At 38.3% G+C, this 107332-nt stretch overlaps 6 protein-coding genes across 8 annotated transcripts; 3 read left to right on the forward strand and 3 right to left on the reverse strand.

Annotated features, from left to right (window-relative positions):
* Positions 1-15837: 15837 nt before the first annotated feature.
* Positions 15838-21602, reverse strand: LOC147217605 (vimentin-like). The gene is made up of 9 exons (XM_086175942.1): positions 21001-21602; positions 20611-20671; positions 18950-19045; positions 18600-18764; positions 17628-17753; positions 17185-17405; positions 16580-16623; positions 16383-16468; positions 15838-16266 (listed from the first exon to the last, which is right to left on the reverse strand). Exons 1-9 carry the CDS (start codon positions 21525-21527, stop codon positions 16225-16227), a joined length of 1368 nt encoding a protein of 455 aa, XP_086032068.1. The 5' UTR covers positions 21528-21602; the 3' UTR covers positions 15838-16224.
* Positions 21603-26865: 5263 nt separating this feature from the next.
* Positions 26866-39660, reverse strand: LOC147217606 (uncharacterized). Its single transcript, XM_086175903.1, has 4 exons — positions 39107-39660; positions 37125-37806; positions 33728-33887; positions 26866-33052 (listed from the first exon to the last, which is right to left on the reverse strand). Exons 2-4 carry the CDS (start codon positions 37791-37793, stop codon positions 27525-27527), a joined length of 6357 nt encoding a protein of 2118 aa, XP_086032029.1. The 5' UTR covers positions 37794-37806; positions 39107-39660; the 3' UTR covers positions 26866-27524.
* A 2256-nt stretch (positions 39661-41916) lies between these two features.
* Positions 41917-48382, forward strand: tcea1 (transcription elongation factor A (SII), 1). The gene is made up of 10 exons (XM_086175905.1): positions 41917-42096; positions 42906-42968; positions 43051-43156; positions 44590-44689; positions 44849-44997; positions 45895-45951; positions 46497-46651; positions 46872-47018; positions 47155-47226; positions 48004-48382. Exons 1-10 carry the CDS (start codon positions 42022-42024, stop codon positions 48010-48012), a joined length of 933 nt encoding a protein of 310 aa, XP_086032031.1. The 5' UTR covers positions 41917-42021; the 3' UTR covers positions 48013-48382.
* A 1560-nt stretch (positions 48383-49942) lies between these two features.
* rgs20 (regulator of G protein signaling 20) lies at positions 49943-62730 on the reverse strand. Of its 2 annotated transcripts, XM_086175906.1 has the most exons (6): positions 62373-62730; positions 54689-54855; positions 54109-54183; positions 53781-54015; positions 52706-52895; positions 49943-52621 (listed from the first exon to the last, which is right to left on the reverse strand). In XM_086175906.1, exons 1-5 carry the CDS (start codon positions 62559-62561, stop codon positions 52707-52709), a joined length of 855 nt encoding a protein of 284 aa, XP_086032032.1. In that variant the 5' UTR covers positions 62562-62730; the 3' UTR covers positions 49943-52621; position 52706. The 2 variants fall into 2 exon arrangements, with proteins under 2 accessions (XP_086032032.1, XP_086032033.1); XM_086175907.1 differs by lacking the exon at positions 62373-62730 and adding an exon at positions 56319-56588 and having other exon boundaries at positions 49943-52895.
* A 1476-nt stretch (positions 62731-64206) lies between these two features.
* atp6v1h (ATPase H+ transporting V1 subunit H) lies at positions 64207-85059 on the forward strand. Of its 2 annotated transcripts, XM_086175799.1 has the most exons (14): positions 64207-64278; positions 64862-65008; positions 66059-66158; positions 66722-66811; positions 67011-67124; positions 69308-69412; positions 69961-70020; positions 70936-71033; positions 74862-75054; positions 77433-77611; positions 77967-78092; positions 78674-78775; positions 80137-80250; positions 84664-85059. In XM_086175799.1, exons 2-14 carry the CDS (start codon positions 64905-64907, stop codon positions 84731-84733), a joined length of 1455 nt encoding a protein of 484 aa, XP_086031925.1. In that variant the 5' UTR covers positions 64207-64278; positions 64862-64904; the 3' UTR covers positions 84734-85059. The 2 variants fall into 2 exon arrangements, with proteins under 2 accessions (XP_086031925.1, XP_086031926.1); XM_086175800.1 differs by lacking the exon at positions 69961-70020.
* Positions 85060-92084: 7025 nt separating this feature from the next.
* Positions 92085-102706, forward strand: oprk1 (opioid receptor, kappa 1). Its single transcript, XM_086175801.1, has 3 exons — positions 92085-92329; positions 95384-95736; positions 102168-102706. The coding sequence occupies exons 1-3, from the start codon at positions 92085-92087 to the stop codon at positions 102704-102706; spliced, it is 1137 nt and encodes a 378-aa protein (XP_086031927.1).
* The last annotated feature ends 4626 nt before the right edge of the window (positions 102707-107332 follow it).

A 107332-nucleotide genomic window follows, 5' to 3' on the forward strand; every position in this document is an offset into this window, starting at 1 on the left:
GTGAGCCATTCCTGTTCTCCAGCCTAATGTAACAATTGCCAAAAGCTTCACACAGATGCAAGAACAATTTAACAATTCTCATGTCTTGACTGGATTAAGAGCAGTGGCTCTCACAGGATGGAACTCTATCCAGAAAAGAGTCACAGCAATGTTTTGTATAAAATGTTTGAGTGCTGAAAATAAGTTGCTTGAAGACAAGCCTTTTCTCTTATGGTGTACAGAAATGCATCTGCTATGCATTTAACAGGCTGAGCACACATCATAACAGAATGACGCATAAAAAAAACTTATGAAGTCAAATAACTTATAGGCAATGTTTATGGCAGTTATAATCGTAGTAGCAATCAAAAGTGCAGAAAAGAGGGAAACATTTCATCTATGACAAAAAACAGAGACAAGAGCCTTAGTGTGATGTGTCTAAAAGTAATTAGACAGAATTAAGCCTTTCATCCAAATTCAGTCTTTCTGTACATCATAGGGTTTCTACTTGCACGTTGTCAAGTGGTTGTTCATGGCAGTAAAGTAACTGCTTGTATACAACTTGAACACGCTGTGTATAACGGCAGGGAAATTGTAAAATACATTTATGTTACTTCTATGTAAAAAACAAAAAAGTACTTTTGCGTGTGAAAATTTCTAGATTATATAGAGTCTGCAGCAGTCATTGCAGTGATCATTCCCAATACAACACTGCCCACCATTGCCAAATGACAGTGTCGCACCACTTTGCAATAACTGAGTGGTAATAAATGTACACTTATTCGTTGCAATACAAAAAATGGTTTCCTACAGTGACCATGCTGGAATAACTTGACAAAGAAACCACCACCAAAATTGGCACGGTTAGAGAACAAATACATTTTCTTGATTGAAATAAAATTTTCTTAATTGCTATTTTATCTTCACACACACACACACATATACGTATCATATACATATATAGTGCATTGCTTTCAAATAGATTGATTTGGCTATATTTTTTCTGTCTCCATCCTTTATTACACTATATTTTCTCTCAAATCCTGTGTTAAAAAACACCTTCCTCTGGACAGAAATAGAAAGTTTTGCTGCTGAACAGAGAGCAAATAACACATATAAGACCAGACTCCTTGCAAGACCAGCATTATGATTGATCTCGACTTTGTACTGTCATAGTCGATAGACTATGACCTGGATTTCGCACTTTTCTCTGGATAACTTCTTCACACCTGAACCCTGAAAATAAGGACCAGTATAAAGGCCTCAGACTCATGACGCTGCTAGTAATTTGTCTTAGCATCATCTCTTTCAGTTCGCTATGATGTAAGGCTTTGGAGTGGTTGTTTTGCCACATCTTCTGATTCTGATTCGGTCCATCCATGTCACACCTGCTTTGTCTGCTCCCCCCTTCAATTCGATCGCTAGGTCTTTTGGTTCCTCATCCATTTAGAATACACCAGTTGTTGATCTAAAACTATTGGCTGAAAAATAGTAAATCCTTAAATTTATCTCTATGGATGTGTATTATAGCCTAGCATTGGATACACAGCATAACATGGCATTGCATGATGTAGTGAAGCATAGTTAGGGTAGTATTGCGTAGCGTAATGTAACACAGCACAGCCTAGCATAGCATTGCATAACGTAACGTTACATAACAAAGTGCAGCACAGAATAGCACAGCTTAACAAAACATAAAAATATGAAAATGTGTGCAATAGGTGCTGAGATGAAAGGGACCAATTTCACTCTGAACTAATTGCATGATTTAAAGCAATTCAGAAAAAAACACCAGTTCTGTTAATGAAGTGAAGGTGAGCAGAGTAAAAGCAGAGCTCCACAAACACAGAGTACCAGAAAGACTTTTCTGCCAATAAAAAACACTCTAAACAGTGTAATGTAATTCACTTTAGAGCTTTTTCAGTATTTGTTTTGTTTTTCTTTTCACAACACTGCCAAAGGAGGTTGACTGGTTTGTAGTAGAGAAAGCTCATGCCTCAGACACCATTTACCTACTCTAGGTGATATGTATGTCCCTGAAGATGCCAGTGATGCAACTGTATCATGTCAGTTCATTTCTAAATATGCAAAAAAAAAAACTTTTGGAGAGGAAGCTTTTGAAAAGATGACTTTAAGATGTGGTTTTGTTATTGAGAGAACTGCATTGTGACACAAGAGGTGAACATATTCTTTCGCTACTGCAAATGTTAAATATTGCCAGTCAACTTTTTTCAAAAGTTGCAAAAGTTACTCATAAAGTGAAAGGTTCAAGTGGTGATAAGAATTATTGCAGCATTTTAATTCCTCCTCAATGTAGCAATTATTTTTCATGTAGAAAGTAGCTTGCTTGGAATTAATAGCATAAGAATAACATAAATATATAGATATATCCACACACGCACATGCACACACAATGAATTTATTTATGACATTTTTATTGACACATACACTAATAAAAAAAACACCAAACCAATTCAGTAATATAATGTTGGCAAAGGTTATAGGAGGAGCATGAAAACCATTTAAAACTTTTTAGGAATTTCCATGCTTTTTCTCTGACCTCAGTTGAGAGTGGTCAGGAATATTATTAGAATCAGTGTAATAAATGAACTAGGAATGGTCAGAGGTTTACCACCTGTTTTTCACCTGCAAATAATCACATTTTAGGTTAGTTCAGTTTTGGTAAGACTGAGGAGAAATGTGTCATTATTATACCTTGCAAATATGCAATATCAAAACTGCAACATGAGAGACAACGCTGGTGAGCCACTGCTAATGAACAACTGCCAGGCTTGAGTAGTCTGATCCTCAGTTTCAGACAAAATGCTTAGACATTGCTGTGTTTCTAACCATGCTCCAGCACACACACCCATTTGTATTTCTAGTTTTCAAAAGTGATGCAACTAATACAAATAGTATTTAAAAACGACAACACTGCTTATCAAGACAATAGAGCAAATTCCTGGTGACGTCAACAGCACACAGCTCAAGTCTGAGGTCCCCTTGTTTCCATGGTGTAGTTGCATTACAGAGGAGAGAATGAGGCAACTTCAGCAGAATGGACTGAATGTGTCGAGTTGTGCAGCACAGCTGAAATGCGATGTGCTGAACGATGTTGCTGTAGTGGTGCCAAACGGTTTTAGTGCACTGCCTTTTACTCTCACACACCATTGTAATTTGCTTTTGTCACATGGACTAATTTTTGCATTTAGCTCCCATGCAAGCACCCTTTAACCTTTTCTCATGCTCTGTCTAACCCACAAAATCTTACCTATAGTGATATTGAAGCCATCAATGCTGAAGGTGGCACTCCGACCCTTTCTAAAGCGATGCTTCTTGGAGTTGGCTTCCATCGCTTAGGCACCCGGCAGTCAGCCTCGCACTCTCAATGAGGTTTTAATGCCTCTGGTCAGATGTAGTATCCTGTCTCAGTTTCACAACTCCTCCGATGGAAAGAAAATATGCAGTCCTCGCACTCCAGTGCTTCCAGAGAACTCACCTTCACTCACCACTTCTCGTTACAGACACAGAGCGGGAGAATTTGTCTCAAGTCCTTATCCAGCCCCTTGTCTTTGTGGAACATGTCTTTTCTATCTCTCTTGCTGCTTCTCACACCTGAACAAGCTCAATTCAAGGAGCATATGGCTCTTGATTTGTGTTTCTGCTCTACATCTCCCTCCACCCCTCCCTCCCTGCACTTCGGCTTTGTCTCTCTACCCAAGAGGTACAGTAGGTATGTGTAGTGGGAGGTAGTGGTGGAGAAGAGAGGGCATCTCTAGAGGTCCTGAAATGAGCATGACTCCTCCCACTATCAAGAATTTATAGCAAAAGCATTGGAAGCTCAGAGTTTGTATGACACGGTCCTTCAGTGGTCTATTCCAGTTTTGCTCACAAAGACATTGAAGCATACAAAATTGAGTAATGTGTTAAATATCCTTTGGTGCATCACCATCAAAAGATGTACAGTGATAAGAGAGTGATAATGAGTATGGTGTGAAATCAAGTCATATCCACCTGATACCAAAGCAAAAAATAATGCAATTTTTCATGTAACATATCATCAGAATTATTCAGTTTTCATATTGTACTCAAGGGAGAGTAATTCATTATTTGAGTCCTTTTTCTAATATACGTTTAAGAAATTTACTTCAGTATCATATGTTGCAATTAAGACAAGGGGGTTGAAAAAAAACTAACACTATCCTGCAATTATAAAAAAAATGACACAGGCTTAAAAGTATGAAGCTTTTTTAGCTCTCTAGCCACCAGTATTGGGAATAACGCCTACTTCAAAAATCTGCGCCACATACCCTGAGCAATCACATTGCAGTGAGAGTATAATGCAGTGAGTGCAAATCTGAAGGATCCCTATGGGGATCTTTTATATCGACGGGTCCCTTGGCATTAAGTAATACCTGTTGTGTTGCACACCAATATGGACATTAATCAATGAACATGTTTTATAATGATGTAGCAGTCATGGAATCTCAGAAAAAGGGAATCCTTTATAAATCAAAATCAAAAGACTGAATAACAATTTATAGCCTGCTGTTGTTAGAAACTTACACTACCACATTTGGTTTTTGGGCTAAAGTAAGAGCTCTTTATGCTTTCCCTCTTCAGTCACTCTTTTCATGCCAGCACTCAGTTCTCATGTACCAATTTGTGAGGATCCTAATTTTGCAACTGTCTCTGTGCCACATGAAGTGCCTATTCCAGGTTAGCATTCATCATGTATGATGAATCATGTATGATAACGAGGGATGTTGCAACGTTACTCTTCCTTCATAATCATACAAGGGAGTTATCCTTTTTCTGAAAACCTCAAAAAGGTTCAAAGAAGCCAGCAAAGCACTTGAAACGTGAATACCCAGCTGAGGCCACAGTCACGACAATAAGATTAATGACCTGACCAAATTAAGGCAGCATCTATTCACCAATGTTAAATTAATTTTTAATTACCTGTGGCATTCCTGAACATGGATGAGGTGATCCTTCTTTAAGAGTATCTGGTCTAGAGCCTAAATAATGGTCAAAATGTGTATGCAGAAGATTCAAAGCTTGCCAGGTTACAAGTTTAGAATTTGAGAGAGATTACATAATACACTTAACTGAAGCAGTATGCTCTTGCTTTTATTTGCATGGTGGTTTATAGATGTCCAGAATGTAATGCACTATTTTATTAAATATGGCAGAGCAGGCTCTAGCAAGAAATTGGTTTATATTGTTCATTAATACGGACGTTTTTCTTGAAGAGGTTGGCAAATTTTGAAGACAGAGTTATTGGAAACTATAGCCAAAGTGTGAGCGTCAAATAACAAGTGTGAATCAAACTGTAATAACATATTTAATTTGTGTGTAGTCACCTTGATATAGTTTGTGACTTTAAAAAAAAAAATGGAGGGGAAACAGACAAAAAAAAAACAGCAAAATGCTCTTCATAGCAGTAATAAAGTGTGTTGCTATTAGATTTTCTGGGCCAAGCCTACCATTCACTATCATGAACAGAAATTATAGCAAATCTGAAGCACTCATTCTGGCTCTCCCTCTTTCCTTTTGACTATTCCCTTCAGGGGTCGCCACATTATCTTAATGAAATGATTATGTTCCCTGATATGTGCTTCCATTTACGTGTAAGAAACACAGCTCTTGTCAAATTATGTGCATATGCCCTGTCCCACTAATGTGTGTGCTATTAGTTTTGTCTCCATTAGTCGCATTCTGCTTCATCATATGACACACACCGATACACCAGTAGTAGCATTGTTGCAAAGCAGCCCATCAGGGCCCACCGGTGTACTCCGGTTACTTTGTCAACAGTCAAAAATTAGATGGTACAGTATGAATTGACAGCCCTCTGAGAATAAATGAGGAAAAATTCAACCTACCCATCCACCAAAAAAAAAAACAATAATTTACCAGATTAAAAGATATTGACACGAAAACAAGATGTGGGGAGAGAATATGAAAAATAATGATGACAAGTGATTCACTTTGGCAACCCCTGAAGGGAACAGTCAAAAGCAAAAGAACATTATCTCCTTTTTATCTCTACATATCAAATCTTTAGACTATTTATTTGAATGGTACTTTTTGAACTACTAATCTGTTTGATATACACATGCTGCATGCTAGATTGAAGAAAAACTGAATATTTGAAAAATTACACCTTCCCATCGCAACTTTATGAATGAAGTCACAGCTCAAATCTTTCTTTCAGGTGAGGAGCAGGGTTGGAATAAAGATTGAGAGAATGTAACATAAACACATAAAGCTAAAATTAGGACCCCAGAAACTTCCAAAAGAATATGCAAAACAAATGATAAAAAAACAGCAAGCTGTTGTTTGCTTTAGAAGAATAAGATGTTATTAGAAAAGTCTTTGGTAGACATCGATGATGACCAGCATTACTTCACATATTGTTGTTTCAATGGTGATGTCAGTAAGACATTTTTGTTAAATGCGAAGTGCACAAGTAAACATCCAGTTGTATTAAAAAGACATAATATCCATTTGATACTTACATATTCATTCATGAATTATCTCCTGCTGTTTTTAATATACACAGGATCATTGGGAAGAAGAGGAGGGTTAGAACCCAGACTAGTCTCCAAATAACGCAACATAATATAGGTACATGATATATAACCATTCAATCATTTTCATTCGCTGCTACAAAAAAACTCTTACATTAGCCTTCCGCATTTTTTGGACTATGAGAGGAAAGCAGAGAAAACCTTCACACTCACAGGGAAGAACATGAGGACCCCCTATCACTAACCATTGTGCCACTATGCCACCCACTGTGTAAATAGTAGGCAAAAACAAATGTAATTAATTAATTCATGTGGAAACAGAAAGGGTTTATTTTCACCGTAAAGTGAAAAACAAAAAAAATTGAGGCCCCATTCATGCTCACACAGCACTTGCTTGCAACCACATACACAGGGTTCAGATGAATAGGCATAATCAAAAATCAAATTTATACTCATTCAACAAAGAACAACACAACATACAACAACACAAATGGGCAACACACTGTTGTGTGAGATGATGAGGATAACAGTCAATTTCAAGTCAAGATGCAAAAACTGCAACTGCAAAGCAGTTTTCCTTGGCAGAGGCAAATATCTAAAAATCAATAATCAAGCACAACAAGCTCCTCTCCCAAAATGGTTATAGGTCTGATGTATCTTGCACAATGGACTTGATAGCATCTTTGTTCACACATACGATGGTTTGGACAAACAGCATAAGCAACTCCACAAAGTTAATGGAGGTTGACAGATCGTAAAAGTGGTAATTTCCTAATAAGTTTCGCTATTAATTCCAAAGGGGGATAAACATGAATGAAAAAAACAAATAATATACGAAAAACTTTGAGATAAAATGCTGAATGGGCCCTGCGATCAACTAGTGCCCATTCAAGGTTGTAACTCAACTCTTGCCCAATGACAGCTGGAATAGGATTCAGCATCCCCGCGACCCAGACAGCAGGATACTCAGAAACTTTACTGATCCCAGAGGAAATTGATAATGGATGGAAGTAATGAATGGAGACATTAGCAAGAGGTGTTGCCTTTGGTACAGTAAAGTCATTTTGGTTAGTCATTGTGCAATACAGGATGCTAACTCATGAGCATACAACCAAAGCGACAATGAGTTTAAAGTGAATGTGGGTCATTTTCAAAGCAGCTTTTACTAAACTATCCTTCTGCACTTTATAGTACCTTGCTTAGCAAAGAAACCAAGTGTCTTCACACAATGATGACTGAATTAGCTAAACCGGCAGTGATGGTGCCACATGACTGCTCTGCATTCTCAAATAAATAAAACATCTACTTAAAAAAGTGTTTGTTTTTTTTATATTTTACTAATTGCATTCACAACACGTTCATTCCCCACAAACTCAATTACAAGATGTCCACCCTCAGCTTGCAGCCCGCCCTCTCTAACTGGCTCCTGGACTCCCTAACTGGTAGACCCCAGTCTGTCAGGATAGGTAACAGGACTTCAGCCAGCATCATCACAAACACAGGCACTCCTCAGGGATGTGTCCTCAGCCCCATCCCCTACACCCTGTTCAACCATGACTGTGTCGCATCCTACGAAGACATCATCATCTTGAGGTTCGCAGATGACACCACAGTGATTGGACGCATCACTGGCAGGGACGAAACTGCACACAAGATGGAGGTGGCCAGTATGGTGCTATAGTGTGAAGACAACAACCTCACCCTCAACACGGACAACATGAAAGAATTGATAGTGGACACGAGGTAGAAGAGGAGGCCATATCGGCCACTCTTCTTTCAAGGTATTGAGGTTGAGAGGGTGAGAAGTTTCAAATATTTAGGTGCCCACATCAGTGACGATCTCACCTGGTCCCCCGCAGATGGTTAAGAGGGCTCAATAGCCGCGGTACTTTCTGAGGAGGCTAAGGAGGTTTGGCATGTCGCTTAAGATCCTCAGCAACTTCTTAAGTTGTTAAGAGAATTTTAACAAGCTACATCGCGATATGGTACAAGAGAAGCTCACCAGAACCCCACTGCCTTCTCTGCAGAGCATCTACCATCACAGAATCCACAGGAGAGCTGCCTCCATCGGAAAGGACCACACCCACCCCAAACACTGACTGTTCACACTTCTACCCTCCAGCCGAAGGTACAGGAATGTAAAATGTAGAATGACACGACTAAAGAACTTGTTCTTTCAACTGCCGTCAGACTCCTGAACAACTGACAGCAGTCAACAACCATGTACTACCTCGCAAAAATTCTGTACTAACTTGGGACAATTCTGCACTTTACATCCAGCACAGTCCGAGCTGCACTCAACTTCATGTCACTTAACTGTCTATTTATACTATCTGCATGCAGCCTGCTCCTGCACTTTGTGAGTTGCACACTCAAAGCTGCTTTCAACTTTAAACTGCATATCTTATTAAAACTGTTTACATTTCTGTGTATATATTTCCTTGAACAGGGGAAACACATTTCAAGACTGAAGGCATGACAATAAACGCTTTGAATGTTGAATCGGAATCTTAAATCTAAGGTCTGTCTGACCATTTTATAAAGCTGTGGTCATTCAGGGCCTTTTTGCCATCTCTGGTACACTCAAGGTGATTTTCACTTACTGAACAAAACTAGAAATAATCTGTTGTTGTTTAGACCACTTTAGTAGGTCTACTATGGGTGTGTAATGAACTAAGTGAAATCAAAACATTATTTTGGGTGAAAATTTTATTTGTCCTTTAAATTCCTTTTGTATTTATTTAGCTATAGTTTGATTAAGTGTTGGTATAGCTTTTTCAAAATTGTTCCAATTGATGATTGAAAAAGTCTTTTACACAGTGGTCACCCAAAAAAAACTCATAACTTAGTACCATTCATCCTGATCTGTTCAGTTACATCTGTAACTAGATAAATACTAAATATATGATGCTAAATGTCAGCTGTTTTGAATGCTGGGGTGAAATTCAAAAGAGGCATGTTGGTGGACCCTGTACTCATTTATCTGTGAATCCTTGTCAAGATCTATTTTCTTCAAGGGTCATTTCTAGGGCGACATTACAGTCGCTAGGCAACACAGACCTTTCTGTCATATATTGAATATATTACACATAGGATGACAAGGGGTTAATTTGACACACAGAACCCATTGGTTTTAAATTTTATACAGTATACTGAAGACATTTTCATTATTTGCTCACCTTTATAATATCTGTTCATCAAGTGCTAAGTGAAATAATTAAAAAAGATATAGTGATGCAGCATTATAACCAAATTATTTCAAGATATAAAGGATGCTTTATTGAACTTTAATAAAAACGCATTTTAGCAAACGGCATTTTATAGTAGACTGGTTGCTCAGAACACACCTGCTTTATTTGGCTGAATGTCCATTGAGACTGAACTACTCAACCTTTGATCTGGCCATCAAACACCTGTACCGGCCTCCAGCAATCCACATGAATTAGTTGCAAAAGATAAAGGGGAAATGGTGACTAATTTTGGGATTACAAAAATCCTGGTGCGAAAAGATAGTAGTCGTAGTAATAATAATAATATAATAAAATCACAGTAGAAAAGAAAACACAACGATTGCTTTGAATACTGATCATTCATTTCTTGAAGCCATCAGTGACATTTTCTTACAATGCATGTTATAGTGCATATTAGGACTCTTTAATTGTCTAATCCATCCCAATAGTATTGTGCGTCAGCATTCATCACAACAACTATGTAATCAAACAGAAAAACAACCTCATTAGAAGTCTTCCCTAGACTGTGGAACGACACGCACCTTTTCATTCCCAACACCACTGTCACCACAGTGACAGTCATGTAATTAGAGCACACATGATTCCTGGGGGCTTACCTATTCCCTTTCTAAATACTCATTAAAGAGACCTTTATGGGTAATGTTGGCATGTACTGAAAAAACAGAAGGAAAGGGATTGACAAAATAGAGAGCTAGATTGAACTATCTATATCCTCCTGCAGTAACATCCTAAAGGAAACAGAGTGAAAATAGTCTCAAACATAGCTAATGATTTATTGCACCAGTATGAAACCAGATCAAAAAGGCAAAACTCAAAATTCCTTGGGCGAGTGTAGGAACAGCAATGCACACAAATTTAGCAATTTGATTGTCGGACAGAAATGTTAGGTAACCCAAAATTAGGCAAATTAAGCTGTGCCTTTTCACATATCCCTTGCAGAATTACATTACCTTACAGTGTCCTGCTTCGTCCCACTTATAAATCAAATTTTAAGTCTCTATTAGATCAAAAAGTAGTTTTCACCTTTTTATCAATGCTTCACAATGTTCTATGGTTAGTTGCTACCTTTCTTGTTTGCTATGAAGTGTTGAATTATGTGCAATCAGTACATAGAGGTCTTCTGTGAAAATACATACTTGCTGCAACCAAAAGCGTCACATTAGACAGAACCAAAACAATTAACTTACGTGCTTGAAAGCTAAAAATTTTCAAATGATAATCATGAGCAGGTCTTTCAATATTTTAACTTTGATTACATTTTTCACCATATGCATATATATATATATATATATATATATACACATGAATTTTGGCCAGAGATTGAGGAGACTTAGCCATGGGCATGTAGCATACAGGTTCTTAATAGTTACTTGTAGCTTAATAGTCCTTAAAATCAGTCTTTTCATCATATTACCAGCCCATTTTCCCCTGTTACAAAGTATGTTCATCCCAACACACTCTTAGTTAAATGACAAATAAGCATTGCCTGAATGCTGAGCTTAACTGCATTTTATGTTATTCTTATGTTATCTGGTCATCTAGATATTTTACACTTCCCCAAAATGACAAATGAACACATTAAAAATAAAAAAGGGCATTGCAAAAAAAAAAAAAAAAAAGTGTCCCTATAATCTACAATTCTTGAGATCCAGTAAAAATCAAACTTCAACAATGATTAACTCTACACCCATGAGCTGGCCTTTACTTAAATATTTTTATGCAAAATGGATATCTATTCAAATAAAGTGCAAATGTATTGAAATTGTGAATGTATATTAAATACTGAATGAGGTTTGCAGATGACATTGTGATCTGTAGTGAGAGCAGAGAACAGTTGAGAAAACTCCAGAGTGGTGGCAGCAAGACTGTGACTAACCAGCAAGAGCATGTGTGTGTGAATTAGAGGAACCCGGTTGGAACGGAGGATTTCAGGTACTTGGGGTCAACAGTCCAGAGCAACAGAGAGTGTGGGAAAGAGGTGAAGAGATGGGTTAGAGCAGGTTGGAACAGGTGGAGAAAAGTGCCGGAATACTATGTGATAGAAGAATGAAAGGAAAGGTGTACAAGATAGTGATGAGACCAGTGATGCTCTATGGCCTCAGGACAGTTACAATGATGAAAAGACAGGAGGCAGAGGTAGAGGTCGCAGAGATGAAGATGCTATGGTTCTCTTTGGGAGTACCCAGAATGAATTTCCCCTCACTGGTTGCCACAGCTAATCAACCTTCTTCATCTAACCTTATTGTCTGTATCCTCCTCTCTCACACCGACTACCTTCATATCCTCTCTCACTACGTCCATAAACCCTCTCTTTGGTCTTCCTCTAGACCTCCTGCCTGGAAGCTCCAATTCCTGCATCCGTCTACCAATATATTCACTCTCCCTCCTCTGTACATGGCCAAACCATCTCAGTCTGGCCTCTCTGACCTTCTCTCCAAAACATCTAACATGTGCTGTTCCTCTGATAGACTCATTCCTGCTCCTATCCATCCTGGTCACTCCCAAAGAGAACCTTAGCATCTTCATCTCTGCGACCTCAAGCTCTGCCTCTTGTCTTTTTGTCATTGTAACTGTTTCTAGACCATACAGCATCGCTGGTCTCATCACTGTCTTGTACACTTTTCCTTTCATTCTGGCTGATATGGTGTCAAATTATGTATTTATTTTTATACATATGTTGTACTATATGGCAATCACTGCAGACAGGAAGAAAGAATTTCATTTTAGGGGGAGTCACTTTTTCCAACTATGCATATGACAATAAACACTTGAATCTTTGAATCCTCATCCTTTCGACATAGCAGCTTTTCAAACCACTATTATTATGCATTTTTTATAGTAGGCTCTATATAAACTGGGCTTGACTTCAAAGAGGGGGAAATAACAATTTTTACTATGCTAGTGAGGTTTTATGGATAGAAAAAACCTTAATACTAGATAGATAAGCTTGAAATCCTCATCCATGTAAACTGTGTTACTGTGTATGAGCGTACACGCATTAGATAAGGTTAACAGTATCTTGTATGAGTCCTGAAACCAGGAGAGACTGGGTGCCACTGAGGGGACCCATTCAGGTGAGCCACAGGTAAGGTAGATGTTTGTGTTTTGTCCCTTAGCAGGAAACATAGAGTATCAGCTGAGAGCCAGGAAGGAAAATCCTTGCACTGCAACATCCACAAGTGTCACAGGAGAAGACGGAAGGAAGATAGCCAGAGCCTCCACTGTCATAGAGTCATGGAAACACCAGAGTGCAGCTGGTATTTTAAGAATTGGCCAGGGAGATGTATATTCTTCCGGGACCAACGTGCAAGATGTTGGCTCTTGATGTGGGATCATTAAAGAGTTTAGGATAAACAGAATGAACTGCAAGGAAATGGTAAGACCACAAGAACGGGTTTCTGAGGCAGAGGAAGTGGACTTCTGTATTGACTGCAGCCTGGATTTCAGTCTCATACATAAAGAGAAACAGAGAGACTGGAAAAGTTGGGGCACTGTTACTTCTTAAGGAAAACAGACCCCAGAAATGAAGTGAATATAGAATTAGTATGACTGTTATTTGTGATCAAGTTCATCTCACAGATGCCTTGTTAGTAGAGATATGCTGCGCTCAAGCTGGCTTTCAAATTGCACAGCTTTCATTCAATGAATACAGCAGCTCCAAGTGAAATCCTCTGAAGTGATCAGTTGCTCTCATCTACATCTCATCTAAATACATGATCTTGGCCAATAGAGATACACAGTACGGATCGCTAAATTGGAGGTTTATAAAGAAACAGTATAACAATGATAGTATGAAAAAAGCATGAAGTGCTAAATTTCCTCACGTGAGTCTCTTGTTTCCCTGACAATATTATTCTATTTTTCTCTGAGGTTAACATTTAATGTAGCCTTGCAGTGATAAAAAAAACAATCTGTTTCTCTCAGCAGAGTTTGGTTGTTGTTTTTTTTCCCAATTTGGAGCTAACTGTGAGCAGAATATTGGGTTTTTCTACTTTTAGTAGAAACTACTCTGTTGATAATTCATTTTAAAGTTTAAAACCCAGATGCTGAGATGCTGCCATACAATACTCTTGATAATATACAACACAGCTTGATCTGCTTCTTTGTGTTTTTACCCTTTACGAAGAACACTAAGAGTCTATCTGTGATAAGAGATCAACAAATACCTGCAGAGCAGTATAATAAACGTGGTGAAAGCTAGAGAAGACCTACAATTCAATTTGAAGCCTGGGATAGTTGCGATCACAACAACCGGGTTGACATTCATAAAAAGTGGTGAAGGAAATGATCATGGCAGTGAAGGAAGATAACCTAGCATATCAAACGTCTCTGATAATAATAAGTAAATATTATGTGGACTTTTTTTGTTTCAATTCATGGACTTAATTCACCATCACTGAATGAATGAATGCATAAATAAAGTGCATATTACATTAAGTTCTTTCGCTTCCTGTACATGTAAACAGTTCTCCCAAGACGTTTACAACCTGCTACAATTATTGCGGTGGTCGAATTAATGGTGTTTTGGCAACAAGTGCTCGTTATTGCAACGGATGGAAAGTGCGTGTGTCACTCTCAGAACAGTTGGGGAAGTTTTGCCCGTCGGCTGTTAAAACTCACCACCACTCGTTGATCCCGCGGTGTTTTTTTTCTTAGCGTTTTGCTTGATTCCGTCCGACTCTTGTCGGCTCAAGACATCAGACACCGGCTGGCGGGAGATCTGGCGCCCGGCCGGGCTGGAGACGTTGAAGGGAGCGCTCCTCTTCCTGGCCCGGTCGGATTCGGGCGCGGACTGGCTCCTCTCCGGGTCGTGACTCCCCGGCTCCGAACCCACTTTAACCAAAGCGTTTCTCGTCCTCGTAAGTGCGGATGTCACCGAACCCATCGCCGAAGAGGTCGGCAATTCCACTACGAAGTGATTACTTTGATTTTATCTTTCATTTTTGTTCGTTAACTTAAACTTGGTGCGTGTTTGTTGTTGCTAAATTAGCCAAACGCGGCTTCCATCCGCAAGCGTTACATTACAACTTGGAAGTTGACGATGATTCCCGACAGCGACCACGTGGAAAAAAAAAAAGGTTAAAGACGCAGGAAAGGTGAGTTTAGACCGGTCATCTGGTCTCCCACGGCTGGTTCTACCATCGCTATCGACACGTTGATCGTACGGGGAATGCAGGCGAAAACAAGTCCTAATTATTCCTAGCAATATTAAAATGCACACACACACCCACCGCAGCGATGACGTAAATCAATGGCATGTGTCGATAATTGACAATCGTGATTCGACTTGCAAACACAAATTAAATGCTGCTCAAATACATAAGTCGACATGTGGTGTGATTTAGTTTTGATTTGATTCGGGAACAACATCGCCTATTCTAAATTCCAGCAATTAGGCTTTTATTTGAAAGTAATCGCAAATATGAGGTCGTGACTTCAAACATCATTGGCAAGTTTGTCATCATAAAAATTAAGTAAAAGTAGTTACGTACATTGTTCATTTACTGCACTACATTTGAAATTTGCCGGATTAGTGACTGTGAGGAAAAAACTCACTTTTAGCGATCGGACAGATCGTTAGAAGTGAATTGAAATCGTTCTTAAAAGCAGATTTACCTTCATACTTGCAGTTTGAACTTCACTCCATCCTCACTGCTTATGCTTGTTTATGGATGTCTTGTCATTTCACATCACACTTGTAACTATTCCTCCACATACTTGGACATTATACTTGGAATGCACACAAGGCTTAACGTTAGACAGTTTTGAACAGTCAGAAACTTTATTTAACTGCAAATTCCAATGAAACTGAATTTAGCCTTGCAGCAAAGGTTGAGACCAAGGCAATATTGATTCCAATCTTATAACTCTGGATTGGAATCAGGGGTTTCTACCTCTTGAGACTGAAACCCAGGGCCGAACCAATCAATCCGCTTGAGTCATCTTTTGGAGGAATCATTCAAATTCTGTCCAAATGTGTGACTATTTCTGGTTTCTCTGGGCTCTATAGCAGTAAATGTGTGTTCGGATGGCTTGCTAAACAAGCAAAAACAAGACATTTAAGCAATGAGTAGTAATTAGTCTTAGTAGTTTATTGCTGCATACAGGCAACTGTGACATCTCTTAGCGCACAGAGTTGCTTAGAGTGTGCATGCTGTATTGTTCAAAATACAACTTCGATTAGTAGTACTACTACTAGTGTTTTGCACTGTGGACATCTCTACGCTGTGCAGATTTCATTATCATGGCTGAACATGCGACGGAAAATTATACTTGAAACAATGAGGGAAGCACAGTTTGTGTCAACTAACAAGCTAACCTGATCATCACATAAAAAGGCACTTTTAAAAGCTGTTTGCTTTTTCTGTGTCACTTGTTTGTTTGCTTGCTTGAAGAGCCAGTGAAATTTCATTCTTTGTATTGCTTTTGTTGGTCATTTGGCAGAAACAAGAAAGCTGCTACTCCAGGTCATCATGGTTCTGGGTTGACTCGTTGATCACCTGAATAAGGATGCAGAGGACAGAGAAAAGGTGATGAGCAGACTTGTGTGCCTAGGCTCAAATTATCATCAGAAAGTCCCTCAGTTAATTTCAAAATCACTTCAAGTGGATTCTACCTGACCGTCTCTTGTCTCAATGGTCTTGATGAGAACCTTCTTGGTTGTAGTGGTTTCAAGATGCGGTTTGGAATCCATCATCGTTTCTAGCATATTTAACATACTACATTATTAACTTGTATACAACATAAAAAATATGTAATATTAAGTTGTAATATTATTTGTGCTTCAAAATCAGATGTAAAATGTGATCCTACCTCTCAGATTTAGGGAAGAGAAGTTTGGCAGTGGGGATGAGATTCTGCAAATAAAAGGAATATGCAACTTAATAAAAAGTTGACTTCTGCTCTGATTTTAATCACAATCACTCACTAATTAGCAAATTTAGAAACTGCCTATATAAATAATTTCTGTAATTTCTATCTTACCCTTTTGTGATGGTAGTGTTTTTGTCAGGCTGAATATGTTACTTTTGTTATTGATAGTATTGTACCACTACCACATTTTCATCAATTCGCTCTTGAGAAAATGCAATTAATTTGTTTTTGAAAACTTTTGGAAAAAAAATGAATTTGTATGATTTCCCCGTATGACAATTTAATAGGTTTGACAAGAAAATATGTTGATGATAACTGCATGTATTAAAGCAGTTACACTGAAAAATTCTACCCAGTAAAATGATTATTTTGATTCCTGTCATGTATCTTAAAGTAAAGAAAAATATTAGTTTGTAGCATTATTGAACAAAAATCACTTTATCTCCCTTGTTAATAAAAAGGAATTCAGTAGTCCTCAAGAGGACAAATACTCTACATTTCAGTAAAACTCTCATAATATCTGATGCTACATTTCCATTTGTCACCTGCTCTCCTCTCCTTCCAGCAGCTTCCTGTAGGTGGCAATCTCAATATCCAGGGCCATCTTGACATTTAAGAGGTCCTGGTACTCCCGAAGGTGACGGGCCATCTCATCTTTCATATTGTGAATGTCTTCCTCCAGATGGCTTATGGTGTCCTGGTAACCATTGTTCTCCAGGGAGAAGTTCTCCTCCATCTCTCTCATCTGGCGCTCCAAGGACTCATTCTTGGAGGGCAGCCAAATCAGAAAATATGACATGTAGGTCGCAAAAATAGCACATTAAAAGAAAATTGAATTGCATGACCTGCAACACCTAATTTTTTTCCTGCTTTACTAACTTTTTTCTTTTCATTTTCAAATCGATTCCAACAAAATCTGAATATAAAATCTCGGCTATCTACATTAGAATTTTTGTGTACATGTATGTATGGAAAGTTAAACACTCACCGTTCCTTTAAGGGAATCCACCTCACAGGTGAGTGCCTGAACTTGGCGTCTGTAGTCATTGGCCTCCTGCTTAGCCATTCTCAAAGCATCATTATTCCTTGCTGCAGCCTCAGTTAGGTCAGCAAACTAGTCACAACAGGGGGAGCAAATGAAAGGTGATTGTTAAACTGTTCAATAAATGTAACATCAGAAAATAAGAGCTTGTAAATTATGAAAGATGGAGGTGTGGTGTGAGCTTGCATACATATCAGGCTGGTGGGTGTATGCAGTTTTGAGGATATACTTTGTTCACTGAACACAAGATTAAGACATTTCTCCTTTATTGCACTAATTTCAGATACTCGAGAGATCATTGAAGGTCAGTTAGGTTAATAATGTTTTTCTACATGGGCTAAATAAACAAGCAATAAACACATTCTTTTCAACTTGAATTTCATCCTGAATAAAACAAATGTGCAGCAGAGCTAAGGGAACAGCGTTCTGTGTCAGCAGCCAACACTTTTGCAGTTTTGTTCCTTTTTGCGTAGTTATAATCTGTATTGGGTTTGTCAGTCTGAAAAAACAAGGAGATATCCATTGATCAGACGAAACATTTGACACATTTTTCAGGAAGAGCACAAAAAGAGCATTCTCATTGGATCGTTATTTTTGCAGACCTTCTTCAGCCTGGCTGATGAGCTTTAAACATCAGTCCGACTTGACTAAATCAAAGTCAGTGTGCAAACAAAGGATATCTGAAAACAGACCATACAATGTGATCTATATAGATAGAATTTATTTTGATCACATTGCAAAAATATGGCTGCAATTACTGTTATCTACAAGTCTGCATGGTGTTTGAAGCCAGATACTACAGCTTACAGTGAAGAGTTGCCACAGCCAATGCTGATGAGAACATAGAGTGAATTAAAATGACAAAGTTGAAAATCTTAACAACGAATGGAGAAGATATCTTAATACTAAATTTCTTACCTTAGATTTGTACCATTCCTCAGACTCCTGGATATTTTTGGAAGCCAGGTTCTCATACTGAAGGCGGACATCTCTCAGAGCTGCTGTTAGGTCAGGTTTTGCAACCTCCATGTCCACCTGCACATGCTGCTGCTGGTGGATCTGATTCTGCAGTTCTAGCATTTCCTGAAAAAAATAGAATGTGTATATAACCACAACAATACAAAATGTACAAAACTGGGAGCAGATCAACAAAACAGTTTCAACTATGTGGCCTGATTCTTTGCAGGAGGCTTAGCACATTAGCCAGCACATTGTCAACCATTATTTCCACACTAGACTGAGCTTTGGTCTTGAAAAGGGAAAATTACCTCATCGTGAAGCTTCTTAAGGAAGTTGATTTCTTCCTGGAGGGATTCTACCTTCCGCTCTAGGTCCAGTCTGGTGAGGGCAGCATTGTCCACATCCTGTGTCATGACCATGACTCATATTAAGGTGACTTTTTAAGACTGAATTAACTGTACAGTACACATCTGCTCTAAATTGAGCAGACACACAAGGTATACCACGGTGGGTTCCAAAAGGTCACAGTCACATGCATCTCGTAGAAAACAACTATAGACACGTGGTGAGTGTCATTGCTGATGGAAGGTGTTTTCTCGTGATTTTAATGTGCTGGACAGTATAAGGCACATTTTCAATTGCACATCAAGAACATCAAAGATGGGTTTGTTTAAGCTTAACTAAACCTAGAATAAAAGTATTCAGGTGTCACATTGTAATTGTCGTTACCTAATATTACCTAACTGCAATCTTAAAATGCATCCATTCAATTTAGTGTACTATTTGGCCCACTGCAGGCGTAGTTACTTTTGCCATTTTTTTCCACGAGTGCATGGTAGGTGTTCATCTCTGAACCAACCCTTGTACTACAAAATATTCCAATGATTTCACAACACATCACAGTTTTTATTATTTTTTCCATGCGCCCATGCAAGCACACAGAGAAACTATAGCCTTGTGCTTTGTCTATGTGCTGGCAGGGAGGGTAAATGAGTTATCAGCAAATGAAGCAGCTTTGCCCTACTCTAATGCCACAAACAAAGTGAGCTATTCAACATGGTCTCTCATACAGGCCTGAGGCTGGAAGAGTGACTGTGTGCCTGACTGAGCAAGTGTTGGCGCAGACAGTGTATTGTTGCCTGCCATAGTGGCATGCCACAGGGACTTCCTTCCTGCCATTCAAATCTACAAGTTCATGCTAGTGCAACTTATTGATATGAACAGCATTATCTGATAAGCCCCAAATGACTTCACATGTTATAATCTAATAACTGAAACTTTATAATGAGATATTGGTTTCTTTTTTTTGAGGGGGGGGGGGGGGTCACCATTTGAAACTGTTCACTACTCATTACAGTGTCCTCATTCATTATGAGATTGGTGGTAGAGAATAATCTCAGATAGTTTTTTTTGGAAGCTGTAACTCTCCCAGAGTGAGACAGATGAACCACAAGGTGGTTTTCATCTCGCTCTGATAACCACATTGGGCCCACACTGTTGTGGCTGAGTCCAGCTCATTCAGTGTGACTGGTCAGACTTAAACAGACTTCCTCTCATTGCAAGCCTGATTTAACTCAATAGCCACAACTTGGCCTTTTGTACCAGCACCGGGTCACTTCTCTTCTACAGCTGTTTTAGATCACGGATATAATGTGTTGTGCCATCAAAAGAGTGCATTCCTGTTGAGCCAGCTCATGAACAGTAATTAGATACAGATAATATCAGTGAGAAGGGGACAGTGGCACCTGACATGACCTATCATGGTATTCTGGCAAATTTCATTCAATGTTTCTGACTTCATCAGTGATCAATTTGAGGGTTTGAGTTCGTATGTGCCCAAGCAGATATGGCAATATATAAATTTATTTTTCCTGAAGGGGTCTTCTGTATTTGTGTATTATTATTTTTCTCATATTGCTAAAAAATTAAATTGTTGATCACTTTAGTCATGAAGCGGATCATACGCTACCTGTCTGAAGCTCTGCATGTTTGCCTCAGCCTCCTCCCGCTGGGATATCTCGTCCTGCAGCCTGCAGTCACGTACGGAGAAAATAAGGCTTGTTTAGCAAAAGTTTTCCACAATGACAAATACCACGGAAGCTTTTCTACAATTGCACGCCCACAATTAATATTAAACCTGAACTTCACACAAACTCTGATCCCATTGCCGGGCCAGGTTTTACGCAGCGCCTGTAAACCTCTACACAAGACAGGATGGGGCATTGCCTCTGCAAAAGCAGGCGAATATAAAAAGTGATCAGACGTTTAGGGCAGACGTACGTACGAAAACGTAAAAAGTAAACCTAAAGAGCAATTCTATAACATCACATAGCGGAGGGAGGAGGGCAACGCCTCCTACTTCTCTCTCAGCCTGTCGATGTCGTCGGCCAGGTTATCCCGGTGAACTTCAACGCGGGCCTTCTCGTTCGTCAGCTGGTCCACTTGTCTCCTCAGCTCCCGCATCTCACCCTCATAAAGATCTCCGACACGGGAGGTCCCCTTGCCCCGCAGTTGCTCCAGCTCCGCCAGCAGAATCTTGTTCTGCTGCTCCAAGAAGCGGACCTTTTCGATGTAGTTGGCGAAACGGTCGTTGAGTGACTGCATCTGCGCCTTTTCGTTGGTGCGGTTGGTGATGAAGTCGCTATTTATGGCGTCGGACAAGGAGAAGTCCAGGTTCTCGGAGGCCAGCCGGGGCATGGCTGCGCTGCTCCGGAGCCGCTGGGTCTTCGCCGCGTAGACGGTCGGGGCGGAGGAGAGCCCGTAAGATACTCGGGAGGAGCGCAGCGGGCTGGAGTACTGGCGGCTTGAATAACTGGTCCTCACGGCGACCCTATCGCCACCAAACATCTTTTTATAAGAGGAGTGTGGAGCTAGCTTGTAAGACATCTTGCCGTTGTCTTTCCTCACGACAGCTCGTAGCGGAATCTGTCCCGACTCTGTCCGAGGAGTCAGTGCGGAAAGGCGTTCCTGAAGCCACCACTTATTTATAGTCTCCTCCCATGCAAATAACCTAAATTGGATTTGACTGACTTCTAGAATGTCCAATCAAAATTCCAGCATGCGGCGCGCGCTCAAAACCACACATCCTCATTCGGGATCGATAAATTATCAGAAGTGTTGGACCAAATGGCTAAAAGTGCTGTGTAACCGACGCTGAAGTCGTTTTTGGTTTGTAACGCTCGTCGTCTCAAAGTGTCTCAGCATGTCAGGAGATTCAGACTGGGCTTGTGAACTGGAATGGCACCCTCAGTTTATGTTTGAGCCTATTTACTCGGGATTTTATCAAAAACCGAACAGTTCAGTGTGCCAGGCAGGTCTCTTAACTCTCTGTTGTCTTACCACTTTATCTTGCATATAAAGGCTATGGGGCTGGGTCCTATCTAAATTCACATAATTTATATGAGGGAGATTTATGAGACATAGTTGTAATGTAATATTTACAGTTTTAAAATTTAACCATAGATTTGAAATGCCAGTCTTTTTCAACGACATCTACTATGGTAGTTTATTATCATTCTATAGGCATGTAGGGTCAACATGTAAGTAAGGAAAGAGATGACTCATTCAAAGGTTTTTCTTAAGCCTTTCACACAGTATTTTCAAGACCCTTTGTTTCAAAAGTCCACTAACTAAACCTCCTTTTAGCAACCACGTCTTCAAGAGTGATGATCTTTTCCAAAGGTGACACCCTTTCCTCAAAATATCTCCCTTGTTGTTTGGTTGGATGTAAATCGGTGCAGAATATGGCTTTTTTATTAGATTAATAAACTCTCTTTTACCCTGTATGCAAAATAATTTAATGTACATCTGCCTGTTCACATTGCGTTAGCGGATGTGTTTCTAAGGATTTAATCGGCAATTAGTTTTACAAATTTAATGCACTGCATCATGGGACCACGTGACGTCTTTGTCAGTGGGTTGTCAGCCATTTTTGTGTAATGAAGCATGGTATATCTGTGGCCTACGTAGTATGTCAGAAAAAGGGCAAAAGGGTGTGCAGAAAACTCCATCACGACTGCTAATCCACACTTCTGTTGCAAACACAAATTCTAATCAGCGTTAACACACACCCACAAATAGCCACTCTGGGATTTTTCCTGCAGCCTCAGAGGTCGTTTACTGCTTTACAGCCTTTCTTCAGCAATAACACTTCAGATAATGAACATATATTGACTGTGTGAAAGGAGACTAGTCTTCATGTCTGAACTGACCTTCTTGTTTTTTCCCTACCTCTCTTTTGCTGCACACAACTGCCAGTGGCGCAGTGCAGCTGAGATGCTGAGAATCAGTGATTCTGAAGGCAGACGCAGAGCAGGAGAGCTGAGTCAGTATCACACTACACTTTTCACTCACACTGCACTGTGGTTTTTTGGGGGGGTGCATTGCTCTTTAAGAACGGAAAAGGTCTTTCGCAGAGAGGTGATGTTGTTTAATGCTACACTCTTAAGACAACAAATGATTTTTTTCAAATAAGGTTTGCTAATTAAAGGGGGAAGGCAGCTAATCCTGGAATGCTGAGATATGGCTGTATCCCAGTTCAAAGTGATTGTTTACTTTTCCTTTTTTAAAATATGCTGGAAGCATGTATGTCATCTCACAGAAGTTCTGCCACTTACAAACAAATGTGAACATACAAATTTGGAATGAGATCCCCAATTAACAAAGTACATGTCCAGATTCAGTTGTATCAAATCTATTCATATCATTTTGCTAAACCTAGAATTACAATACTGTAATTCTATAACATTGACCACCATGATGACCAGATAATAAATAAGATGATGACGTATGCAGAATGGCTCCTTGTGGGGCTTTTTTCTCCGCTGAAGCTGTGAATTAAAAGGCCTTAAATTCTAATTTGAAGGTCTAGCATGGGTTAAGGTATTAAAAAATATAGATCAGAACAATAGTCGTGATTAGATCACTTTTGATTAAATGCTATTCATTGAGAATTTTAGATTAATAAAACTTAAACACAGTCTAAATGATAGTATTCCAAAATATTTTTAGATCAATCAAATTGGTAAATATTTACAAATAGCCTGACTATAATCTAGAATTATAGTAATAACCAAAGCAAAACAAAATGACTTCATGTTTATATGCTGGAATTATAGTAACGTTTTACGTCTCTACATCAGAACTGTATATTTCATTTAAACTCACTTACAACAAGTAATCCAATCCTCATAGTGTCAGACGTGTGGTGACTTGGTGTGAGCTTTGAAGCTATTTTTCCACGATAAAACAGCCCACTTTGTGAAATAGTAGTCTAATATAGTTAGTATAGCTCTTGTTGAATTCTAGCAATAAAATAAAACCTTTATGTTACATCTGCATTGTTGTCAGCGGTGGGCTGTATTTGGTTAGATAGACCAAAAATAGCAAAATTGGCCAATACATGTTTAATAGAATTACAGCCGGCCTTGTTACAGTTCTTTGTCAAATTCATTAACAGGCTACAAGATAGACATGAGTTTAACCAAGATGTACCGATACCGATCATGGCTCAGGGCCCATACAGGGCCCCCCATACGAGTAAACAGTCAAAGCCCATTAGTAAAACTAGCAATGCAAATCCTCATGACCAAAACTCACTTAGAGGCAGGAGGGGGTACAAAATTCCTGCTCTCAGGCCCATTATGAGCCAGCTCTGCCGGTGTTGGCCAGAGACACAGACAGAGGAGGCCGGGATTTTTACAGACAGAGCAGGGATTGTGTATTGCTGATCTGTCACCAGCAACAGAATGCAGACAGTAGGCGGTAATTATTGTTTGTGGCCCAGTGTTTGCCAGTGTCACAGGTTGGGCCAAATAGCTTTCATTCCTTACAATAATTTATGCTCCTTTTATTTTTGTTGCTGAGGTTCCTATTTTCCCAGAGCAGGATCACTACTGGGGAGTAAATTTAAAAGAATAGATCAACAGATCAGGAAGAAGGCTCAAATAAGACTGAACATTAGTCAGTCAGTCAGTCTATAGTCAGATAGGCCAACAGATTAGTTAAAGTGTATTGCTGGGGGTCATCTCTTCGAAACCACAAGTACTTAGGCACCAAAAAGGCATTCATTGTTTCATTTCTCATGATGGTGAATCACTGTGCCGCGTGCCCAGAAGCCATAGCATCGTCGTCAACATGAGCTTACGGGGCTGAAACTCAGAAAGAGACATATTCACCAACTGTCTTGTTTGTAGAGATGAAGTGTCTTAAGATATTAGTCATACATTGTATTTACTTGGTTTCGGACACGGTACATTGATAGCCAAGAGAAATTCCATCTAGATTAATAAAAAGAAATCCAATGGAAAAAAAAAATAATTTCCACTCCCCTGACCCCCAAGGAGAACACCAAACCAAGACAGTTTATCACAAGCAACAGGGCAAAAATGTTTCTTATCTGAGGTTGAACTTCCCCTTTAAGTGCATTTTGTTTTGCTACTCGAGTAATCTGAAAAAATACTAAATAAATGAAATGCTTACTTCTCTGTGTTATAGAATTTGCTAATTTAAAAGAGAAAGCACTGAAATGTAACATGTTTGTTCTGCCCTTGAGGGTACAGGGAGATTAGAATAAAGTATTACTGTGAGATAGTAAGGCTATCAATCCATGACCAGAGGTCCCAGCATGTTTTGGTGAAGTCAGTGTGCGATGCCTGACTTATTCTAACATAAAAGTTCTTTTTTCATTTGTGCTATTCATTTACACCTGGAATTAAAACATTTTCTTACTGGAACTCAAGCATACAATCAGCAAACAATGCAGAGCCAGTACGGTTGTTCACTTTGGAGAACATCCACTGGATATTTTTTGACCAGAGTAACAACAGAGGAATTAAAATGCTGGGGCTATATCCCAAATCTCCATAGTTACAGACTAAACCTTTGGAAAGAATCCAGAGTGGACCTCTTTCACACACACTTTCTTTGTCTCCCCTTGCTTTGTCTTTTAGCGTGTGTGTGCGTGTGTGTGTGTGCGTGTGTGTGTGTGTGTGTGTGTGTGTGTGTGTCTGTGTGTGTGTGTGTGTGTGTGTGTGTGTGTGTGTGTGTGTGTGGGCATTTGGGTCAGGGACCAGGAAGGGGGAGTTCTACAATACTACACACTGCACAGCCTGAACTTCAACAGAATTCTCTTTCATGTAAAATCAGCATTTAGAATTTGAAAATAAGCCTCATCTTTGACAGGACAATTGAATATATACTATATTGATATAGCTGTAGTGTTCCCAAGATATACCAATATACTCTGGTCACACACACGCCCATCTGTCATTTACCGTCACATCAGCTGTCACTTGCATATGCCTGACTACACCAGGAAGTATCATCAAGAGTGACTGACAGCTGTAGATGACATTCAGTCTCTCCTCTGCACAGTGCCCTGTCTGAGGATGAGGGGCTAAGATTTGAATAAACCCTCATCTATTTGTGTAATGTGTTAAGACCTTTTTTCCCATTTTAGTAACAAGTAAAATTTGTCACATCTTTAGCTAGTTTAAGATGATTAATTGAAGAGCTGTGGAGAAAAAAAAACTTGCAAATTGAAGCTGAGTTAGATTTAAGAACCAATCAACTGACAGAATTAACTGGAACAGTGTAATGTAAGGTCTATTCAGAATTCACATGATTCTCTTCATAAATAACCCTATGAAAGTCAGATGTCCCAGAAGTCCAAAGATGCTGCAGGGCACCAATTCTATTTTTATGAAATGAACAAGTTTTCTTATATTTTTTTAAAAGACTTGGAAAGATTAAACTTTCCAGGCTTTTAAAGTGATATGTTATTGATGTCATGTCTGTATTTCAGTGTTGGTAGTTCAAATGCGTAAAGCATTTGCTAAAGGCATCATTTAATTATAAAGTTGTCAAAATGACTTTCTGAAACCTGATACAATTCATCAATTCATGGTTTACGAACCTAAGGAATAAAACAAATAAATCTGATCATATTTAAAAAAAAAAAAATAAACACGTAACCTTCTGTTACTCATGTAATGTGCCCCAGACAGCTTTTGATTTGTTAAAGCAGCTACATGGCAAGCCAATGTAAGAGCTACAAATCATGGCATGTTAGTAGAATAGCTGTCTAGTTTTAAAGTAGGAACATATTAACTTCCAAAACTAATTAAAAAAAAAAATCAAGTTGGATAAATTACTATTAGATGCTAAGTAATACAGTCAGTGCGTTGGCATATGATTTTTATATGTACTTGTAGAAATGGTTTCTCTATCTTTCTATGCACTCATTTAATACTTGACATACTCCCAAAGTTTTAAAAACAATACCTACAATATCTTGTATCAGTACACACAATGCGTTGATGAATAAACATGAACATTTCAGGTAAACACCATTGTTCAGGTATAGCATGATCTGAGCATGTATCCCCTAATCTTATAATGTGAAACAAAATACAAAAGTGATATTAATGTCTGTACATCTTTATTATGTTCAAACAAAAATAAGAGGCACAGCTCTCTTTGGTCCCCATGGCTATATTGAAAACTGATTAAGACTTGCAGTCCATGATTGACAGATAAATTACAAAATATCTGCATCTGATCTCCTGACACTAGATGTCAAATGTTATATTAATCGTGTAGGTAATAATGCAAAGTTAGTCTCAAATGTTGGGCTATATATCAACAAAAAAAGGAGTCTGTCTTTTTCAAAATGTGTGGACATGGCATTTGCAAAATGTAAGAACATTTTGAGTTCCTGCAATACACAAGTTAAACCACATAATGTCTGTGTGACACATTTGCCTTGAGTTTTTTTTTATGAAAATCTCACAATGTTGGGTGTATCAAAATAAATGTTACAGCCAGGAACAATAGAACAACAAGCATGAGGGAGTGTTTATGTGACATCCGAGCAACCTCCTCTCACAGGATTGGGCAGAATTGGCCACATCTAACTCGTAGTGTGTCCAACGAGTCTTGCATTTGCAATTCTCTCCCTCTGGCACTAGAGGTCCGTCTTGCTTGTGTCACAACTGCAGACTGTTCCTCAGGATGTACTTTGCTGTCTGGCATTTTAAACTCAACCGAAGCAAATGAAGAAAGACTGCCATTTTTATTTGCCCAATTTTTAGACGTATCAATTGCAGGTGATACCCTGAATGTCCGCCCTTTCATACTGCTTTTATCCTTCTTCCCACTTGTGATACTGGCATCATCGAGGAAGGGGTCAGAATCGCTTCCATGTGGCATGTTGTAGTAGGTGCACTTAAGAGTTTGAGGCTTAGCCATTTCCTCTAGCTCGGAGGAGGATAGAGCTGTAAGGGGGTTGTGCCGGGTTAAGGGTTGAGATGGAGACTCCTCACTAGTGTTGTCCTGACCTGTGTCAGCAGATGTGCTATCTAAATTACTGTACATAGATTGCGAGACCGGAGGAGGAGAATTTCTGATGAGGTGGTTTTCCTTAAGAAGCCATCTACCCTGGTCAATCAAGATTCCATCATTTGAGTCATTTTTCATGGCAATAGAGATGTAATGTGCACTGTCTCTGTTTGCCATTGATGACCTTGCAGTCCTGAAATAGGACAAATCCTCCCTTGAGGCTTTGCTGCCTGAGTCACGGGAGGAAAAACTCCCTCTGCTTTTTAATCGCCGACTTTGCAAGTCTTCTGGATGACATTTCACAGGCAGTTTGGAGTCAACCCGCTCCACATTGGTTTTGGCAGTCCTGTGAACTGAATTTCTTGAAGACTCTCTTTTTGAATCCTCTTCTCCACTTTGTGACGCAAGGTCTACAGACTCCTGAGTTTCACGTTCACCACTCTCAGAAGACTCTGGTCTGTAGTCTGATAAATCTGAAGTGTTCGGGCTTGGGAGCTGTTTTAATCCATACAAGCTATTTTTCCTGCTTTTTGGGATTAAGGTTTGTTTTGTTTTTGTGATACGAGCCTTATCTGGTTCTATCCGAATGTTACCTCGCTCATCAAATGTGCAGATTAAAGAAGAAGACTGCAGGGCAGAGTTTACAAAGTCTAGTAAATCCTGCGATATTTCAACTGGGTGTGGCACGCTGCTTCTTTTGTCACCATGAATTCCACCCTCATCGGTTTCAGTTTCATTAAACGTGTCAGTTCCATTACCTTTATCATCCTCACAGCGACCCTCAGAAGAATATCTCAAAGGTGATTCTGTGGTGCGTTGTGCCCCATTCATATCTGTCTTTGCCTCTTCCAAACTACTGCTTTGCAGCCTCGGATATGAGACCTCTTCTCGTCGAGCTGTATGAGCCACACTCTTCGGAGAGCTCCATGTTTCATCAAAAATGTGATCTTCTAGAACCTCCCTGTTGGATTGTTCATCATAGTCAGTGCTCAAATCACCATCTGTGTAGTCATTTTTCCTTTCCATTTCATCAGACTGCACTGATTCTATGTTTTCGTCAGCCTCCGTCCCCTCTGAAAGTTCTTTCTCTGCTGACTGTTCCTCTGGACTGATATCTAATCTCTCCAGTGCTTCACTGTGCACTTCACTCTCATCTGTCTTGGCTTCTTCTACTATCATTTCATAATTTTCACCATCTTCTTCTTCCTCATTTGTGACTGTGCTATCTTCATCACTTTTGGGCTGAGTAACGGCTTTATCATCATCTTCCTGCACTCTCTTTAACTCCCCTTCTTCCTCCCCCTCACTGTTTTCTGCACTAAACACCACAGTTTTGTCCCTCCTAAATATTTCTTTCTTCTCCACTGAAGTATCAGTCTCCTTTCCCACACTCTCTTCCTCGCCCTCTCCTTCTCCCTTTCCTTCTCCCTCTTCCTCTTCCTCTTCCTCTTCCTCTTCCTCTTCCTCTTCCTCTTCCTCTTCCTCTTCCTCTTCCTCTTCTTCTCCCTCTTCTTCTCCCCACTCTTCGCTCTTATTTTCTACATCTGAATGCATTTCCCCAATAATACCCTCAGAGTCTGCCTTCAGAGATTCCACCTCCACGTCCCTCTCTGTCTCCTCATTAACATGTTCTGCTTCCTTGTCTGTCTCCTCAAAAACCTCTTCTTCATTTTCACATTCAGTAATGCACTCTTTAGCCTTTCCTGCCTCACCTCCCTCCTCCTCTTCTTCCACGGTATCTGTTTCCTCACCATCTTCTCGTGCAACTGTCTCTGCAACCGGATCATCCTCCAACGCTGCTTCTTCAACCGATTCATATTCTACCTTCTCCATTTCTTCATCTCCATACCATGGATCTTCTTCCTCTGTGCCATCTTCTTCTTCTTCTTCTTCTTCTTCTTTCTCAGCAGACTCCATTTCATCTTGCCTCCCTCCTTCCCATTCTTCCTCTCCCTCAAAATGTTTCTTTTCCTCTGCATCCTTCTCCTCATCTGTTTCTCCGCATTCAGTCTCTCTAGCACCATCGATCATCTCTCTCCACTGTCCATCTTCCTCAGTCTCATCAGTATGATCCCGCTCCTCCTTTTCTTCAACCACATTTTCCCTTTCTTCAAACAATTTATCAGTTTGAGATATATCAGCGTCTATATCCTCAATGGGCTCTTTCTCCAATGTAGTCCTTGTTCTTACTTGTTTATAATTCATGCCAGAAAAAAAGCTGTCATCTTCTTTCTCTCCAGCTTGTGGAGAGTATCTATTATCAAACTGCATAGTCTCATTTACTAAATTTTGATCTGACCCGACAGATTGAGTGCTCATATCACACTCTTTAACAAACTGTTCTAGGTCTTCCTCTGAGTGGTTACTTACAGTCTCTATGAAAGTGCTCTCTTCTACAGGGTAAAAACTTTTGGCTTGGTGGATTGTTGAAGAAATGTCTGCTCTTAGATCTTGAGGTATACCCAGCTCCTCCATAAGCTCATCAATACCCACATCCTGATCTTCAAATGCATCGCCCCCTACAGATTCAACATCCAGTGCAAACTCTGTTTCTGATACTTTAGGAGATAAAGGTTCACTTTCCAGTCTTTCTCTTAGAATCTGGAAGTCCTTCCAACGTTCTCTGAACAGAGAAGATGCTCTGCCTCGCAAATCTGTCAGACTGGCCCGCTGCTCCTCCTGATCTTCAATGGCAGAAATTTTTTGCAAGGATTCCATAATTACCATGGCCTCAGAAGAAGTTCCGGGTCCTCCATCTGGCAGAGAATCATCGATACTATCTCTTAGAGTCATCACTGACAAAAATGACACAAAGGCTTTGCATGGCAAGCCGAACACTGAAGCCACTTGTGATGAAAAATCAGGAAGGCTCTTGGACTTTTCAATTCTGATACCCTGAATTGATGAACAAAGTTGCTGTAAAACAGGCTTTATCTTCGTTGTGGGACTTAAGAGGGCGGATGCAGCTGAAGGTAACTGATTGTTATCTTGACAGATTGCCTCTGCAGACTTATGTGACCTTATTCTGTTCACTTGTTGCACAGGTTCAACTTTGAAACTTGGCATTGATTTACATAAGCCTTTTACCTTCTGTTCACTACACAACAGAGGCGTACCTTGCCCTTCACTGCAAAGAGGAATAGTAAGACAAGAAGTAGATGCTGTCAAACCATCACTGGGCGGACAGTTTTCCTCTGCAATTGATTTGTTGTCATTCTTTCCTTCAGACTCAGAATCAGTACCTATCTGAAATATAACCTTTGCCTGAGGTTCCGATCCAGCTGTGACTTCTTCGGCAATGTATAGTGTTGGCTCTTGCTTGACATCCTCTAACCAGCTCTCAACATATTGATGAATATCAGAGGGTGATGGATTTAGACAAGGCATTGAAACACTATCCACCACCTCTAAAGATTTTTTCGACAAATACAATTTCTTTTCAGACGATGAACCGGGTTTGCTATGTGTCTTCTTCTCTGGAAATGTGGGTTTGGGGTGTTGTAAGACATCAGCCATTTTCTTCTTCATTTGAGACCTTAAATTTGATGTATTAACATTATAATTGTTGTCTTTCATGGTTGCTTTATCCATGTTTTTTTCCTTTCTCCTAACTAATAAGACAGACTCATTTTTATGTCTAATTGATGTCTTCATTTGAGGCATTTGAACTACTTTACTTCTTTGACCACTTTTAACACTTTCTGATGAACTCAGACTCTTTTTCCCCACACTAGCATCGCTACTGTGTTTTTTATCTGGTAAGTGATGGGTGATGGGTTTTGAGATTCTTGCTGCGCTTTCATTCCGTGAACTTCTTTGCACTCTGGTAGATTTAATTTCCTTTTTTGTCTTCTCAATCAAATTAGCATAGTCCTTTATATTTTTTGTCTCCCTCAGATGAGCTTGAGATTTTCTGATACTGTGGGCCCCATTCTCAGACACAGATGACAGATTGTTAGGAATCTGGTGTGCTGAAGAAACTGGCTCTGATGACAATGATAACATTTCTTCCTTCTGTCTCTTTCGTGAGTCATGTATCGAAGGCTGTCCGCATAAATCTAGATCACAATCAGTGCTGGATGAGGAATGCAATGATGGTTTGCTTTCTGAGGAGGAGGGAGGTCCGGGTCCAGCGCCGTCTGCACTGTATTCTTCATTTGCAAAGTAGTTATCGTAGCATCCTTGACTTTCATAAATATGCATCACGGTCTCTGTAATCTCCATGCCATCATTTTGGATCTGAAGGACCTCAGCTACTCCCAGTGAGGCAGTAGATGAGCTGGATCCCTTTTTGCCCATCCCTGCCGATGCTGATTTACGAGGCTTTGGGACTGGGCGGCCTTTGCTGCTACTGTGTCGGACCATACAATACTCCTCAGCCGTCTCTCTATCAGTCCTCTCCATATAGGAATAGTGACCCAAGGTGCTCTCCTGAACTCCTGATTCTGTCACCCTCGTCACACTCTCAATGGATGCTTTCTTTTTAACATGTCGAGGACCCGGAGTGGGTTTGCGTTTCAAATGTGTTTTCGCTTTTCCATAGACGGTGGAAGTGTACTCCTGATATATCCTGCCATCATCAAAGCTGACACCCTTTCCATTAATGAAGGGGTAGTTTTCATCTCTGGATCCATCTGCGCTGATGCTTGAGGACTCTTTGGCAACCTGGTTGTCTGACTCGGGTGAATTGTTGCCCAACTCGGATAATGAGGCACAATTTGTCCTCTTGCTGAGGCTGGAGCGACTGAGGGTTGTAGTCCAGTGGAGCATCTCTTCTTCTTTGATGGTGAGACGCACTTTCATCTCTACAGTCATGCTGCCATCTTGATTCACACGGAAAGATTTTTCAATGTCCTCATCTTGAGGTACAATGCAAGCAGGATGCTGATTTTCAACCCTGTTAGATGCACAAGTCTCCATGGATCTGTCGTCCTGGTTGAGCTCTGTCCCAAACGACCCATCGTGCAACTGCTCGAAGCTACTTCTTGATTTGTTTATTTGGTTGACGATATATCGCTCTGAGGACAATGAAAAGTTCCTTGAGCCTCTTCCACTTGAGAAGGACTTGTTTTCTGTTGAAGGTGCAAGATGGGAAACAAAAGTTATTTCAAGATGTCATAAGAAATATAATACCTTTATTTTGTGTGTTTATATACACAGCTTAGTTTAAGTTTTAAGATTTTTGCTTGCTGAGATATACATCATTCCACCATATCTAAATGAAAGTTATGTATAAAATTTGAAGCTGACGTTGACTTGTTCACAAGACTGTAAGCAAAGGAAAGTAGAATAGTTGTCTCCTATTGGAAAACAAATAGGCTTGGTGTGGCAAGTTCAACCGTGGATCAGTGATTCTACCTCTAGATATGTGTGTGTGGGTGGCAATTATCATTTAACGTATTCATTCACAAGTTTAAATGTGAGATTTTACTAGTTACCAATAAATGGAATAGTTGAACAAATTGCTTGCCAGTTGCCACGACAAGAACAAATCTCACATTAGTTTTTACCTACCTTTTATTCACGTACCTTTTTACTGAATTTATTTGTTTTTACTTGTGCTCTCCTAACCCTCAAAAGTAATAAAATTATTTCTTGAGACTAAACTATGAACTATGTTTGTTGACAATTACATTTGTTAAATATACATTTACTTAATATGATTTTCAGACTGTCAGTTTTATAAAGTTTTCCTTCAGTTTTAACTTATGACACCCTAGCACTGCAATGCAGGACCGAACACTTACGAGTTTGAGGCTGCAACATAGGCTGCTCCACGGTATCCATGTACATTGCCTGAACCGTCTGACCCATTCTGTGAAAATTGTAGTTTGCTAGTCTAAATGGCTCAGTGCCTGCTGCCACGATTATTCCAGAACATAGGATGAGTGAAGCAAGACCATCGACCTGAAAAAAAGGAAGGGACTTTAATTATAATAGTAACATTAGATCAATTGTGTAAGACCCACAGGTGTAAAAACTCCCACATGATACTATTTGTGTCTGCTGAATATTATTATATAACGGATGATCTGGCCATGCCTTACAAATATGCTTTGCTGGAAAATTCACAAAACTCAACATAATCTCTCAGAGAAAGCTTGTTCTTTTTGAAGGGCACGTGGATGAAAGGATTACAGGATGTACTAGAGGTAACGATAAGTGATTGCACTTCTGGGGCCAATTTGGAATCATCATGAGTCAGGGTTGGTTTGCGCCTTAACCACTTCTTCTTCTCTTTTCGTCTTTTCCCTTCAGGGGTCGTGAATCCACCTTCTCCATCAAACCCTACTGTCTGTATCCTCCTCTCTCACACGAAGTACCTTCATATCCTCTCTCACTACGTCCATAAATCTTCCCTTTGGTCTGACGCTAGACCTCCTGCCTGGCAGCTCCAATTGTAGCGTCCATCTACCAATATAATCACTATCCCTCCTCTGTACATGACCAAACCATCTCAGTCTGGCTTCTCTGACCGTCTCTCAAAAACACCAAACGTGTGCCGTTCTACTGATAGACTCATTCATAATCCTATCCATCCTAGTCACTCCCAAAGAGAACCTTAGCATCTTTATCTCTGCGGCCTCTAACTCTGCCTCCTGTCTTTTCGTCATTGTGACTATTTCTAGGCCATACAGTATCGCTGGTGTCACCACTGTCTTGTACACCTTTACTTTCAACAAAAGCTCAAATACTCTATAACCTTAAACAGAAAAAGTATCAATACTACACATGACTATTGTCCTAGTAGACCAATGAAGCCAAGACAGAAGTAAGCAAGCAAGTACAACTGCAGGTGCAAATTGCTTAATTGAGGTAACTCATGATAATTTCATCCATCCATCTTCTATCGCTTATGCACACAGGGTCGCAGGGGATGCAGGAGCCTATCCCAGCTGTCATCAAGCGAGAGGCAGGGCACTGGGCTGGTGGCCGGTAAATCGCGCACATTCATAGACAAACAACATTCACTCACTCATTCGGGGCAATTTTCCCACGCAGAGAAGCCACACAGACTCCACACAGCACTTTGTGCTGTGAGGCCGAAGCGCTAACCACTGCACCACCGTGCCGACCATGATAATTTCAGTTCAAGCTTAATTACAGTTTTGATTTGAAATACATTTCTTAATGATGTTCATTTAAAATGATTAAGCAGAGTGAGAATCATTATTTTGCATTACTGCTGTTGCATAATATTGGCATCTCTATTATTTCAGTTCCATTGTCAATTTGTGTTAATGAGTGATACACATTAAAATTCAATAGGAGCCTGTAGCATTTAGGCGTGTTTGGCTAAACTGCAGCCATGCAATTACAGGGGTCTGAGTTGAACGGGACAGGACATAAAAAAGTAACACTTTTATGACAACAGCAAGACTCAAACACGCTCCTTACAGGACTGGAGCATGATCAGACAGTGAGCAGAAAATGAAATGTCTGTGTCCAAAACATGTCAGACATGAGATGTAGTTGGGGACAATAAGATGGATCTGTATACATATTGGCAAAAGTAAGCTTAGATATTTTTTTGATTTTTTGATTTTTAGAAAACTTGAATATGTGAAATGTTGTGTTTTTGCCATCACACATCAGCCATATGTTCTCAGATGTTTTACTGGTTTTACTGTAAAAGGTTTTACTGGAAAGCTGACAGAAATTTATGAATTTTATATTATATTTAAATGCATCATGTTAACATTCTTGATATAACAATATTAATTTCACAATAATATAATGTTTAACATTATACAATAGATAGATGGATAGATAGATAGATAGATAGATGGATAGATAGATAGATAGATAGATAGATAGATAGATAGATAGATAGATAGATAGATAGATAGATAGATAGATAGATAGATAGATAGATAGATAGATAGATAGATAGATAGATAGATAGATAGATAGATAGATAGATAGATAGATGCATCCCAATCTAAAAGAAGGAAAAATTATGTCACCTTTCCTGAATAGTGGTAGCTGCAGCTTTTACCGCATGGATGCATTAAAACCTTGATACATGATATGCTACTGTGCAATGCAGTAGTGAGGATTTCAGAAGAATGATTTAATTTAATTTAATGAACATCAGACAGCGAATACCATGACACAGCATGGACAGAGAGCAACCAATGCAAATCATTCCTCTTCACCTTTCAGTTGTTCCCTTCATGGATTCACAGCTAATCAAACCAAGTTTATCAAACTCTCTCCTCTGCATTCTCTTCTCTCACACTAGCTGCCTCATGCCTCTTTCACTACATCTGTAAACACAATGCACATTGTTACCTGGTAATAATGTCCAAACCTGCATGACAAGACAATAGTGGCATAGCAGCAAGACACAATGACTTAAAAAAATAAAACATCTACATGAAGAAATTAGGACTTTTAACCTTGGGTTACCATGCAATGCCTCCTGCTGGGCAGTGATAATGTGATGTTGTAATATTTGAGGAACTTAATAAATGTCTTCATTGTCTTTTGCTTTAGCACTGCTTTCAGTAAGATACAAGTGTAATCTAATAGTTACATTTTGAAGGTGTGGCAAATGCTGTTTGAGTTTTGGCACCAAAAATCAGGGGTGAGGCACTTTAAAATTAGAATATACATGGATAATCTATCCATCGTGTGTGATGTATTTGCTCAGCATACAGTGATAATGTAGAATAGGAAAGACCTACGGTTGCTCTATTGACAGTAACAAAATCTTCAAGCACTTCTAAATGTTTCCTACAAATGTATCACAATTCATTGAAACAAACTAATAATTAACAAGAAGCACATTGGCTGCTGAAATTAAGTCAACAGATTTGAGCGTTTTTATCTCTGTTAAATTGAAAACATGAACAAGTATGCTTTATTTTACTTCATAAATATACTCCAGTTTTACAAAGAAGGTCTTTGGTGTTTTCAGAGGCTCTTCAACTCTTGAGCCCAAACCCAAAGTAGTTGTCTGAGGGGCCTAATCAAAAATAAATAAATACATTCCCACAATAAAATGGGTATATTTGTGTAACTGCCTAGATAATTACTACATCTATGTGTTTTTATAAGAAATGCTTTTCTGTAGCACTCTGGTAGGGCTTCTTGGCATGAAGAAATGCTTTTTCATATTCACTTTACAAAGATACTTACTCTTCTACCATCTGTAGAATACAGTTTTAGTACAGGAAACTGCAAAATCTGGGAAAGGTAATCCAGCAAAGCGTCAAATGTTGGTGCAGTTCTTCTATGCAACACAATGGTGCGCTTTATCGTGGGGTCCTTATTCTTTATTACTACAAGTCTCTTCGGAGTCCTTACTGCCACCCTTTCTGTGACCTTAGTTTGCCTGTTCATGACCTCACTCCGTCTCCCAAACTGCCCAGACATGTATCTTTGGCGTTGCTGTCGCACTGCACTGAAAGCTCTGGTGGTATTCCAAGGTACTTGACGTCGGTTCACTTCATCCAGATCTAAGGGTTTGACCCGTCTTTGATCAGAGCACACATACGATCCCCCATCTTGTAACTCATCTAAACCCTTCACAAGGTGGGTGCCTCGTGGCGTAGTGATGGTCCTTACGCCAAATGGCAGAGGCACTTTCTGGGATAGAGCATCCAACAGAGCATCAAATGACTTGAAGGTGCGAGCATTGATGACAAGGCGATGTCCACTGAATTTATAATCCCCACTTTTGTAAAAACAGACTCTTTTAGAAGCAGATGGATCTGAGATGGACTGTGAAAGTCGTGTGGGTAACATTTGCCCACTGCTTGGGGAAGTGCCCTGTGCAGGCAGCTCCAGAATGGGTGAGCTGCTCATTGTCTGTGGGTGGCTGAAGAGAAGAAAAAAGATGGATGTAAGTTTATTTTGTTTGCATTTGTTATTTTTTTATCATTCTGATATAGATACATTTTGGATCACTAACTGCTGATTGCCTGATTCTTATTACAATATGTCAGTTAAAAGCTCTTTGAGAAGTCTTTGTACCAACTTTGCTTTCTTGTGCAGCGACCCTGGAGATTTCTCCTTTTTTAAGGTTCAGGTTCATAATGAGTAACTTGTAATGGGTGCTCCTCTGATGTTATTCTTTCAGTAATTACAGTGGGTACATCAATAACAACCATAAAACTTTAACACGTCAGCATTAAAAACCTGTTCTCAAGTTTACCTGAAGATACACGGAGACAGTGTTCCCATATAACTTATTTTCATCTCTGTGTTCCTATGTCAAATTAGGGATTCATTTATTTTAAGTCAACTCATTTTTTCCTGAAACAAATGTAAAAATATAAAGTTACAACCTTTTCAAAAATGCTGATAATGATGGGATGGATATATACCTGATGTTATTGTAAACACAAGTATACACATAGCTCAAAATAAAAATGGCTAAACACTAAAACAAATTATTGTAATGCAAAATAATCTTAAAAGCACTTGGTTGTTTCTTGGTATTTCATGATGAAGAAACAATTTTGTACAATTCAAGAGAAATTGTCTTTGTTGTTTTGTGGCACTTACAGGTTTTATGTCACAGAAATTAAATGTCCGAAAAGATTCTCGGTCATCTAGGTTGCTGATTAATATATCTTATTTTGCCAAGTTCAGAACAGAAGAAGTCTGACGGATGTAAGCTGAAATGCTTCAACAAAAATATCCACTCCAGCGGCTATAATAATATTCATCAAGCTACAGTAATTAGAGTTGACCGGTGCCGTGCTGTTCTTTGACATCATAATCTCAAGATCAAAACCAAACAAACAACACATGTAAATACCACTTTGAGGGAGGAGTGAAGAATATCACAGTCTTTGCTTTGTAATGTTAAAGCTCATCATGATCATAGAGTTATCATGAATGGTGTTTCATCATTTCAAAAAAACCGTTTACATATCATGGAATATATACATCCATACTCAACCTAAATACACAAATATTAAAAGCCAATGTTATCTTGACAAACGCAAATCAAGCAATAATCTGAAGACCGACATCAACAAATGTCTCTCGCACAGGCCGGCATTGTATCCTACAAATACTTAAATAACAAATATATATACAAATAACAAAAGTAACAAACTACAAAACAAGCATAACGAGCATAATTTGAAATGTTATAAAAATTGGCTTACCTTATTCCTCACATTTAACAAAAAGGAAAACAGCTAAAAAAGCAGAAAGTGTCTATCCAGTATTCATCGATGCACTGGCGAAAGCCTCTCAGCGGTGTTCTAGGGCTATTTTGGGACATGCAGCATCATAGGCAATTTGCTTAATCTTTGCTTGCACTTAATCAGCACATCAAGAAAGGAAATAAAAAGGGTATCAAACATAACAGGAAAGGTGTGGAAAATTTCACAATGCCAGATGTAAAAAAATGTCAGCACTATTTTCTGTAAATGGTGGAACACTTCAATTTTTTGTTGTAAAATTTGCAGAAGTAATTCATATTGTATTCTCTAGAGAAGATACAGAAGGCAATTGTTTCAAAAATTATCGACCTCATTTTATACATAAATTTGATTTGACTGAGCGCGGAATAGAAAAAGAAAGAGAAACAAAAACTGACTGAGACGGTACAACATAGGGCATATTAACTGTAAAAATAAATAAGGAAGCATGGATGGGGTAAAAGTTCAAGGTGAGAGCGTATAAACCACCAAGTCAAACAGTAGTAGTAAATATATCTCAATCACGACACATACCACAGGTGGCTGGGACGATTCCTAATTTGCAAGCAGCCTCTATAATCAGATTTGAGAAGTCTTGCGCTAATAGGGATTAGGTTAAAGATTTTGCGCAGTTGCTGACAGCATGAAGAAGAGTAGCTTCTTCCGGTTTCCCAGTGGATCATAGCAACAAACACTGGTTGTTTTTACTATTATTTGTACACAGTACCATTATAAATTATACATTTATGGAGAATTAAATGTATAATTCTGTCTCTTGTTAATTGCAAGCCCGGGTTTTAATCTTATGTCTTGAAGAGCCATGCAAATCCTGCAGACAAACTTTGTGCCAATAACCAACTGCCCTTGACTGAGTACAATCACCTAATACCTTCCCACTTGCACGAACAGTACAAAAAGGCATGGTTGTTTTTTTAAGAGGACTGTTATTTTTTGTCATTTGTTTGTAGTTATAATGTTGGTGCTGGTGAAGATGATATTGATTTTTGGTCCAGTGGCATTTTTGGTCCATTGTTTTCATTTTTATATTAATGGTAAATATTTCATAGAATTTAATAAGTTGTGTCTGCGTGGGTTTCCTCCCACAGTCCAAAAACATGCAACAGGTTATTTGGGAAAAAAATGGGATCCTGAGTACAGGATATCCCAGTGCAGGATAAGCGCAGAAGATGGATGGATGGATGGATGGATAAAACAAATATTTGCTGCAAACATTTAGTTGATGTATGGTTATGTGTCATGCTGATTTGGAAAAAAAAAAAGCAAATCTATAAAAGCCAGACAAATGGAGGGGGTCTCAGGCCTCAACTGCACATTCCCTATGCCTTCATTAAGTTTTCCTAAAGACACCCCCTTAGCAACAATGAATCTCTTAACACTGAATAAATCATTGAAAACAATAAAAAGCCCTTTGGATCTAAAGAACAGTCATTTTCATCCGGGAATCTACTAAGAATAGAATTTCATGACAACAGAGGGTGGATGTCAAGACAACAGAAGGAATACCATTGTGACGTGTCTTTTTTTATTTACATTTTTAACTAATGAATGGAACCAGTTGTATCAACTTGTGGTATCCAGGTGCCCAGTTGTACATGGATACACATATGTCTTTTTGTTAAATACTTATTCATGGAAAGGTATTTATTTCCTGTCCATTTGAATTGTCTGTAGGTTTTTGTCTCCGTGACCAACGTACACAAATGAGTGACCCTTTGGTGCCATCTAATGACACCTACAAGACATCATGACCATTTTACATTTTACCAATGTTTCTTTAATGTTTTGTGGGGTGATTTTTGAGCTAAAATTGGTTTATGTGACCATTTACATGTATGCTATCCTGGTCTGCAATATTGCTTAAGAGAATTAAGAAGCTGACGCATACTTTCGTTGTCTATGAACCATCTATTCTTCTCAACTAGACTAGACTCCGCTTCAAGCATCGACTCCACTGGTCTGCTTTATAGAACCCAGAAAATTAATAGATAAATAAAGAAATAAAGCAAATATTCTCAATTTAAAACTCTGATTGGCTGTATATCGATTCACAGCTCTTGTGTCGTCATTATACATTTTAATGGTTAAGTAACTTCTTTACTATGTATGAATTATGATATGGTCTACCCTTTGTTTATCATTGCCAATGGCAAAGAAAGATATCCAAAGAAAACATAATTATAGTAGTATCATATAGTTTGTTTTATGTACCTGAGGCAGCAAGAATAAATGAGATTTTGTTTGATGACAAACAAAACAAAAATTCGCCTACATTGTGAGTCATCATCCAGCTTGTAGGGTATACAAATCAACAAATGTGTACTGTTTTGTTCCCTGTTAATGTATTTCAACGGTAATATGAATATCATTCTCAACCAGGATTATTAAATCTCCCTTTTGTTTCAGTTCAGTACCTCAGACCAGTATGTAACAAAGTAAAGTATTGGCAGTAAAGTCTACTGCCCATTTAAACTGCACTCATCCTTGCACCTGCACTTTGTAAGTTACACACCAAGTTGCACTCAAACGTCTTATTGCACTGCCACTGTTCTCTTGCAATTTTAATATTCACATCTATAATCATGTCTATATAATATTTGCACCCTTCCTATGAGCAAGTATCCAAATGACTTTGTTTTGCTCTGTTTTATTTTGTTTCGGAAAGGGTGGTTAGTTGTAAGACTGAGTGCGCACCAGTTGGTGGCAGTCATGCACCGATACGTTGTATACCAACCGCGAATTAGCTGTAGAAGGAGACGGGGGACACCGCCGCCGCTTCCACTTCAGTGGCGTGGTCTTTGTCGCGACTTTTCCTTCTTTTTTACCCACGATTCTGAGATTTCTAAGGATCGGTGACCATGGGCAAGAAGGAGGAAGAGGAGATCATTAGAATTGCAAAGAAAATGGATAAAATGGCGCAGAAGAAAAATGGGGTGATATGTCTGATCAGAATGAATGCTTGCCTAGTTGCTTCTTCGCAGATGAGGCTAACTGGTTGTGATGGGGCTAACTGCCGATTGCACTGCTTAAAAGAGCGATTATCCCGTTAGGTCATAGTCCTTTTAACCACCGTATTACTATATTATCTTGTCAGAAAAGTGTTATTAGCAGTTTTGTCCAGCTGCCATTGGTAACGAGCTCAGTGGCTAGCGTACCTGTTGTTGTTACGTTACAATTCGTCAACTACTAGCGGTTAGCCTGCTAGTATGTTTATAACTGTAACGATGACCGTTTCGTGTTCCTAAAAGTTAGCCACACACACTCACATAGTGCAACCTTGACCCAAAATAAAAGTACAGCATAATGAACTACATATATCTATGGATGCAATTGTATAAAAGCCATCTAGCTACTAATAACACAGACTGTCATTTGTAGCCGCTGGTTGCTCGTATTGTAAACAACTGCAATTTGTATTGGCAAGAGGCAATACTCGACCACATCATATATTTGTTAAGATTATTCTGTCCATCGATTGTTTTTCATCAGTGTTGCTGTAAGGTCACCCCCCATTTCGTTCACCCCAAAATAAACTCAAAACAGTTACTATTACATAACTCAAAATTTTCATTATAAGTCTGTTTATAATGTAAACCTTCACATTCAATAATCTCATGCACAACCATGCTGGAGTGGCTAATGATATATATCTGCAGCTTCTTGAACAAAATACTTTTAAGCTAAAGAGACTTTCAACCCAAGCAAGGTGTTTAAATACTTTTTCCTTTTTTCTTCCCCTCAGTCTGGGGCTTTGGACCTACTGAAGGAACTGCGCAGTGTGCCCATGACTCTGGAGCTTCTTCAGGTACCTTTTATTCATTGGTGCTCAAGGCAGTGTTACAAAGTTGCGACACAACCTTAAACATTGAAGTATGGTCTTTCCACAGTCTACCAGAATTGGGATGTCTGTTAATGCCATCCGCAAGCAGAGCACAGATGAAGAGGTGACATCCTTAGCCAAGTCATTGATCAAATCATGGAAGAAGCTTTTGGGTAATCAGTTTTTTTTTCTTCAAGTTTATCCATAAATGTCTGTCATTTTTTTTATGTGAAGACCATTGGATATCTCACACTTGCACACATGATTATGTCAAGTAATTAAGATCAGCTTCTGAAGTCTCAGCCAATTTTAGTTTCTCAAGTATTGTCGTGCAAGGTACATTTTGGTCTTTAGTGTCCTGTTATACTTTCTTAACATTAAAACCTTGTGAGAACCTGTTACATTGAAAATCGGCTTGTCAGAATTGCACAAAAGGAGCCACAGTCAGTAGATCAAGTTGCTGTGTGGTTTATCTGATTGTTAGACTCACTCATAGATAATAGTATGGATTTAAAATCAAAGAGGATTTCAAATATTTTGTAATATATGTTGTTGGTGGTTGTCAGTACTCATTGTATAACCATTCCTTAGCAACTGGACTTGTTTAGTGTCTCAATTATTGTTTAACTCCTATCTGTGGGGCGTCTGTAGTTCTAAAGAATATGTTTTGTAATACAAGATTATAGCATACATAGTACATCACTTAGGCAGAATATCTTGTTTCAATCTGACTGAATAATTTTATGTCATCACACCTATTTATCAAATATATTTACCACTGTGTCACTGTAAGATCAGTGACCATATAGACATATGTGAAGACAATATTTAATAAAGATAGGTAATGAAAAATTATGGCCTGATGTAAAAATAATGTTGCCCATATTTCAACTAAAATTCAAGAGCTACATATGAGATATATTTTGTTGTAGCATCAGTTTGGAAGAGCCTGAACTTTTCCTATTACTCCCCATATGCAGACACACAGTCATATCACTTCGTCACCAGGTTGACCCTTCAAGTTATTGTACAGATTTCACACGTCCTCCCACCACTCACAATGTTTACATCTGACGATAACCTCTGCTATCAAAGTTTTACACATAAAGGGATTCCCGGAAATGTTCTCAATTCAAGTAAATGATTCAGCAACATAAATATATATTCAGCCTATTCTTGTTAAATGTATTTAGGATGTGGGGCAGACAGTCTCACAGCGATGAATGCTGTGCAAAAGCTTTACATGACACTAGATGTATACATGTGAGTCAAACTTAGAAGAAATTGCCAACTTGAGCAAAATAAAACCAATGATTCATAAAGTTGGGCATTTCTTAGTTTATTGACATATATACATATATATATATATATATATATATATATATATATATATATATATAGTGTATGTATGTATGTATATATATATACACATACATACATACATATATATATATATATATATACATATACATACACACAAACACACATATAGATATACACACTCACTCACGTTTATAATTTTTAAAAAATGAAATAAAGTTTAATATTGACCTGAGCTAACATTCATTCAAGAATTTTCATGTGATCCTTCTTTTTTTATCTGCAGATGAGCCTGGAGGTGGAGACAAAGCTTCAGATGAGAAGAGAAAAGAGCAAATGCCTGTTGTTTCTCCCTCACAGGGAAGCCCAGAAGCAAAAGAGGAAAGGTAAAAAGTGGTCAGCAGAAATATTTTGATTTCAGCACATAAACGCACCGTAATTTCAATTATTTGTCTGCATAAATATCCATGCTTTTATTTATTTTCTATCAATCGTGTGATGGCTTACTTTGATTACTGATTTTAGTCCTCTTATTTTCTCAACAGCAGTTCCAGCAGCAACTCAAGCAGCAAGAGTGAGCCTGCAGATGTTTCAACCAACACATTAATCAATACCTTTCCTCGTGCCCCCAGCACCTCTGATTCCATAAGGCTCAAGTGCAGGGAAATGCTGGCCAGCGCCCTCCAGACTGGAGGTATTTTAGCATTTTTAGTTTGATAGAAACAAAATAGACACAGCACACAATAGATCCCTCTCCTTTTGGTGTGCATTGCTTGAATGCCTCATCTTTTTTCCTTCTCATGAGAAACATAACCAAAAAATGCTTTAAATCTCTGTCATTTGGTCCGTGAGTTTAATTAAACTATCATACTTAAAAGGTTTTATTAGAGCCTCCATTGAAGATCAGGAACCGTTAGAAAGTCACTTTACCTATAAATAACACTTAGCCACCTATCTTTATTTCTGTAAGATGTGATTATATATCGTGTAAACTTAATCATGTAAAATTGTGATAGTGTCAAAAGAGTTTCTGGGCCCAGAATTTTTTTTTAGAAGTGATAGATAAAGCAAATTGAGGATTGTCTTTTGAAGGAAATTGAATCTGAAAATCTTGGTGATCTCTTTCTGTTAAATCCAATGATTGTAAATAATTATTGGTTAATATTCTATTTTTTATTGCATCCTGGCATCGTGCATTGGTATTTAATCAATCATAATATGGAAAAGAACCATTTGGATGTTTTCCTTTAATAAATTAACAAATGTTGTTCAGAATCACCATGAACATACACAGCTTTTATAAACCCTTAAAATTGAGTGTTTCTGTAAAATTGCAGTAACATAAAGTTTAATTGTCTTTTAGGAAAAGCTTCATAACACAAAGCCCACCTCAACTGAACCTTGAATTGGTCGTGACAGGCATGCCAGCTCTGTGCATTGCAAAGGTGTCATTTCTATGTGTGATATTTTGTCAGTAAATACAAGGCAAGCGGTAGTGGTTTCATGTTTTATATATGTATATAGTTGTTTTGAGTTATTTTTCTGTAGTTTGTTATGCATGCACTTTTCCTCTTCTCACATATCTTTTCAGATGATTATATCGCCATCGGAGCAGATTGTGAAGAGCTTGGTGCACAGATTGAGGAATATATCCTTGTAAATGTAATTATAAGCATCATTGTTAATTAGGTGTCATTAGGTGTTATTACAATGATGTTTTGGTATGATGTGTAAGGTAAAATAATCTAAGAAAAGATGTCATAATTATTTTCAAAATGCTTAACAGCAGATACAACAGATCAAAAATGTAAAGAGGGACTTTTCTGCCATATTTGTAGGTAAACTTTCTAGAAACTTGATACCTAGCTGGTGTGTCAAACAATGGACATTCTTCCTTTCTAACTAATTTAGAGAATTTAGCTCATTGATTTTATAATTGAGAACAATGTCTTAGAGTTAAAAATAAAATGTATAAATGTAGCGAAAGAGTACCGGTATTTTGAAATTCATAAAAGTTTCCAAAATCAAAACCAAGAAAAATAGTTAAACCGCACTCACTGCCAACACTGGTTTCTTTATATAATGATCCCACCTTTCTGTATAGGTTTAACGTGACTTGATTTGCTGATGAGTATAGTTTTGAATTTTGTAAATGCTACATTACAACAGTGGAATTCCTTAACATGCTCTCACGCATTTTTCAAGAGTTTAAGAACACAGACATGAAGTACAAGAATCGTGTCCGGAGCCGAATTTCAAATCTCAAAGACATGAAGAATCCTAATCTAAGGAGGACTGTGCTGTGTGGGAGTGTAACCCCTGAACGCATGGCAAAGATGACTGCAGAGGTGTGTTGGTTGTTGATCTGAATAAAGAAATTGTAACACGGTCAGTAACAGAAATATTAAAGCGGTTGTATTTTTTGTCTAATAAGTTTTTGTCAAAAATCCTCTCTTTTCTTCCATTTTGGTAGAATCTGATGTAATGTGCATACATTAAAAACATGATTTGTTTAATAACATTGCTGCATGTTTTGTTGAAAGACACATCATGCTTTTGATTCTGTAGGAAATGGCCAGCGATGAGCTGAAAGAAATGAGGAAGAATTTGACCAAAGAGGCTGTCAGGGACCATCAGATGGCCACCACTGGGGGCACTCAGACAGATCTATTCACCTGTGGCAAGTGCAAGGGGAAGTGCTGCACCTACACACAGGTAGAGATGATTTTGTGCTCGCCCAATTTTAGCAGGGACTTTCATGTGTTTCACGTGAGGGTTAACAAAAGGTTTAAAACAACAAATTATAATGCTTGAGGAAATCAGTGACTATACCTTTTTTCCACATGTCCAGGTTCAAACTCGCAGTGCTGATGAGCCGATGACCACATTTGTTTTCTGCAATCAGTGTGGGAATAGATGGAAGGTATGTACTCTATGTAGAATTTGTTAATTTATGCTCTGAGTTCATCTCTCATGCTGAAATTGTCCTCAGCTATATATGGAACTTGTGTTTATTTTTTGTCTTGGATGTTAAAGCACCTGAAAGATATGTGCACTCATTCCTCATTCCTTCTCTGCGCAGAATTTTTAATCTACTCACTAATATTATAAAGCACTAGATATGACATGATGCAAGAAAATGAATGCAAAATGGAAATATTTACCTGCACTTTAAATATCTTGCATCAAAAGTATTCACACAAGTGGCAATGTGAAAATACAGTATGCTATATTGCGACACTTGTTTAAGATTAGATTCTCCTCTGGAAAAATGAAAGATATTACATCATCCAATGATCTTTTCCTTTTCTCAGTCATCAAAAGAAAGATAGTTCTATTGTCTGTTACAGGTCCTGAATCTTTATCAAAGCACGTTCCTTTGAAATAGGGCCTGAGATTTTCCTCAACACAATGTCCATGAAATTATATTTTTTTAAGCTTTTGAGTCCTTTGAAAAGTGAAATTCTTGTTGAAAGACCATAAACAATATACAGCCTGTCTTAAATTGCAGTGTTAAAATCTTGTTACAAAGATTGGAAATATTGATTGGAAATATGTCAAAGTATAGAAATATTATCATCATTTGATTTCGATCCGAGGGCCTAAAAGATTTAAATATTTTAACCACAGACCTTGTTCATTCGTTATGATTGCAGATATTTCCTTTTCTGTTTATTGATTTGTGGTTTCTGTGTCCCAGTTCTGCTGAATCTGCAGGCGTCATCCTTGGCAGTCCGACAAGTAGCAAAATTCCTGGACCAGATTCTGTCTATTAGCAACAGATTGGAGCTTTTATTCTGTGGTACTTGGTACAAAAAATGCCACATAAGGATGCCACTGCGGTTACTGTTTGAGTCCTGTCCATAGATTGATCTCATTGTAACTTCCACTGTTGTTATTAGTTGTTTTCCCACTATTATATGCGATCATTTTTGTCTCATTCTTTTATCTGCAATTTTTTATATGTAGTTTTAACATTTGGAGCAGTGTTGTTATGCTTTCCTCTCACAACAACACATTGTTTTATTTAATTTCCCAATAAACTGTAATCCATTTGATTAAAAAGAAGTGCTTTTCATTAATCCTTTTGTTTTGTTCCTTCAGTCTCTACTGTTTATGTGAATCTTTAACATGATACAAATGCAATTAGGGATTTGAGGTGTGTTTGTGTGTGCATGCATGAGAGAGTATACATTTGTTGTCATTGGCAATATTCATCAAATCAAATTGAATGCTGATTTATGCATATTCATCTCTTTAGGGACAGGATAATGCTATTGGGTGAAAGTGGGAAGACAATTGTTTCCTTTTCCTCAAGGTTTTTTCATTTGCCAGGTGCAACCACTTTATGATGATAAGCTGTTATGCTGGCCTTCTCTCCCCACAAACCAAATCTGTACCAGTCACAGAGGACCTGGGCCATTAATTGCAGAGCCCAATTCTGATGAAGACTGGTTTTCCAACCAGGTAGTTTTGAAGCCCAAGTTTCCATGGTTGTGTTTATGTAAAATATTTTCTCATGTATCTTTTTGCGACCAAAATATATCAGGAGTTCCCCCAAGAGATTTTATCGAAATAAAAAAAAAATAACACAAATGTCTAATGGAACACATTTGAGTGAAATATTTCATAATATTCCCCCCAAAATCTTTATCAAATCTTCATAAATACATAAATGTGTTGATTCTGGATTGGAGAGTAATTCTAGGACTCCTATTAATTCCGTGTATGATCTACAAATGTTACCCATTTAGTTGAACTGAATCTCCATTAAGTTATTGCTAACATGAAATGAATAACATATCTTAGATTCATCTGGTTATTTCATTTATTGAGAATTGCTCGTTTTGCTACTACCAATTGGGGAGAGTGGTTGATATGAGTCTTCATTCAGTCATTAAGTATTGTGTCTCAACTTGTGTGCCACACAGATGTCAGTGAACCAAACAGCAAATTACTTATGCAATGAAAACAGGGTACCTAAACACCTTGAACATGTTTGCATGTAAATGCTAGTATTTTTATCTATAGGAACTTCATATCAAGAGGAAGTGTGTGCTGTTTGTTATCACTGATGCTGTCCAGTTTGATGCACTACATGCTAGTTACTGCCTTTTTGCACGCAAAGGAAGGTTCTGGAAGAACATACAGCTTTCAAGCACTTTATGATTTCCTTTTTACATAGATTTTTCGGTTTTTTAATTCTGAATCAGCAGCAGCCGGGGGTAATCTACTAATGTGAATGATTGTTGTTTTTGAGATTGATAAATATTGTCAAGTTAATTCTAAGAAATATTATAAAGCATTAGCAGGCATTAAATCAAGTTTTTTCTAGATAGATTTTTGTAAATTGCATTCATACAAGCAGTGCTTTAGATAAACACAATGTAAAATTACCACTTAGTACCATAGCCTGATGCCTTATCAGGATTGCTCTGGCAATTTCATGAAATTTGATTTTTCTCCACCAACTATTTTGCTTGAGAATACAAAACTATGTTAGTGTACAGTGGTCTCATGACACATTTCTGAAATCATAACATCTACACCAGTCACTAATACCACATATCACACGTCTTTTGAGCTATGTCATACTTGGTTGAGTTGTGTGGTTTGTGTTGAAAGCATTTCAGAGTCAATAAAATTATTGTGCTTTATTTGATCTTAATCAAATGCCCACAAGTCATTATTTTCTTGGAGAGTAGCAGAAAAAAAAACAAAACAACAAAAAACTAAACGATATATATACTGTAAACATTCATATTTGTTTTTTAAAAATGTATTCTTCAATAAAGTCAGCGCAAAATAACATTTCATATAGTAAACAGAAGAAGAAACAATATTTATAGGCATCACTCCAAACCATTGGCTTAGACTGTGTTTGAGGTTGATCTGCGTAGTGTATCCATCAGCTCAAATTGCACATCATAAGTTAAAGTGAACTCTACTACAAGTGCCACCGTGAAGCACACAGGTTGGCAAGAAGTTTAGATCAACCAGCCCTATCCATTGATCTTTGTCCTAAGCAAATAATCATGTGTTGCGTCACCTTCCACCATACTGTTTGGTAGTGCTAACAAAATGGGATTGATGCTGTCACAACAACAAAAAATCAAGACAAAAACGCATGCAATAATTTGGCCAATGAGAGGGACAATTTCCAGTAAACTGGCTTTGTGCTCCGGTAACCACCCTTATGGCAAACTGTGAAAAAGACTGTTGCCTATGAGAAAGATGTTATAAAATTTAATGTCAAGGCACTTCCCCATATGAGGATCTTGTCTTTGAGTGACATATTTTGTGAGGCAACAAAGTAATTCAGCTAAGACTATTAGAGTACATTAAAGTATTATGCACTTGGCAACTCCAATTTTAGTCAATGGAAACACTTGAATGTATGAAAACAGTTCACAAGGGTAGCTTTAGTGTTGCTACTAACCTGGCCTGACCCCCGAATACATTTCAAACAGTTGATTTTCATATAACAAATTGCATTTTTTATAGAATATCTTGGGGAACAATGTAGATTCTAAATTTTAAGCAATAATAATATATTTTAAATTGTTTAAAATAGTAGTTCGAGCCAGTTTGTCATTGATGGGGAATCTCAACTGATAATTATGGTAGTTTTTCAGTGCTGAAAATTATCAAACATTTCACAAGAAAAACAATTAAATATATAATAATTATAATAACAATCATAATAATAATAATCATAATAATAATAATAATAATCATCATGTAACATTGGGGAAAGTATGCTGGTTCAGTTACTGCCAGAGGACTTAGAGAGAGCTACAACCGCTGTGTAATTTAAAGCTACAGCCAGAGGTGAGCTTAGCTTAGCTTAGCTTAGCTTAAAACAGGTGAAAAAAAAAGGCTGGCTTTGAATGAAGTGAGATATTCATTGCATTTGTAAAGTTCGGTTGAATTACATTTGTTTGATACTGGTTTATTTTCAATGTATCAAAAGTGTAAAACTAACAGTTATAAAATGGTATTCTTCCAGAGTGTATGAGCTATTTTTTGTTTAGCATTTTTCATCCTGCTACATTTAGCATAACCCTATATTCTATGGCTTCACTATTGTTCAAAGTTGATCTTTTAAGTACAATTATTAAATCATATATATATATATTAACCTGTGAGATACATATCATATATCTCATATCATATATCATATATCTATAAGGAATTTTTTTTAAGTTGCTGGTGTCTTTGTGTTAGGTTTAGACAGGGCTATGTGAGCAGTTTTCTGTGTTCACTCATGTTAAGCTAAGTAAGGTAACTGGTAGTTGGTTTGGCTGTAGCTTTATAAACAGAGAAGTGTTCTTCCTGTCTAACTCCATATGAAATAAGACATAATTTACAAAAATGTCATAATTATCGTAAATTAATAATAAGTCACTGTTCTTATTTCCCCTTAGCACCAACGTACATGGTTCTTTCCTGGAAACAAATAGTTACAAAATTACAGATCTTTCCAGATATTCTGATAGGGACCTACATTTCATTGACTTTAATACTCAAATATAGTTTGATTTTATATTGCACACCTAAATCACAAAAAAATGCATCATATTGTTAAATAGATTTTCCTATGTCACACGTGTGTTGAGTATAGTCTGAACCTAGGAAACTTCTGTGAATTAAAAAAAACAAAAATCCATCCACATTTGATTTAAGTTTCTTCACGAAACATATTACAGATTTTGACAAGAGCTATTGCCACTTTCTCTTATTTCATCCATCCGCATGTCAAATTGTTTCAATTCTGCACACATCTGGACATGAACTGGAGTTGCCAAGTCAGTGTCACAGGTACCAAAGTGTGAGGTTCGGTAACAGAACAGGGTGAAATCAAGGTAAAATCATATGGTACCCCACAAAGCTGCCTGCATGTAGAGCTAACATGTAGCCATTGATTCGAGCTTTGATTTTCATACGCATTAAATAGAACCAGGCGTTTCCACATAAAATACCCACAATTCCATTTGTACTATTTACAAACTAATAAATATATAGTCTACCTTAGGAATCACCCCCACCCAAAAAGATCATAGAAAAACAACAGACCATAAAAAACTCTGAACACAAATAAAATAGATTATTCTTATCAAAAGAAACAAAATAAAAACAGAAAAAAATGTTTTCATATTCCTTTGGAGTGTTTCGCTATGTTGATCTGTAGCAGTACTTGTGATGTCGAGCCCTCGGGAGATTTTGAGACCTGAGTGTCTTCGGTCAGGTGCAGATCACAATAGCGCTGAGATTCCTGGGAGGGGTCAGGCCTGAGGCCTGGTACATGTAATCCTGCACTGAACATACAGAGAGAGAAATGTTTAAAAAGAGGGTAGGGATGGGGAGATAAAGAGAATGATAAGATCACAGGTCATCACCACCCTAAGATTCTGGGGACTGCTCTGACAGAGTGTTAAGCAGGTTTTTGTAGGCTGGGGAATTCATGTAACGGGGATATGAGTCTCTTTGCATTAGTGTATAGATCTGCAGCTGGGCATCATCAAATGTGTGCGATGAGGGTTCCAGCATGTTCCTGTTGATCGACTCACGCACACGGGAGTCAAGGCTCACCTGTGTGGCAAGAACAGAGGAATTAGGCGCAATAGCATCAGAAATTTCCAGACACAATTGTGAGAAATTATTAGTTATTCCGTATTTACTAAGCTTATGATCACAGTTTTATTTATTTGCACTGGTTACGATTATAGCTCTATTTTATGGGTAAAGGATGATGAACTCAAAAGTAAAGCAATGGTTTCCACATCATTTCTTGCATAGGAAGGAATAAATGAAAACCTGACTGAAACCAGGTTTATGAAGCAGGGATTGGTTAGTGTTTTCAAAAAACAAAAAAAAAAAACCATTCAGATTTTGTTACATTTGAGCCACATCTTAATGTTACCAAATTACTGCCGATTGCAACATGATACTGCTAAAACAACGATAACCGCCAGCTGCTACAGATGGCCAGGGATATCAGAGGGAATATCAGAATGACATCCGACAGATGCCACGTTTTAGTTATTTGGATCGTAACATGGAAATCAAAAACTTGGCATCAGACATCCGTAACATTGACAACTCAACCTACATTCAAGCAAATTTCAATATGAATAAATAATGCCGCTAGATGCTTGGTGGGAACAAATTCTATCATAACCAGCATAACTGTATATAGAAATATGCTTGTTAAAGTCCAATATCAATTAAAAAGATCAACAGAGGATATCAGTTGGGCTCTATGGTAAAAGAAGAATGGGAATGAGTACAGATGCCACACCAAGGCCAAACATTCATTGTTATCTGGCTATAATACAGGGACAAGGGGTATCAGTCCTCTAATCAAACTTAGAAAGAAATGGGTATGGATCATTTTTCAGACTCCCTTGTGTGTCTTGTGAGTTTGTGTTCAAAATTAAGACAAATATAAACAGATCAATGATAGAAATGTGAGACCTCTTTAGGCGAGAGAATGGAGATGTAGTCTTCATAAATGACTCGAGCCTTCTCCTCTATCGCACTCTTATTGGTCTCCTTGCCGAACTCCTCACAGGCTAGCCAGAAGAGCATGTTCTCCTCGCTGAATTCAGTGCGAAGAAACTGTCGGAATGAGTTCCTCCCCGCCGGGCAGCACATCAGCTTGTCAAATGATTGGCCCCATGAGCGTACATCTTCCAATGTGGGCTTCGGACTACAGCGAAGGTGATAAACACACGGGTGATTCCAACACAGTTCTCAAGATTCGCAATGAATGGGATCTATTTGTACTGCAAACTTAACTGACCACTCTTCACAGTCTGCGTTCCCCTCCTTAATGTCATATGATGCCTTTCGGTTCCGATCATCCCTGTCCTCATTCCTAATAGAGAAAAGACAAGAGAGCTGTATAAGCAAAGCCACTAATTGCAAAAGTAAATAAAAAATAAGCTTTGTCTCTCTCTTATTTTCACACTAAATATATTACTTTGATGCAGAACATGTTCAAATGATCAGAAAAGGCATATGATATTTATTATGTAATCATTTATGAATAGGTGAGTCATCATACTGTATACATTTATCATACATTATAAACTATGATACGTAATGTGCAACAGCATGTATATGGACAGTAAATTTATGATGTTTAGATATACATTTAATTGCCAGAATATTGTGTGTGTTTTCCTGTGAGTATTCCTGTGTGTTTATCAGATGCATTTACAGCAGATGATGAGTTGATGTTAGGCATGTTTGACATTGTGATGAGGCTCATGGAATGTAGAATGCGCTAAGATTGCTGAAGCTGATGCCTGCTGATCTATGCACAAGAATGTCAATTATTCTAACCATAGTAAATGAGGTCTTGGGTGAGGAGCACCTACCAAGAACAACTACAGCAGCAACACCAGCAGAAGCAACATGCATTAGGGCCCCGTGGGTTGGCTTGGCCCGACTGGCCCTGCTGGGACGGTGCATTTCCCCCCGCTGCCGACTCCTGCTGCACCGACATCTGCCTCTTTCGCATCTCCATCGGCTCTGATCCCATGGGCTAGAGCGATGGGGGAAGGAAGGAACTGAGTTTAGTGTGTGAGAAATATCACTGTCTGCCATTGCAGCAAGAGAAGGTTTGCAGTCAAAAATCTCTTTTCCTCAAACGCATTTTATAGTAACTACCTGCCGTTTGAAAAAGAAGGGTAATGAGGGTTCAAAATTGTGAAATTCCATTTTTCACACATATTTGATCACTTGCAGCACCGTAGGAAAATGAATTTAAATGTCATCATTTTTTCACTCACCAGTTGTCACTAATCTGTTTGTTATATTTGCAGGAAGCAGGATGCTCTATTACCAGAACATGTCCTGGCATGCCCACTGGTTACTCTGTAAAGGAATGTTTTTTCTTCATTTCAGGGGAAAATAATTGAAGAGTAATTATTTTTTTCATTTTTTGAGTCACCGAATATGCAGCCACCAAACATATTCCAGCGGTTCACCTCAAAAAGACTGCACTCTGAGGAATATACAGATTGCAGACAATTAATTAAATATGTATAATCTGACTTTTGATCCATCCCATCTGTGAAAGGCAGGGTATAAAGGCAGTGCATTGAAAATGTTGCCATTCACAGCGGGTCAAAAGGAAACACTTGGAAATAATATAAATATTCTGAGTGTATATTTGGTATTTGTACAATCTAGATCATCCCTGAGAAGCCACACGGTTAATTAATGAGTGATATTATTGTAAATGCAGTTTTTGAGTCAACTGAATCGTTAGCGTTTGTAGGGCCTACTGACAGCAGACAGTGACAAACGTGTCATCACCAGGTCAGACACTAAAAAATCCTGGCAGATCATTTATGTAACAAAGCTGTCGGTTCCGACACATCATCTGGCTGCTACCTGAAATATGTCAGAAGAATTGGGAGGGAAGGAGGGAGGGAGATGGGGCGAATCTTGCGATCTATAACCGCAAGATCGTTCTCTCGCAGCCCCCGAATGAATACAAATCCATTTGGCCATTTCTAAAATGGATCCGCTCGTTACACTGATTCAGATTTTGCACGTCTTGCTCTATGGCACATTTTACGCGTTAGGTGTCGGTTACTTCAAGGGTGACACAATTGCAGTACGCTATGGCTTGACTCAACAGCTATAGAAGATGAAATGGGGGGTGGGGGTGGTCGTCTCCATTCAAACGATGAATCATAATAAAGTCAAATAAGCCATCGTTCTACTTCGACGTGATCGACACGGGGATATGATGTGCGAATTGAACGGCGGAAGACGCCGCATTAGCAAGTCGCGCGTCGCATCCATGGAAAGTGCCGTCATGAAGACCCGTGGAGCTTCATCGCCCTGGATAACCACCGAAAAGACACTGCCTAGATCCGTTTGAAAAAAAAGACCCCTCTTTCCAGAGTGAAATGCATTTTTTAACATCCTCGGAAACACCCCCGAACACTCCGCTCAGCAAATGAAAGGATAAATCAGATCGCCGCTTGTACTTACAATTTCACCATGTATGCACAGCGAGAAGAGGTAATTATTTGCCTTGATTACATCCGATCGTACATAAGGCTTTTTTTTCTGACCGGCTGCTTCAAGTCACTACGCATGCGTCTTCTCGCCAACTCGTACTATCCCAGCGTAAACCCTGACAGAACGGCACAGGTTTAACGTGCGGGTCCTCTGCCCTGCCTTGTGCGCCAGATTTCAGAAACAGACTTCCTCAATCAAAGATGGCTGCAATACATCAGTTTATGATCAAGAGGGGTAAGAGCGAGGCACAAATACGAGCCCACCTGGCGTCAAATATACACATATCGATCCCTCTTTTGCTTGAAGTAATCTGTACACACACACACACACACACACACACACACACACACGCAGAGAGAGAGAGAGAGAGACACACACATATACGAATGGCGTTGCTCAGATTCGGCTCGAAAAGGCACCTCAAAGTCGCTGTCTATGGTGCTGAAATGTCTTCTTTTAAATGATTGCTCAACGTGTAAATTGAACTATACAGAAATTTTGCAGCCCTTTGGCAAAAGAATTTCTTTATTGAAATTTTGGAGCCTTCTGCCAAAAGAATTTTCTTTGGGATTAATAAAGTTCTGTTCTATTCTATTGGTATGAATCAGTTATTTTTGTTATCGTTACTAATTTTATCAATTGACCCACAATCTTTTTGTTTGTTTGTTTGTTTCTAAGCTGTTTATTTTAGGGGCGCACAATGTTTTTCCATCAATATCCAATATGCTGATATTTTACAACTTGTTTTACTGATGTGGATGCATCAGCATTTTATTTTATTTTATTTTATTTTATTTTATTTTATTTTATTTTATTTTATTTTATTTTGTTTTGTTTTATTTTATTTTGTTTTATTTTATTTTATTTTATTTTATCTTATTACTTAACTGCAAACCACATCGAGTCTGTTTTGTATCATATCTAACTGTCCACTGGTTTCTGCCAATGTAAAAATATGATACCTTAAAAATGAACACATCTGTATGGAAAAAAACATAATGGTATGTTTGGTTTCTCCAGAATATCTATCTATATCTATATATAGTGAATATTCTTTTTGAAGCCTTTTTTGTCTTCATTGAAAAGTCCAATCTAATCAATGGTTTTACAAGTATCTACACAGTAAGTGTTGACACATTATCATTGGAACATGACTTTCGCAAGTGATTATTTGTGTATGTGTGCGATCTAATGTACAAGGCTACAGGCAGTTGTGATATAAAAGACAACACTGCCATCTGAAGGAGACTAACAACAGCACAAGAATGGTGATTTGAAAATCATTAAGGCACAGATAGCTTTACATTGTCTGTATGTTCCTTCGTTTCAGATATGAAAAAAGCAACTTCTTTATGCTGTGTGTTGATTTCTGTTCTTTGAATACAATTTTATTGCATGTAACTCAGGTCTCAGTAAGGACTGGCAGGCAATCTACTCACGCTATAATCTTTTCTAAGGACCACTTAGAAATAAGGAATTAATGTGTTTGATCATTGTGCCAAAATTAAAAGTTTGCTCTGAATGCTCTTCTATTCTATCAAGATTATTACTTTCAGACAATGGTTAATTGGGGCAAAGCCTGAGCATCCACACATTTTTATCCCCCAGGGACATTAACATGTGACTTTCTCAATAACACTTCATTTAACACCTTCCCCTGTGTTCATCTTATGCAACATAGACCTACGAATAAACATATGAGATTGAAAGATGCACATGCAAGCTACTAAACCAGACTTCATTCAATTGTGAATTGTTGAGCACAGACTTTTCCCTCTGGAGGCAAAATGTAGTATATCAGTAAGGTCACAAAGAATAGTGAGATGATAAAGAGTATAGCCAAGTGAAAAGATGAATAAGGTCCTCAGTGTGTGATTGTGAGGATTCAAAGTATGGAAGAGCTTTAGGAAAAGATAGAATCAAGCACAGATTCAATCACTGGAGCTCAACATGCAGATAGGAAGTGGAGTGCAATAGCGGCTTCCAACCTAACACCTCGAGATTATGCATGGCAAATGTGATTATTTTGAAGGTGAAGATGGGTCTATAATGTGCTGCATTTGTTGTACTGTCACAGACTAGAAAGGGAGCAGACGAAAGTAGGGCACTTTCATTTTCTTTCCTCCTGATTTTTACCTGTACGACAGTAAAGGTTTTTACCCCACCCCCCAACACACATACACACACACCCACATATGTGTCAATCATGTTGCTCTTTGGACTGTAAATGTCAGCCATATATTAATAATATGTAATCACAGCTTTAATCACTGCAATGAAGTTATAGAGTACTCTGTTGTTTTATTTAAAGAGAGTTTATCACATTCAAATGATCACCATCACTCTAGGCAACAAGTCTTGGGCAAATTCATTTTCTTTATTATCACACTATATATTATTAGTAAACAAGACTTTTCTGTGCTCGTTAGTGTGAATTAACCCCCAAATGCATCAGGCTGTGATTCCAGATTACCTTTTTTTCTTTCTGCCATTGTCAAACATGTTCCAGTTGTCTGTTATTATTGTAGCTTTAATGGCATACATTACTTCTTACAGTGCAGTTGTGTCCTCAATGTGCACAGCAGCTGGTACCCTGTAGGTTATCAGCACCAATGGTGGTTGTTTTTAACCCGGGCCTCAACCGATCTGGTATGAGATTCATAAGTTCAGTTTGCATTTCTGGTTTTGGCGCAAGTTTTATGCCGGATGCCTTATCTGTATGAGACACTGGCTTGTACCATCCCAAGCCTGCATTTAAGCTGATGTAAATAAAGACAATAATAATGATAAAGACACTGTTTTTTGTTTGCTTTCCAGTTTCTCTCACTTTTTTTTAATGCATAAAAAGTCTCAAGTCCATCAAACACCAGTGAATGGCCTGAGGTCTCAGGTCTGAGAAAAACTGAAAATTGTGTTAAAACTGTGTCTTTATTAAGAGGGAATGGTAAAAGGTGCAGGGGTTAGTGCTTCAGCTTCACAGCACAAAAGACTGATTAAATTCTGACAGGGGACCTTTCTGTGTGGTGTTTGCATATTCTCCCTGTGTCTGTTTGGGTTTTCCTGGGTGCTATGCTTTCCTCCCACAGTCAAAAAATATGCAGCAGGTCAAAAATTGGGAAAATAACCCAGATGTGCAAATGAGAGTGAATAATGGTCTGTCTGTGTATGTGCCCATAAGATTGACTGGCCACCAGTCCAGGTAAACCCACCTCTCCCCCCCCCCGATGGCAGCTGGGATAGGCTGCAGCATCCCCTGCAACCCTGAGTAAGATAAGTGGTAGACAATGGATGAATGGATGGGTTGAAACTTAATAAAGCTACATCCAAACATAATCAAGTCAAATTGTACAACACACTCAAATTTTAACTGTGCAAAGTCATATGGATACAAAAAAACAAAAATATTCAAATGATGCATTGAAGTACAGATGAATTTCAAATGGATTAATGTACAGATACCACTACAAATACCACACTGCATTGGTACACTTCTGTCAACAACTTGCAGTTTTCATCAATGTTCTTTTAAAGACATTCTAAAAGGACAAGAAAAATGTTTTTGATAAATAACTTAGTATTATATTTAAACTGTCTGTTGACTCTGTGGATTACTGATTTGTGTACATTTTTGCAATAATGGGAAAAATCAATTTTCAGTTTTGAAATAGCATCTTTCTTTTTTAAAAAGTGACCTTTACTATTGCCTTTAAACCACTGAAATACATTCAGTTCATGCTTGTGTCCAATTCTACATTTTAGGTGCATAATCTATCTATCTATCTATCTATCTATCTATCTATCTATCTATCTATCTATCTATCTATCTATCTATCTATCTATCTATCTATCTATCTATCTATCTATCTATCTATCTATCTATCTATCTATCTATCTATCTATCTATCTATCTATCTATCTGCAGACAGGTAAGATAGTTAACATGTGAATAGTTTGGCTTTTGCGTTTGGAAGTATTATTCTCTCACAAAAATCTATCTATCTATCCATCCAGATAGCGATAGCATATCAATGAAAGACGTTACGCTGTACAGTCATTTGCTCTCTCCCTGTCTCTCTCTCTCCTTTCCTCTGTCACTCTCCATCACACACACCCTCATATCAGAGTCAGAGTCATATCCAACGTTGAGGGGCAGGTTACCTAACCATACCACACTTGGCCACAAACGAGCCCAGTGCCAGTTGGAGGTCACATGGTGTTGAGGTCAACAGGACAATATCCTCCATGAAAAGCATAGGACTGAACCTGAGGTCACCTGCCTGAATATCCTCCCCCCCCCTGACTGCACCAAAAAAGCCTGTTCTCAAAGATTGTAAAAAAAAAATCTGTGAGAAAGGGGAGCCCCGAAACTCTCTGACAATATTTTCACACACTTCCAAGAATGCAGATGCAGTTTTCATAATGTTTGTAGAGACTTGTATTTTAAACAATATGCTGAATTATGACACACTTTCCTGTTCAGTCAAAACTGAATCTTTTTTTTTATTCCAATCAATTATTGAATTGAAAAACTTTGATATGCTTCTTGGCAAACATGGTGAGATGCACCACAGTTTTGTCTATGAAAAATGGGTCAACAGTTTAAAAACAAAGGTAAATACAGGGGGGGAAAAACAAAACAACAACAAATGACAAGAATTGCAAAGACATCAATTAAAGGATATTTTTTCAATTTCATCAGTTGAATTTGTCTCATAAGCAAAATGTCATTGTTTTTTCAAATGTGATGATTACGCTTTCTTTATTAAAATAATCCATATTACCAAAGGTTGGTTGCTATGTCATATGTAAGCCAAAAGATGAACAATCCCAAACCTGATAGCAACAAAACTAAAGTTTTACTGATACTAAAGAATAGGTTACATATACTCTGTCTTCCTGTTGGAAAGGCAATTCATTCTTAAATTTCACATCTGCTGTAGGATACAGGCTACACGACAATTTTGTCTGATGTTAGATGACTATTCTCCAATTCACGATATTGTCCTTGTGTGCTCTCGTACAATTCCCTCACTTCTGGGAAAAGTAGCGTAGTTATCCATAACATGTGGAGCGATTAGAAGTCTTTATTTATCCATTTACAATGAATGACTTTTGCCAAACTCAAAAATCCCATTCTGTGAATAGATTTCAAGACTGAAAGTATCAATTTACTTTATGTTGAACACTTTATTGGGATATTGATGCAGGCTATCATGTATATTTTTCTTTATGACAGTGTCTGCTAAACGCCCCCGTAGGTGCCTAAAGACTTGTATTACACTATTTCAAGACACACCATCTCATTCTTTTAATCTTCTTAAGCCTTGTTTAAACCAGAAGTACTTCCTTAAATAGAGATTTGGCAGGAGGTAAAAAATGCTACTAATGATCAGACAGGAAACGATTTTGCTGCACATTGTGAGACCATTCTAAAATTGGTTATCTAAACAATACCTTTGAACCTGATAAAGAACCCACATTGAAATATGTTTCATGAAGTCTATTTTATATGCATTGTCTTTATCCCTGATGACTTTTTGGTAATTCTCTAGGATAACAATTTTCATGGTGTGTCAGAATCAGAATCACAGTTTTACTTGATATTTGGTTTTATACAATACAATTTTTGTGTCTCGTTGGTACACAGCAACAGATCATTCTTACAATCATACAGAAATGCTTGAATTCCAAAATTAATGTTACAATTTGAAAAAAATCAAATAAAATGTTTTATATAAACATTCTCAATGGGATTGCATTGGGGTAAGCAACACATCAGCTGATTTTAAATACAGTCTGATTAAATGGTATTCCATAAGTTTGACATGTAACTTTTTAGTGAATGGTAAGACACAGACCATTGTCTTATAAAAGCCTTTGTTTTTGAAAATTCCTTGTCAATTAAATACATTTTACTAATTTCACCTAGCAATTCGGTGTCCTAATACCATAAGTCAGTTAAAAAGACAAGTTCCCTGAAACTCATGTTCACTGCCCCCTGGAGTGAGTGTAGTGTGTCACTACCTCAAGGCACACCATCTCCTGTTCCTCCTGGTCCGAGTCATTGAAATTCACAGGGTATTCCACACCATACCGGCAGGTCTGGACCAGTCGCCGTATCCACTGCCACATCAGGGCCCTGTTGTGTCTGATCCTTCGCAGAGCAGACATGGGCCTGATCTTCCACTGTTTCACTGCCCTGACACAGAGCATGCTCTGACCAGCCTCACTTTCCACGTGAGCATTAGAGTTGAATCAGCTTGAGATCATCAGAAATCCACACATCTTGCTTCTTCCTCTGTTATTTCTTGGATTTTCTGCAAAGCAAATTGTGACAGCGTGATGAAGACAAAAAACATCAGCGACCCCGATGCCCAACGGAGTGTTTACAAAGAAGAGGGCAGAAGGGGATTAGGACAATGTTCCCACTGAATGCAATCCTGATTCCTCTATACTTTGCTGTGTCTCACCAGCTTAGGCCAGATTAAGCCAGGAGGACTCAGAGTCTGAGTGAGATGGACGGCAAGAAAGACACGTAACAGACAAGGATTCATGTAGGAAAGTACCTTGAAGATGTAGTGCCATTATTATACTACGTGTGTAAACCCATTGAAAAAATGATACCTCAGATGTTTTTTGGTGTTTTTCTGGTCTCATTCATAAGGTGTTCATAGGAATGAGCAGAGCTCTTCAGTGTGACCCTTTAACTGTCCTCCATTATTTATGGAAAAATGTTCTCACTGATCATAGTATTGATAATTTGACAACCTTAGCATTGTATAATCAATAAAAATGTGACTTTTCTTTGATAATGTTGTTCTAGAAAGAGAGACCCAGAAGCTTTCTTCAGATTTTATTCCATCTGATGATGTTTATTTTCAAGAACATGTGAAGTATTTGTCTGTGATTCATCCTGATTAACAAATTGGATTCAAAATTAGGCTTTTATCAGTTGAGAGTTCATTGACTTACACTACCTTCTACTTACTTTTAATGTGTCCTTTCTGGGAAATTCATGGCCAGGGCTCAATTAATAACCTAATGCACTTGAACCCCAGTTACTGTGGATGATATAAAAACAAAATTAAAAATTTCACACTTTTACATGGTAAACCTGTTGAGGATTATTTGTTGTCACTGTCTGTTATTTGCTTATTGTTTTCCTCCATTATTTTTGCTTTTTGCTGAATGCAAGCTTTGTGAAATTAAAACTGACAATGTAATGTTGATTATTTATGGCATGATGCAGATACAGGGAATTAAACATGATACCGTTAAAAATATCACCATGATATTTTTCTTCCTCACAGCCAAAATTCACTCTTGTTGACTGTCATCCATACTCTCCAATCCAATTTATTTATTTATTTATAAATTCACAGATTCATTTAATCGTTGTTTTTCACATCTGGATCATTTTTATGGCCAAGATTTACCAACATTTACATTCAGCTGCAATTATACTTATAATGTATGGATCTTGTGCATGTATATGTGTCTTTTAGGCAGATTTGAACAAATAATTAGTTTTATATACCGTATGACATACTGAGGGTTATCCCTCAAGCCAAATTTAATTTGTTTATTTAAGTGTTTTCTTTCTCTTCAACCTATATAGTTTTTCAGTTAGGCCGCAATCCCATTCACACAGTTGGCACAATCAGATCAGGATTAAATTCAGGAGAAAATTTGAGAAAGTATTTTATGGCAACTGTGTATACAACACATTTAAACTGTATTCCGACATTGCTTGAAATATATGTTCAATATATTTCCAACAAAATTTAATTACAGTGTTTTACCCATCCATGAAACTAATTTCATCTCGAGTCCTGGGTTCTGGTGAGATGAAGATCATGTGACAGTCACATGATTTTTCGTAACGCCGTGTTATTATTTGTCAGCTGTGCGTGTTAAGGACACTTGCTGGGTAAGGGGCTCAGCCCTGTTTTTACACTATTGTTTATTGAAAGATTTAATTTACTTCAAAATTTCGATTTAGTCATGTAAACGAATGTTACATTCTATATCGCTGTGTTCCATTGTGAGTGCAGGAGATTTCCTGCTATACTGTATAGGCACGGGGCTAGCTAACATTTACCCATTAGCTCTCCGATTTAACGTGACAATTACATTTTTGTATGCACGATGTCAGTTTGGCTGGAGCGTCCATAAACCTGAATACCTTGGGCTTTTCAGTGTTAGACCACATTACGTTTGCCCGTTTCTTGTTACTTCGTAGAAACGATCTGTCCTACCACGGAGTGACTTTGAATCAAGCTAACGTCATTTTTGCTAGTTCCCCACTGCTGTCTTATAGACACCGTTTGCTAATGTCTTAAGGCAATTTACTGATTCGACAAGGATGAATAATGAAAAAAAGAAGTTATTTTTATGTTAAAGTAGTGCCATAGTAGTTGTTGGATAGTTTAACATAAGCCAAACTCGACGTTAAGGTAACTTTGCGTGTGTGTGTTATTCAATAAAGCGTTATTTCCGTTGTTTCTATCCAGGTGTTTACGCGTACTCGTGTAGCTACAGTACGTGCAGCTAACCATGGACATCCGCGGGGCTGTGGACGCTGCAGTCCCCACCAACATCATTGCTGCCAAGGCAGCTGAAGTTCGTGCTAATCTGGTGAACTGGCAGTCCTACTTGCAGTAAGTATTAAAACATCATAGACGTCATCCCAATAATAATGCAAACATTTTGTCAGTCAGATACATTGTTCACTCATTCATGGTGTTGTGACGTTTTATTAATTCCTTTATTCAGGCTATGTTGGCCATTGACTCAATGTCTTGTGTGTTATTTCCTCTTTTGGGTGTCTCGGTTAAAATTAGTGTAGATGTTATTGTAGTCTCTTTCTTTTGGCTTTACTCAAAATTTGTAAATGCATTTCTTTATGACTTCATGACATATAAGAGTTTAAATATTGAAATCTTGGGAAGTATATCCTGAGTAACTTGCTATCCGTCCATCCATTCATCCATTCATATCATTCATACATCCAGTAGTCAGTATTGTGTGTTTTTTATTATTTAGTCTTAACTTATAGTAAATTTGACATCAATAGTTGACATTTTAATAATCCACATGGCAAAATATTATCTGATTGATGTACTGGCCAGTCTCCAGTGGGGTCAGTGGGTGTTTTTTTAGTGATTCAGTTCCTGGTGAAGGACGTGTGGTATTTCAAAGGTATTTGACATGGCTGTAGAAGTTGCTGTTGGGAGTTAGAAATTTAGAAGACACAATTAGAGTACAATTTACTATTCATTCTGCCATTATTGTGCTTTGTGTATGTTATTTCGTAGCCCCTAATTCTATTTGCATTTCCATTTGCTACAGATCAAACTGTTTAACACATCTCCCGTGGTTTATCGTAACTGTATTGAAATAGGGCCAAATTTATTTACTGTAATCTTACTTTTTGTTATAATTTGTACCATTTCTGCAGTTGATGTACCTACTACTTTTGTCTTTTTATATTGAAACTGATGTAATTTAAAAGTTAATTTCTGTAAACATCTGTATGATATTTCAATAAATTGAGAATATTTCAAGATTCAAGACATTGTCATACTTCCCATTTTCATTATCTGTTAAGTCAGCATTAATCATCACCCCAAATAACAATGTTGATATTTAAGTTTGTAAGTCATATAAGATCATTTACTCATTGATTGATTGATTGCTTTCAAAATTAGGAGTCAGATGATCTCAGTTGAGGACTGTGAGTTCATCAAGAAGTTTGAAGTGGCTAACTCGGAGGAGAAACAGGTCATTTTGACCAATGAAGGACATCAGGTATTTTGTTCATACCTGTTCAGCAGCTGCATGTAATTAGTAACAACTGTTAATGGTGTCAGTCTACAGCCACTGTGCAATTGTTAATCTTAAATATTTTTTAATCAATAATGTTGTGCTCCAGTCTTTGTAAGCCTTTGTTAGTCTGCCAAAAGCTGTAATTTTGTCTTTTGTTTCAATCAGTGTTAAGTTATCGATGCATGCTTTGTAAAAGTAGTAAATTCCAACTACTTTTGCTGCAAGGGACAACAAATTAACTTGAACTTAGACTTGAATCATTAAGCTTACTTGAGGATGATTTTTGTACTACTATAGTTGACTGTGCAATTTATTTTTGTATTATATATTCGTTTTTTTTCTGCCCCTGTAACTGATAGGTAGAATACCTCTTGATGTGGTAGCACAATTAAGTCACTGTCAGAACATCATAATAAAACACAGATTCAAAACAGTATCTTTCAAATTGAATTTAGTACCAAGATTGGGTTTAAATGCATCTGGATTTACTAAGATCTACTTGAGTTCTGTGCGGTTATTGATTTATGTGTAATTTTTTTCCTCAGTGTGCAAAGACCTTTCTGAACCTGATGGCCCACATTTCCAAGGAGCAGACAGTCCAGTACATTTTGACTGTAATCGATGATACTCTTCAGGTAAATTAAAACTGGTGAATTTACTGTTTTAAAAAGTATCCATCCTTTTTATCAGTATCTTATATTTATTGAACCTCATTTATGGCTTCTTGAAATACTAAATTCACCTTGTGAATGTAGTGAATGAGTTAGTTCCTATATAGTTGGCATTTACTATTGAATTACTCATTCAAGTTCTGAATTCAAATGCCCAACACAGGAAAATCATCAAAGGGTGAATATCTTCTTCGACTATGCAAAAAAGACAAAGAACACTGCCTGGTCCTACTTTCTTCCCATGCTGAATCGCCAGGACCTCTTCACTGTCCATATGGTGAGTTATTGAGAGCATGATGAAATAAGAATATGAATATATACTCAATGAATAGTAAATTAAAAGTGTCTAACAACAGAGATGCAAAACCAAGTGTTATCTTTGATGGAAACATCAACTTTAGCCAGTCAAATGAAATCATGTGGTGTAGTGTGTGAATCACTAAATTGTGACTCCAGAAGTCCAGATTGTGTGAACACAGTACCCTCCTGTTCACTCTTCTATTTTCTTTCTATTCATTATATAAAATTGTGGTTTAAAATAAATGTGAAACAACCTCATATGTTATTTATATAATGTTTATTATGTATGTGTATACACATGGACAAACACAATTGTGTGTGTGTGTGTGTGTGTGTGTGTGTGTGTGTGTGTGTGCGCGCGCGCGCGAGCACACGCGCACATTGATAACATGTTTGTGTGTGTATACCCATAGAGAAAACACAAGCACACGTGTATGTTTGTGGATACACACGCACACACAAACACACACACACACACACACACACACACACACACACACTGTATATCTATGTAAGACTTGGTAAATGAAACTCAATTAACTTGGAGAGGCAACAACATAATTGAGATCAGCATCAAGTAATAAAGGCACCATTCCTTCTCAGACAATTCACATTGACCACTACATTGCAAAATTTTGTTGACAATATGTGTGAACAACTTTCCACACAGTCTTTAAATTATTTTCTTAATTTTATGTTTGCACACTCTTAATTTTTGATTTTTATGTACTTTGATAGATCCACTAACACATTGTTCTTGCAACAGACAGAAATGCAGGGTATTTAAAATAAGGATTCTGTTTGTGCTATCTGGTGTCTGTACTGCTTTCATACAATATTGTTTTGAATGTGTTTTTTCGAGGTTTCACATCATTGTGTTACACTATACTCTGTCATTTTGTGTTGTTGCATTTAGATGCTTATTGTTATGCTGAACATTTGTATTCATAAATATTGAATCCCTCGTGGGCACACAATTTAATGAGGATATTTTAGTCCCCTAATTAGCTATAAACTGTTACTGAGTGTTCACTGCTATTGAATGGCTGCTTTTTTATAGCTATCAGGCCTATTGAGTGAAATACAAATAAATATACTCACAAATTATGTATTACAAGTCTTCCTATGGCCTTTTAAAAAACACATCTTATAAGCCACGGGGAACTGTGTTTCGTGATTGTTACAATAAGGAAAAGCCCTATTATTGTCACATTTGATTTATCTAACCAGTGGAAGAAAATACAGATATTTAATCATCAAGTCTATTTTGACAAAGAAGCAGTGACTTTTGTTGGTTTAAAAAACTGTATGTATTTATAGAAATTCATCAATAATTCCTCAAAAGTAGCCTTTCGCTTCTTTCCTAAATAAGTAGCAATTAATGTACCGGTAATGATCTGTTCCTGCCACCCCTTTCAAATAGACTGACCTGCTAATAAACAGAGTACAATGATTGGACACCCACTGCTCAGATAAGACTGCCACACAGTTGGTGTACAGCAGGAGGGCAAGTGTGACCCCGAGTCTAAAAACCTCTTTTCCCTCAAAACAAGTGATGTTCAGTATTTTTGCTCGTATGTTTCTTTTTTATATTTTGACTCTTTTCCAGATATTTCCCACATAGTTTATCAGGACTGAAAATATGAACATTAGAAAAAAATTCACCATTAAGATGGAAATGACAGCAAAAATTAATGTTTCTCTAACTACTGGATGTATAATATATATATATATATTTCTCCTACTAAACATATGTCAATAATTAACTATTGCTTCCTAAGATTAAAAAAAAAAATAGAAAAAATAATCATAGAATACTTGATCACATAATCACTGTTACAGGGGCATGATATGTTTATTTTTTAAGAAGATGTCTTATGCCCAATACTCAAAAAAGACAAGACTGAAATTATAGACCATAGGGAGACAAAAGGATGACTCAATCTGATAGTGGCCCAAAATACAATGTTCATAGAATTTTTGTGAAACAAATGTATATTATTTCTTTTAGGTGTTTTACTGCTGTCAAGTCAGGGTACTGTTATGTTTTTGCAGTGAATTGTGGTCTGAGTTTCTAATTGAGGGAGTCATTTTTTTTTTGTTTGTTTTTTTTAGCGCCGTAATACAAAGCTATGTATGATGTCCTTATTCCTATATTAGGCAGCAAGGATCATTGCTAAGTTGGCTGCTTGGGGCCGGGACCTGATGGAAGGTAGTGATCTTAACTACTACTTCAACTGGATAAAAAGCCAGCTGAGCTCACAGGTAATTTCTTTTTTGAGCGGATTTATTTTTGATGATTTCTCACTTTATATATTTTTTTTTGTTTTACCTCCAGAATAAACATTGTGTTTAGTTGATTGTTATTCATTTTGAGGTTTTATCAATTTGGGGATAACATAATGAAACATGTGTTTTAGCAGATGACGGTTTCCTCGCAGATGTAGATACCAAAGAGATTGGTTTTATAAAAAGTTGAATACAACATGGATGTCCTATTGAGCTTGGGTTTACACCAATCGCTATAGAGGAAGAAAAAAAAATGTGTGGATTCTGATAAAGTGTTTCAGTGCCTTGTGTTTTTAAACAGTCATTGTTCATAAAATGCCTTCATTAACATTTGCTTCTCATAATTGGTTTAATCTACATTACTTTCCACAGCAGGGCTTCAGCAATGACCGTCCACTATCCTTGAATGACATTTATGGTCAAGTTTGCAGCACATTCTGTGTTGCTGGTACCGCTAAATCTCTGCACAAGGCCATATATTGTCAACAACTATGCACATATTTCTTTTGTCTATCTCTTATTAGAACCTACATGGTACAGGTCCAGAAACAGGCTCAGGAGCAGGGACTATTTCTCCCAGTGAAGTGAGTATGAGTGAAGTGCATCTTCAATCAGCCTGATGCTAACAAAAAATAAAAAGGGCAGGGTTTGTGCAAGCTGTTGTATCTTCATTTCATCTCTTTCCTCTCTCCTCCATCCCGTTCAAGCACTCTCGTTTTCATTAACAGTATTAGATTGCCGATGACTTGAGACATCATGAACAAATTATACTGATCCTGTGGGGATTTTCTATTTAGCATGGTGTTTGCTGCCACTGTTGGTTTTGACGAACAAAACTGCATGCTGTAAGTCCTTTCTCCTTAATGCAGAAAGTGCATGACAAACAGCTTTCCTGTGTCACAGTATAATTGGAACAACATTGACACAGCAGCAGCATCCATCATTGTATTTATTATAACAATTTTTTTTAAGAATAGGGTAATCATTTTGAGAAATGGAGTCTGACATCTATGAATATGAGTACTATCTAATAACTAAATATCACTTTTTCCTCTGCATTTTCAACCAGGCAACCCTAATCCTCTTTCCTAACTGCTGACTTTTCTTCTACTGGATGTCTGCTTTATCCACCTCTTCTAATAACTAATTAATGGGATCTGTTTTCTCCTCTCAGCTATTACCTCTAATATCAATTTATATTGTTCATCAGGTGTGATGGGACTTTTTCCTGCTGTTGCGCTGTTTTGTACATCTTGATCTTGATCAGGCATGAGTTGTTGTACTATTATAGAATGCATGTGCAATGGTTTAGGTTTGGTAAGTTGTGGCATTGCAAGTTTTGGACTGGTTTTCTTCCATGTGCTGTCTCTGCTTGTCAGCTATCCCATGTTTCAGAACTGCACTAACTGGACTTGACCTCCCAGCGTTTTGTTTTTCTGATAACATAGCTACAGGTCACTTTCCTACATGAGTAAATGTTTTTCCTTTGTTGTTTGCAGAGCTCTCAGTATGTCCAGTGTGTGGCTGGGTGCCTTCAGTTGATGCTGAGGGTCAATGAATATAGGTTTGCTTGGGTAGAGGCTGATGGAGTTAATTGGTGAGTCATATGAAAATATTATGTTGTGATTTCCCCAACTATTTTGAAGTCCACAAAGAGGAGACTAAAATTTCAATTAAGTGGCAAATACTAATTAATGCTATTTAACATTAACTCACAAACATGTCAGTCAATGAATAGCCCTTTTTGTATTGGTACTAAACTGTCTTTTTGTAATAAAAGGAGATGTGAATGTTGAAGGCCATGGGCCTTTTTTTACTAATTCTGAGAAAGCAGTAAACCAATTGCCAATGTCCCACAGCCAAATTTCTTTGAACAGTAACCATATTTTGTATTTCACACATTTGCCTAAAAATGCAAGTTAATTATGATAACACTCGTATTAAAGCTTTGTTTCTTTTTATTTATCAACTCTTACAATGTTTTAACAATCTTATATGACTGGAAGACTGCTTTTTACTGACTTAATTTCAGGTGTTATGTATGTTCACAATTCGCAGACAGGTGATGATGTGATGTTAAATCTGTAAATGCATGAACAGAAACAACATGAACACAAACTGCATAAAAGTTTGCAGCCACTGCAATATAAATGGACACCATAATACAGTGGGGAGAACAAGTATTTGATACACTGCTGATTTTTCAGCTTTTTCCACTTACAAAGCATGTAAGTCTGTAATTTTTTACATAGGTACTCTTCAACTGTGAGTGACGGAATCTAACACAAAAATCCAGAAAAAACACATAGTATGATTTTTGAGTAATTAATTAGCAATTTATTGCATGACATAAGTATTTGATACATCAGAAAAACCAAACTTAATGTTTGGTACAAAAACCTTTGTTGGCAATTACAGAGATCAGATATTTCCTGTAGTTCTTGACCAGGTTTGCACACATTGCAGCAGGGATTTTGCCCTACTCCTCCATACAGATGTACTCCAGATCCTTCAGATTTTGGGGGCAGTCGCTGGGCAACATGGACTTTCAGCTTCCTCAAAAGATTTCCTATTAGGTTCGGGTCTGGAGACTGGCTAGGCTACTCCAGGATCTTGAGATGGTTCTTATGAAGCCATTCCTTAGTTGCCCTGGCTGTGTGTTTTGGTTCGTTGTCATGCTGGAAGACTCGGCCACGACCCATCTTCAATGCTCTTATTGAGGAAGGAGGTAGTTGGCCAAGAACTTGCAATAAATTGCCCCATTCATCTTCCCCTCGATACGATGCAGTCGTCTTGTCCCCTTTGCAGAAAAGCATCCCAAAAGAATGATGTTTCCACCTCCATGCTTCACGGTTGGGATGGTTTTCTTGGGGTTGTACTCCTTCTTCCTCCAAACACCGCGAGTGGAGTTTAGACCAAAAAGCTCAATTTTTGTCTCATCAGACCACATGACCTTCTTCCATTCCTCCTCTGGATCATCCAGATGGTCATTGGTAAACTTCAGACGGGCCTGGACATGTGCTGGCTTGAGCAGGGGGACCTTGCATGCGCTGCAAGATTTTAATCCATGAGGGTATAGTGTGTTTCTAGTGGTTTTCTTTGAGACTGCAGACCCAGCTCTCTTCAGGTCATTGACCAGGTCTAGCTGTGTAGTTCTGGGCTGATCCCTCACCTGCCTCATGATCATTGATGCCACACAAGGTGAGAACTTGCATGGAGCCCCTGACCGATGGAGATTGACCATCATCTTGAACAGTTGTTGCCTTTTCACCAAGCTGCTTGCCTATTGTCCTGTAGCCCATCCCAGCCTTGTGCAGGTCTACAATTTTATTCCTGATGTAATTAAACAGCTCTCTGGTCTTGGCCATTTTGGAGAGGTTAAAGTTTGTTTGAGTGTGTGAACAGGTGTCTTTTATACAAGCCAGTGCTGCAGCTAATACAGGTATTGAGTTGAGAACAGGAGGGCTTCCTATAGAAGACCTAATAGGTCTGTGAGAGACGCAATTCTTACTGGTTGGTAGCTGGTCAAATACTTATGTCACGCATAAAAAGCAAATTAATTCTTTAAAAATCAACATGTGATTTTCAGGATTTTTGTTTTAGACTCCGTCACTCACAATTGATGAGTACCTATGATAAAAATTACAGACCTCTGCTTTGTAAAGTGGGAAAAGCTAAAAATCAGCAGTGTATCAAATACTTGTTCTTCCCACTGTATACAGTGGGGCAAAAAAGTATTTAGTCAGCTACCAATTGTGCAAGTTCTCTCACTTTAAAAGATGATAAAGGCCTGTAATTTTCATCACAGGTACACTTCAGCTATGAGACAGATTGTGAAAAAAATCCAGAAAATCACTATCTGATTTTTAAAGAATTTATCTGCAAATTATGGTGGAAGATAAGTATTTGGTCACCTACAAACAACCAAGATTTCTGCATCTCACAGACCTGTAACTTTTCTGTAAGAGGCGCCCTAGTTCTCCACATGTAACTTGTATTAATGGCACCCGTTTGAACTGGTTATTAGAATAAATACACCTGTCCACAACCTCAAACAGTCACACTACAAACTTCAATACGACCAAGTCCAAAAAGCTGTCAAAGGACACCGGACACAAAATTGTAGATCTGCACCAGGCTGGGTAGACTGAATCTGCAATAGGTTAGGGAAGAAATCATCTGTGGGAGCAATTATTAGAAAATGGATGACATACAAGGCAATTGATAATCTCCCTCGATCTGGAGCTCCACGCAAGATCTCACTCCGTGGGGTTAAAACTATCAAAAGAATGGTGAGCAAAAATGCCAGAACCATGCGGGGGGACCTAGTGAATAACCTGCAGAGAGCTGGGACCAAAGTAACAAACGCTGCCATTTGTAACACACAATGCCGCTAGGGAGTCAAATCCTGCAACGTCAGATGTGTCCCCCTGCTTAAGCCAACACATGTCCAGACCTGTCTGAAGTTTGTTAGAGAGCATTTGGATGATCTAGAAGAGGACTGGGAGAATTTCCTATAGTCAGATGAAACCAAAATTGAACTTTTTGGTTAAAAACTCAACTTGTGTTTGGAGGAGAAAGAATGCTGAGTTTGCATCCAAACATGGGGGTGGAAACATTATGCTTTGGGGCTGATTTTCTGCAAAGGGACCAGGACGGCTGATCGTAAAGAATGAATGGGGCCACCTATCATGAGATTTTGAGTGAAAACCTCCCTCCATCACCAAGGGCAGTGAAGATGAATCGTGGCTGGGTCCTTCAGAATGACAAAGATCCCAAGCACACTGCCCGAGCAACAAAGGTTATATGTATTATATTCAATATCAGTATTGAAAGGAACTTTTGTTCTTGACCAAATACTTATTTTCCACCATAATTTGCAATAAATTCTTTAATAAATCAATATGATTTTCTGGATTTTTTTTCACATTCTGTCTCATAGTTGAAGTGTACCGGTGATGAAAATTACAGGCCTCTATCATCTTTTTAAGTGGGAGAATTTGCACAATTGGTGGCTGACTAAATATCTTTTTACCCCACTGTATGCCAACAATTTTATTTAATATGTAAGCATATCCTTTTCTTAAAATAGTGTCTATAAGCAGTAGCAGTACTAGCAGTACCACGTAGTGTGTACTAGATAATTATTGCACATTTATGACATTCACATCTCTGCACTAAGCAATTACTTTTGTCAAGCTGTTGCTGCCTTGCTGGAGAACTCAATGCCTCGTATTCTCAGTAACTCTTGATACTGACTGAACATTTAATTTTCATCTTACATTAGAGATAATGGGTCAGTTACATATGACAACACAGCTGTGAAAGCTCTTCTATTAGTTCCCTAATGGAAGATAGAGATGTGGGTCCTCTTCCCTGTGCTGAAAGTTTATTGTCCATTTTCCTGTTTTCTTATGTTGTATAGTATAACAGCTGTACTTAGCAACAAGTGTGGATTCCAGCTCCAGTACCAGATGATCTTCTGTGTTTGGCTTCTGGCCTTTAGCCCTCAGCTCTGTGAGCAGTTGAGGCGCTACAATGTGGTGCCAGCCCTGTCTGACATCCTGCAGGAGTCTGTCAAAGAGAAGGTCACTCGAATCATCCTGGCTGCCTTCCGGGTATGTGCTAAATTCCTCAGTTGTTTTTCTATTTTTTAGATGGTATGTGAAGAGCTGTCACGGCAATACAATTAAAAATAGTGCCAATGTGAGCAGGTATTCATTTTGACAATTTAATGCCGAAAAGGGACCTTTATTACATTCACAAAATCCTGCAGAGCACGAAACAATGTTTCACAAATTTTTGTGTCTAATTACAACCATTGCCGCTAGGATAAAATTAAATTATGCAACAGAGTCACCCTATGTAATAGTCAGACCTATAAAACATACTTCATTATGCTCAAAATATCTATTGAGTGTTTAATGTAATCTAAAAGCCACATTCTATGTTCTGTTCATGTTCTTGTAATTGATTCCTCATAGAATTGAAAACTAAATTAAAGTGAATGGCAGGGCTGTATTCATCTCCTCATGCTCAGTTGTCGCCATACTAGCTAGAAAGTAATTTGAACAGCTCCAACACAGTTGGAGATATCAGTGAGATTATTAGCGCAAAATAACGATTTCATCCAAACTTGTTTATGATAAGTGCATTATAAATTAATTTGAGCTTTGCATATGCATAGGTGCCATCTAACTCTACCAAACAGCACAGCCCAGAGCACAATGTTGTAATAAATGAAAATGATTATATGACTGAACTATGTTTTTACAAAACATTACAGTAATAGGATTAACTTTTAGTCTATTTGTATGTGTTTCTAGGTTTTAACTGTGGTCATGTTAAAAAAAAAAAACCAAAACATTATTTACAGAAAGCAAGGCAGTTTGAGAACAAATTTAAGGGGATGAGTCAGGCTGTTTGATACATTCCCAACCTTACTCAGATTTTAGCTGGCTGAAGAAATTTGTAGCACAATTTGACTTTTAAAACTAGCAGGTGCTCTCTGGAGCTATTAAATGTAAGGCACTCGGCAGGGTAATAAGTGTGTTAAGCTTAAAGAGGTTTACAGAGACATTGTTACTTTTACAGTTTGTTATTCAAGAATGTTATTTTTTCTTTACAGTAAAGGTCCTGGCCAAAATCACCCAAGGTCTTTATGTTGACTGCTGTTGCAATTTTGGCAAAATGTGTTCATGTACTAAATAATTTGATCACTTAAAGGCTATCATCACAATATGGACTTCCACTGCTTAGGACAACTTTCATGTGTTCTGGCTGAATTTTCCAGCATTTTGATTAGACAGCTGTCTTCGGCAGGGGGGCACATTGATGGGGATTTGATGCAGCTGATGGCAGCGTATACAGTCACTGAAAACCAGACGGGAATGGTTTGATAATTCTAAAGAGGACTGGCATTCACTGTATCTAAATTAAATTAAGTTTAGCATAGTATGAACACTTTATTTAACAGTATATCCTAGCATCAAGTGTATAGCAAGTGGTTTAAGGGGTTGAGGAGGAAATTAAAAAAGTCTCCCTCCCCCTCCCTTAGCATCTTCATCTGGTCTTTAAGGTTCATTGACTTTTTTATAAAAACAGTTCACTTCTTTACATTGTTTATTATTATGGACTATTATCATTATTAATACAATATTTTTTTATTAATGAAGTACGTTTTTCTTATTTAAAACAGGTAACAAACCGGTGGTTTGGAACAGGTCAATAGCGTTTTAATTCATTTCAATGGAGAAATTCAATTTGATATATGAGCAAACTGAGTTACGAGCTCGGTAATGTAATATATTTAACTGGTAAGTCATGGTTCCACTGTTAACAATGTCGAATAGAATATCCAAACTAGAATGCATATATTAGCTTAAAGGAAGTGCGGCAACTTAACAATGTAATATAAGATTCCAATTATTCTGCAGAATTCCTACTTCTTCATTTGCTATATTTCCTGTCACATTCTGTTCCTCAGCAATTTTGGACTTTTCAGTGTAACTTTTATAAGTGAAGAATCACATGATAGCGATATGATATACAAGTTTGAAATGCAATTGTATGTCTGCATGACTTTCCTTTTTTGGGTTCTCCAGTTTCCTCCTACAGTTCAAAAACTTTTAATAGGTTAGTCAGATTCCCTTAATTGCCCAGATGTGTGCCCAGATTGAATGATTGTGTGTCTCTGCAAGGGGGCCTGGCAATTGGTCGAGGGTGCACCCTGCCTCTTGCCCAAAGACAGCTCCATACGCAACCCTGAGTGCAGGATAAGCAGTATAGCTAATGAATGGATGAATATTAATGCAACAATCAGGATTGTTTAAAAGGAACAGCTGTTCCTTTTTAACAACTCTCGTCCAATTCTTTGACAGGAGTACTATACTTTTGCCATGATTGTCATTGCCCGTGTATTATAGTGATGTATTTTAAATTCTGCATTCAATATTTTGTGATATAATGGAAAAACACTGCTCTTTCCTATTTACAGAATCTTCTTGAGAAGGCTGCCGAGAGAGAGACTCGCCAGGAATATGCGTTGGCCATGATTCAGTGCAAAGTGCTGAAGCAGCTTGAGAATCTTGAGCAGCAGAAGTACGATGATGAAGATATCACTGAGGACATCAAGTTTCTTTTGGAGAGGCTGGGAGAGAGCGTGCAAGATCTCAGGTACCCATTGATGTCCATTACCTATGTAGAATTTTGTCATACATTATTTAACAAGCCATTCATTTCATATGATAATAAGATAAGAGATATTAGAGATAGAAATATGAAAACCATGAAGATTGTAATAAACTAAATCAATTATACCTTAAAAAATAATACATAATAATTAAGTTTTGATTTTGTGCATGGATATCATTTTATATTATATTACGTCAACTGCATTGATATTTCCTCCAGTTAAATTACTCCACAATAGATTGGCTGATAAAGAGCACTTCATTTAAAGCCGAAGAAATGACACTTGTGATCCTGAACTACTGCCTGCTTGATTCATTCTGTCATTTCTTTTATTCAGCTCCTTTGATGAGTATAGCTCTGAGCTCAAGTCAGGACGTTTGGAATGGAGCCCTGTGCACAAGTCTGAGAAGTTCTGGCGTGAGAACGCTGTCCGCCTGAATGAGAAGAATTACGAACTCCTCAAGTAAGAAACCATGTGTTGTAGCCAGTCATTTCATTCTTAGTGAAGCAATTGACAATGTACTCTTCCTCTGACACCTCATGTAAAGCAAACAAAAATACTGTAAAAAGAACCATTTGTTTTCACAGATGAGCGATTAAAAAAACCTTTATTACCTTTTCTATGGAGGATAATAGATATTTTTTTGTTTCCACTGATACTGTGACAAGAACTACATTGAATGGTACTGGCAGATTTCCACACCAACAAGTTATCAGGCATTTTCCTTGCTCCAGCACCTCTTAGAAAAGAGTTACCAAAATACATGTTTTTGTAATTCTCCTGCTCTGTGCTTTATAATGTGTCTGTTTTTTAGTATCTCAGTCTTTGCTGTAAGGATCAGTTGACGTTCTATAAAATCCTTATCTTATCACCCCACTGGTCTCGGTCATGTGCTCTGGTATCATCTGAATTTCAAATGACCATCCTGTTATATCTACAGGTTTACTTAAATCTCCAAGCTCCTTGACTCAGTTGTTTCATCTTAACAAGACACAAGTATACAATTGAAAATACTACTTCCTTGTTTTGACTTCCCTCTGCAGGATCTTAACCAGGCTGTTGGAAGTGTCAGATGATCCTCAAGTCATAGCAGTGGCAGCTCATGATGTAGGAGAGTATGTACGGCACTACCCCCGTGGCAAACGGTAATGCACTATCCTATCAAAAAAAATCTTGATCAAAGTTCAAAATAGTCATGTTGAAGAATTTTTATTTGAATAAAAGTACTTGCCCGTGAAAAATGAGTAGAGCTAACATGATTCCCTTTTCACAATATAATAATCGACAACTCCCTCTGACACAGCTTACAAACACTATTCAACTGTGAACACATGTCTTTTGTGTGGCTGTATCACAGTTAACTTAAAATTGTATGTTGCAAAATATGTATTTATGATTCTGTCCATACAACTCCAAAAGGATACATCCTTTCAATTCATATTGACTCCACCAACTGCTGACGCTTGTCTGTGCGGATAAAACTAAGACCAAGCTATTGTCAGCAGCATAGCTCCTAAGATGCTGAATAGGGCACATAAATTGTATTCTCAGGGATAAATTTCTTTGTCTCTTATTGGATACTTACTTCATAAGTTGGTCTGGACGTTAGCATTTTAATTACATTTTACTGTTTTCACAGAGTCTACAGATCCCTCCTTGCATCCTAGTTCTGCTTTTGTTATATAACAGTTTTTTACATTTCTCATTTTGACCCTTTACAAATTCTGAATAACTGAAAAAAATTCTAAAGCGTTTGCCAGTAATCTGAAGCCAATTCAGGGTGCACCGAAGTGTGCATTCTCACCAATATTCACAAGCAACTCCAGTGGTTGTATTTAGAAGAATTATTTTCTAGGACTGTATAAAAAAATGTACCGGTACACAACTTTCTGCTTTTAAATTTATTGTTTTTCTTGAATGACATTTTCAAGTCTCTTAATTACACCAGTCCCTACTTAAAAGTCTCGTGTCATATGGCATATTCCATTTAGCTAATTTGATCACATTTGGAGAAAAAAGGTCAATTATTTATTAATACTCATTATCTCATGAATAAAATCTGGCAGCATGTGACCATTATTTAGCATATTACTGCATCATTTACAGCCAGTGACATTTAATTTATCCCCCTCTAGTTCAGGTGTCTTATTTCCTCATCATCTCTTAATTTATAAGATAATTTTTAGCCATGAAAGAATCACATTGTCCTTTGGACAGGTGAGACAAAACTTGAGCCTTATGGGAAGGGACATACATGCTTATGTTCACAGATCAAAAAATTAGGAAATACCGAGATAAGCACACGGTCCCTTCTGTGAAACATGGAGGAGGCTCTGCTATGTTCCGGCGCTGCTTTGCTGCATCTGGCACAGGGTGTCTTGAATCTGTGCAGACAGGCTAGATTACCTCTCACTGTACTGCTGAATGACCTAAAATATTATATTGGCATGTGATTTTGTTGTCAGTAAAGGGTTAGCACCATTATTCATCTTTATTTCCATTTCAGGGTAATTGAGCAATTGGGAGGAAAGCAGCTGGTGATGAATCACATGCACCATGAAGACCAACTAGTCCGTTACAATGCCCTGCTGGCTGTGCAGAAGCTCATGGTCCATAACTGGTATGAACATATTATTGAAAGCATCGATTTGATGTATTCTCCTGAATATTAATCACTTCACTCATCTATCATTAGATCTACATGGCAAAAGTGATTAACTTTTTAAATGTTCTTGAGAGGACATGAAGCCGCAATTAGGATGATTCAGAACTGCATCAAACTGTAAAAGTCTTAAACCCTTTTGACTCACACATAATTCTTTTTTTTCTTCCAATATGAAGGTTGCCTTCACATAAGATTTTTTTTCCATTCCTAACTGCAAAGTCAGGTGGTTTGCAGGATGTTTCTAGGCAACAAAGACTGGCACAAACCGTTTGATGCAGAAATTGATCAGATTCAGATATTCTGCCTATCAATTGTGGAAGCATTTTATTATGTGTTGCTTTTTAGCTGTATTGCCACTGTTAAATGAAAGAAAATATTACAAGAAAGCTTTCTATGCTGTGGATTCACCATTTGGGTACTAGTCAGCTGTTACATCTTTTGGTTTTTGTTCTGATTGCAAAAGTAATGTCAAAAAGCAATCAGCAACATTGAACAATGCAGCTCTGGGTCAGGTTCTACTCATAAAATGCCTTTCAGCAGGTTTAATATGTCATCACCCATTCAATTGGATGCATCAAAATGGTGATAGTTGGCTATAATAGCCTGAATTCCTACGATGACTCATGTGAATCAATTCATAGAGGCGTTACCTCCATATTGATCCTCTGAGAAATGCTGTAGCACCTCTGGAATCCTGAACCATGATGATGTCAAAGGTTATGATCCAATCTGAACATGTTTGGAGTGGTATCTGGTTCTACTCAGCTTGATGTCAAATTTTGTGTCTGAAGCTTCTTGAGAATCATTCCCACTTGCAAATGAAAGAGATTCAATTATTTTCCGTTTGACAAACGTTCTTTATTTTGCTTCAGAATTTTGATTATAGAGCCTCCTCTTCTGGTACATTTGTTCCTTACTAATTTCATAAGAATGCGCAGTTTGGAAAGAAGGTCAGAGAAGCCAGACAGAGATAGTTTGGTCATATGCAGAGGAGGGATCGTGAATATACCGGTATTGGTCAATGGATGCTGGTATTGGAGCTGCCAGGCAAGAGGTCTTGAGGAAGACCAAAGAGAAGATTTATGGATGTAGTGAGAGAAGATATGAAGGTAGTTAGTGTGACAGAGGAGGATACAGAGAATAGGTCTAGATGGAGAAAATTGATTTGCTTTGCGACCCCTGAAGGGAAAAGCTGAAATGAGAAGAAGAAAAAGTAGAAGCAGAGTTTATTGTCCATATTTCTCAAATAACCATTAAGTAATTTACTTCAATTTTGCATTCATTTTAGATTTGTTAAACATTTGTCTGCCTCTTGTTGATTCTTTTGGTCATGGGGTTCATTTTCAAACCACCAAAACATGGTAAGAATGTGGTTAAGGAGCTTTGATATTGCCATCTGCTGATCTCATACTGTGCAGTTACTACCAACTGCCTATGTCATCTCCTAAACAGAAAAAATGATTTTCAAATGATTAGGCAATCAGCAATGCAAGAAATATTGTAGTTTAATTAATATAACATGCCATACAACACACGTCTTCAAAAAAGTATAGACATGAGGTAGTCGTGTCTATACTATACCTGTAGTCTGCTTTATATAATTCTTAATTATATGTAGAGTATTTTTTTTTTCAAGTCAACACGATCCATATTTTACAGGTTTTAGTTCTCTGGTTTACATCAGTGATTAGGAGAGTGGTATCACCAAAGCATTAGACAGCCACCAATTTTAACTGTGTAAATACACAAATTTAATGAGGTACTGGTCAATATTTGACATTTAATGCTGAACCATTGTTATCCTGTCGGGGTTCAAACAGACAAATCCCCATCAACCCTGCACATTTTTTCTCTTTAATGGATTGCTTAGATACACAAAAGCAAAACTTAATAACTAATTCTGTTTGTGTTGCTACCATTTACTATTAACATCTGTACTCCCTGGGAAATTGAACTGATGTAGCTTATAAATGTGTTTTCTTGTCTTACCTGATTCATTCCAATTTTTCTTGCTCACCATTCTGCAAACTACCTATGGGGGGGGAATAAGTAGATTTTTTTTCAGACATATAATATAAGATGTATTTTCATTTCTAGTTTGTGTGCAAGGCAGATGGAATCAGCTGCATGTAGTTCACCTGAAGACAATGTCTCGTCCTCTATATTATTTTCCTGTTAACCATGTCCCTCCTTTATGGAACAAGCACTGTTTATACACATCTTAATTCTGTATTGACTGCTTTACAGACAATCTACTGTCTGAGAAAAAAAAAATTGCCTCTCTCAGCTCATGTTTTACTCTTAAAGACATTTATGAATGATTCGATTTCAATCAACAAATAGAAGATTGTGCAATTTTTAACTTAAACCTTTATCTGAGACACTCTCTTCTACAAGCAATTCTGGCACATTATCAAAGCAACTCGCCACACCCATTGTTTCCTTGAGTGGGTTGCAGTTTTTACCATGAAAAGATCCTCTTTTGCATTTTTGCTGAAAGTCTCAGGCTGTCATGACAACAGCACCATTGTATGTTTGAGCTGGGAAACCATCACTTATCATTTTATCCCCATGCCTTTCAGGTTTATGGAAGTTCTGAATTTGCAGTGGACATTTTTATTCAGCCTTTTTCTGATGTTTGCTAGTCTACCATTTATCAACCAATCACCATTCTTCCATCCTAAACAAACATAATGGTCTTTTCTCCAGACATCTGTGCATTTCAGATAAATAGTGAGATCCAGTATATTCATAGACTTCATTTCAAATTTCCAAAGTACACCCTCCCAAACACTCATGTCTGCTCATAAACACTGCTTTGCCAGTCATCTTCCATACTTATGGAATCAGAAATATCAGCAAGTATCGGTAGGTACCAAACACTGACTGCCAACATCTAATTATCTCACAAAAATGTTCAGTGTTCCAAGTCCGCTTGTACAAATCCATGTTACTCTTTCCAGTCCATTTACTTAGTTTCATGAATGTATACATATTAGTGCAGCTAATCGCTAACTACAAATTGCCTTCACTGCATAGCAGGCGCTCTCTTTCCCGAGAGGTTTTCCATAGGAACAAAAGTTTGTTTTCATTGTAATCCTTCCCATCATATTGAAATGATTGTACACTCTGGAATTTCTCCAGCAGGAATATATAAAGTATCAGTTTATAGTCTTTAGATTTCCAGTCATGACATGACACCCACTTTACTGGGAGTCATTTTTGTTGCTTTTCCTTTTGATTTTTCACTTAACCAGATAGCTGCTAGCCATAGACTAGCTAAAGAACTCTTTTGATGTCTACAAACATCTTACATTTGATGATTTTTTTGTTTTATCAATTAGATCTATTATTTCAATTAGCTGAGACCTTGAAAAGCAGAACATGTGCAAGAAAGCTAAATCTGCATCTCATGTCATCTGTAAATGAAGCAGTGTATGTGTTTGTGTGGTTTTGAAATACCAGTTGTGTTTATTTCTAAGGGATTCCCACCAAGTCCAGTGAGGTCTTTCATCACTGGATGCAAAGATGAAAAATAGTAATTCCCACAAAGGAAGTCCCCAGTCTTTTCCATTGTGTTTTTCTGAAATGCATTATAATGTTTCTGGTAAAAGCAATTGAGTGTCATAATCCGATATCTCACAATGTTACTCTTAAGAAGTAACCTGAAGGAGGAGAGTGACCTTTAAAAACTGATGGTCTTTCAGCATTTCAACTTGCACTTAAGTGGATAATCTTCTCAGCTCCAGCTTCAGTTTGATTGTAATTGAAATGATTTCTGGTAAAGGATTTAGTGACATTTTTGAAAACCTCGAAGGGAGAAGATGAAAAGGTCAGTGGCACCTTCACATTCGAGCTTGAAATGTGGAGCCCTAGTTTCAAGATACAATTAGATAAGGTAATACATTATTGATCCACATAAGGGAAATTTTTGTCACACCACAACAATAATATCAATAAATATGAATATAAATAGAAGAGACAAGTGACAAGAAGGATAAAATACATTACAGAATGACAAGGATAAACAACATTATATAAACAAAATAATAAACAAACCCGACTATGTCCAAATCTAGAATTTACAAGTAAGTCAAAAAACAAGGATTGACGTTTATAAAAAAAAAGTGAATTTCCATAAAATATTACCTAATGGAGAAAGAGATCAGTAGTAATTAAGTAAAAATCCATGCTGCTGCTACCAAATAGCCCTTATTAAAATAAGCCCTAATAAAATTGAAGTAACTTCAAAATACTGAGAGCTGTTATGTAAAATTGGCAAGAAACCACCTGTAGTTGTACTTCAAGTAGGAGAAATTTTGGTTGTGTTTTAATTTCATTCAATATCTCTTTTTTTTTTTTCCACAGGGAGTACCTCGGGCGACAACTCCAGTCCAGTGATCAGCAGCAGGCTCCTTCCGTGGCAGCTCGTAGCTGAATTCCTCCCTTGTGTCACTGCATTGCTGTCTGGAAGGGTGTGAACTGTACGATGGATGGCTTCTGCCATTTAGTCAAACAAGATGTTCAATTTCTGTAACGACTTGAAAATCAACAGGTGTGGTTCATCTTTGACTGCCACCCTTACTATCCTTGATGTTAAATTAATTTGACTCTTGCTGTGTCGTACCTGTATGCTAAGTGATGTATGGTGATTGGACTCACTATTTGTCTGTGATGATTTCCCAAACTCCCAAGTTATTTATGTTGCATTTGTAAAGCATCCTGTGTATACCAATAAAGAAGCTTATCTATGCTGTCGCCTTATCAAGTCTGCCCTTTCTATACACAGTTCAGTCCAGCTGCTCCTGAAGTCTTAAAACTGCATACAAGTTCTAATCAGAGAGTGAATATCTCCCGCTGTGAAACCACCAGTTGAAAATTCCTGGGCTAAGAAGAAATGGGTTCCCCCTCAGAGATACCATACTGTAGTTGAATTTGAAGGGGATTCATCCTCCTCTATCCTTCTAGCCATGTGACCTGGGCTTTATTAACAAGTTGAATTAACTATGTGTCGTTTGAAGTTTATCTGATGGGTGTTTAGAACATTACAACTACACACAATTTGCTTAATAAGAAACCAGGAAATTCTTTGATGCAAAATCAATATTGATAAATCAATTGCTGCATGGAAATGTGACAAATATCAACCCTCAGTTCCTTCCTAGTCTGTAATGAACTCCAACTAAACTTAATCAGTTAATTGTGGATGTTTAAGACCATCATGCATTTTTGACTGAAATTGATGCAGGCTACATGAGAATATTTTACCATTCCTGAAGATATTTGTGAAATAAAGAAACATGTCAAAATTTGATGTCTGAGAAATTCTTTTAAAAAATGACATGTTAATTTTTAAGTATAACTTAAAAGACTTGACTGAGTCAGATTATTCAGGTATAAATTCTTGTAAAAATCTTCTTGTCTTGGCAACTGGACTTGAGCTTCTTCAGTTGAGGATGTTTCACTTCCATCTGAGAGGCTTCTTCAGTTCTCCCCATGACCAATGGGGAGTTTCCAAATATAGCTGCCAGGGTTTGGGGCGGGTCCTGGTTATGATGGCTTTTTGTGTAAATGGAAGAGTTGATCTGCAGAAACTAGCTGTAAGGGGCTTGTAATGCCAATGGCACTGTCATTCGTTGGAACAAAAGTTTGTTGGGGCTGAAGTTGCTGAAGCTGTCAAAGAGCTCTTCAGCAGTGGGGCCCTGAGGATGGATGAAGTCTGCCTGGGGTTCCTCAAGGCTCTGGATGTAGAGCTGTCCTGGCTGACACACCTTTGAAGCATTGCTTGGACGTCGGGAACAGGCCACTGGACTGGCAGACTGGAGTGGTGGAGCTCACCCTCCAATCCCCCTTGAGCTCCAATCGATCTACTCTCACCTACGGTCACAAGCTGTGGGTAGTGACAGAAAGAATGAGACTGAGGATACGAGCGGTTGAAACTGAGTTTTCTCCGCAGGGTGGCCGGACTCTCCCGGCCGGAGTAGAGTCGCTGCTCCTCCGCATAGAGAGGAGTCAGATGAGGTGGCTCAGGCATCTATTCAGGATGCCTCCTGGACACTTCCCAGGGGAGTTATTCTTGGCGGGTCCATCAGGGAGGAGACCGAGAGGAAGACCCAGGACAAGCTGGAGAGACTATGTCTCTAGGCTGGCCTGGGAACGCCTTGGGATTCCTCCAGAGGAGCTGGACCGTGTGGCTGGGGAGAGGGAAGTCTGGGCCTCGCTGCTGCAACCGCAACCCGACTTCGAATAAGCAGCAGATGGATGGATGGATGGATGGGTGGATGGATAAATAAAAATGTTATTTACTCTTGTGTTCAGCCATCAGTCGGTGCCGCTGGTTTTTTGGTTTCCTCAAAGTACAGCTCACTAAAAGTCTCTTAGCATTGCATAGCGTATACCCTCACAGGCTCGTGTCTGGATGCTCTGTCCTAGGGGTGTGTAACTTCTGCTTTAGAGTGTTGAGAGGCATTAAGTGAACAAAGATTTCTTAAAGATCTTTTGAATTATTTCAAAAACACCATCAGTGTTAGGTATGACAATATCAGTGTGAGGGACCCAAGTGCAAAAGTGAGGTTACAGGGAGTGGTGATAAAGAAGGTTTAGGATTTTTGATAGCTTGGGGTCAGTCCAGAGCAATGGAGAATATGGAAAAGAGTTGAAGGTTGCAGAAATGAAGATGTTGAGGATTTCTTCCGGAATGATGACAATCAGATCAGGAATGAGTCCATCTGATGGATAGCACATGTTTGATGTATTGAAGATAAAGTCAGAGACTCAAGACTGAGATAGTTAGGACATGTACTGAGGAGGGACAGAGGGGTAGGCATATGATTTGCTGTGGCAATTCCTGAATGGAGCAGCTGAAAGGAAAGAAAGAAATTGTGTTTGATTCAAGGTATCTTTCTCCATAGTTAGGCCTTTTTTGTCATTTTTGACAAAGGCCCTAATAGAATTGCCACAGTATTTTTGTGATTTCTTGATATGGGTTTCTTCCAGTCTCCTCCGCTAATTGCTTGCAGGAATTATCTCGCCCGATGATGTCAACGACCTACATGGGATCTTAACCAACTCCACACTAAGAGTTATAATTTGTGAAAATTGTATTTCAGTCTCAAAACAACTCCAGTGTTCTTTTTTTGTTTGTTTGTATTGAACACCATTTACTAAATAGCTCGTCTGCTTTGTATTGTAGAGATATTATTCTTTACTTTCAGATGGAAGTACAGCTGCCAGCAAGGCAGGCGGACGTCTCAAACTGTTTCCAGATGTGTTCACTGTTAAAATAAACTCCACAAGGACCAAAACTTGTTCTCCAACTGAACAAGTCAACAGGTACCTTATCTTTGAAAAGGACTGAAGAAACAGTCAGGTTCTCTCCTCTACAGCCAATCAACAAACAGAACGAACTCTTGAGTGTAGTCACATGAGATATGTACAAAGTGTGATGCACTCATCTGTTGAGCCTTGACAGTCCGAACAGTCTGGAGAGCTCGGGTGTACACCAAGTCAATATTTATGTAGAGGCTCAGTGCCTCTGGCTGCAGTTGCTTGGCCCTGGTTTTCCTCTGAGCGCTATTTACAGTGACTGACACTCTGTGATTATGTGAGTGAACTCTGGACCTTCAACCAGGCGATTTTCTACGCCCCGTATCCCTCTTATTATGCTACCCTCACTTTTGTAATGGATTTAAGGAAGAGGCTGGAAACCGCTCTAAGGCTTTACACTCTTGGGATCAATTTATGGATAAAACCTTCCTGAGGCAACATCTGTCTTAGGTTTAAAAATATAATATTCCTTTATCATCTTCTGTGAAATGGATTTCATGGGCAGCTTTGTCATAGATATTAAGGTAACTGTAGTGTGAGTGTGAAAACAGGATGTGAATAAAGGAAATTAAGTTTGTGCAGCAGTTTTTGACATTTTCATTCTATAATAATGATAAGATATACTTTATGAATCCCTCATGGGGAAATATTCTCTGCAATGAACCTAACATGGATGAACCATGAGCAATAGGCTGGTTCCCACCAGTGCCAGGGGATTTCAGGGTTCAGTGTCTTGCTCAAAAACACTTTGACACACTAGGACGAGCTGGGAATCAAACCAGGAATGTTCAGTCTCAAAGACGAGTGTGCTGCCTCCCGTGCCACGCCTGTCGTAATATTTACAGAATGTTACATGAGCTATTCTGAGAGAGAGAGAGAGCGATGAGAGCATCGCTACTTGTTCTCTTGCTCCAATCCTTGGAAGCACAGAGCATGTAAAATAGAAAGTTGCTATTGCAACATTACTCACAAGTACTCACTGGCAGTCACCATCTTATTTCCCAGTGATGTCTGGCTAAATTAAAACAGCAGAAAAAGAGAAAATGTTGGTTTAACAAAGCTCCACTACAATGCTGATGTGGGTCTATTGATGAACATGCTGGCTTAACCTTGGAAACAATGAAGAGCCCCAATACCAATAATATCAAATAATTTTTATCTTTTAATGAAGCATGAGCAAACAAACAAAAGTAATTCTATTTTTTTCAATGAAAAATAGATGGTACAAATTTATATAACAATGTGTTTAATAAAGAAAAAAAATCACCATATCACAAGTAAAGACGTAGTGAACCAGTTGATTTACTTTATATTTTAACATTTCATTTGTGATCATGAGGTGCTTTGCTCAAGTAAAAGGCTCCTCTTATTAAAATTCAATTAATAGAAAAATCAACATATCTAAATGTGTGTGGTAATAAACCATGAAAAATGGCTGTAAAACCATCCCTAACAGAATCTAACTAATTCATTTTATTTGATTTACAAATTTCATTACCCTGTCTGATGTCCAGATGTCTTCAACAGCGTCTGCTTTGTTTATTGAAGCAATTTTGAGCATACATGACCTTCAGCAGTGGAAAATTTCAATACAAGGACCAGCTTTGGGACATACAAACGCACAGGCATTTCATAGAATTTTAATTAGTTTATTTCAATTCAGATAACCACGTCAGGCCTGTTGTGACTACAGCTTCTGGATGGCAGCATTTGAAAATGGTCAAACAATAATTACCATCGTATACTTTTGTTTTTAACAGAAAGAATATTTCAATGACTCTTCGGAGAAGTCAATAAAATACTGCATGCAACGAAGGGTTAGATTCTTCCTCTTGTTTTATAGGTTCTAGCTATAACCCTTGTAAAAAATTCATGATGCACTGATTGAAGTCTTTTTAAATGCAACTCACAGGAGGTACAGATGATCCACAAAAGATGAATTGCCCTACACGACGGTTTACAGGACTTCATAACTCTCAGCGCAAGAATGCTCTGTTGATATGCAGCAGCAAAAGTGGAAAACAAATGTTTGAGCTTGTATCACAGCAGCGGCCCCCAAAAAGAAAATCCATAAAAATGCACGTTTTCATGAAAAAAATGTCTCACATGTCACACAAAGAAAAGCAATGCTCATTGCTTTTCTTTCTCTCTATTTACAGGACATTTAAATCAAAGGCACCGCGAAAGGCAAATTTTAGCGTGGAGAACCATTTCAATTTCAATACTGTCTGAAATTCACAAAACACAGTTCTTATGTCAGGTATTATGTCAAAGCATTGCAGATCCACATGCATTATTGTTTTCTATAGGTTTGCTTTCTTTCTATAAATGAGAGACAAAAAGAAAATCATTTGATTTACGGTCTCTTTAAAGGATGATTGTTGAGATTTTCACTCAAAGCTCTCCTTAATTTTGTTTTTGTGAATGGCAAAATCTGCACTCTTCTCCGACCACACATTAGCTTATATTATCTCCTGCATTGGCTGCAAACTCTCTTGCAACAATTGTTCGTTGGTCTATATCCCACATCCCTTGCCTCATTTGCATATCTTAACCCTTGGCTAATCATATCCCAGAGGCCACAACAGTTTCAATATGATCTTTTTTTTTGTTTACTATTTTAGTGAATCACAGAGAAACAGCTACTATCAGCCTAAGATCTTTTGCAGAAGCAAAAAAGTCCCAGAGCAGGTGACGGCCTTCAGCCAAGCATCGTAACACACGTAATTGTGTGCAATATTCACGTTTTTTCTTGCAGGTCTGGCTTCATGTGGAAAGAACAGTAAATACTTTTAATGACTCATGACGATGTGAATGATCTGAATGGCGGTGTCATCTGCGGAATCAAAATGTTATCACTTTGCTTCTTAGTAGCTCAGGTTGATGGCCACTCTGAAAAACTGAAAAATGTACCCTTTTTATCATAATCTAACATTTAATTTGATTTTAATGGACAGCAAACAAACAATGTCCAACCTCTCCTCTGGAACTCAAAAAAAAATTACAGGTTTCAAGTTTGAGCGGAAGAGAGAATTCACTTTTTTTATGATCAGACCCTAGCAGTGTATGAATAAATAACGACAAATATTGATCACCCATTGCTCTAATCTAGAGAGATTTGACACATAAAGTCAGAAGTAACCCCAGAGAAGCTGCTTCAAATATTTATGCTGACAAACATCCATGTCACAATGGATGTCAAAACGTCACAATGTCAAGCCAGCCTTTAACAACAGACTAACATACAAAAGGGTTTGTCTGTCAAGCAACATGTGGCCATGGCTGGTCTCTAAGCAACAAGTATTAGTGCATGAAATAAGGGAATGGAAGCAGCGCCTGCCTAATCACAGCGCTTCCAGTACACACACTCTTTTGGAGGACAGAACATGAGTCAAAGAAGAATGGTGTTTGATTACTAGCATGGAGTAACATCTAACATCTCAATTGAGGACAGACTTGTTTTGCTGTGTCATATGGTTGATTAGGTTATTTTTTCTTAAAATAAATGAAATAACTTTATATGTAAAAGTTCAATGTATAAATCCCAAACACCTGTATTTTAAGGTACTAATCCTGGTATCTTTTGTTAAGAAATAATTCAGCTGCAGGAAAAAAAAAAGCAGACATGAAGATAGGCGCTCAGTGTCCTTCATACTTCCTACCTCTTAAACTAAAGAATATTCGCATTGCAGTGGGAGTTGTTAGCTGAGTTGCGAGGGAATATCTTATTTTACAGCGGTGATGTGAATATGGATATTTCAAATAAATGCACACACAGGGTAAACAATGTTCTGCAATGATGTCCAAATTGCCCACTGAGAAACACATCTGTCTAAATGCTCAATGTATCTAGTTTCTCTGACATAAAAAAAAAAAATGATCTTTATGTTTTTTGGTTTGTTTAATGTGACTGAGCTTTGTCAGATGCTGCAGATGCTTTTGATGGACGTTGCGGGAGAATTGCGTGAGAATACTTTCACCAAAAGATGTAATGTATTTGGTCAGACTTGGTGCTGGCTGGGTACTTTGTGTTGGCTCACTGGATGAACCGGCGGCACCCAGTAAGCGCATCTAAGGGGTGTGTTTGTGTGTGTGTGTGTGTGTGTGTGTGTGTGAGGGGAGGGGGGGGGTCGTCGATATATTTATTTCTTATTATCATGAAATCAAATTCAGCATCAAACAACCTACCGCTCGTCAAACCCCGCTGCATTTGAATGAACTTTTTGGGGAGCGGTAAAGCAGGTAAGCTTGTGCCATGATGGTGCCTTTAGTTGACTCGCCAGGGGTTTCACAGACAAAACAACTGTGTGTTTTCCTTCATATCTGACTCTTATGCATGAGTGTGTTTATGCGTGTGTGTGTGTGTTTGTGCGCTTGCGTGCGTTGCTGTATCCAGCTGTCCTTTCCCTGTGCTGTTCCAGTTGCGCGCAGTAGTCCGGTCCGGGCAGACAGCTTTCGGCACCATGGAGAGCAGCGTGGTGCACATCCGCAAAGAGGACAGATGTCCGTCGGGACAGCTGGAAGAGTGCATCCCAAACTTCACCTGGCAGCCCAGCTTGTCGGACATCTTCAACTTCACGCCCAACAGCAGCTGGGATGCAGAGTCCGAACCCATGGCGCCCATCATCCCCATCATTGTCGCCGTCTACTCTGTGGTGTTTATGGTCGGCTTGGTCGGCAACTGTTTGGTGATGTATGTCATCATCCGGTGAGTGATAAGCTGTGAGATGTTCATGTCGAGATATAACCTGCGTGCAGTGAAGTGAACCTTTATTAAAATTGAAAGGGATTTTTGTTTTTTAAGGACCGTTTTGTTCAAATGACCCGACGGGTCTGCGCCTTCATGGCCATTGATCAGGAACAAGTCGCATCTATGTGGTTACAAATTGATCACATTTTCTGTTATAGATTATCAAATATTCCAGTAATTCAAATTAACAGTTTCGAGTTAGAGGTAAAAGGAGGAATGTATGTTCATGTTTGATTTATTTTCTTTTTTTATCAAGAGTGTCTCTCAGTATCAGTTAATGAAGAAACAGTACATGATGAATTGCAAATATTGCGCCTTTTTGTCACCATACTTTCTGATCTAGTGATCATATAATTTCTGCCATCATTGTCAGTGTTCTGCTGACTTGTTATAATTATCTACTAAGGATGCATCAACCTGAATGGATAAATATCAGTCTGATTTTTTTTTTTTTTGTTGTTGCTTATTTTCTATTTGTATTTTACAGCCCTGTTTACAATATGATACATAAACAAGGCCAAGGGGATTTCTTGTGTACATTTATTATTTTTTTATTTTTGATATTTTATTTTATTGTATTTCATTCGGACTTCAAGAAATACATCAATTTATTGTCTGGTTTTGAGATATACAAACTCATTTGCTGAACATTTGTCACCTACTGTGGGGCAAAAAATTATTTACTCAGCCTCCAATTGCGCAAGTTGTCCCACTTAAAAAGATGAGAGGCCTGTAATTTTCATCATAGATGAAAGACAGAATGGGGAAAAGAATCCAGGAATTCATATTGTAAGATTTTTAATGAATTAATTGGTATATTACTCGATAAAAAAGTTATTTGGTCAGCAACAAATAGACAAGATTTCTGCATCTCACAGACCTGTAACTTCTTCTTTAAGAGGCTTCTCTGTCCCCCACATGTAACTTGTATTAATGGCACCTGTTTGAACTGGTTATCCGAATAAAAGACACCTGTCCACAACCTCAAACAGTCACACTACAAACTTCAAAACGACCAAGTCCAAAGAGCCGTCAAAGGACACCAGAAACAAAATTGTAGACCTGCACTAGGCTGGGAAGACTGAATCTGCAATAGCAAAGCAGGTTGGTGTGAAGAATTCAACTGTGGGAGCAATTATTTGGAAATGGAAGACATACAAGGCCATTGATAATCTCCCTCAATCTGGAGCTACATGCAAGATCTCACCCCGTGGGGTCAAAATGATCACAAGAATGGAGAGCAAAAATCCTAGAAGCACAAGGTGGGAACCTATTGAATGAGCTGCAGAGAGCTGGGACCAAAGTAACAAACGCTGCCATCAGGAACACACTACGCCGCCAGGGAGTCAAATCCTGCGGTGCCGAACGTGTCCCCCTGCTTAAGCCAGTACATGTCCAGGCCCGTCTGAAGTTTGGATGATCCAGAAGAGGATTGGGAGAATTTCCTATGGTCAGATGAAACCAAAATTGAACTTTTTGGTAAAAACTCAACCTGTCGTGTTTGGAGGAGAAAGAATGCTGAGTTACGTTTCAATAACACTATACCTACTGTGAAGCATGGGGGTGGAAACATCATGCTTTGGGGATGTTTTTCTGCAAAGGGACCAGGACGACTGATCCGTGTAAAGGAAAGCATGAACCTCCTTCCATCAGCAAGGACATTGAAGATGAATCGTAGCTGGGTCTTTCAGCATGACAATGATCCCAAACACAGCGCCTGGGCAATGAAGGAGTGGCTTTGTAAGAAGCATTTTATAGTCCTGGAGTGACCTTGCAAGTCTCTAGATCTCAACCCCATTTAAAATCTTTGGATAGAGTTGAAAGTCAGGGTTGCCCAGCAACAGCCCCAAAACATCACTGCTCTAGAAGAGATCTGCATGGAGTAACGGGCCAAAATACCAGCAACAGTGTGCGAAAACCTTGTGAAGACTCACAGAAAACAGTAGACCTCTGTCATTGCTAACAAAGGGTATACAACAAAGTATTGAGAATGTTTTTTATTGACAAAATACTTATTTAAAAATCAGACCATGTGCTTTTCTGGATTTTTTTTTCTCATTCTGTCTTTCATGGTTGAAATATACCCATGATGAAAATGACAGACCTCTCATCTTTCTAAGTGGGAAAACTTGCACAGGACGGTGGCTGGTTAAATAGTTTTTTGTCCCACTGTATACTTAGTGCAAACTCTGGATTATATCAAATCTGAATTGTATCAAGGCAGACCTTTATATAACCAATAATCAGTATCATACTATAATATAAACCGTTTGTTTGCACTTGTGTCCATTTTATATAGGCTTCTTTTGTTTCGTGGTGTTAGTGAAAGCCGTGAACAATACAATTTCCTATTTGTGCTCCATTTAATCAATTTTTATAGTAATGGTCAACTTTACTTAAACCTTTTCCAGAATGGTGAATAACTTAAAAAACCCATTGGAATCTAACAGAATACGTCACCACTGTTACATCTTGTCTGCCTTTATTGCCATAATAGTTAATTAGCTAAGAATATAGTTAAGAACTAAGAGGTCATGATGACTCATGGAACTTGGTTAGTATAATAATTAATGTTTCCTCATTCAGTAATTTTTGACACAAGAAGCCTGTTACAGCTCATGATTTTGATGTATTTGATCATTCATGTAGCCTGGCAGTATTTGGACTTTTCAAATTCAGTTCAAATTCAGCTGTGTCATTTCATGCAACATAAAATCCCCTCATTTGAAGTGCATGATAGGAACCCAAAAGAGCATTTTTTCCAGTTTGAAAAGGGCAAGAACAGATAATAGTAGGGAAAAAGGGGATGTAGTCCTGACTTTTAGTTCCTCTTGTGGGAGGCTGAGCATTTTGGTATCTGAAGGCTAAAATGTTTGAGAAATGATGGCGCTCACCATCAGCATTCCATAGTTGGAACAGGAATAGGAACGAGAAAAGCCAACACTAAAAAAAAACAGTAAAGTCTCCCTCAACAGATTGTGCTTTGCTGCTTTTTATTGTTATTGTTAACAGATACACAAAGATGAAAACAGCCACCAACATCTACATCTTCAACCTGGCAGTGGCTGATGCTCTGGTCACTACCACCATGCCTTTCCAAAGCACCGACTATCTGCTCAGCTCCTGGCCATTTGGCGAGGTGGCATGCAAAGTCTTCATCTCCATTGATTACTACAACATGTTCACCAGCATCTTCACCTTGACCATGATGAGCGTGGATCGCTATGTAGCTGTGTGCCATCCTGTCAGAGCCCTGGATTTCCGCACGCCTGTCAAGGCCAAGATCATTAATGTGATCATCTGGGTGCTTTCGTCTGCTGCTGGGATTCCTGCCATGGTACTGGGCAGCACCAAGACCAATAACGGTACCTCGAGCTCTTATCACACACTTACTTGTGATCAGTGCTTTATAGATAAACAGAATATGCACATTATTGAAAAAAAATGATCAAAATAGAGATCTTTAGGAGTAAAAGTTCCAATACTGACAGGGGTTTGGCCCTTTGAGCCGACCCTGCAACCAGATGACATGTATTTGATCGTCTTTTATTTCCTGTTTTTTTCCCTTTCTTTTTTATCTGCTGAAGACAGAACTCATCTTAAATTAGACCCTCATTTTTAATCCGATTAATTGGATGCAGGACAGAGCAATGAGAAAAATGTCCGTAGAGCCAAAAGAGACCAGATTAAAATATGACAGATATGCTGTAATAAGTGCCAGATCATTTGAAAAGTTTTTCATTCTGTTGGATTGCCTATTTTCACAGAGGGACTCGTTTCATTAAAGCACAATGCAATTTATCCATTTTGATTAGGAAAGCTAATAAATGAGATTATGGCTTTTCTGCCTGTGGTGACAATCTCATATCTTTAGAGGATTTGACAGGACTATTTTAGCTATGCCTGAAGTTTAGTAAATGGAAAGATAATGTATACTTTTGGTCTCTCCAGCCCGTGTTTTACAACAATATGACATGAGATTAGCATGTACATGGATTTTTTTCAATGATGGGCAGTTATTTATCATAATAAAATGAAAATATCATTATGTAAAATATTTTTCTTAATTGACTTTTGCTGAATCTTTCTGTTTTGTTTTCCAATTTTATCCTATGATCACAAATACACATTGAAGAAAGATTCAAACAAAATAAATTGTCTCTCTTTTATCCAAAGCCAAATATCAATCCAAGCCTTAATCATGGTATTACTTTTTGAGTTTGTCCAGTAACCTGGTTGATCCTTAATTTATTTCAGGAGTAATTTAAGTAGAACATATTCATTTAATGTTAATTTAACCTCATTCCAAGTACAAATTAGAAACATTTTGGACATTTCTCAGAGTGAAAATTCAAGAAAAACATATTGTATAAAATTTTTCAAAGTCAGCAGTTGGATCCAATGTTACTTTGAGTGGACTTTAATTAAACAAATAATGCATATAGTGCCAACCTGTTGCCATCCAAAACTTGCAAGTGCACAACTATAACGTGATGAAAAAATCCCACTGGAGAAACATATAACATAATAAAAATTTCCCACTGGAGAAACATAGAAAATTTGGGTTTTGTTACTGTAAAAAAACACTACAACTTCTGCAAGGTAGTGTTCGAGCTATGTCGTGCTTTCTGCTTGCTGATTGCAGGATTTTCAGTGATGGATGCTGTGATGTTCAGATATATACTTTTAACTCTCAAGTTCTATGTTTTTTGTTGTCTATCGAATGTTTGATTCGACTGATGCGGTAGGTAAGTGACTTGGTGAGTTTGTTTTTCTTCCAGGTGGTGATTTGTTTCATTAAAGGGGTATATCTACTGGTAAATCATTGACCAAAAAAGGCAGTGGACGTGTTGTAGTATTTGTTACCTACTTCTATCTGTTTCTGGGGTCACTTTGTAGACATGTCAATCTTTTTTCAACAAAAAATATACACTTTCTCAAAAAGAAAAAGCATTTCCTTTCCATCAGACAAGAACATAGTTAGACTCAATATCTCACACAGATTATGCACCAACACCTGATCATCTGCTTTAGGAATAACCCTTTTCATTCAGTGATCTTTGTTTTTCTTTTCTGGAGAATTGGACTAATGACTATTGACTGTTGTCAGGAGCAAGTAAATTTTGTATCCACCAACAGATGCATATGTCAAATACAGAAAAGAAGGACTTGCAGTAAGTTTTCAGTCCATCTGTTTTTTGGATGTTCTCAAAGGTTTTGACAATTGAAGCAAACTTTCTGTGAAGTTAAATCTCTGCAGCATTTGTAGGGGAGGTCTTTGAATAACTCTCACCAATTAGTTTTGAAGAGTAAATTTTGCTCCACTTGTCACTTGTATGTTGAATGACGCCATCAAATTTTTTTTTTTTCTGGAGTTGCCTTTCCAAATGATTTTATGGTAGCTTGCACAGTACAGCTAAAAGAATGTATTCAAAGAATCCAGTGATACAGAGAATGTATTTGTAGATACAACTTTGAGGAGAGTTGCCACTTCAAATGGGTTTCAGGACTGCCATTCCATGTTTCTCGTTTTCTCGTTGACGGACAATTTCAAACTAGAAGTTGGCGAAGTAACAACTCTAGTTTGCCTGAGTGGAAGTTTAATTATTGCTCTGCATGTATGAGCATTTTGGACCCAAAGATGATCATGTCACTATCTTCTATTCCTGTCATTGGTAGAGGACATGACTAAGCCCCCGCTCTGCTGTCTAAAGCACCAAAGGGAGGTCGAAGTCAGGATTACAAAATTGCTATAATGCTCTTCAGTCCACTGTTTTGTCTAGGCTTAAATACCACGGTGTCAGCATTATTACCGTCATGCATTAAGGTCTTGTAATAGTTGAGAAATGTAGCTGTTATAATTGGGTGGATGGGTTGTTATCTTACTTTCTGGATGGTTTCCACATTCTTATGGTTGATCTGAACTTCCACAGCAGGGACCAGTTTTCCAACATATCTCTCTTATCTTTCTGGTAGGTGTATAATTTGATTGCCCTGAGGTTTCAGAATGGGGTGGGTGTTCAAGGTCGGTATCCTCAGGACAAATCTCAATCTTTCAAATTATTGCAATGCAATTTTAGCATTGCAGAGGACATTGTCCAGATATAGCATCTCTTTTTCTTTCTGGGAATTTAGATCCATAGAGTTCACTTCTTAGCCCGTAAGTCCTGGATATACTCTTCACCTGAAGCCTAACTTGAGTATCATGTTTCAGAGTTATGCTTTAGTTGGTGTCTTGGAAGGAATCCTGTGTTGTAATCAAACACGATAATTACATTTTACTTTTCACTGAGTTTTTTTTCACATAACTTTTTTGTTATTACTCAAATTGGCTGCGTTAGGATCATTTCTATTTTAGATCTTGATCTTCTCATCCTTACTGAAAGGAAAAGTGAGTCAATTATTTTACCCCTTTTTTGTCTGGTACTCTGTTTCTACAGTATTTTAAATTGGCTGTAAACTACCCAGGCTTTTCAATGTTTTGTCTCATTGGGTACGGTTCCTCTCAGGATCTAATGATAATGCCAAATGGGCTGGTGGAGCCAATATTTAGTCCCAAATCTGAATAATTGACCCAGAGCAATACCATGGATGAGATGACAATCAAATGGCACGTGGCCAGTGGTATGAGCAGCCTGGCCAGAATAGTAGAAAATGTCATGCCAGCCAACAATATCACCAGCACATGGCTGTGAATGGGCTCCTGGCCCTGTACAATGTTAAAAACAGGTGCAGTTTTTTGAGTTATTTAATGAAAAAAGTGAATTGCAATAATGGTCTCACAAAACTTGCAAGACTGACTAGAAAGGGTATGTCGACAGCACAGTACAGGTTATTAATGTTCTACCAGCTTAGTTTAAGTAAATGTGGGATGCAGCCTCAGCTCGGCACGGACCGGTGTCTCCCTGAGACACCCTCGGGGTCTCCCTTATCTGGTCCCAAGCCCAGATAAATACAGAGTTGCGTGAGGAAGGGCATCCGGTGTAAAACTTTTGCCAAAACCAAACATGCGAATCAAACCTAATAAACAGATTAGGCAAGATCAGTCGAGGCCCAGGATAGCAACGGTCGCCATTGGTACCGATGACTTATAGGGAACCAGTGGAAACTGGGCTACTGTAGGTCAAAGAAGGAGAGGAGGAAGGTGTGTTCAGAAGCAGAGAGATAAGAAGAAAGGCAAGAGTCTGAGACTGAGGGTAGGGACTTTTAATATTGGGACTATGACAGGAAAAGGTAAAGAGTTGGTCGACATGATGCAGAGAAGGAAAGTGGATATACTGTGTGTCCAGGAGACCAGGTGAAAAGGTAGTAAGGCTAGAAGCTTAGGAGCAAGCTTTAAGTTGTACTATTATGGTACTGACAAGAAGAGAAATGGAGTAGGAGTTATCTTGAAGGAGGAGTTTGTTAGGAACGTCCTAGAGGTGAAAAGAATGTCAGATAGACTTATGAGTCTGAAACTGGAAATTGAAGGTGTGATGCTCAATGTATGTGAGGCCCACCTGCAGGGTTGTGAGTTTGAGGAGAAGGAGAAGTTCTGGAAGGAGATAGATGAAGTGATGCAGAGTATCACCAGAGATGGGAGAGTGGTGACTGGTGCAGACTTCAATGGGCATGTTGGTGTTGACAGTAGAGGGGATGAAGAAGTGATGGGCAGATTTGGTATACAGGAACGCAGAGGGACAGTTGGTAGTGGATTTTGCAAAAAGGATGGAAATGGCTGTAGTGAACACTTTTTTCCAGAAAAGGGACTGAAACATAGGGTAACTTATGAGAGCGGCAGGAGGACCACACAGATAGACCACATATTGTACATGAGGTAACCTGAAAGAGATCAGTGACTGCAAAGTAGTTGTAGGTGAGAGCGTAGCCAGACAGCATAGGATGGTGGTTTGTAGGATGACTCTGGTGACACCGAAGATCAAGAGGACAAAAGCAGAGCAGAGGACAAAGTGGTGGAAGCCGAAAAGGGAGGAGTGTTGAATGGTTTTTGGGGAGAAGTTGAGAAAGGCTCTGGATAGTCAGGGAGTGCTTCCAGATGATTGGACAACTACAGCTAGTGTTATCAAGATGACTTGTATGCTTGGTTGGACAGTAAGGAGGGAGAGAATGATCTATACAGGTTGGCAAAACAGAGATATAAAGATGGAAAGGATGCACAACAGGTCCAGGTGATTAACAAAAGAGAGGGAAATTTATTGACAGATGCTAGAAGAGTGATGTGAAGATGGAAAGAGTACTTTGAAGAGCTGATGAATGAGGAAAATTAAAGAGAGGCAAGAGTAGAAGAGGTGACTATTGTAGACAACAAAATAGCAGAGATAAGTGAAAGGGAAGTGAGAAAGGCACTGAAGAGGATGAAGAGTGGAAAGGCAGTTTGCCCTGATGATATACCTGTGGAGGTGTGGAAGTGTCTTGGAGAGACAGCGGGAGGGAGGCCAGAGGGAGCTGGTTTGTGTTTTTGTAGACCTAGAAAGAGCATATGACAGGGTGCCAAGAGAGGAACTCTGGTATTATATGAGGAAATCTGTAGTGGCAGAGATGTAACTTAGACTGGGGCAGGACATGTATGCTAGGTGTGAGACAACGGTGCAGTGTGCTGTGTGCTAACAAAGTAGCTCAAGGTGGAGGTGGGACTCCATCAGTGATCAGCTCTGAGCCCCTTCTTGTTTGCATTGGTGATGGGCAGGCTGACAGATGAGGTTAGACAGAAATCTCCATGGACCATGATGTTTTCAGATGGACTCGATGCACTCGAAAGGAGAGGAATGAAGGTTAGCTGCAGCAAGACAGAGTATATGTATGTTTGAATGAGAGGAACCCGGGTAGAACGGTGAGGCTATGGGGAGTGGAGATCAAGAAGTTGGAGGATTTCAGGTATTTGGGGACAATAGCCCAGAGCAACGGAGAGTGTGGAAAAGAGGTGAAAAGATGGGTTCAAGCAGGTTGGAATGGGTGGAGAAAAATGTCAGGGGTACCATGCGATAGGAGACTATCAGCCAGAATGAAAAGAAAGGTGTAAAAGACATTTGTGAGACCAGTGACACTGTATGTCCTAGAAACAGTTAAAATGATGAAAAGACAGGAGGCAGAGCTAGAGGTCGCTGAGATGAACTCTGCAATCTCTAGTTCTGCCCCCTGCTGAGGTTCTCTTTGGGAGTGACAAGGATGGATAGGATCAGGAATGAGTCTATCAGAGGGACGGCACATGTTACATATTTTGGAGAGAAAGTCAGAGAAGCCAGACTGAGATGGTTTGGTCATGTACAGAGGGGAGGTAATGAATATATTGGTATACAGATTCTGGAATTGGAGCTGCCTGGCAGGAGGGCTCGAGGAAGACCTAAGTGAAGATTTACTGACGTAGTGAGAGAGGGTATGAAGGTAGTTGGTAGAGAATAGGGTTTGATGATAAGGTTAGGTTGATTCCCTGTGGCGAAACCTGAAGGGAAAAGCCGGAAGGAGAAGAAGTTTAAATGAACATGGTACAATGGTACATACAGAATATGCTCATTTACAAAGGATGGACGTAAATTTTCACAGTCAAATGACTGCTGCTACTTTTGTCATCGGATCCTGCTTAACTAAATATATCAATTATTATGTTAATCATTTATCAGTATTACTAAATCATACTTGGCCTTATTGTCATACTGATGCCAGAGTTTAACTTTTTAAATAAACATTTTAACTTATTAATGTGCTGAATTATCAATAAATAAACATAAGTAACATACATACCAGCTTATGTGTTTTGTCTGATAAAAACATTTCTTTCTTTCTGCTTTGTATCAAACAGGCACAACAGAATGTGCGCTGCAGTTCCCTGAGCCGTATGTTTACTGGGACACACTGATGAAGATTTGTGTTTTTCTTTTTGCTTTTGTGGCCCCTGTAATTATCATCACTGTCTGCTACACACTGATGGTCCTGCGGCTGAAGAGTGTGCGCCTCCTGTCGGGTTCACGGGAGAAGGACCGCAACCTGCGTCGCATCACACGCCTTGTGCTGGTTGTGGTTGCAGTTTTTGTTGTGTGTTGGACACCCATCCACATATTTATCTTAGTTAAAGCTTTGTCAGCCAATGTGCCTGAGACCACTCCTGTCATGGCAGCCTACTTCTTCTGTGTGGCCCTTGGTTACACCAACAGCAGCCTCAATCCCATTCTTTATGCCTTCCTTGATGAAAACTTCAAGAGGTGCTTCAGAGACTTTTGTTGTCCCACCATCCAGGGCCATGGGGACTGCCAGGGCGTGAGTAGAGTCAGAAGCACCCTACGGGACCACTCATGTCCCACAGAAGCCAGGGGAGACATGAGGCAGGCCAAGTCTGTATGACTAGCTATGGACGTGTCCACCATGCCCTGCCAGGCATGTGAGGTCTCACATGACCTGGGCTTGACTCAAATTACCACTGCCGTTTAAGCAAGAGGCAATGGACAGCCCTAGTTTGAATTATACTGCATATATTCTCTAGAGGCTCCAATCGTCTTTTCAATTAAAACGCATCTAATTTTATTTAACATTTCAATATTGTTGAGAAATCCCATTCCATTATAAATGTATGTATTTTCTACTTATATTTAACTCTTATTGTGCTGGATGCGCACATGCATGGGAAAATATTCTTATTATAAGGCTTCAGACTGCTCTCATTCAATACCCAAATCCAATTTTTTCTTGGACGTGCATGTTCGGGTATATGAGTTGAATCACAACATTTCCTCAGATCCCATGTGCTCAGTCCGTAGGGCAAAATGAGTGGTTAATTCTACCAGTTTCCGAAAAGCTGAGCCAATCACAACCAATTATTTCATTAATGGCAGGGTGATGAAAGACTGGTAGAGGAACAGCAACTCTCACTGCAAATAAAGGAATTAGCAATGCAAGATGGCTGCCATGTCCAGACTGTTAAATTCCCCTTTATATATTGTTACAACAGTATTGAATGACTGGACACTAAATTTCCATCATAAGATCAACAAAAATCTGTGATGCTTCACTTAAGAGAAAAGCAGTTAATAGTCCGGTCTCATATATATTTTAAGTCTATGTTCATAGAAAAACAATTGAACTTGTAAAAATTACCTCTCTGATCTCCCAACACCTAGATGTATGTTTAATGTACAACTCATCATAAAAATTATTTTTTTATTTAAATGAAACTTGTATTAATGTATTAAAACTCACATTATCATGTTTTGTATAGTTTTCCAATGAACTAATTACGTAGATCAAATTATTGCAAAAAACCGACACACAAACTTTATTTTGTACTGGAGCCATCTACCCTTGTATATTACCGCCTCATAAAATGTACTTAAGGATTTTACATGTATCTCTTTCTCACCTGCATTTTATTATTTTTAAGGAATAAAAAATGACTGCGTTTCAGGAATAAGTTGTATTATAAGCTTTATAATAGAAAAATCATATGTTGGTTGCTGTTTGATTCCATGTATAATTTGGTTGATGTATTGCAAATATCTGGAAAATATATACCACCGCTATATGCACAAACTTAACAGCATGGCATCAGTTTGCTGCTCCAATCAAGACTGAATCACTTTTCTTTTTGATATGAGGGCAGACTCTCCAGTATCTGGATGTTACAGATTATTGTCCTTGAACAGGTGAAAATTTTCAACATAATATGTGATGTGAGAGGCATTCTTGATATACAGAACTTGCAGAGCATTGTCACAAGGCTCCTCTTTACCTCACCTACCAAAGCTAACTAATATCTGTTTCTAAACCTCCTGGGAAACACACATAATCCACATTCAGTCCCAGGTCACTTAGCTCTGCATCACCTCTGAACTGCAGAGAGACCCAATATCTTTACTTCCTACCAAATGTTCAACCAGTTTTCTCAGTAAGTATGGGGGCTCTGCCATGAACTAATGTACTTGTTTTGTTGCTGTTGAATTTGAAAGACACTGCATTAAGCAATTTAAAATCATCAGGTTTTTCAGGCACATTTCTTCTTCGTCTTGAACCATAATTATAGTAAAATGCTTGTTTTTGCAAGTTGTAAGGAATATTATTTTTACATGTTTTTACTACAGCAATTTTTGGCTCTGGTAAGCAACTACTCTCAAAAATATTATACATATTCAGTGAGCAACTTGTTGGTGAAACAAGTCAAGCACTTAACAGAGAGAAGAGTCACAAATATGAGACGGAAATATACCAGATGGACAATATATCAATGAGATTCAACAAGTTTATTGCTGTTTGATAAGTAGCTATGTAAATAGAGTGACTAGTTTGCAAACTATTGCCTTGCTGTAACAATTCAAGAGGTGATCATGATATGTCTGTGTTATGTTGGCTTCAGCAGACAATATTTAATAGTGTATGCATGCCATCAATTTGTATATTATCTATATATTTTACTCTGTATATATCTTCTTCATTACCTGATCTTGGAAATGCAAAATCTATACGATATTAATGAAATATTGTCACGTAATTGTTAGTATCAAAACTGGGTATAAGGAGCTAAGGCAGTAGGTACATTATGTGTTTTGCATTTCCCTGCAGCAAAAGTTGCATATCATTTCAAAGACGCCTATAAATTCAATCTTCTTTTCATTTTATATATATATATATATATGTTATAGCACAACTTCTATGTATTTTTCATACCTTGATTGTAGCCTTATCTGGCTTAACCCTCTAACTCAAATCCTAGCTTGAGCCCCACCTCATCCAAAACATTCTTCAACATTATTTTGCCTCAAAACATAGAGGAAAGAGTGTATAAGGCAGACCTGGGCTTTTTTACGGTCTGGGAGCCACATGTGGCCATTTGAGTGTCCCTGTTTGGCCCGAGTGGGGTCAATTGGAACATGAACGACAAAACATTCTTGTCGAAGTCTTGTCATGGCAGCTGGACTTAAATTTCTTCTCTTGAAAATTATTCACCCCTCACCCCAGAGGCGGGCGTCTTCAGTTCAAATGACTCGTGGGGAGTTTTCAAATATGACTGCCAGGGTTGTGGGCAGATCTAGGTTACGGCGGCTTGTTATGTAAATGGGAGTTGATCTAAGGAGGAGGGTCTAAGGAGGTTGTTATGCCAACAGGGGTGTCATGCATTGGGGACAAAGCAGCAACTTCTTCGACAAGATTTTCGGCAAGAATTGACTGAGAACCTCCACAGACAATGACAAAACATGTATTCTGTTCATGCTGCACAAGTGTTCTCTGTTATCATTGGTTCGGCCCTCCAACGGCGTTCAGTTTTCTCATATGGCCCCATGTGGTTTAAAGTCTCTTGCCTCAAGATCAAGCTTACATGTTTCAGTGTATCTAACAAAAAAATCATTGCAACTCTTAGCTTTATCAAAATGCATTTCTTAATGAATAGCACAACATTCATATTAAGAAGATCAGATCTAACCACTCTACATAAAAAAATAATGTGGCAGTTTGATCACATTGTATATGTTGGATATGTTGATGTATCATTGACTTATGATTATCATAATATATTTGTAACTGAGTAACAATAAAGCTGATGAAATATTACATCAAATAAACTTGTATCATCTGGTTATTCACCAAGGTTATGACTCATATGGGTACAAGGATGAAAAATGTGAATTAGTATAGTCACATTACAAATCACCTTCCTGATCTGTTCATCTTAGACACAGAGATGGTGTTTCCATGGTGAGCAAACTGTCTGAAAAGCAGAAACCAAAAGCTTTTTTTTCTGAAGCTTTTTATTACCTCTGGCATTGCAAAGGAATTCGTTTTTAATGCAAAATCTGCCTTGCACAGGTTGAGGATACAGTGCTGTTATTCTGCAGGATTTAGATCTATCAATTTCATTGTCCAGTTTGCAACAGTTCTAAAGAACTTCATTAGTTGATTTTGGAAAGAATGGATTTAAAAACTTGCCTGACCTAAATATTCAGGGGTTAAAATTGAATGGCTTTATCATGTTTAATCTCAAAGTCTTGGCTATTTGTATGAACTTTAGTGAGACAGCACCTATTCATGATAGGTATTTATTCTACATTTATTATGAATGGTTAGACACATTTTTCAGCCTCCCTGGTAAGGTCTATTCAGTGGTGCTGGAGAAGAGGGTCCACCAGGTCGTTGAACCTCTGATCCAGGAGGAGCAGTGTGGTTTTCATCCTGGTCGTGGAACAGTGGACCAGCTTTATATCCCCGGCAGGGTCCTCAAGAGGGCAGAGGAGTTTGCCCAACCAGTCTACATGTGTTTTGTGGATCTGGAGAAGGCATTCAACTGTGTCCCATGGGCAATCCTGTGGTGGGTGCTCCGGGAGTACAGGGTACTGAACCCCGTCATACAGGCTGTTCAGTTCCTGTATGATCGATGTCAGACCTTGGTACACATTGCCAGGTATAAGTCGGACCCATTTCCAGTGACAGTTGGATTTTGCCAGGGCTGCCCTTTGTCACCGATTCTGTTAATAACTTTTATGGACAGAATTTCTAGACGTAGCCAGGGTGTTGAGGAGATCTGGTTTTGGTGGGCACAAGATCAAGTCACTGCTTTTTGTAGACGATGTGGTTCTGTTGGCTTCATCAGGCCATGATTTCTAGCTCTCACTGGAGCGGTTCACAGCCAAGTGTGAAGCAGCTGGGATGAGGATCAACACCTCCAAATCTGAGACCATAGTGCTCAACCGGAAATGGGTGGAATGCCCTCTCCAGGTAAGGGAAGAGGTCCTGCCCTGGGTCGAGGAGTTCAGGTATCTCGGGGTCTTGTTCACGAGAGAGGGAAGGATGGAACAGGAAATTGACGGATGGATCGGTGCGGCGTCTGCAGTAATGCGAACTCTGTGTTGGTCTGTCACGGTGAAGAAGAAGCTGAGCCAAAAGGTGAAGCTCTCAATTTACCAGTCGATCTACGTTCCCACCCTCACCTATGGTTACGAGCAGCGGGTAGTGACCGAAAGAAGAGAAAGATTACGGATACAAGCG

This window comes from Fistularia commersonii, chromosome 28, assembly GCF_037954325.1.
Source record: "Fistularia commersonii isolate RoL2024-O1a breed Wild chromosome 28, RoL_Fcom_v1.0, whole genome shotgun sequence".
Lineage (NCBI taxonomy): Eukaryota > Metazoa > Chordata > Actinopteri > Syngnathiformes > Fistulariidae > Fistularia > Fistularia commersonii.

What these genes read in the sequence shown, in the direction of transcription:
- atp6v1h (XM_086175799.1), top strand. Translation starts at nt 64,905, where the DNA reads ATGGACATCCGCGGGGCTGTGGACGCTGCAGTCCCCACCAACATCATT. An exon ending in AAAGCCAGCTGAGCTCACAG is followed by an intron (nt 69,413 to 69,960) that starts GTAATTTCTTTT and finishes ATCTCTTATTAG; the next exon opens with AACCTACATGGTACAGGTCC. An exon ending in CACTACCCCCGTGGCAAACG is followed by an intron (nt 78,776 to 80,136) that starts GTAATGCACTAT and finishes TTTCCATTTCAG; the next exon opens with GGTAATTGAGCAATTGGGAG.
- LOC147217606 (XM_086175903.1), bottom strand. Translation starts at nt 37,793, where the DNA reads ATGAGCAGCTCACCCATTCTGGAGCTGCCTGCACAGGGCACTTCCCCA. An exon ending in ATTCTACAGATGGTAGAAGA is followed by an intron (nt 33,888 to 37,124) that starts GTAAGTATCTTT and finishes CCTTTTTTTCAG; the next exon opens with GTCGATGGTCTTGCTTCACT. An exon ending in TATGTTGCAGCCTCAAACTC is followed by an intron (nt 33,053 to 33,727) that starts GTAAGTGTTCGG and finishes CACCTTCAACAG; the next exon opens with AAAACAAGTCCTTCTCAAGT.
- oprk1 (XM_086175801.1), top strand. Translation starts at nt 92,085, where the DNA reads ATGGAGAGCAGCGTGGTGCACATCCGCAAAGAGGACAGATGTCCGTCG. An exon ending in GTGATGTATGTCATCATCCG is followed by an intron (nt 92,330 to 95,383) that starts GTGAGTGATAAG and finishes TATTGTTAACAG; the next exon opens with ATACACAAAGATGAAAACAG. An exon ending in CAGCACCAAGACCAATAACG is followed by an intron (nt 95,737 to 102,167) that starts GTACCTCGAGCT and finishes TGTATCAAACAG; the next exon opens with GCACAACAGAATGTGCGCTG.
- rgs20 (XM_086175906.1), bottom strand. Translation starts at nt 62,561, where the DNA reads ATGCTCTGTGTCAGGGCAGTGAAACAGTGGAAGATCAGGCCCATGTCT. An exon ending in AGGAGATGGTGTGCCTTGAG is followed by an intron (nt 54,856 to 62,372) that starts GTAGTGACACAC and finishes CCATCGCTCTAG; the next exon opens with CCCATGGGATCAGAGCCGAT. An exon ending in TGCTGCTGTAGTTGTTCTTG is followed by an intron (nt 54,184 to 54,688) that starts GTAGGTGCTCCT and finishes TTTCTCTATTAG; the next exon opens with GAATGAGGACAGGGATGATC.
- tcea1 (XM_086175905.1), top strand. Translation starts at nt 42,022, where the DNA reads ATGGGCAAGAAGGAGGAAGAGGAGATCATTAGAATTGCAAAGAAAATG. An exon ending in ATCATGGAAGAAGCTTTTGG is followed by an intron (nt 43,157 to 44,589) that starts GTAATCAGTTTT and finishes TTTTATCTGCAG; the next exon opens with ATGAGCCTGGAGGTGGAGAC. An exon ending in TGGTGCACAGATTGAGGAAT is followed by an intron (nt 45,952 to 46,496) that starts ATATCCTTGTAA and finishes ACATGCTCTCAC; the next exon opens with GCATTTTTCAAGAGTTTAAG.
- LOC147217605 (XM_086175942.1), bottom strand. Translation starts at nt 21,527, where the DNA reads ATGTCTTACAAGCTAGCTCCACACTCCTCTTATAAAAAGATGTTTGGT. An exon ending in TTAAGAAGCTTCACGATGAG is followed by an intron (nt 18,765 to 18,949) that starts GTAATTTTCCCT and finishes TATTTTTTTCAG; the next exon opens with GAAATGCTAGAACTGCAGAA. An exon ending in AGGAATGGTACAAATCTAAG is followed by an intron (nt 17,754 to 18,599) that starts GTAAGAAATTTA and finishes TGTTGTGACTAG; the next exon opens with TTTGCTGACCTAACTGAGGC.